The sequence below is a fragment of the Marmota monax genome, unplaced genomic scaffold (assembly GCF_021218885.2).
Source record: "Marmota monax isolate L192 unplaced genomic scaffold, Marmota_monax_Labrador192_F-V1.1 WCK01_AAM20220418_F8-fsc00003, whole genome shotgun sequence".
NCBI classification, from domain to species: domain Eukaryota; kingdom Metazoa; phylum Chordata; class Mammalia; order Rodentia; family Sciuridae; genus Marmota; species Marmota monax.
The window spans coordinates 12,240,498-12,378,490 of NW_026694084.1; the positions used below are offsets into that span (position 1 = coordinate 12,240,498).

At 40.8% G+C, this 137,993-nt stretch overlaps 2 protein-coding genes across 4 annotated transcripts; one reads left to right on the top strand and one right to left on the bottom strand.

The window, feature by feature from the left end:
* The first annotated feature begins 2,096 nt into the window (after nucleotides 1-2,096).
* On the top strand, nucleotides 2,097-20,534 carry Dcstamp (dendrocyte expressed seven transmembrane protein). Its single transcript, XM_046464806.2, has 4 exons — nucleotides 2,097-2,128; nucleotides 10,680-11,721; nucleotides 15,959-16,267; nucleotides 17,190-20,534. Exons 2-4 carry the CDS (start codon nucleotides 10,693-10,695, stop codon nucleotides 17,274-17,276), a joined length of 1,425 nt encoding a protein of 474 aa, XP_046320762.1. The 5' UTR covers nucleotides 2,097-2,128; nucleotides 10,680-10,692; the 3' UTR covers nucleotides 17,277-20,534.
* Nucleotides 20,535-43,261: 22,727 nt separating this feature from the next.
* Dpys (dihydropyrimidinase) lies at nucleotides 43,262-116,098 on the bottom strand. Of its 3 annotated transcripts, none has more exons than XM_046464635.2 (10): nucleotides 115,743-116,098; nucleotides 103,290-103,448; nucleotides 100,909-101,088; nucleotides 99,414-99,603; nucleotides 88,024-88,180; nucleotides 86,761-86,902; nucleotides 85,011-85,153; nucleotides 55,512-55,719; nucleotides 45,007-45,120; nucleotides 43,262-43,337 (listed from the first exon to the last, which is right to left on the bottom strand). In XM_046464635.2, the coding sequence occupies exons 1-9, from the start codon at nucleotides 115,995-115,997 to the stop codon at nucleotides 45,016-45,018; spliced, it is 1,539 nt and encodes a 512-aa protein (XP_046320591.1). In that variant the 5' UTR covers nucleotides 115,998-116,098; the 3' UTR covers nucleotides 43,262-43,337; nucleotides 45,007-45,015. The 3 variants fall into 3 exon arrangements, with proteins under 3 accessions (XP_046320591.1, XP_046320590.1, XP_046320589.1); XM_046464634.2 differs by having other exon boundaries at nucleotides 43,262-43,663; XM_046464633.2 differs by having other exon boundaries at nucleotides 43,262-45,120.
* Nucleotides 116,099-137,993: the final 21,895 nt, after the last annotated feature.

A 137,993-nucleotide genomic window follows, 5' to 3' on the forward strand; every position in this document is an offset into this window, starting at 1 on the left:
CCTCTGTGACCCATGGCAGGCAGCCATGCTCCCTGGGCTTTGACTGGGATGTCTCCTGATAGTCTCCCCCCACACAACCCTGTTTCCTCTGTTGGTCTTGAGAACCCTAACTAATAATATACTGGTCTTACCTCGTATCTCAGCCCCCTTTGTTCATTCCCCTCCCGCCCTCTCCAGTGCTGCTCACTGACTTTTTACAATGCCAATTTGTTCACCAAATTCTCTAATTCCCCATTATCTATTGCTCTATAGTTGTGTCTCCCAAACATCTGACATTTGTGTATCTTCACCATGATGTTTGGTGAGAGATTATAATGTCTCACCTGTACAATTATTTATCTTATAGTTTTCTTAATATCAACATCATTTTAAATTTAAAAATTATTGTAAAAGAAAATCATTATTATTGGTATAAGTAAAAAAACATGAGCCAGGGGATAGCTCAGTGGTAGAGCACATGCTTAGTGTGCAGGAGGCCCTGGGTTCCATCCATAGCACAAACAACAACAAAACTAGAAGCACATTCCATGAAATGAAAATTACTTGAAAAACAAATCCACTTTTTAAATTTTTTTTTTTTTTACCTATATATGTCTAAAACCAATGTGGACAGGGCCATGATAGGATTATTACTCTTTGGGGACCTCAGGTCAAATGAGGAAGGCCAAGCACCTTTGGTGGAGGGCCACACTCCAGGCCCCTTTGGTATGACTCCTACCTCCTCCTCCTAGCTCTCTGAAGATCTAGTTGAGCCCAAAACTTCCAGAATGGGATACACTGCTTCCTGCTTCTGGACCTTCACAAGCATCTCATCTGCTGGAAATTCTCTCCTGCTCCTTAGATCTGTTTAAATTGTGTTCAGTCTTCAAGGTTTTCACCTCTCCATAAAGTATTCCCCAAACTCCTGTTAGGAATATTCTTTCCCTGCCCAAGCAGTTCCACGCTACTCTCTCTCTCTCTGTCTCATATTCACCATTTATCCTCAAGTAAATTATGAGTCCTTTGAAAATCAGGTGTTAGATTTTTATTAGGTTTTATATCCCCTAGCGCCTAAGCCTTGAGTAGAGTTTCAATAAACGTCTATCAATCTGTATGTGGTTCAATTGAATTTCATTGAATTGAATCCAAATGAATGATAATTGAAAAATTTCAGAGGAGGAGGGAAAAATGTTTTTCCAGATTAGAACCTGTGTGTATGGTTGAAGATATTGGATCGTGTGTTTGAAATAAACAAAAAACATTTTGAGAGGGGGAGGAAGTCAAGACTTCTGTCAGAAGACTGATTGTAAATTATGACTATGTACTATCTCAATGTACAGTTGTCAAACTTGTAAATTTTGGAACTATTTCTTGCTTTTTGAAGCATCCATTAGCCTTCACTCAGTCATCAGACACAAATTGGCAGTAATGATATTTAAGACAACCTCCTTCCCAGGGATATTTGCAGTTCACTAGGAATCATGAATTTTGAGATAAAAGCTTTTGTAGACATATTATGAGTCTCAATGAAAAGATAAATAATAATGTTGTAGAAAGGTTTTGAGGCTTTGCTAATTCCCTAAAAGTATAAAATACCATCGTTTCAACTTGGAAGTTAAATTTCTAAGATGGAAAGTCTCCGTGTGGTTGCACGGCGTGACACCATTATCAGCCCTGACTTGGTCATGGGTGCAGAGGTGGCTTCTTGGTGAAACTGCCCTTCAGCTGTAGATGGGAGCAGGGGAGGGCACTTGCTTATCAATTGCCTTTCTAGAGTAGAGTTAGGGATTACACATTAGGAGAAAAGAGGAAAGAGGAAGAGAGACTGTCCATGTTTTTATAACTCCTTCCCTTGTGCTTGAAAATATACTATTTCATTATTTTCCAGAGCTGGTTTGTGGAACCTGTATTCTGTGAAAAATATCAGAATGCACGATGTAGTTCCTTCGCATCAGTTTCACCCCTTGTTGATATTGAATGACGTAGTCACTTTATGGAGGAAATAAAGATATTGATTCATGATGACACTACCCTCTTCTCATTTCTGGTTCCTTTTTCCTGCCCTATATTAAGACTTGCAAGCCCTTGGGAAGGGCTTTTTTTTTTTTTTTTTTTTTTTTGCACTCAAAGAAGAACCTGAGAGAAATCTGTAAGTAACCTTTCAGACTAATCTTTTTTCTAAAATTGCTTTTTAAAAAAGTATTGGTTAATTAGAATAAGCAATTATGACCACTCCTCTGCTCCACAGTCTGCCTATGAATAGAAATATCAGAAAGACAGTCTTTAATGTTGGTATCTGAGTATTCTCTTCTCTGGGAAGACTGCACCCTCCTGCTAGGGCAGTGTGGAGCCCTGTGCCATCTCCTGGCTTTGCAGACTCGACCCTAGGAGCAGAGGCTTCTGGCCTAGGGAGGAGCTGGTGCCCTGTCCTAGGTAGGACAGGAGGCCCTGCCTCACTAACAGGCACACCAGGGTTTGGCAGCCTGCAGTGAGGGACGGACTCTCTCCATGGATGCTCTTCTGTTTACCCATAGCCCTCATCAGTCTTTCCTTTCTTGTGTGAATGTTGCTTTCACAAAGTAAGGCATTTGCTAAGGTTCCCAAGGCAAGAAGGATTAAAACAAAGAGATGAGGAAGTCAGTCCCCTTCAAACAGAGGCCTGGGCTCCTGCTCCAGCTATTTTGGCCGTCTGAGAGAACAGTATGTTCCCAACCAAAGCAAGAGCTTCACAAAAAAAAAAAAAAAGGGAAAGAAAGGAAAAGCAGCCCTCCTTTTTTTCTTCTTGTCTCACTTACAGGTGCCTTTGCTATTCTGTCTCAGAAGTGGGTGCAAACTATCCATGCCAAGAGCCCACTCTGTGGCTCTGATCCACTTTTCATTTCAGAGAAGACGGGGCTGGTGCAGACCTTAGAACCCAGTTAGCTCTTGGGCAGAGGTCCCAAGAGGTGAAGTGACCTGTTTGGAGTGGAGAGTCTAGGCCATAGGCCTCTGGTTTCCCTGCCCACTCTTCTTCCTATTTTACTGTGCCCTTTATTCGGATTTCCTTTAAAATGAGATTTCCATCAAGTTATGGAGGAAGCGAGGAGGCTGAGGGGCTGAAAGTCTCCTTTAAGGGATTTGCAGAGCCGTTTAGAGGAACTCAGGAGGGATAGAGGAACTGTCCTTCTGGGTTTATTTCCCCCCAGGGTGTCTGGAGACTGTAACCAGGCTTGGTGAGCATAAGCCTTTGTCTTCTGCGTGGGAGCAGGGACACAATGAGCTGGAAACTGCAGATGAGGCTGGTGTTTTATAAGTGGGCAAGAGGGCACCTCCTGTAGCCTGGGGCTCCAGGTCTTTCCCAGCAGGAGGGCCACACAGCAGCCTGCCGTTTCTGTTTGACAGCTCTGAAGCTGCATTGATGATGTGCACCTGCAGTATCCCCCCATCTAGAAAGTGAGGGCTCTCATTTAGAGGCTCTCATTATTATTTCATGGCTCCATCTGTTGTGGCTACTGACTGACTGGGCTTTGTATTTGCACCAAAGATACATTCATCTCTATCTTGAGGGTTAATCTGTGCTCAAAAGACTGTGCTCAGGAGCTGGGGATGAAGCTCAGTGGCAGGGCACTGGTCTTCCATGTGTGAGGCCCTGAGTTCAATCCTCAGCACAAAAAAAGAAAACAAAAAAGAAAAAGACTGCTCAGGAATGGAGGTCTTCCTGATTCACCAACGAGGTGGGGGCCTTGGGGGTCAGGAATGGATCCTTTTCCATGCCAGCCCTCATGTTACCAGTGACATTTATTTCCACCTGGACAAAACCATGGCAGTGCATGCACTACTGTGGGGTTTGCCAGCTAGCCTGTGCAGGGCTGACGGAGAAGCCTGGTGGCTTCTGTTTCCCATGGCAACAGCTCAGCTCTGCATAAAAGCAGGTGCACATGGGCTCAGGTTGGATACAAAGACCGCACTGTTCTGCAGGGTTCTGGGCTTGGGCTGGGCTTCTTACCACAACCCTGTCCTTCTCCGGTTTCCTCCCACCCCATCACCAGAAAATTGCTTTGACCCTGTAAAAGAGAGATGGGGCCCCAGTGACACATTGCTGTGGACTCCAGCTAAGGCCTTTCTGCCTGCCATGTGATGCAAACTGTAGGTGAGGGATGAAAGCAAGGAAGTGGTAATTACTACTGGGGAATTGCTGTTGGTAAAAGCAAGGAGCAGGCTTTCTATGCTGGGGAGACGAGGCTGTGAATTCAGGCACTAAACATTATTGATAATGGAAGCAAAATAAAGAGAAATGACAGGTTAAAAGGATCAGGCAGCCTTTTAGAAGCTGCTGAAAGAAACAATGTAGAAGGTGAGAGGGGAATCCAGTAAGCACCAGACAGGGGAATAAAATGGAGTTAGAGATCTTTGAGCAAAAATAAACATGCCCAAGTCATAGAGAAAGCCCTTTATATGTGAGACTAGAAATTGGCTTATAGCATGATTTGAAAACATCACAAAGGATAAGAGGGTAGAAAGGTAATTCTGGGAAGTGGTTGGGAGAGAGATTAAGGTGAGAAGGGGGCAGACAGGAAGAGGGAGCAAAGTGGCTATCACTGAAGCTCACGGGCTGCAGACTCATAGGTATGGTCAAAATCAGCCAGAGTGCTTGCAAACAAGTTGAGCCAAATTCTTTTCTTTCTTTTTTCTTTATTCAAGAGATATCACCCAAAGAAATCCAGAATTTTTCCCCCAGGGTTGGGGATCAAAACCACGGCCTAGTACATGCTAAGCACTTGCTCTACTACTGAGCTATAACCCCAGCTCAGAAATCTAGATTTCTGACTTGAAAATAATCAGAACATCTGGCCACACAGAGTTTATATATAATCTTGAAAAAAATCCTGCTGGTTTGGGGGTTATTTCCTCTACAACTTAAATAGGGGTCATGGTCCCTTCGACACCTCAGATATCTACTGCCCATTGTTTCACACCCCAGAGTATCTGTGTCTCCTTATTTTCTTCACTCTTGACCATGCCTGTCTGACCCTGCAGACAGGCTTCAGGAAGTCTTGGTGCTGCCTGCCCTGCCTGTGTCTGCCAGGTCAGGAAGAGGGCCCACCCTGACCCAGCTAATAGAGAAGGAGGGACCTTGACGCAATGCGCCTCTCTTCCCCTATCCAGGATTGGTTGGGAGCAGGGCCTCTCACCTAGGACCTCAGACCAGGATGGGCCTGAGTCCAGGGAGCCCTTGTTTAAGAGCTGGGCAAGGGTGAGCCTAATGCTGGCTGTTGCCATCTCTAAGTAAACATGGGAATTCATGAGTGGCTTCATGCAGCTGAGCAGAGTGTCTGCCTGCTCAGTAGGGCTGTGCTGGCAAGAGGGGGAAGGACATCGGATGTGTTGACAGTGAAGGGCAAGCTCTTCCTACACCCTGTCTGAATTTTAGCCCACACATGTGGATGGGAACCTGGGAACATATTTCACCTAAAGTTAGAAGACCTTTGAAGATCGTGTTGAAGAGGGCAGAGAGTTCGCCATTTGATCCCTCAGTGTCATGGATTAGAATCCTGGTTCTTCCACTGATTAGCTCTGTGACCTTAATCAAGTATTTTACCTCTCTGAGCCTCATTTTACCATCTAAAAAAGATGTAGACACAAAAATATAAGATTCATGGAAATCATGTATATCAAATGCTAGAACAATTTGTGGTAACAAACTCATAACTGCTATCTATTAGTAGTAGTGTTTCTGTTAAGTTACTAAGTCTCAGACAGAGACCAAAGTTATGGTTTGTCCACTTCTTTAGGTACCTTCTGGTGCCTGGAGACAAATCGGGTATTGTTATGGACTGAATGTTTGTTTCCCCATCTACCACAAGTCTATGTTTAAGGCTTAACCCGCGTGGCTGCATTTGGAAATGGGGTTTCCAAGGAAGCGATGAAGATTATAGGAGGTCATATGGGTGGAGCCCTTACCCAATAGGATTAGTGTCCTTATAACTGCTCTGTTATTGCTTAAAAGAAAAGACTTGTGGCCAAATAGAGCTGAGGCTGAAATGATCTCTGGGTGACATATTGGAAAGGTCGGTATACTTAAGGATAATACAGTATGAAAGAAAGAAGGGTATGGAAGAGGAGGAGGAGGAGGAGGAGGAGGAGGAGGAGGAGGAGGAGGAGGAGGAGGAAAAGGAGAGGTACCAGAGAGCCCACCCTCCTCTCTATGCCATGTGAGGTCACAGAGAGAAGGAGGCCATCAGTGAACCAGGAAGAGAGCCCTCACCAGAACCTGACCCCATAGGACTTTGGTATGGGATCTGCAGCCTTCAGAACAGTGAGAAATATATTTGTCTGCTCTTTAAGTCACAGAGCCTAAGGTATTTTTATGGCTAATCTAGCAGACTGATAGGTATGTGGGAACATTCAGTCCCATTACTCAGGGACCCTAGTAAGGATTTTAGAAAGGATAGTGAAAAGTCCTTTTCATGAGTTATTGATGTGAAGAGATGTTGATGTGATGGGAAAAGTGTTGATTTGTGGTGAACTGGGCTCTTGCTTCAGGCTTTGCCAAATGCCAGGACAGCTTTGGTGGGTCCCTCTTCTCTCTACATTTTCATTTCCTCTGCTGTGAAAATCATCTGGTTTGGTATCATTCACCTGGAACCATGATACCCAATATGTAGATATTCACTTATCACTTATTTCAATTTCAATTCAATTCAAAATTCTATTCCTTGGCACTAGCCCCATCCCAAGTGCTTAGTACTCACATGCAGCTTGTGTCCCTGTGTTGACAGTTCAGATATACAACATGTCGATTATCACAGAAAGTTCTCTCAGCACTGATTCTAGAATTTGCTACCTGAGGTCTGGTCATCAGATGAGCCATGTCAGTGTCAGCTGGAACTTGTTAGATTGCAAAACTTCAGATGCACCTTAGACCTTCTGAATCAAGACCTGCATTTTCACAAGATTCCCCCAGTGATGACAAGCTCACATCTGAGCAGCCCTGATCTATACAATTCCCTCCAGCTCTCAATTAAAATGTAAGAATCAGTGTCCATGCTTGACAAAATCTTTGAGAAAGAACCAAGCAAGTAACTTTTCAAAAGTTAGATTCAGTGATTTGTTGGAAAGAAAGGAACTGAAGTTATTTGCAAAAAGATAAGCAGAATAGCTTCACTGCCACAGGAATGAGAGGAAAGAAGGCAGCCCACCTCTGAAGGCACCAGGGGCAGCATTGCAGGGCTGGGAGGGTGGTACAGTCCTGCCCTGAATCTGAGCCTCCCTTCAACTTGGGAATTCCATCTTTGCCTGAAGGGCAGAGAATGGGAGTTCTCAATTTTCTGTGTCAGCAGAGAAATAGCAAGAAGTAAGGGGTTTTATCTGTGGGACACCTTATGCCCAAGGAGTATTAAGGGTGCTAAAATTTTCCTCCTTAAACCTCACCAGGAAGGAGCACGTAGGTCTTAAATTTAAGTGGGGAAAATGAGGAACTGAGAATGGAGAAGAAATCTAAGCCACCCCTGACAGGAACGGAAGGGCAGGCCCATGGTCCAAAGCTCTGCTCTGTGGCTTGAGCTGTAAAATAGGAGCAAATGTGTCTGGTCTTCTCAATGTGGAAAGGTTCGGTGTCTTTGGGTGACATGCTGTTTTCAGCACAATTACAAGAGGATAAGTTTAGATCTGTAGCTTGTTGAGCAAATATGTGCCTCTTACAGGACAAAATTACAGGCATAGATCTTATTTAATTGATACTAGATTTTATTGCAGAATGTTAAAATTTTAATGTGTCCATAAACCCATTTCATACTTTCAGGGAAATATCAGTGTTAAGAACACATTGTACGAGGATGAAGGCAAGAGAAGGGGAAAAAGAACCACAGTATACATTATTAATATTTCAGGAGGCAAGCAGAAGGGTGCCTCATAAAGGAAATTAGAAAAAAAATAAACAAAAGAGCTGGGATTTCTGATTTGGTTAGAGAAGAATCTGCTAATTGGAGACAGATTATGGTTGATTATTTAGATGTAGGAGGAAAAAACACTGAAGATAGTGGAGATGGGTTTGTGATATTCGGGTCAGCCCTTAAACAGTCCCTGGCAGAAAGTGTGACATGTTTCCAGTAGGCACAGACACAGCAAGCTGATTGTCCTGTCAGCTAAGTCAGAGTCTTGGAATCCAGGCAGTTTGCAGGAGGGAGGGAATCAGGAGATACTGGTGTGAATCTTGCTGTACCATCTACTCTGCATGATCGCTGGCAAATTTCAATAAGCACATGGAGTCTTGGTTCCACTGTGTAAAACGGGAAGAGCTTCCTAATCCATGGGTTGGAGTAGGGAGTATGGATGCTTTATAGAAAGTGCCTAAAACATAGAGGGCAAAGAATGCTTATGAGTGTATCGGTTAGTCAAATGATGGTTTGGGGTCAAAGTCAAAGTAATGGCAACGAAAATGCCTGGGGACAGAGGAGAAGTAGCAGCTCTTCACTTGCTCTATTGCTGGGCCCTCTGCCCACTGCCCACTCATCCACCAAGCCCTCCTATTCACATAATGAAGTTGGGTAGGGTTAGCAATGCTGGGTTCAGGAGCTCAGGGCCCATCCATGATGGCTGTCTCTGTCTTCACTGGCCACTGTGCATGTAGCCACGACCAACCCTCCATCCAACCTGATTCAGAAAGAAAGCAAGTTTGCAGGGGAAAAGAACTATGGTCTTTTGCAGTTTCCCATCCTAATCTTTATTCTAATTTCCTTTCCTCCTGATGGAGTAGGAACATCCTCATGTGTACAATTCTGATCTCTGCCAAGGCCAGTCTTATGTGATAATGACCCTTCTTCAAAACTCAGATTCTCCCCATGTCTCTTGTCTGCTCTGAGCATTTGCGTTCAGAATTTGTGCCCAAAGATCCATGCCCTCTATTCTCTTGCTAGAGAAATTTCCATGTTTATTCCTGACATGCCTTTCCCCCTCCTCTTACTTCTGCCTTTCATTAACCCTCTTCAGCCTGAACACAGAAAGACAATAATTTTTTCACCTCTGGTGGCCCAGTTCATGCTTCTATCAGCACTCCACACATATCTCACATGATGAGTGAAACTCACTGGTTCTAGCAGTTAACCGACTCCATAAATCCAGCTCCATTATATTTATGAGAGAAGGGATGTATTTGACAGTGTTTAAAATTGATCAGTGTCCTCATTAAAATCCTATGCATATGATACCATGCTTGTTAGATATTTTCATGTCAATTAAGAAAGACAAATCTCAAATTTATTTTATCATACTCCATATGAATCCTAGCCTCTTTGAGTACATCATAGACCTAAATATGCATGACTAACAGGGTGGTAGCAGCATTATAGCATCTTTATTTTAATTATCCTATGTCTGGAAAAAGGAAAAGATGATTAATTCTAGAGACAAAAATATCCTTCCTTTCCTTGTAAGACTCTCAGGAGACAACTGTACACTGAAGGTAGGGGCAGAGGAGGAAGAAGCAGTGGTTACAGAGCAGAGGTATAATGGCCTCAGTCCAATTCCACACTGAAGTTTGGATGCCCTTGGTATGCTTTCTGGTCTGTAAAATTACAGCACAAGAAAAATAGATGACTATTAAAGAGTACTCTTACATAATGCAATTCGGTGAGACTTCCGCCTATCCATCAGCCTACTGTTTGTTTCAACTATTAGGCCCATGATACAGTACTGTTGCCTTTATCAATTAACAATTACAGCCTAACAGACCAGAACAGATTTCAGTGGTTTAAAATAAAACAGCATTTATTCTTTTTCATGGGTCCATGGCCAGCTGGTGGGTTGGTGGGGTTGGTGCCGGGGGGTGGGGGTGCTGGCTAGTCTATCTAGGCTGGCCTCTATCACATGACTGGTAGCTGGGTGACCACTGGCCAAGTTGATGGCATTGAGTAGTCAAGTAGGCTCGTTGACCAGAAGTCTAACCTGGTGTGAAAAGCTGGACCATGACCTCCCAAAGATATTCATGTCTGAATGTCCAGAACCTGTGAACATGTTGCCTTACATGCTAACAGAGACTCTGCAGATTAAGTCAATGATTAAGTCAATGATCTTGAGATGGGGTATTATCCTGGATTATCTGGGTGTCCCCATGTAGTTACAAGGGTCTTTATAAGAGGGAAGCAGAAGGATCAGAGGATGGAAACAGAGGTCACAGAGGACGGAAGATGCAGCCTTGCTGGCTTTGAAATGGAAGAAGGATCTATGAGCCAGGGAATGTAGGAAGACTCTAGCAGCCAGAAAGGCAAGGAAACACATTCTCCCCAGAGCCTCCAGTAGGAGCACAGTTTAGTGGACCTCTGGAGTTGTAAGAAGATAAGTAGATGTTTCTTTGAAACACCGAGTTCATGGTAATTTGTTGTGTGGCTATAGGAGATGAGTACAGCTGGCCATGTTACCATGGCGATGGCAGAGCTCCAAGAGAGCATGCAGGAGCGGGCCATGGGCTAGGGACTGGCACACCGCCCTGCTGTCACATTCTACTGGCCAAAGCAGTCACAAGTCCTGCTCAGATTCAAGGAATGGAGTAACAGAGTCCACTTCTTGATGGATTCTCTTTCTCTCACCTCTTGGTGGGAAAAGCTGTGAGGTCTCATTGCAAGGGGTGGAAAGAGGGAGGGGTGGAGAATCACCACCATGTCATGCATCCATCCACCTCCTGGCTCTTAAGCATCTTCTGATCTTGGTTTCTTTTTCATTCCTAGGGACACAGGGATCATGGGCATGTGGACCTCGAGCATGGATGTCTTCCTAAGTCTTTGGAGGATGTACGTGTTTCCGAGAGGTCCTGGATGGGTGGACTTTCTCCAGCACTTGGGAGTGTGCTGTTTTGTGGCCTTCATTTCAGCGAGCCTCCTCTCTGTGGCCTTCTACTGGTTTCTGCCATCAGTGGTGGCCTTCGCCACCTCCTGGATGGTCATGTGTGTTCTCTTGGGCTGCTCCAGGCACTCGCGCTGTTTCATTCTTCTGGTCTTTCTCTCGTGTGGCCTGCGTGAAGGCAGGAACGCTTTGATTGCAGCTGGCACGGGCATAGTGATCTTTGGCCACGTGGAAAATATTTTTCACAACTTTAAATGTTTCCTGGACAGTATGACTTGCAACCTGAGGGCAAAGAGCTTTTCCGTACATTTTCCACTTCTGAAAAAATACATTGAAGCCATTCAGTGGATTTATGGCCTTGCCACTCCACTGAATGTATTTGATGACCTCGTTTCCTGGAATCAGACACTGGTGGTCTCTCTTTTCAGTCCCAGACATGTCCTGGAGGAACAGCTAAACAACACCAAAGGAGAAGTCCTGAGTGTCTTACACCCTGTGACCACCATGATGGAGGTGTTTTCCTCCCTGGGGCAGAAGCTGCTCGCCTTTGCTGGGCTTTTTCTTGTTCTGCTCAGCACTGGCCTCTTTATGAAGCGATTTTTGGGCCCCTGGGGTTGTAAGTTTGAAAACATCTACATCACCAGACAATTTGTTCAGTTTGATGAAAAGGAGAGGTATCGACAGAGGCCCTGTGTCCTCCCACTGAATAAGAGGGAGAGGAAGAAGTATGTTGTCATCCCATCTTTCCGGCTGACTCCTAAAGAGAGGAAAAACCTGGGGCTGTTTTTCCTCCCCATACTTACCCATCTCTCCATCTGGGTGCTGTTCACAGCTGCAGATTACCTGCTGTATCGGCTCATTTTCTCCGTGAGCAAACAATTCCAAAGCTTGCCGAAACTTGAAGTTCACTTGAAACTGCACAGAGAGGTAGGGGCTCCCAGGTGTGTCACAGCTTCTTGCTGGGTCAGTCTTGCAAAAGATCCGGAACCTCCCAAGACAGGGAAATATTTTATTCACCTTTGGATCACTGGTGTCTAACACAGTGCCTGGCCCATAGAAGAAACCCAACAAGTGTAGGTCAAATTGAAGTACTAATGTTAGAATGTGATTCTGTATTAGTGTTCTCTGGCTGCTATAACAAATGATTTCTAACTAGGTGACTTAAACAGTAGAAATGTATTTTTTTATAGCCATAGGAGTGAGAAATCTGAATTCAGTTTTCCTGGGATAAAATTGAGATGTGGTTGGAAGGGACATGTTCTTTTCAGGTGTTAGGAAAGAATTCACTCTTTTCCTCTTTAGCTTCTGGTGGCTGGTGGCATTTCTTGACTTGTGATGGCCTAGCTCCCATCTCTGTCTCTGTCTTCACATCACCTTATAGAAAATCTTTCTCTGCTCTCTTAAGTCACGCACATGGTCTCATGAGGGCTCACTGGGATGACAGGATAATTTTTACATCTCAAGATCTTTAACTTAATCTCCTCTAGTAAAGCCCTTTAAGCCAAGTGAAGTGCCATAGGTTCTAGGGACTAGGATCTTATGGAGGACATGAGGGAAACATTTTTCAGCCTCCTATACTCCATATACAATGAAACGTGGGAATAGATATCTCTGATGTTGAACCTAGAGTTGATTCTCAAGCTGTATCTGGCACAAACCTGAGTCCAGGATTTAGGGCCTGACTTCTTACTCTTAGGGTCTGACTTCTTATGCATCCTGAGTCCTTATCAAACACTGATCTCAGTTCATCAGTGCTATGTTTAAAAAGATGACTGCTGATAAAGGGCTTCTATATGACCCAGTAATGTGGCTGGTACCTAGTGCCCTGGACCACATTTGGGGAAACTCTGGCTTAGGTGCTAAAATGTAAAACCTTTTAGACAAGAATCCTTGACCTTAGACTTTAGCACAGGTGTGTCATTGTAGAACTGAATAAGCAAGCAAGTGAACACACCCAAAACTCCTCTCCAGAAACCCCATGGAATCTCCTGTACTTGGACTGGGGTAAGAATTTTTAAAACCTCCTGGAATAAGTCTAATGTGTCTCCAAGACTGAGAACCGCTGTTTTAAACCCATCACCCGGAAGAACAGAGCCAGATATCTAAGTTCTAATAGCCATCATGTGGTTCTAGGAAAACCCATAATTAGGCAAGACAATGTCTTTTTCTGAGCTGGTGCCCCCTGCATCTTAAGGAATCTGGCTTTCTCCCTCCTCCCAGCAACCATGTGCCAACAGAGAAGACTGAGAGTTTTGTGCATCTCATCTTTTATCTTTTCCATCTTCCCTGTGGAAATTTGTAATTATGTTGACATTTCAGAGGGTCTGGGAATTGTCAGACATTTGCCTTATTTAGTTTTTTAATCCCAGAAATTGTGGCGCAGAACCAGGTACGGCATGTTGGTGCGTGCACACAGGCGTAATTCGTGTTGAGGTCAAGTACACTTCCGAGGCTGTGCACTCACCAGCAGCAGTCACCATGTGCCAGCTGCTGGGAAAATCACAGAGGAGGAAATGACGGCCAGGCTGCTGCTGGTAAACCATCCTCTGAAACCCCATCCTCCCCTTCTCTCTCTCTCCCAGGGTCTCAGATCCTCCTGCTGCATCCACACTTTTCCTCCTCCTTCCCTTTTGGTTCAGCAGATCCAGATCCCCTGGTTCCTGCCCTCCTAATCCTGGGCTGCTTCTCAGAGTTGATTACTCTGAGCTCTCTGCTTTCCCTGAAGAATTCAGTTAATTACCAGGCACCCTGTTGCTCTAGATATTTGGAGCAGGGTGGATAATGGAAGTAGCGTTTCAAATGAAAGCCAAACAAGAATCCCGCAGTCCTTGGTCTTGGGTGTGGGGGGTGGCCAATAAGAAGGCCTCTCTTCCTGCCATTCTCCTTTGTATTATCCTTTCTTGTCTTCCCTTCTTGATTCTCCCTGTCTCTCGATCCCCTTCATTTATTTCTCTCTCTGCTAATACCCAATACACATTCCTGTTTTGTTAATTCCCACTGGTTTAGACAGAGGAGGACAATGGCAAGTTCTGACTTCCCCCAAAAGCACAGAAGCTTTCTAATGACAATATGCTGGCACATTCATCTTGGGCACTGCTGGGTACTGGGGATGTGACCATGTCCAGGCTGTGATGGCCGCATTATGAGGGTGGTATCCCAATGGGGGTGGCCGCCATGTATACACCTAACAGCAGCACGGTGCTGGGCACTGGAACCAATCTGGGAAGGAGGCTGCCTGGGAGTGCCCCTCCAGCTCTCTCCCACTGTGCCTGGGAGATAGCCACAACCAGCTTCTGCATGACTGGCCTTATCCCAAGATGCCCTTGGAGGCTGTGCATCTTGTCTGTGGCTATAGGTTTGCAACAGAGAAGTCAAGCTGGAAGAGAAACATTGGTTCAAGTTTTTGCCCACATTTCTCCCTACTTTCATACAATTTTAGATAAATGTTTTAAATAAAGAAGTTGGGAAATGATCCAAGTTGATCGAGCTGTATGGGTGGGCATTGTAAATAAAAATAGCTGTAGTCCCTACTTGCGCTCTACTGCCTTAACCTTGCAAGATGGCGGGACATCTGGGCCTGCCCTCCACCCATGACTCAATGCTGTCCCAGCAGGTTGTTCACCTAAGAGAAGGAAACACATTTTAAATCATTGGGGTACCATTTAGTATGTTGCTTGGCATTTGGAAAGACTGAATTTGTCTTCCACGTTACCCTCAACCAACCCCATACAAAAATGTTGACTCGATCGTTTTGAAGCCCTGACTCCCAACTGCAAAACCCCCAGTTGGATTTCTAGACTAAATAACTTCTTCCCAGACCGACCCCCCGCTGCTTTCTCATTGCGGGGGATTGCTCATCACTGCCTCAGTCGATGGGTTTGTTTCTTCAATAGTATTAAAAAGACTGCATGCCTTTGCTCTGGGGACTGAAATCTCTATTTAATTGTAGACTGACTGTCTTTTTAATAAGAGGAGAAGCAACACAAATGTTTTTCATTGCGTAGGCGCAGGTTTGAATTTGTATAGAGGTCCCAGGTTTGGCATTTCCAGATTCTTTATAGACCCTGGGATCCAAGGTGCATGATATTTTCTGGATTTTTTTTTTTTTTTGAGACTTCATCTACTTCTTCCTGGGCCCAGGACTCTGTGGCACTAGGGTGATAATAACTTACTAAGTACACCAGTCGGTAAGGTTAATGCTCCATCCCCAAGGTGTTTAATTTACACTGGGAGTAGTTTGTTCATGGGCAGGATCTGGTCCATTAATTCCTGCTTTGCCAATTAGAAAACAAATCCACTGAGAGATTAAATGACTTTCTCAGGTCAGGGGAAAGAAAGAGCTGAATCAGCACACACTTCTGCTGGTGGCTGGGCTGGGTAGTTCAATGTCATCTTTTGCCCTCTGTATCAGTCTGCTGAGGGCAATTTTTTGTTCTCTTGCCTTCAAACATGAAGAAATGCACCCCTCCTGAGTAATTGGGAGACATGCGAAAATGCCCTATTTGAAAGATCTCCTCCAACAAGATTTTAGTCTCCTTCAGTGAGGGTCAACACATCAACCTAAAATGGGATATCACACAATGAATAAGAGGAATCCCCCAAAGCTTCAGAAGATTGATTTAGAGCATGATTTAGTATCTCATCATCTTTGTGAACTTGTTATCTGCTGAAGTGGAGTTTGTCATGATTAGGAGGATGTTCTCTGGGTCATAAGGGGCGTGTCCTCAAGCGATCATCTCCCCCAGTTAATCCAGCTCCCCCATCTCACATTAGCTCATGTGCCAAAAGTGGAGAAACATGTATCCCATGAAAATGTGGATGTGGCCAGATTTGTTAGTGTAACATTAAACAGATTTCTCCATCTTCTTAAAGCCTTCAACAGTGACTCTCCAAGAAGCTATTGAATACTTTTCTGATACACCTATCTCAAGAAAACCAGTGCTTCTGCAAACCCGCTTTGGAAATCACTTCCATAGTTACAGACAACTCATCCCTTCTCCTTTGTTCCAAACACAGCACAAAAAAACAAGATGTGAGAGTTCTTTTAACCAAAGCTCCCTGCAGATTGAAGATAAATGCTATGTGCTGCCAGGAAATATTGAGAAAGATAAAGACTGGGTAGAAAAATGGCATGGATATTAATTATTTTATTCTTTCATTTTAGAAACAAGGAACTCAAGACCTCATCCATGATTCTTCCTTTAATATATCTGTCTTTGAACCCAGCTGCATCCCTAAACCTAAGCTCCTTCTGTCTAGGACTTGGGTTCCTCTCAGTATTATTCTTGTGATATTAATGATGCTGGGACTGTTGTCCTCCATTCTGATGCAACTTAAGATCCTGGTGTCCACATCCTTCTACCCCAACGTGGAGAGGGAGCGCATTCAGTACCTACATGCAAAGCTACTTAGAAAAAGATCAAAGCAGCCACCAGAAGAGTTCAAAAGGAAACTGAGTCTGTACTTTAAAAAGGTGAGGCCAAGATGGGGGGGGGTTAACCTCTAATTAAGTGAATGGTAAGTTTGAAAAGCAAATGGAAAGAGGATTTCAAAGCTCTCTTTGACTTCATATCAGAGTTCATATCCCAACGGTAGAGAGGATTTTGAGGTGGGGGCGGGGTGACAAAATTGCTTGGCTGTGGCTCAGCATTGTGATTTGAATGGTGGTCCAGAGAAGTCTACAAGACATCCTTCAAAATATTGGTTTCAAGTAAGTATGTTAAGCCATATTGTAGAGAGGTTATTTGGGAAGGTCTTCTCTGAATTGGATATTGAATAACAATATCCAATAATACCCAATACTTTCCTGGGCCAAGAATAAAGAGAAAACATGGAAGGATATCTAAAACTTTGTCAATTTCAAAGAATTTGTTCATCCTACAGTGTTATCTATCTATCCATCCATCCATCTATTTGTCTATGGTTTTTATTATATAATGTACATATGTACATACATACATACATATGTGTGTGTGTGTATCACCATAGCTCCCATATACACACGTCAAAGATTTTATTTAACATATTTATTAACGAGGAGAAACCATTTAAAGAATAATTCAAAACACACAGACACATACACAGGTTATCAAGTATACCAAAATAAATTTGCTTCATAGTTGCCTGGCTCCTCTGTCTGGGAGGACACTGGAAGAATCAATTGTCCTTTGCAGGGCAAAGTTCATGTGCATGTCATGGTCATGAATCCTGTACATCCTTGTTATCAGCCATCTACAACTTACAGATTTGGGAAATAGTTCACAGACAATGTAAGACCAAAAAAAATACCAAAAGGATAAGATTTCATGTCCCTTTCAATACCACTAATACCATGATGAAAAATTTATGTAAGAGGCATTTGAAATGAGTCCAGTGTTCATTTATCTGCTTTTCAGGTTCATTTCTGGCTTCCAGTCCTGAAAATGATTAGGAAGAAACACACAGACATTGAGGCCGAAGACAATCCACAAGAGTCTGAATAGCTCTTGAGCCATGTGCATGCATCGTTCTTCTCAGGTCTACCGTTGGTGGTCACTGTTTATGCCCACTACTGGAGGGCTATGCCACAAGGCCACAGAGAGGTTTGGGTTTGCAGGGCCACCTTACATCACCTGGTTATTCCTCCAAATGACTTGTTATCTGTAAGTCAAGAGGTACCAGGCAAATGGTTTTGAGTCTGTCTTCCATACAATGTACATGATCTGGACGGAGTCACCACAGGACTATACCCAGGCCCATTGGTGATGAGCTTCGGCGTACAGTACTAGTCAAAGAAAAAGAATGGAAAATAAAACAATGGAAATCTGTACTGCAGTCTTACTAGCAAATGCCAAGGAGAACATATATGCATAAAGTCTGCAAAATATCTTAAACTCTCTTGTGCCTTTTCTGCCCTTATAAATATCTTTCACACTATTCCCTACCTCACAATTGTCTCTCTCCCCCAGGCTCCTATTCAAACCCTCTTTCCAAAACCCATTTCCAGCAGCTCCCACTGTCCTCTTACCAACACCTTCTCTACTGCACCTTGCTTGCCTCCATATCTTTTGTTATCCCTTCTAGCAAATCCTCCAGCCTGAGAACAATGGCAGGGTGGATCAAAATCACATAATATACTTACTAAAATGCACCTCTTCATCTCTAGCTATCTCAAAATATCTAAAAGGGAGACAAAATTCCTTGAATATCGATTCTATTATTTCTAAAGAATCAGAATGGGGAAATTTTTTTTTTAATTTCAATTAGGTATATATGACAGCAAAATGCATTTTGATTCTTTGTACCCAATTGCAGTGCAATTTTTCATTTCTCTGGCTTTACATGATGTAGCATCCCACTCTATGTGCAGTCTTACAAGTATCTAGGGTAATGATGTCCATCTCATTCCACCATTTTCCTGCTCCCATGCATCCTCCCCACCCTCCCACCCCTTTGCCCAATGAAAGTTCCTCCATTTTTCTTCGGCCTCCAGCCTCCCCATTTTGGAACAACATCCACTTATCATGGTTTACTTCACCAAGCATGATATTCTCCAACTCCATCCATTTATCTGCAAATGCCATGATTTTATTCTCTTTTAGTGCTGAGTAATATTCCATTGTGTATATACACTACAGTTTCTTTATCCATTCATCTATTGAAGGGCATCTAGGTTGGTTCCACAGTTTAGCTACTGTGAATTAAGTTGCTAAAAACATTGATGTGGCTGTGTCCCTGTAGTATGCTGTTTTGGAGTATAGACCAAGGAGTGGGATAGCTGGATCAAATGGAGGTTCCATTCCAAGTTTTCTAAGGAATCTCCATACTGCTTTCCAGATTGGTTGTACCAATTTGCAGTCCCACCAGCAATGTATGAGTGTGCCTTTTCCCCACATTCTTGCCAACATTTATTATTGTCTGTATCCTTGATAACTGCCATTCTGATGAGTGTGAGATGAAATCTTAGAGTAGTTTTGATTTGCATTTTTCTAATTACTAGAGATGTTGAGTAATTTTTCATGTATTTATTGATTGAATATATATCTTCTGAGAAGTGTCTATTCAACTCCTTAGCCCATGTATTGATTGGATTGTTTGTTGTTTATTGTTTTTTTGTTTTTGGTAATAAGTTTTTTGAATTCTTTATATATCCTAGAGATTAGTGCTCTATCTGATGTGTGTGTGGCAAAAATTTCCCAAAATGTAGGCTTTCTGTTCACCTCATTGGTTGTTTCTTTTGCTGAAAATAAGCTTTTTAGTTTGAGACCATCCCATTTATTAATTCTTGATTTTATTTCTTACACTTTAGGAGTCTTGTTAAGAAGTCGGGGCCTAATCCAACGTGATAGAATGGGGAAAATTTTTAATTAGCTATTTTTACTTTTTAATTTTCCATTTTGAAAATGTTCAGATTTACAGAAAGTTGTGTTGGGGAACAGCACACACCTGTAATTCCAGCAGCCCCAGAGGCTGAGGCAGGAGAATTGCAAAGTGGAGGCCAGCCTCAATAGTTGAGTGAGGCCCTAAGCAACTTAGAAATACCCTGTCTCAAAATAAAAAATAAAAAGGGTTTGGGATGTGGCTCAGTGGTAAAGCACCCCAGGGTTCTATCCCCAGAACCAGAAATGGAAAAAAAAAAAGCCCAAACAGGCCAATTTTTAGCCATCTAGAGGCTTCCTTCCTTACACAGCCCCTGAAACCTCCTCTCACATCTGCTAGCAGCAGACAAGATGGAGCATTGTGGTCTAAGACAAATGAGGCGTGGATTGGCCAGATAAGCCACTAGAGGTTTAATATTGTTAGCATGTAAGGGATTTTGAGTGCAAAGTCTTTGGAGTTCACTGATGTGGCATAAGTCAGTCAAGGTAAAAGAGATCAACTTGTTTGGCCAATGGGTCCCTAAACTGCTTACAGATCATCATTCCTAAGGGTGTTGGGGGTTTCTAAAGATTGCTATTACCCAGCCTCAGCCTCAGCCTCAGCCTCTGCCTCAGCCTCAGCCTTAGTGACTCTGACTTGACTGGTCTTGGGTAGGATCTGGGCACTGGCATGTTTAAAGCACCTTGGTGATTCTAATGTGCAGCTAGAATTGAGGACCACAATTCTGAGGGATCTTAAAGAATTACAAGACTTCAATGGTTAAATTTCTTTAACAGAAGGAGATTTTATTAGAAAAGTGTCTGATTCAATAATTCTCAAAGTGTGTTTCCAGATCACAAAGTCAGCCCCTTGGTTGCTCCATAAGAAGAGTGAGATGGAAAACATTATGTAATAAATTACTGACCATCTTTTTACATTTAAGATTCATGAAGCAAACTGGGATAATGAAAAAGCTTAGAGAAACTCTATAATAAAGAAATATCTTTTTAACCTGTCTCACCCAGAATTTCCCCAGATTATTAAACTATGGAACAATTTCATCTGTAATAATTATTAACATCATGTAGGGCCAGTACTACAGCTCATGCTCTGAAAGATGCCTATTTAATTGGCATGCATTTCATCCAAGAACGGATTTGAGAAGAGAAAGATGCACTTGTAATTTTGTCTTATTTAAACACTCTGATGAGTTCATGCTTTACTGGATTTTCTTATGTGTGGTTGTATATGTGTGTGTGTGTGTGTGTGTGTGTTGCTGGGGATTAAATCCAAGGACTTGCACACTGCAGGCAATGTGTTCTACCAATGAGCTACAATCTCAGCCTTGCTGTGTTTGCTAAACAAATAAATGTATGTATTAATAAATTGATACAAGGTGTGAATCTGTGTATAGATTTTTGTATTTATTCCTCCTACAGAAAAGGACCTACCCCACATTAACTAAGGCAAAGAATCAAATGCTCAGTTTTTGGAGAGGATTGCTTGCTTTTGAACTTCTACATTCTCTGAGTTAACTGGTGGACTTAATGACTTAACAACATCACCAACATCTGGTGTAGGCATCCGAACAGAACTACATAGAAGTTGGTGACGCCAGAAGTTCCCCCTGGCTCCTGCCTTTGGTGGACCTGCCTTTGCTTCCAGTCTGGTCAGGGAGCCATACAGGTGCTTAGCCAATAAGTAAAAACACGCAAAAGGAAGTGCCAAAGCTGCAGAATGGATGGTGTTGGGAAACTCAGGCTGGGCTCTCTGCTGCCCTCTGTAGGATGAGCGCTGGACTGGGTGATCAAAGGTCTTTATTTTCTTGAAATCAAATCTACCTTTCTAAAAGAGCCATTTCTGTTTTCTCCAGTGACTTTTAACGGATCACAGGACTTGCTGTCTTCATCTGTTAGGCACATTTGCCCTGGGTCTGAAGTGCTCCTCCCTTGGAAGGACACCCTGGAAAAGAGGCCTTGTCCCAAAAGGCAATTTTGATCTTGAAAACAGGATTTAGACTTGCTCATTTGGGCGAATCTTGCTTGGATATAAAATGCTTATTTAATCGCAGCTTATCCACTTAAGATTTAAATGAATGGTTAGTGAAATTTCTTGAGATGTCTGCTGTGAATTGTGCTTGCTCTGTTAATCTGGTAGAGGCATAAAGATCCTGCCCGAGGTAATTTCATGAAACTTCCTTTTTTCACCTCTAATTTTAATGGCTTTTGAAAGAATATTGTATTATAGTCTAAGTCACCATTTCTCATCTCACGAATCTGAATCCGGTGGCTGTCGTTGGTTAGGGTCTTTCAAGTTCCATCCTGATGTCCACATTGACTTCTTATTTGCTCTGGCTGAGTTTCTATTTGAGAATAAATTGTAGTAATTTTCTCAATACATTCTGAAATGGTTTCCAAAGCTGGCTAATCATCAGAGTTACCTGTGGAGGTTAAAAAATAAAATAAAATTTCAGATTCCCAAACCTAAGCCCAGATAACTGACTTAGCTAGTCAGAGAAGGGTCCTGGGAACCTGTATTCTAAAGAATATCACGAGTGATTCGGATGATTAGGCCACTTTGTTAACTACTGATTTAGGGAATTTTAGCAACCCTTGGAGATGAGGATTGTTGATTAAACACATCTAGATGGTATCTGTGCAATTAATTATGTGAGTATCCACACAGGACTTCCATCTTCCTGTTGCTGAGCCATTAAGTTTTTCCAATAATGCAAAATGCTAGTTACCCACAAGAAATAGATCATCTTCATCTTCTGTAATCCAACTCACCCACTTGTACAAATGGACACCATGATGGTACCAAGAATGCGACAATTTTTGCCTATAGTCAACTATTTGCTTAATATGATTTGGTACCAAATGTTATTTTTAAAATCTGAGTTAGTTCAGTTTAGGAGAAGGTAATCACATTTTTTTAAAATTGGAAGGTGATCTTGACTATAACAGTCACATAATGTAGAAGAAAGAACAGAGACTTTTAGAATGGGGAAGGCTGGGTGCAGACCCTTGCTCTAAACCCTTGACATAAACTAAAGCAACTTAGGTCTTATCTCTCTGAGACTCATTTTTGTTGCTTACAGCATAAGACTTAAAATACCCATCTCATAGCATCTTTTTGAGAATTTAATGAGATGACATTTATAAACTCTCTAGAATACTTCCTATCCTGAACTAGATAAAGAAATGAAAACTCTTTTCTTTCTTTTTTTCCATGGTTCCCTATCCAACCCCACTTTTTTCTACTTTTTACAGTAGGATCTACTACCAAAAGCATTAAGAACAGAAAAGAAGGACTCTCAACCATGCTTGATACACAACAGGGCTTAGCAAATTTTCTTCCTTGAAGGGCTGGGTAGCAAATACTCTAGGCTTTGTAGTCAGATGGCCACTGTTGCAATGGCTGCACTCTGCCATTGTAGTGAGAAAGCAGACACAGGCCAGAGGGAAATGCGTGGTTGTGTTCCAATAAAGCTTTCTTTGCAAAAAAAAAAAAAAAAAAAAAAGTCACAAGCTGAATTCAGCCTGTAGTTCACCAAACAACCAAGAAGACAATCTATGCATTGATACCAGACATGTTGCAATGGGGTATTTTTCTTTCTCTCTCCCTCCCTCCCTCCCTCACTCCCTTCCTTCCTTCCTTCCTTCCTTCTTGTACCAGGCATTAAACCCAGAGGCGCTCAATCACTGAGCCACATCCCTAGCCCCCTCACCTTTTTAAATACTTTATTTAGAGACAGGGTCTTGCTGAGTTGCTTAGGGCCTCACTAACTTGCTAAGCCTGGCTTTGAACTCACAATCTGCCTGCCTCAGCCTCTCAAGCCACTGGGATTATTGACATGTGCAGCTGCACCTAGCAATCTTATTTTATTTATTTTTTATTTGTTCTAATTCATTATACATGTCAGTAGAATGCATTTTGACACATCATACATAAATGGAGTACAAATTTCTCATTCTCCTGGTTGTACATGATGTAGAATCACACCAGTCATGAAGTCATATATGCACATAGGGTAATAATGTCTGATTCATTCTACTATCTTTTCTAACCCATATCCCTTCCCCTCCCTTCACTCCATTCTGTCTAATCCAAAGTACCTCTATTTTTCCCTAGCATCCCCACCTTATTTTGTGTTAGCATCTGCATATCAGAGAAAACATTCCGCCTTTGGTTTGGAGATTGGCTTATTTTGCTTAGTATGATATTCTCCAGCTCCATCCATTTACTTGCAAATGCCATCATTTCATGCTTCTTTATAGCTGTGTATTATTCCATTGTGTATATATATCACATTTTCTTTATCCATTCATCTATTGAAGGACCATCTAGGTTGGCTCCATGGTTTAGTGGGGCTACAAATTGGTGCAACCAATCCAGAAAGCAGTATGGAGATTCCTCAGAATCAGAAAACTTGGGATGGAACCACCATTGACCCAGATATCCCACTCCTCAGTTTATACCTAAAGGACTTAAAATCAGCATACCACAGTGAAGCAGCCACATCAATGTTTGTAGCAGCTCAATTCTCAATGGGGATTCTTAAAGTCAGAAAAAGAAATTCAGAATCCTTCTTGGCTACCCACTGGTTGGAATCTTTGCAAGTCACATCTCTGAGCTCATTTTTTTTCATTTATAAAGATCAAAGAGTTAAGCTGAAGAATCCCTGTGGAAGGTGCTCTCCGTTGAAATCCAGGGTTCTGTGGGAGGCATCAGCAGTCTCCTGGAGAGAACCACGAATGGTCTGTGACACAGGTTTCAGCATTTGATTGGTTTGTTCTTTCACAGTTGATCAATGAATCATAAAAAACAACAGAAGCTCTCGGGTCATTGTATGATTTATTTGATGAAAAAGAGGAAAGATAATATTAGGGCAAAATAAATGTTATTTTCTGCACAGACTCAAAGAAACAATCAGAATAGTGATTCAGTTCTAAATGTCATAGGTAATGTCTCTGGATTAAAGTCAGACTGCGATGTCAGTGGCTGACGACCCGAAAATTGAAAGTTTGGCTTTTTCAAAGGAAACAAAGCAGTCTCTGTAAATGTGATATATTAATTATGTGGTGAAAGAAACCAATCAAAATGGTTTCCATGCACAATAACTGTGCTGTATTTTGCAAGTTGAGATGCTATATGTTCTAGAAAATATGTTGTTTTAAACTCATAATGCAATGAAAGAAAGGATGTTGAATTAAAAACAGGAAGAATTGGTTTTTTTTTGGAGGGTGGGGTTACCATGGATTAAACTCAGGGGCACTCGGCCACTGAGCCACATCCCCAGCCCTATTTTGTATTTTATTTAGAGACAGGACCTCACTGAGTTGCTTAGCACCTGGCTTTTGCTGAGGCTGGCTTTGAACTCATGATCCTCCTAACTCAGCCTCCTGAGCCACTGGGATTACAGGCATAAGCTTTTAATTCAGGTACTGTGACAAGTAGTTTAGCCAAGGCATTTCCATCTCCTGTCTCAATTCAGTTCTTCACAGAAACATTAGTTATTATTTGCTGTTCTCACTACATGCCAGACACCTTTTAATGTATTATCATTTAATTCTAACAAAAACCCCATGAGGGCAGTCCTGAAGCTATTGCAGTTTTGTAGATGAGAAAACTGAGGCACAGAGAGGCCAAATAACTTGTCCACAGTGTGTTCTGGAAGCCAGATTTGAACACAGAGATGCTCTCCCATGTCTTCTTGGGTAGCATGGCCTTTATGGGTACTTTCCCAGTTCTGAGAACTAGATCCTAGTCCCACGGAGGTACCATTCCCTGGGCGGGCGTTCAAGCTCCCCTCCAATTGGATCCAGCCTATCTCCCCACCCTATTCCTCATACTCGCCCTGCCTGAACCCTCCCGTTGGTCAAACACCTCTCTGTACCTGTCCTGCAGGAATCCCCTGCATTCCCTAACACACTCTGCTCCCTGGACTTTCTCATTTGCAAAACCTTCCCTGACCTTCCCTCCCAGTCCACTTCCTTCGGACCTCCATGGCCCTACCAAGTTCTGGTACTCAGGACACAGCTCAGTGGGAGGAACATAGTGGGAGTCATGTGAGTGGACTCTGCTTGTCCTGGCTCTGTCACAGACTGTGTGTGGGAACTGGGAGCTGTCATTTAACCTCTGGACCTCAAAATATATATATATATTTTAATATGAAAATCAGCGGATTTTGATTCAATTTGAAGTTTTCAAATTTCTTTGTAAACTTTTATTCTTTTAAGCAGACGATCCATTTCTCTTGTTAACTCTTTGGAGTACCAATTCCCAACCCAGCCAAGACGAGCAGCCCTTGCTGAAGTAGAGGTAGGGGCCCCAAACCATCCTTTCCTCGTCCCCTTCACCTTGGCAGTTTCTGAGGCGCATCTGAAAAATAAAGTAGGAAGACACTAGAGTAGAATTCCAGGTTTTGTTTTGTTCTTTCCATCTCTAACAGCAAATGAATCAAAACTTCTCAATTACCCTAATTTAGTGTAATAGTTCATTCATAGGCTGTGTGGTTTTATGACATATCACTCCTGGGTAGCTATTTTATCTTGGTTTTCAGCTAGATTCTAACCTTCTTATGAACAAGGGATTATATATTTCACTACTTTTTAATCTACTTCAGCCATCAGTACGGTCACAGTCCCTCAATAAATGCATAGCATAACACCTTCTAGAGACACATACCATTAAACCCTTCATAAATATGTGTTGGATGAATGACCCAGGCCAGAAACATCTCGAAGGCTAGTCCATGTAGGGCATCAAGAGACTCAGGCCATGAAACAGCTTATTTGTAACCTAAGTTGTCTTTGAAGTAAGCCCAATGTTCTTCCTGATATTTCTGGGCCCAAGGTTGCTCATAAATTTAAGTTTCCTTCTAGTGTCACACATCCCCAACTTTATTCATTTATACATAACCTCCATCATTTTTTTATTATGTTGGTATAGGCTCTGCTCTTTTCTTGAATTTTTTTTTAAATTAACTCCATATATTTACTTAAGTTCAATTTTAAAAGAAAGTTTTAAAACAGCATCAGAAGTGAAAAAGAATATCACCTCCCATAAAGTATTATAAATAATAGATAATTCAAACATACAAATAATACATACATATCATGTACACACTATTTATTATATATACATGTTGTACATATGTACATTAAATACATAGTACAGTTATCCCTTGGAATTATTTCAGGACTTTCTGTAGCTACCAGAATCTGAGGATGTCCCTTATATAAAGTGATGCATTATTTGCATATAACCTACACACAACTTCCTGAATTATGTATAATACCTCATATAATGTAAATATCATGTAAACAGTTTTCTTAGGAAATCTTGAAGTCTATATGTGTCCAGCAATTTTTTAATGAATGTTTTCAATCTATAGTTGGTTGAATTCACACATATGGAACTCATGCAGGACTGGACGCATGTACATTTTATATAAACATATATAACTATGTACATATCATACACACACATCCAGAAAACAAAACTACATTATGACATTGTTAGCTTCTAAGTCCTCACTGGCCAGAGCCCACAGCCTGCTCTCCAAGTGTTAAACAGCTCATAGACCCTGTGCCTAGGGGTCAAGCCACCTGCAGGGGGCGGGGTGGGAGTGGGACTAGGGTATTTACACAGCAACTCCTGCCAGTGGCTGGTTGTGGGCAGCTGTGTCTCTGGATGGTGTCTCCCCTGGCATTCTGGGATGCCCTGAGGGCTTTCCCTGGCTGTGAAATAAAGCCCCCAAGCAAAGAGAGCAGACTCTGGCAGTGGAAAGTTAGCTGGAGTGCCAGAAGTTTCCAAGGATCCAGGCTGAAGCAGGCCCCCACAGCGTATTTGACATCTGCATTTCCCATCTGTTAAGTGGGCCCTCCACTTAACAGATGATACTTTCCAGATCATCCAGATCTGGGCTGACTCTAAGAGTCAGAGGGGTTGGCAAGAGGGGTTCTGGCCTATAATGCATTGAGAACCCTTTGCTCTCATTCCTGGTTCCTTTTCCTCCAATTAAATGCATATTCCTGGTGCAGGGATATCTATACAACTGGAAAATTGTTTTGCTGAAAAATCAGCAGAATTCTCCATATTATCTATGTTGAAAAACAGCCCTCACTGCACTTTAGAGTATAAAAAAAAAATTCATTCCACATTAATTCAGCTTAAACAAATGAATGATTTCTCTTTGAATGTCTGCATCACTCAACCATGAAATCCTAGACAACTTCCAAAGAGCTGTGGCCCAGAACACCCTGGTCCCACTCAGAACACTATTTATAAGATGCCCTGTGTGTAGCAGTCTTTACAGTGTTTTTTCTCCCCCCTTCTTCTTCTTCAAATGTTCTTTAGCCTCTGTAGATGGCATTTATACAATTCAGAAAAAAAACCTCACCAGGATCAGTCAGCGGCAGAGTCCTCTGACGCATCTTCTGTGATCTAGTTAAAAATAGGAAAGAGATGCTTTGCCTAAGTCCTCACCATTGTGTGGTATTACAGAATTCACCACTTTTTTTTTTTTGGTCCCCACATCCTGTTCCTTTATCTAAAAATAGATAAAAACTCTGTCCCTGGATTTTTGGACAAGATCTTTTGCTTTTGTGACCTCGGCTCTCTTGTCCTTCTTCCAAGTTGTTCTACCCACTTTCTTCGACCCCCCCACCTATGATGTATAATCCCACTGACAGCCTAGGTCCCCTATTTTTCTTCCCCTGTCCCAGGGGTTGCTAATTCCAGGGCCTTCATGGCTCAGGTAGACAATATAACAGTGAAACCAAACAGGTGGAGGAGGGCTTTCCAGACTGTGCACACCCCACCTGAGAGGGTGGCTCTGACTCGGTTTCCCCCAGATCAACTGATTTTTCCCAGAGCAGCCAGAAGCCCAGATTGCTGTGGGAATTCACCTAATCTTTAAGGGACAGAACTAAATTTGGATACTGATTTTTTAAAAAGAGAGTAAAGGATAAACTATGAGCATTTGATTTGTCGATTTTGCCCCATTGCCCTTTAAGGGATTCTGTGTTGCTGTTATTGTAACAAAGAAATCTACAAAATCTAGTTCTTACTGGTCTAACCCTTCCCACTTTTTCCAGTTCTTGGCTTCTAAAATTTGGAAAGAGCATGGCATTTTGATAGGAGTCCTGAATTCCTATTTGTCCTTTGCCAGGTACGGGCCTTTGGGTTGACATAACCTGAGATAAGGCCCTTGAGAACTCTACCAAACTCTGTCAGTCTGTGAGCCTGACGGAACCTCATCCTTGTGCTCTCTTTCTTACCCTTCCTGAGCTCCAAGTTCAATTTCCCACAGCAGTTAGTGATCCAAATATTTCTCTGATTTTCTCAAGTTAGAGGTCAGCTTTGTTTATAGCTCTGCCCATATCTAATCCTCACCTGACCCAATGGCTGCAGCCCTCCTTAAATCTCCACCCCACCCACCACTGACTGCCAACCATCATTTCCTTTGCAAACCACTACATTGGCTTCCTTCCTTGCTCCAGCCTCTCTATCATCCTTCAGCTCTGGGATCCCTTCTTGAAAAACAAAACAGAATACAGAATAATTTAAAAGCCCTTTGTTATGAGTTTTTCCCTGGAGGAGAATTTACAAGGAACATTTATGATTCGCATTACTTATCACAGCCCATGCCCAAATTGCCCCTTGTAGGTTAATGAGTCAACTCAGGCAGATGTTCAAGTCACTAGCTGGCCATGGGGAGAGGGGTCAAAGGTTTACAGCATGACTAGGGGTGGCTCGCAAGTAGCCCCACATCAGGATGTTAGGCATTTGTACCCCAGGAGAAACTGAATATTTAGTCATTATCTCAAATATGATCTAATGTTTTATGAGCATTATGTTACTGAATGTCAAGAGAGAAAGAAATCTCGAGGGTTTCTTTCCTCCTCTTCCTCCTCCTCCTCTTCCTCCTCCTCCTCCTTTTCCTTCTCCTCCTCCTTCTCCTCCTCCTCCTCTTCCTTTTGTGGTACTGGGGATCAAACCCAGGGAATTCTACCACTTACCTATGTCCCTAGCCCATTTTATTTTGAGATGGGGGTCTTGCTAAGTTGCCGAGGCTAGTGTCTGACTTCTGATGCTCCTGACTCAGGATCCCGAGACACTAGGATCTACCATTTCTTTTCTCACATCCAAAAGTACAGATAGTGTTGTCATCCAAGAAACAAACTTGGCAAATTCTCATTTATCCTTGGGGGAATTGAACTTTGAAGGCAGAAGATTCTGGAAAACTCAACCCTCTCACCTTTATCTGTCTAGTTGGTGCTTGTATCCTTTTCCTAGGTCAGCTGTAACGTATCCACAATGCTTTCACATCCTTGGCATCTAGAAGCCTTATTTAAAGCATCAGCAGTGCTGTGCACCCTCCGGAACCTCTAGGGAAGCATCTTTCCTTATCTCTTCTACCTTCTGCTGGTTGCTGGCAATCCTTGGCATTCATTGGTTTATGGCAGTGTAACTTCAATTTATGACTGTTTTCACATGACAGCCTTCCTTCTGCACTGAATATTCTCTTTTCTTATAAGAAAAGGCAGTTACTGGATTAGTGCCCACCTTAATCCAGCATAAGCTCATTTTAATTGATTACATCTGCAAATACCCTGTTTCCAAATAAGGTTATAGAGTCATCTCTTAGTATCCATGGGGGTTGGTTCCAGCAGCATGTGTATTACTCAAATCCTCAGATGCTCAAGTCCCTTATATAAAATTTCCATATGCTCTCTTACACTTTAAATCATCTAGATCTATACTATTTAATACCACAGGGATGCTCTGTAAGTAATTGTTTTGTTGTATTTTCTGGGGAATAATGTCAAGAAAAAAAATCGATGTGTTCTGACAAACATAAGTTCTTAAAAATATTTTTGATCCAAGTTTGCTTAAACCTGCAGAAATGGAACCCATGGATGGGAAGGGCTGACTACTTGCAAGGGACTGAGAATTAGGACTTGAACATAGCTTTTGGTGGGATAAGAGTCCATCCAGTGCAGGGAACAACCAGCAAAGATGTCCCCCTACAAGCATCATAGCTTGTGGCTGTGCAGAATTAGTCCTTTAAAAAACGCCTTTCCATGTAGGTCACAGCATAGTGGCACAGTTAGAATAAACTTCACATATTTCTGGTGCCCTTTGGCGCTAAATGCAGACATGGAAAGGGCAGGAGACATCAGCACTGGGCTTCTGATGCCATCAGAGGCCAGCTGAGCTGAGGAACTTGGAACTTTCCTTGGCCACAATAAATGGTCTACTGTGTGGAGTCTTGCTGGGCAAGACTTTTCCTAGGTCAGCTGTAACGTCAGCTCCTCCTCCTCCTCCTCCTCCTCCTCCTCCTCCTCCTGAAGCCAGGTAGCAGACCTCAGCAATACACGAGCTGGGCCTGTAGAGGCCTTATCAGTAAGAGATACCTATGTGGGAATCAGTATGGTGCTTTATGGTACCACTAGGAAGGGTGACTTAGGACCTTGAGAAAGGAATATGATCAACCCAGGACCTAGGACATGCCCATTCACAGGGGCTGTGAGAGGGTGACGTGCAGCAGACAGGTTTGCAGGAGGATTTGGAAACTCACCTTGAAAAGACAAGATAAGTCTCCTCAGTTTGCAGACGTGGGCCCCAACTGAGTGTTTCTTAAAAGTCTTAAAGCTGAAAGAGAGACCATATTCAAAATGTGCTATAGGAATGAGACAGATGAAGTCTAAGAATGGGTCGGCAGAACCATCCTCAGTTTCAGTACAGTGATGTTTTAAAACCACGTCAGGAGCCTTACAGTTTTCAAGAATACAAGCAACAGTAAGTGTTGGCGAGGATGTGGGGAAAAGGCACACTCATACACTGCTGGTGGGATTGCAAATTGGTGCAGCCAATCTGGAAATCAGTGTGCAGATTCCTTAGAACACTTGGAATGGAATCACCCTTTGACCCAGCTGTCCCACTCCCCGGCATATACCCAAAGGACTTAAAATCAGCATACTATAGTAACACAGCCACATCAATGTTTATAGCAGCAGAATTCACAATAGCTAAACTGTGGAACCAGCCTAGATGCCCTTCAATAGATGAATGGATAAAGAAACTGTGGTATATATACACAACGGAATATTACTCAGCATTAAAAGAGAATAAAATTATGGCGTTTGCAGGTAAATGGCTGGAGTTGGAGAATATCATGCTAAGCAAAGTAAGGCAATTCCCCAAAACCAAAGATAAGTGAATGCTGATCCATAATGGTGGGGCCATGGGAAAAATGGAGGAACTTTGGGCAAAGGGAAAGGAGAGGTAGGGAGGGGGCATGGGGCAGAAAAGATGGTAGAATGAGATGGACATCGTTACCTAGGTACTTGTATGACTGACTGCACCTATGGTGTGATGCTACATCATGTACAACCAGAGAAATGAAAAGTTGTGCTACGATTGTGCACAATAAATCGAAATGCATTCTGCTGGTATATATACTTAATTAGAATAAATAAATAAATAATTTTGAAAGGAGCCTTAGACAACACAAATGGACCCTTCTAGTAAAAAAGACAAAGTAAGATGAAATGAAATTTTTACTGTGACATTTCTTCCTCTGTGACCTGGACATGGAGTTCTGATCTTTCTTAGTATAGATGGGTCTGACCACAACAGTGACCAAGACCAGACAGAGTCCACAGATGCTGGTGAAAGTCTGAGACCCACACATTATTTCTGGAGCCAGATGCTTCTCCTAGGGACCCCTTTCACAGCTATCATTCAACACACACAGATAAGCGGTTTTGAAGAGTCAGTGACTAAGTCTATATTTCTAGTTTCATTTTTTTTAAGATCATGCCTTATTGTGTTTAAGTGCATTTTCAAAGTTGATCTTTGAGAAGATAATGTTCCCTAATGTAAGAGCTCGGTATGAGCACAGGGTGTGAACACGGCTGGGAACTACCATAGTCAGGAATTTGAATAAGGTGTAGCAATGCCTGCCTGCCTGGGGACTAGGGGCAGATGAGAATGCCGGAGTGCAGAAGCAAGTTGCCATGGAAACAAGCCCCTACATGGGACACTCCTGAGTGCATACACCATGTGAAGAGAAGGGACTTGCAGGACAGACAGGAGTTCTCAGGAGGGGTAGCGGGAGTGATCTCCATATATGCTATCTGGTTCTAGAAAAAAAAAAAAACAACAGGTTTACCAAAAGCCACTGAAAGGGGGAATAAAATTCAGAGCTTACTGGATATTTTTAATTTAACCACATCCACATGTCATTTATATACTGGTTCACTCTGGCCAAAAACTAGTGCCCCCTGTGTGACAGGCACAGGGCAAGGCACTGAGAATCAGAGATGCCCAGGGAGGTCACTGTCCTGACCTGCTCTCTAGAGGAACCAAGATCTAAACACAAGTCATCTCATTCCTAGGAATCAGCCTCCCCTTGCCCCAAAGCCCTTTCCTGTCCAGGGTGCTTCTCAGCCCAGGGACACCTTGCCACCCTGCCCAGGATTCCAGCTCCTTCAGAACCTGTCTTCTCCCCAAAGTGGTGTCAGGACCCTGCACCCGAGGTCAGCCTCCTCTGTGCATGGGACACCCAGCTCATTCCACTATCCAGGTCCTCCAGGCCCAGAGGGTCTTTTCCACGGTTGCCATGTTCAGTCCTGGCCTTGGCTTTGGCATGCTTGTTCTATGCCCTGGCGTTTGCTTGTGACCCTCAATATGGATGGTACTCCACGGAAGACACTCACCTCATTATCTGTTACCCCAGCCCCAGGTCTCCGCACATCAATGAACAAAACCTTCCAGCTTCCTGCAGAGGGCTGGCGACCCCTCCCTTTCTCTGCCTCCCCTGCTAATCTGTTCATGCCCCAGTAATGTCTCTAGTCCTTGGCTCCTCCCTCCCCAAAAGGTCTGTGTTGGGTTCCTATGATCTCACCAATTTATCTTTAAATTTCCCAGGACTGCATCTTGTTTCAATACAAACCAACTTTCCAGAGCAACTGGCTTTTCGAGCATGACATTCTTGTTTGTCATATCACTTGTTACACCCCTATTGCTTTGTTGCTTTCAAAGTCATCTCTTGGTCTTTGGAACAATAGAGTACAGTAAGCAGTGCAGGTATTATGGTCTCCAAGCCCTGACCCAAGAAACTGAGGTTGAGAGAGCTTAAGCGACTTCCCCAGGCCTCATGCTGTGAAGCAATGAAATCCAAGTCTTCAGTGGGCCCCTGGCCTGTGTCACATGTCCTTTGGTGCGTGAGGCCTTGCCCACACTGTCCTCCACTCTTATTCTGACTCTTCTCCTCTGGGTATTAAGCAGCAGCCCCAAAAGAATTTCACTAAATGGAAGAAATACCAATTAACCTTCCTTCCCTATTTCCCATGAGACCAGGGGCATTGCTTTATATTCTAGGATCCTACAACTGAGATTGAGTAAGTTCCATTTGTCCTTTGTAGCGTACAAACAAAATCGGACAAAACAATAAGAAAATGCTCAGCGGCTTCTCTCCTCCTGGGACCTGCCTGGCAATGCTGGCCCTGCCTGCCCGGCTGCCCACCTTCCCTCCAGGGGCTTGGCTACCTCCAGCTGCCTCTCCCTGGAACGCTGTTATCATGAGCTCCCGAGGGCTGTGCCCACATCTTCTTTATGTGCTTCGAACCTCTCTCCCTGTCCACAGACCTGTGCCGAGCAGTAAATATTGATGGGCAAGGGTGCACGTGTCCTTTTGAGAAGCCTGGTAACAAGAATTCCCAAGACAAGAGAATTATTGACAGTGAGATTGGGCCCAGGGTGGAAAGCTGCAGGGATGATTGTAAACCACTTAAGAAACGAAAACAGAACTTGGGGAGCTGGAGGAGGACAGTGAGTAACTGCCAAGACGTTGTCTGTGGAGCTGCAGGCCAGCCTGGTGGAACTGAAGCAGCAGCGCTGTGGCTGGGGACCATGCAGCCCCGTCTCAGGGACTCCCAGAGGCAAGGCCACTGGGGACAGACCAGCACAGGGGTGGGGTGGGGGTGGGATGATCCTCACTGGGTGATGAATGGTCAGATGCAGATGTGGGGAGGCCCTTTCCAGGACCCTGCAGTGAACCAGGAAATGGCAAGTCATTGTCATTCACCAATTGCTCACTCCCTTCTGTCCCACTCTGGCTGGCTTGTGGGTGTGGTCTCATCTTTTTCTCACTACACACCTAAAGACCAATCTACTTCTCCCCCCACCCTTTTTTTTTTTTTTTGGTACAAGGGATTGAACTCAGGGGCACTCAACCACTGAGTCACATCCCCTATTTTGTATTTTATTTAGAGACAAGGTCTCACTGAATTGCTTAGTAACCTCACTGTTGCTGAGGCTGGCTTTGAACTTGCGATCCTCCTGCCTCATTCTCCTGAGCTGCTGGGATTACAGGTGTGTGCCACGGTGCCCAGCTCTACGGCTCCTATTTTTAAATAGTTAGATGCCTTGGCCAGCTGTGGTCTCCCAGATGCTCCCCAAAACCTATGCTCTTAACCACTATAAAAATGGTGCTCTCTCAGCCGGGCACAGTAGCACATGCCTGTAATCCTAGCAGCTTGGGAGGCTGAGACAGGAGGATCACAAGTTCAAAGCCAGCCTCAGTAAAAAGTGAGGCACTAAACAACTCTGTGAGACCTGTCTCTAAATAAAATACAAAATAGGGCTGGGGATGTGGTTCAGTCAGTGGTTAAGTGCCACTGAGTTCAATACCTGGTACCAAAAAACAACAACAAAAAAAAGGTGCTCTCTCCACCTGTATCTGACACTTGATCATGTCAAACAAACTCAATTCATTTCATGGACTTTATTTCAAAACAAGCTTGTAAGGAAGGATTGGGTGCATATTATTACCTCCAGTTGAAGAAATGGGAGCTCAGACAGGGTGAGTGACTTGTACAAGGCCACACAGCCAGAACAAGGGCAAAGATGGACATAGAGGATAGTCTCTTGGTCACTGATCTCAGGAGCTTATTCATGGCAAATGTAACTCTGTGGTCATATCTCATGACCATGAACAAAGTCCTTCCTGGAGGTCCCTTCCCACCAGCTTCAGCCTGGAAAGTGGGCAGAGAGTAGAAGTTGGTGACCTCAGAAGCAGGAAGGATGGAGCATGTGCGGTACAATGATTCTTGTTGAATTAATGAATGAGATCTGGAAGGGGATCAGTTGTGACAACTTCAGTATCACGCAGCTGGGTTCTGTACCAGCTCTGGTTCTAACAGTGTTTGCACCATGACCATTGCTGAGTCCTGATTGCTGACATTACAATCCCTCGCTGACCCTCAGAAGGACCTGGTTTTCGCTCTGGGGAGAGAGCTGAGGGCTCACAGCTGGGCTCCTTAAGCTGTCCTTGTCATATGAAGACATCCACTCTACACCTCCTTTCTGCATCTTTTCTTCGGATTTTCCAGCCACCCGAAGCACTCAAATCCCTCACTTAACATGAGTCAGTTTATTTTAAAATTGTTATTGTTCCTCTTCCATTTTTTAAAGTGTTTTTCTCATTGCAATAAAATACTTATAACAATATTTGCCCTTGTAACCATGGGCAATTTTGCAGAGTACAATTCAGTGGCTTTTAGTATATTCATAGTGTTATGCAACATCCCCACTCTATTTTAGAACTTTTCTTCATCCTCTAAAGAAATGCCATATCCATTAAGCCGTCACTCCCCATTCCTTCCCTGCCTCAGTCCCCAGCACCCCATCGTCTGCCTTTTGTCTGCATATATTGGCCTATTTTGGACATTTGATCTAAATGGATTGATGCAATATGCAACCTATTATATCTGGCTTATTTTGTACAGCATGCTGTTTGCAAGGTTGGTCCATGTTGTAGCATGTATCAGTACTTCATGCTTTTATACAGCTGAATACTATTCTCTTGGATGGCTATACCACAATGTATTTACCCATTCAACAGTTGTTGGACATTTGGGTTGTTTCTTTCTTTTGGATATGATGGATGCTGCTGCTATAAATATTCATGTATAGATTTTCAGATGCTTGTTCTTAACACTTTGGGGTCTATACCAGGCAGTGGGACTGCTGGGTCAGATGATAATTCTATTTCACTTATGGAAGAGTCATGCAACTGCCCCCCACCATGTACCTCTCTATCCTTGCCTGGCATTAAGCTAGGCACTAGGGTACAGCAGTCTCTGCCTGGGGGAATTCATAGCCCCATTGGGGAGACTGGCATATGGCAGGGACAATTGATACACAAGAGTGCAACTGATGGAACAATGCTATTTGACATTGGAACTATAATTGAACTATTCCAAACTCTCCCAGAAAATCCACAATTTATGGTTATCAGAACTATGTACTATATAATGGTTGAGAACGGATGACTGTGAAAGGCAAGAATTGCCAAAATATGCAAAAAGGTAACCCTTGCCATTGATTTGTTACCATATCTTCTCTTCTCCCGCCCCCATCTATTATCTTTCCATCCTAAAAACACAACAAAACATAAAAGACCTGCACAAGCCCAGAGAGGAAAGAGTTGTTTCTAATGACACTAACCCTGTTTTATAATGATTCATTGTCAACAGGAGTAAACATCCGACAAGCATATCCTGACTTCCTACTATGTGCCAGCTTCTGCGTTAGACATTTGGGAACAGCTGTGAATATACTCCAGCCAATGCTGGTTGTGATGAGGATAAGAAAGCAAAAGATGTGGCTCAAGAGGCAGTGAGGAGATTGGATAGAGAAGACACTCCCAGACCCTGCAAAATAATCACTGTTCTTCTCATTTCAAGGTAGAAGCTTTCTTTGAAGCACTAAAGTTGTAAATGTAGGTTGTGCACTTATTTGATCAATGTCTGTTTTTCCTGGAAGGGTAGGAACAATGTTTGCTTTTTTCTCACAATCTTATCTCTTGTGCCAATACCTGGCACATAATACACACTCAGTAAAGGTTTAGTTGCCTACAGGGTGAAATGTGTACAGTCTCTGCTTCTTCATCTCCGTGCTGTGAAGCCTGAAAGCCATTTTTATCCCCAAATCTTTATCATGCTCTGATTTCTTATCTGAACGAATTTTAAATCTAATCCATGTTCAAATATAATGAAGACTTCACCCAGAAAACAACTCATGCCCTCTCTCTCTCTCTCCCTCTCTTTCTATTCTAATGTGAGTTATAAAGAATAAATTCCAAAAACGCTTAAGACTTTAGAAGAATTCATTGCAGACATATTTTAATTTCAATTATTGACTTTCACCAACAATGAATTCAAAGACTATATTTTATGGGATGGAAAGACTTGTGTTTAATTGGCTCCTGAGAAAATTTGAAAAGAAAATAGCCAGGTCTATTTCTCAAGCGGGTGCATGAATTACCGAGGCCCAGGTAGGAAAATAATAGTCAATCGCTAGGGAGCCTCTTTAGCAGAAGGGTTTGTTTTGTGTTTCGGTTTAAGTTGGGTTGTATAATTGAACTGTTGGGCAACAGTGGCTACCAAATGTGACTCAGAGGAAACCAAGAGTTCCTGAGGTGACATTAGATGGCGTAATTCTGATTTGAGGTAGAATAATAAAGCAATCAAGCGCCAAGAAATAACAGAAGCAAATGTTGGTCCAGGACTGACTTTATGCTCAGGATAGGGTATGACTTGCTCCATTTAATTCTCCCCAAACTCTAGAAAGTAGATATGGTTATTCCCCATTTTATAGATAAGACACATGAAGTGGGGAAAGTTTGAGTGATTTGCCTAAGAGGCACAGGCAGTAAGTGACAGAGGGAAGTCTGGGACCCAGTCAGTTTAGATTCTGTGCTCTTGAGCGTTCGCTACACAGGCAGCCACACCTCCTCCTGTGGAAATGAAAATGAAAGTTCAGAGCAGAGCTGTGCCCTGCACCACCACACAAGCAAATGGTGTAGAGCTGGGGCCAACACGAGTGACTGAGGCTGAGCCCTCTGTGCATCAAGGGAGGTGCCTCATGGCAAGAGGTACTGAGCCCATGAGTGTTCAGGGGTGGCAGTGACAGAGTGATGCTGCTTCAGATTCAGTTCCCAATGGCTAGGGACAGGCCATGGCTAGACTTCTGCTGCTTTGGCACCTGCTCAGCCACCCACTCAGAGGTGGTTCATACTATGAATCACTCCCACCCACCATTTCCCACCTGGGCTCTTGACTTTGGGTTTAAGGGGAGAAAACATCAAATCTTGATCCAATTATCTTAAATATAATGAATGCATAAAAGAAAGAAAAGCCAATAGATTTCCTATAACAAATCAAGTTGGATTCCATGACAACTGCCATTGATCTCAGAAAAGTCTGCGTAAATAATTGGAGAAAATAATGCATAAATAGCTTTTATGCAAAAATAACTGGAGAACGTGTCCAGCACACAGAGAGATAAGTTGGTAAAACTTTACCTGTGTTATCTTGGATGGCTGGGAAACTCTCTTCACTGAAAAGGCTTCATACAGTCTGGAAAATCCTTTCCAGGTCATCCTTCTGATGATATCTGGGGTCTGAGAAATTACAGTCCATCTTCCTCCCCAAGCCTCAGTATCCCCACATATGGAATGAAGATAATCGCAGTTCCCACCTTGTGGTGGTGTTATAAGGATCATGTTAGCTGATATTTAGGAAGTATTAAAGCAATAGATTGTATTTTTAGATAAATTCTTAATGGCTGAATGCTGCTGTTATTTTCTTCTGAGTGCCAGTGATGTTCAGGTACATCCTTCAGGAATAGATCTTTTATTCAGTTCTGACTAAGAAACATGATAGTCAGGCACGTTGTTGCACACCTGTAATCCCAGCAGCTCAGAAGGCTGAGACAGGAAATCACAAGTTCAAAGCCAGCCTCAGCAAAAAGTGAGGCATTAAGCAACTCAGTGAGACCCAGTCTCTAAATAAAATACAAAATAGGGCTGGGGATGTGGTTCAGTGGTTGAGTGCCCCTGAATTCAATCCCCAGGACCAAAAAAGAGATGAAGAGAAACATGCTAGAGGGGTCTTGTGAAGTCAGTTGGACCAGAGTTTACATCCTGAGTTACCCAATAAACAGCTGAGTGTCTTCAGGGGATGACCCAACCTCCCTCATGCTTTGTTTTCTCATCTAAATAAGAACAGTAATACTATCTGTCTCAAAAGGCCAAAGAGAGAATTAAATGATGGAGTTTAAATAGGATTCAGTACTGGTCTGGTATCTAATAAGGGCCTGTAAGTGCTGTGAAGAATCTATTAAGCACATTTGTAGGTTTCACTGAAGAAAAAGCCAAAGGGCCTGTGCTCTTGGGGAGGCTGTATCCTATTATAGGGCAGAACACCGCTGTTTGAAAAGCCCTGCCAAAATTCCTCACTCCCCTGCCTGTTATGCAAGCGCCCTTGGCCCACAGAGTCCTAAGGGCCAGTCCACGGTGCAGTTTATATTTTTACAAATGCTGCTGATAGCTCTTTAGGCAAATGCATCTCTGACTTTAAACACAATGTTTTTTTGTGATGTTACTTTTTATTGATGAATAGTACCCTTCCCCCTCCTTCTCCTCCTCCTCCTTCTCCTCCTCCTCTTCCTCTTCTTCCTCTTCCTCCATCATCTTCTCCTTCCAAGATTGTTTCATTCCTTCAACAAGGGTGTACGGCCCACTCTGCAAGGCACCCAAGGGGCAGTCGCAGCCACTCTAAGGGGTTTAGTTCTGTGATCTAGAAACAGTAGGTGTTTAATAAATAATGGACCCACTGCTCTTAAAAAAAATAACAAAAAAAGATATTCTTCAAAAAGAAGTCAAGGAAGAAAGTGGAGTTGACAAAAATAAATCTAACGCATGTATTTTTTTTTCCTTCAGGAGGCTCAATATTAGGTAAATGAGCAAGAAGAGAGTGAGCCCTTGTGGAGGAAGGGGAGGAAGGAGGGGACACTCTGACCTACCACTGATGGAGGGCCAGGGGCTTTATGCATAGCCTCAATTAATCCTTCCAACTACCCTTGCAGGAGGCATTATTGGTTTCTCTATTCCCATTGAGCAATAGAGAAACCGAGGCTCCTGAAGTTCAGGTATCTTGCTCAGCTAGTTCAAATGTACTGTTTGTGACTTAAAGCTTGTGATAAGCCCAAATACTGCTTCCTGTACAGAGAGAAAACAGAAGAGGGCCTTAGCTGTAACCACCTCCTTGCTGACATGGAAATTTGCTTACACTCCCCACTTGAAAGCCAGGTTCCAACCTCCCCTAAGTGTGACCCCGCTTGGACTGCTTACTGGGACCTGCCCCCAGGCCACCATGCCCACTGGCCCTCATTGAGCCCCCCTTATGCTCTGACCCCATGCCTGGGCTGGCTCTACCACCCCCACCCCTCATTCTTGGCTTCCATACCCCTGTTTCTGCCCAAGGAGCTGGCATTGCCAAGCATGGCGAATTTCTCCATAGAAAGAGATGAACAACCAAGGCTTTGGCAGTCTCTGGATAGCACATCATTATTAACTCATCATACTGCCATTAATGGTAAGCAGAGTAATGTAGCTAGCAATTGCTGACCATTCAGTCTGGGCTTTCTAACCCTCACAGCATCCTGTGGACATATTCTGTACCATTACCATTCTTCTCTTATAAATGAAGAAACTGAGGTTTAGGAAGATCAATGAGGAGAAGGAGCTCAGCCTCATTAGCACTCCAGAAAATGCAAATTCAAACTCTAGTGAGATCCTTTTGACAGGTATCAGATTGGCAAAATCCTTGGAGAACCATTTGTCAGTGTGTAAGTAAGGCAAGATCCATCAGTTTTGCTCCTTGTACTGAATGTATAGACCCTAGAGAAACTCAAATTCATACCCACAGAAAGCTATGCCGAGATTCTTAGAACAGTGTTGTGATAGCCATGTCATTGAACAATCTGAAAGTTCATCCAACCAGGGAATGGGTAAGTAGTTTGTGGTATGATCGTAGGTGGAATATTCTTCAGCAATAAAATCAATAACTAGAATTAGACCCACCAAAACAAATAACTCCCAAGCATGTTGATAACACACACACAAAAGCAGAAACAAAAACAATATATACTATGCAATGTTTTAATAAGGTTTAATCACATTCAAAACAATGCTTAGGGTCAGGTATATGTATATTCAGGTATAAAAGATGTATGTGGAAATGAAACAGCAGACGGGGGCTGCTGGGTACCCAGGGCAAGGAATGGGAAATGAACAAAAGAGGAGAAAGTCTCCATTCTTAACTGGGAAAATTCAAAAGGGTGATTTATGGTAATTTTTTATCTTTTTGCAAGTTTCGATAATCTCATATTTTAATTTTAAAAGTTGCTCAAGGCCTCACATGTAGTGAACAGAGGATAGCATTTAAAGCCTGCACTTTTTATCTCCTCACGCTTCCTTGGAGGAAGTTCAGTGGAAGGTGAACATGGAGAAGAAATTCTACTTGTTCCATCCATCCTTTGTGCTGACCTCAAACATGCAATTGTTCAGGGACAGAGATCTTATTTTGTGCACCAGCAGCAGTCTTGAAAAATACGGCATTAAATATTGATAGCTTGAATCATGTTTTCCCATTGCCTTCTATTATTATTTAGAACTATGGTCTCAACAAAAGCACTGGCAACAAAACCAAATAAAAGGAACAAAGAGAGCCCCCCATTCATTTCGATTGGCTGTTGCAATGGAATCCTATAGCGATTTCATTCTCCCAAACATAGTTTTCAAAGAGACAATGATGACCCCAAGCTCTACATGCAGAATGCCCTTACACAAAAACCCTCCATGAAGTTTGTTCCTATTTTGTTGTGAGTTCTCACTAACTTCATCTGTGTCAATTTAAAAACTTGGCAGAAACTCTTACTCTTTTTCCTTTATTCAAAAATGAATAGGTATCCATTGAATGCCCATCGGTTGCTGGGCTCTCTGCTAGGTGCTGGGGAGCCAGGCAGACCTTGCCTGCATGAGTTTTCAGTTTCCTAAAGGAGACAGAGCAGTAAACCCAGTAACTGCTATTGTTCCTCAGCATATGTGGGGTATTGGTTCTGGGGTCCCCAAGATCCCTCAAATCTGAGGACGTTCAAGCCTCCCATATAAAATGGCAGAGTATATGCATACAACCTACACAGACTCTCCCTTATGGTTTAAATCATCTCTAGATTACTTGCAATATTCAATATAATGTAAAGACTATGTAAATAATTGTTACACTTTTTTTAGCAAATAATGACAAGAAAAAGTCTGTATGTGTTCAGTACAGATGTAATTTTTTAAGAAATATTTTTGATCCACAGTTAGTTGAGTCCATGTGGAACCCACGGATATAGAGTGCTAATTGTATGATGCACCAGATAAGGTACTATGACAGGGCCCACACTAGGCTCTGCTATGGAGGAGCATAAATAAGGCACATAACCCAGTCACCGGATCTTGGAAAGCCTCCCAGAGAGGATGACATTTTGTCTGAATGCTAAAGGCTGAGTGAGAATTTGCTTCTGAGTAAGAAAACAATTTAATCATTTCCTTTCAGAAGATTCAGTGATTCTATTGTAGAATTTCCATTGCCAGTCAAAGTGGAGAAGAAAAATAACCAATATTTTAAGGTATATTTTAACCTGAGGAAAAAAAAGAGCTGTAGTTTGAACCTAAAGATTTCTCTTGAGGTGTAGCTCTTCAACCTTTTTTATCATGCGCTCAAAACAAATGGCAGGTGAGTACAATTTCCCACTACCCTTGGTTAAACCCACATGAGCAAATACCCACCCCTGATTTAAGTGGGTGTTAGGGGAACCCACAAGAACTGCCTAATTACCCTGAGTTTACTCCATGTTTTAAACATCCCTCTTGACCTAGTTACCCAGGAGAAGCAGCTCTGATTCTCTGCAAACACAGAGGGATCATAGTACAGACCGGAAGTACATGGGAAAAAAGTGTCAACCCAGCATCTCTCAGCCTTGCTGATTCCATTGAATCCTTCAAATCCTCAAGTCATCAGTGTGATTGGATAATTGCCTTGGATTCACCCTAAGGTTGAGCACCTGATGTGATTACATACACTCTGTCAAGGGCCTGATTGTTGGGAGTCGCTGAAGCAGATGGCACACCGGAAATCACAGTCTTGAGTCAAAACCACCCCCACAGTCCCTGTTCCACTAGTTAGAAGGAGACACACATAATTCAGATAACAGAATATCAAATGAAGATCTCAACGTTTATTAATTCCAATAAAATGTAAAATCGCAGTGCAGTTTCAAAACAAATGTAGCCACTAAAATGAAAAAAAAAAAATCTGTTAAACAAGAAAGTGATGTTTTCAAATTCAAAGAAATCTAGTGCAAACAAAAATTTTAAAGCATCATCAATGAATTTTCAGACAGACTTTCCAACACAATAATATTCATTTATATCTTCAATCTTAGGCAACAACAATGGCATAGTAAGGAAGACAGCAATTGCTGTTGAAAGAAAATCAAAGAGGCCCAGAGCGATTATTTTTCCTAAAGGATCTTGGGGAGTTGAAATAAGGCCTGGGTCTCCACGGGCTGAGGACGTGTGGCTGTGAGGGGAGCACAGCATCCTTTCCTCTGATTTTACCTTTGAAGAGAATAAAAGCAACTAGTGTAGCATTCTCCCCCACAAAGAGAGGCAGAATTCAAGCTAACCCCAAGAAACACTCCAATCAAAGTAAACACTAAGCCCGCTCCTACAAATGCAGTTCATAGCATGTGATAGTTTTCAGTAGCATTTCCATCCCTTGCTAATCTTCTTCTGAATCTTTTAATACGATCTTATTGAATTGGAAGAATAATTTCAGTAATGTAGAAACAATAAAAACACTGAAACTTGGGGCTAGAAAAAGTTCAAGATTGACAACATGCACAGCATGTGGGACAGAGGGCTTGGTTATTCAAGGATTCATCATCCACATCCCTGCAGCCATGGGGGTTTTGTAGGGAAGCACAGCCTGCCAAAATATGACTATGTGCAATGCCTGAGCACATAGAAAACCAGACCTTTGTCAAGCAGAGCCCCTGATTAGCACAAACCTCTGGCCCTATCCATCAGGTCAACCCTAGGTTAAAGTCTCTTGCAGATTGGTACATGTTGAAGTATCTGAAAACATATCATGAAATAAATTTTTAAAAGTTTCAGAACCTAGTGAAATTACAAAACTGGAAAAATGCATTTATTTGATGAAGTCAGTAAAAGTGATGGTAGAGAGATTCTAAAATCATAACAAGGCCACTGTTGTTAAATAGGGATATGACAGAACAGGATTAGAAAACAATTAAGGAGAAAAAACATTGACAAGGATGTGATCACAGGTGCTCCAAGACAGAAACATATGTGTGTCAAAAAGAATGAGGGGCACCTGATGAAGCACTCAAACATCTTTTCAAAAATGATCGTGTCTATATTCCAAAAATTAAGCATGGAAAAAAGTGCATCAAATACTATCAAATAATTTTTCTGAAAATTACATTCCTGAAAACAACATTCATTTTTCATGCATTCTAAATTCTAGAACCCAGTGGAATTTACCATACAAAGATTCATTGTTCCATATAAAGTTGTAATTGGTTTATAAATTTTGACCATGAAATGATACTCCTTGTTGTAAGTAGTGCAGTAACAGGGCCCTCTGTATGCTTCCGACCCACTGCTTCTTACTTGTGGTAGATTCTCTGGGGAATGTTCCTTGCCATTACCCTCAAGACCTTCTTTAATCCCGAAGGCTCATCTCACTGTTCTACACCAACAGGTCTCTTATCAGTCTCTTCTTAGCTTAACTGTCCTTGCATTTTTCATCACTTTGAAGCCTTTGACCTTGGACTCTTCAAAGGCTTGTGAAGGGAGAGAGGCCAATTTCACATGCTGACATTTATATGCTGATTGTCACACAGGAATACTTTCTCCGCCCACTCTTCATTACTCACAGCACCAAATCAGGGGTGGTCCTGCTTCCTGGTCCCCACTGTGGAGTCTCTGGGTTTCAATTTGCTGACCTCTCCCTTATAGGGTTCTCGCTCCACCGGCACAGGTGTGCAAGTCTGAAAGAGAACATATTTCATTTCCCTCTTTTGGTTTATTGACTTCAAAGTTACAGACATGCTTCCTTTGTGAATTGTGAGAGCAAAACAGAATCTTGTGAACTTATCAGGTACCAGCCTCTTGCCCTCTCCTGGGGTTTCCTAGGACCCTTGGGTCTCTGGATTGTTCTTTCTTTGTCAGTGTTAATCTGTATCAGAGGAAGGCTCAGGGAATGTGCCATCTGGGCTTCTGCCACAGCTTCACCTCATCCAAGTCCCATCTCCTATAGTCCTTCCTTCCCGAGATTCCACCTTTTCTTCTAGTTTCAGTCCTAGCCATCTGTCCCTCTCCTAGGGCTGAGCATTTTGATCAATCACAGCAACTTGCTGGTGTGTGTTTCCTGGTCCTGTCTGCCTCTGTGTGTAACAGGCTTTCTGCAGAATCTCACCTCTTTGGTGGCCAATGACACAGCGGAACCCTCAGCTGGGTTCAGCTGGAGTTAATTTAGTGCTTGAACACAGTTTCAAAATCTGGACTTTATAAACAAAGGAATTCAGGAGAAGTAACTAAATCATGCTGTTTGTAAATATGTGCGCAACTTCTCTGACAAGTCAAGAGGCAGCGAATGTCAGTGATTAATGGCACCGGCTCTGGAACCAGATTGCCTGGGCAGTTACTCAGCACGGTGTTCCAGTTCCTGTAGCTGTGAACTGGGGCTAAAAACAGCACCTGCATTATAGGGTTGTTGTGAGGATTAAAATGTTGACAGGATTAAATATAAGAGAAACATTTGGAATAATGCCTGACACAGATAAGCTTTGGATCCGGAATGTCCCCCAAGGGTCATGTGTTGAAGGCCTGGTCCCCAAAGCAGCAGTGTTCAAAGGTAGGGCTTTTAGAAAGTGATTGGACCACGAGGGTTTTGGCCTCATCAATAGTCTAATCTATTGATAGATTCATAATTTGAATGTACTATTGGGCGGTGGTGCAAACAATAGGAGTTGGGACCTAGGTGAAGGCAGTAGGTCTTTAGGGACATATCATGTCCCCAGTTCTCCTGCCCCACTGCTGTCTCTCTGCTTCCCGGCTTCCATAAGGTGAGCAGCTTTGCTCCACTATGTCCTTCCACCATGATGTTCTGCCTCATCACAGAAACTGCCCAGAAACAATGGAGCCAGCTGACCATGGCTCTGAAACTGTGAGCCAAAACGAGTCTTCCCTTCTATAAGTTGTCTTTCTCATGTATTTTGTCTCAGTGACAGAAAGCTGACTGACACAAAGCTCTTAATAAATAATGTACACAAACACAAACACATAATAAGACATTATGGGTCTCATTTTGATCATCCAAACCAATATACTGAAGTTATCAACAATGTGGGCTTTGGAGTAAGATCTAAGTTTGAATTCTCCCTTTGCTATTAATTCATTGTAGGGAACTCACAAGTCATTTAATGCCTCTGAATTTACACGCTCATTCACAAAATTTGGTAAATAAAACTCATCCCTCAGATACTTGAGATACAAGCATTTCCTTCATTCAACGGATAATTACTGAGCGCCCACAGCCTCACCTATTTTTCCACAGAGAATACTACAAAGAGCAAGGTGGAGTGAGCTCCCACAGCCCTGGAACTTGCGGCACACACTGAGCACCAGGTCAAGCCTTGGTCCCCTTACTGTGTCTGCCCCGATGTTGGCTGGACCTCCATTTTGGCTCATTATCCACTCAACCATTGGCTTCACCTCAATCCTATTGGTATCTCAAGGTGCCTGGAAATAAAGTGCCAGCTTCCCACTTCTGCCACCTAGTCCTGGACACTGAGGTCACCGAGAGCCAAGGCACATCTGAAACCTTAAACTTACCTAACCCTAACCCACCACTTTCTTTCTCTTTGCCTAGTGCTTCTTTCTCTCCTGCCTTTACTTCCTAAGCTACACTTCATGGTATATCCCTTCAACCTAGAGTGACCATAGAATTTATCATCCAAAGAAGGACTGAGAGTGGAAAGGCTACCTAACATCATTAACAAGCATGATCCAGGACCATGCCAGGAAACCAAGATTTCTTTTCACCTTCCTTCAACACCCTCTTGCCTACCACCTAGAGGGTCTTGCCTTTCTCTCTTCCTCTTGGTATTTACACTCGATACCCATGGTTTATTTCATTTCAGTCATCAGACTTTCTGCATGGTGTACCCCTGGGCAGATATTTGTGCCACCTACTCTGTGCTGTGGGCCCCTCCTCAACTCCAGCTCCGTCTCCCTCTTTGTACAGCAGCTCCTGAAGCTCTCCTACTTGAAGTTTTCAGTTGCTGCTTTTCTGTCTGTCTTGGGCTCACTGGGATTGGACTGTGACACCAGTGGTTCAGGTGGAGCCATCTAGTGTAGGCCTGTCCTCATTTAGGGGCAGGTCTGTTCTATAATCTGGTCAGTCCCTTAGAGGATTGCTTCCCCTGACCTTAAATCTGCAAGCCCCAGGATAGTGCATGTCCCTAACCAGGCAAATAAGAATCCTTCCTAAAATCTTTGTGTCAGGGCCAGGGCTTGGCAAGGGCTGGGATGCCCACTATCCTTGTTACCTAAGTATCTCTGACTTTGCTTTTATACCTCAGCCCAGGTAGTCATCAGACTAGTAAGCCCTCTCTGTCACATCCACTAGCTTGCATACTATAATTTTCTATAATGATTTATTTACCTTTCTGTCTCCCCCAGGAGACAGGGGGCCAATGTTTTGCTCTATTCTTCCATAATATGTCTCCAATAAATATGGGTGGAAGGGTTTTTGGAGGGGACGATGGTGGAACCAGTGTTCAATGCTCAGTTAAGCTTTCTTTCTTCTGTGCCTGAGGAGTCCTGGCCTGGGCTGGCTCAGTTTCCCTCTCACTCCTTTGTTGTGCTTCACTGTGTACCTGCTTTCTAGGCTTTACTCTCTTGCTGGCCAGAAAAGCCTTGTGGAAAGGTCTCAGGTCACTTGGTTTTCTAAGAACTGCTTTTTGGCTGCCCAGTCACTGCCCTGATAATGCCATCAAGCAGCATGCAGCCTGGCTGGTCCCCAGGTGACACTGATCATCATATGTCTGTGACCTGATTGATCTTATCTGCATAGTTTCACTGTTCATCTGCTTCTGAGGCTCCAGGTGGGAACAGTCATCCTTCCAGAATGACCTTAAGGTGTGACCATGCCTGCCTGTGCCTGCTGCCACCTCAGAAACAAACCAATCTTCTCTCAGTAGTCTTTTGTTGTTCCACATTACACAATATTTCACTTTAATAGATATTTTTTTAATCTATTAAAAAAGACAACTTAGGTTCCATTCTTATGGCTCCAAGCAATTTCAACCTTTTACTATTTTCTTCTCCTTAGGGGTGGGCTGCATAGGCCCTGTATTGACTAGATGTGCATCTTATTCCTCTCTGCACCGTCTCTTGCCTCAGGCATGGCACTCTCTATATATTTTAGAACCTCAATATATATCCACTGTGACAAAATGGAAAAGTGGTGGTAGTCACTCTGCAGAATCTTAAACCATCACTACCGTTGTTCAGAAGCTCAGTTGCACATTTGTTTTCTAGGTAGACCTAACCCACCACTCTTAGGAAAGCTAGTCTTAATACTTCTGTCTAGTGACAATGCCAACTTCTGTCTACTGAAGTGGCAACTCTCTATCTGAAGTGTGCAGTACCTGGCTTGATATGGACCCTGGTCTATGGTGCAACCAGTGTTCAATTCTCAGAAACTACTAGTGATAGGGTTAAAAATAAAATGGGTTTCTTTTCCTGGTATCTCAGATGAGTAGAGTGGTCATGTATACTGCAGCCCCATTAGAGGCTGAAAGCACAGCTAATCCTTAGAGGACTTTTATGCAGCATAAAATACTCAAGAGAGATCAGAACAAAGAATTTGAGTGGTATGGGTTGAACAAAGGAAGCAGGTTTCTTCTCTTGCCTTGTGAGTCTCCCTGTTTTCCTGATGATCTTCCTGACTCTCTGGGCAGCTATCTCAGGCTCCTTTTCTGATTTCTTTTCTCCTCAATCTCTGAAGGTTGGAGGACCGAGATCTCTATCTTAAGCCTCCTTTCTAGCACAGCCTCCCTGATGGCTCCAGACTTGTGGTTTTAAATCTATGTGCCATGACTCCCAAATTTATCTCCAGCCTTGATCTCTCCTCATGTTCAGATTCCTCTATTCAAGTGGCCAACTGACTACCGTGAAGAAGTATAAAAGTGTGTCAAGCAGAACTAGGATTTAAGCACAAGGAACCCAGAGCTGGAACAAGTAGAAGATAAACCCTTTGGGATTGGGGCTGCTGTCTGATTGATGCTGGTATCACTAGCCCCCAGATGGTGCCTGGTGCTGGATGAATGTTTGTTAAATGAAGTGAGACTGCTTGAATGTAGGATTCCTCAGAATTTTTCATATACTGCTGGACAACAGAATCACTGGAAGGTAACATTACTGACAATTATTTGGCAACTTGTGCAAGGAGCATCTCAAGACACTAAAATGCCCTGAGAACATATATTTGAGGATAATCTGAGTTGCATAATTTTCCCCCAATACTTGCTGGTCAAGATTAGATCAGTGGCAGCAATGGTTTCCATCTTGATGGTCTTACAATCAAGTAAAATGGCTCAAAGGTATAGCCCTGAGAGGGGCTATCCTGGGTGATACAGAGCACAGATGCATCTCACAGGACAGGATGCTGATGAGTCACTTTAACAGAGAGTTCAATTTGAGTTCATAAGATTTAATGACAATTGTCACTGTGACAAGTTAATAGAAAGACAAAAATGAGAATTACATCATATGCGGTATAAACATTAATTGCAATCATCATTATATTTGCATAATTGCAGAAATGCTTTTTGGTTAAGCTGATCAGGGGAAGAGGAAGCTCTGAATTGATGAAGATTTTAACTATATTGTCTGCCAAGAATGGAGTGCCGGGATGTTAGATTTTCTGAAACCAGAGAGATCAGTAAAGAATAGTTCTCAGGCCCCAAGACAGTTACGGATGCGATGCTGCCCAGAGAGGTTAAGATACAAAAATATACATAAAGACAAAAGAAGTTCCAAATACCAAACAGCAGACACTGGATCAACATCAAACAGCTCAAATGAACACTGAGTCCCTGAGAATGACCTGGTGAATTTAGAGAACTGTGGTATACACTGAACTGAGCTATCTAGGGCTCTGTGCACCAGTAGAACTTGAGTAGCCCTTAGGCTCCATAGAGATGATCTATAACAATAGAAATGTGTGCATTTTGCTAATGTTTTAGCATCCACTGAATGTCTCCATGTAATCCTTAAAATACCCTGGGAGCTCTTTCTCAAGGACAATGCAACAAAGCTAGGCCCTCTTACTTCGGGGCTGGTTGCTCTGTTAAGTTTTCCAGCTGAAGGGCAAATGATCCCTTCGTGCAGTGGGGAGAATGGGGGACCCTACGCTGAGGGTGGGAGATGGGTGGCTATTCATTTGAGTAGGGATTAAACTTCATGATTAATGTGCTGTAGTGCTAGACATTGAAGGGACTGGTTTAGACCTGAGCCTCCAACCCAGCTAAGTGACCTCTGTGAGCCTCAAAAGCTTAATCTATAAAATAGAACAACTGCTATTCCCAGGTGGTTGTGAAAATTAACCTATACTGACACTTGACTGATGATCAACAAATATTTACAGAAAGAATGTTTAATGATTAGATTAAAGCATGAAAAGAGTTATAAGCTGAGTGTCCCACATCAAAATGCTTGGGCCCAGAAGTGGTTTAGAGTTTGGAGTTTTGGGGTTTTTGTTTGTTTGTTTTTTGACTTTGGAATGTTTGCATAAACTTTACTGGTTGAGTACTCCTTGTCTGAAAATCTGAGATACTTCAATGCATTTGTCAATTTTCAAAAGTTTTAGATTTTGGAGTATTTGAGTTTTTTAGATTTTTAGATTAGGGATGCTCAACATGTACTTAGAAAGTGTCCTATGATACAGTAGTGTGCTGGTAAATATGAACAACCAGTAGACTCTTCTTTTTATCACCATCCTTAAAATCCTAATTTGTAGCACTTGCCTATTTCTGTGGTGTAAATACTCCTACCATGTTTGATTTCAAGCTACCACAGTGACATCCCTGAATGAGGGCTTGGGCAGAGGTGAATTCAAGTGTCTTTTGTGAGCCAAAAGGAGCCAGATCTAGCATATGTATTGCCTTTTATTATTATTATCTATCTATCTGAGAAAATTGGGTCTATACGGCAGTTGATGACATATCTTAAATTACTTTCTCTGAGCTACTTACCTTGAGAAAGACATTGACAAACTATTATTTCAGAAATGGAAAATACCCATTTCAAGGACCAAGTCAGCCATCCACTCAATTTTATCTTATCTAGAAAGGCAAATTATGCTTATCGTTGCAAAGATACAACCCAGTTTAAAAGCTTTGGCAGCAGTACTCTGAAACCATCTATTACTCTGAGAAGCTACTCCTATTTCTCTCTAAAATGCAATATGCCTTGTATTTTACAGAAAAGGACAAAGTTGCTTATTACTGAAAAGGAGAAAAAAGATGACTTAATCGATAACTTAAAGAAAGTCCATCTTTTCAAATTTTGATGAAAATTATAACACTAAATACACAAAGCTTTCAGAAATATATGTTCGAATTGAAAGAGCTATACGCTCTTGGTAAAGAATCAACAGTACATAATTTTGTTCTTTCAGGAAATCTCTTGGAATATCTAAGTTGTTGTTACTTATTTTTCCCCCTTTTCTTTCTCTTCCCTACAGCGCTGCTCCTTAAGTGACTTTTTATATAATATTGAAATGTTTTATTGTGTTATATTTATAAAATAAAGTCTGATGTCTTGTCTTTTGATTTTAAAAATTTCCCTTATGGATTAGCTAAGTTTTAAAATAAATAATAATTCCCCAAAGCTGATGAATTGAGGAAAAATGTCTCTTCTTTCCTTTGAAATGCCTCACAACATTCAAAAACAGTGAAAGTGGCAAAGTGGAATGATGGTAAGTTTTACTCAGAAATACAATCGCGGAAAAAAATCAAGCTTACAGATAACCCCACTCGTTGGGATGGTGCAGGAGGCAATCTCTGGGTTAATTTATTTAAAGTTCCTTCTATGTCCTTCTGACGCTATTGCCTTTGTTCCTCTTAGTGTTTTGTTTATTAATTTGTCAAAAGCTACTCTGTACCAAGCATCAGCATGGAAAGGATAAGAAGCTGTGAGTGGGGTGGAGGGTGAGGGGGTGTAACAGGCAAGCAGGAGAAATCTTATGGTCCCTTCCTGCTTGCCTTCAAATTCTTAACCTTTACTCACAAATAAATATGAGTATTTTAATTTTACTTATTTAAGTTATTTATCTAGACACTGGGGATTGAAACCAGGGCTTTGTGCATGCTAAGCAAACATTCTACCTCTGAGCTGCACAAAACAAAGAGCTCTGATAACCTCATGCGAATTTAAAATCTAGCGTTTGTGACAAATCGTTTTCTTAACTTTAGTGTAATATTTTTACTCTATAATCATCTTCACTAAACTGGAAAGGGGTCTGAAATGCCATCATGTAATTCCCAAACTGAATTTTATTTTACTCATTTTGGCATTTTTTCCCCCAACATCTTTTTAAATCATGCATTCCCTCATGGTTTGGGGTTCATGATCATTTTTTCTCTTTTCTTGTCTCTACAGAGATCCTGTGGTAGAGTGAAAATATCATAAATCCTGGCTCTTAAGTTGACTTATTTCTTAACCCAGGGGAAGTTGTTTAATTTTGCTGAGGCTCAGTTTTCTGTTCTGTAAACTGAGAATGATAATATCCTTCACGTGAATGTCCACATTAAGTAAAATAATGACTACAAATCACCTAATGCAGTTCTTGGTAGATAGTAAGTTCTCAGAACAACATGTGATAACAATGAAAATTATCATCTATTGTTATTCTCAAAATAACAATGCTCTTAATGCCTAAGAGATGGATATCAGAAGAAAATATTAAGAAATTAAAATAATTCATACAATTGGTAGTCAATACATAAAATATGAAGTGGACATTAATTCTGCCAACAAAACAGAAAGCAATTTGAAAAGGAGAACAGTTGAAACCAGTCATCTGGTGACCTCTTCTGTCCAAACCATTTTTGCTATCCCGGGAAGAACTTGTCTCAAGTTAGTCATTTAAATACAGTCTATCAGGGAGTCCCTGTTTGTCTAGTGTCCCTGCTGGTGACCAACCAGAACTGACCATCAGGAGCAGCCCTACTTCAGATCCATTTCAAGTGTCACATTATCACCTGGTTCTACTGATTCTACCTTCTTGTGATTTCCAAAGTCTACCCTTCCATGCCTCTACCGAGTTACTGCTACAGACCCATGAATAAACTAGCTGCCATCATGGCTGCAACTAAGACTCTTTTGCAAATTAATACTGAGCCATTTATCTCTCAGTACCTCATTGAACTCAATTTTTATATTTTACAATATAATTGATTGCTTAGGTATGCAATTTCTAAAGGTGAATAACCAGGGTTTATGTCCTGCCCTGTCAAGTACCTGATGTGTGACATGAACAAGTTTCTTAATTTCTTGAAGTTTCCGTTTTCTAATTTTTAAAATGAGAGAAATAATATCTCATTCCTTCATAGGGCTTTCACAGTAACAGAGCCCTTAGAAGAATGCCTTGAATCCAAGAAGCAGCCATTAAGCTTTAGTACTGCTGTTCTTTACCACACAAATGTTCAAAAACACCTGGGACTCTTACAGTTACCACCCATCTGTCACCTGTCAGTGTCAACACACTTATAAATTAACCCCACAGCAAAATGAACTGTAATCTTAAACTATCTGTTTTGACTGAAATACGATATATATAAAGAATTGTGGTATTCCTGTGAATTTAAAGCATTCTAGAGCAATGGTTTACCTTAGGAAGCATTTTTTTTTAATGCAGGAATCTTGGGTAACGAATTCTGAGAATCCACAAGTTAAAAAAAAATTGCACAAGACATTAGAGGAGAAATCAAAGAGACTAAAAGATCTAAGTGAAATGAATCAAAGAACAGATGGAGAACTTTGGAAAAGAAAACCTACATTTGAAAACTGGAAAGAAGAGAAATAAGTTTTAGAATAAATCCACAGGTCACAAAGTCTATATGCCAGGCAAGGAACATGAGCAAAGCCTTCTGGGAGAAAACCAGAACATTCTCAGGGCCCAGCCATTCAGCTCTAACCTATGCCATATGAGATTAAGGGTACAGGGTGGCTCCACCCCCACCTCCAAACCCAGAAATGGATTTTTGATTTTAAATATTCAAATACATTACAAATATTTAGTATAGTAAAACTTAAAATTTTTAAAGACTCTGTACACACTAAAAAAAATGTGTGAAAAGCCAAGATAAATAATATTAATAATAAAACAAGTATCTCTTATAATGCAGCATTATTATAAACTTTGGGCCTTTGCTATAGATTAAGAAACAGAACTAGCATTTATTGACCTCCTACTATGTGCCTTAAATGGATGTACCTTACATTTAAAAAAAAAATCTTATCTGAGTCTGGTTAATCTTATCCATGCTGGTTCCACCATTGTCACAATTTGTTAGGGAGAAATGTTATTTTCATTTTCCAGATAAGGGATCTGACCCCAAGGATGATAAGGAAACTTGCTCTTGGCCTCACAGCTAGGAAATGGAAAGGGAAGATGGAATTCATATTTATACTATCTACCTACTCCATTACTCTGATGGTCACGAGAATGTGACTCGCAAATCCTCAACTAAAGGGATAGCAATTCCTCAAGGGGCCACTGCTCAGCACTGAATGTCATCAGAGTCTGCGCTGTGACCACACCTCCTATGGCTGTCCCAGTCAATGACTGATCACAGTGGGGTAGGGCTGCCAGGGGCCCCTCTCAACCCTTGCTAGACGGTGTGGTGGTCTGGATGCTTCCACTCGCTTTCTTTTCTTCTTTCCTGTCTGGGGTCAGACCTGAGTTACATTCTGGGGCATGTCTTTCCAGTTCCTGCCCATTTTCTTTCCCAGGTGTTTCCTGTAATAACCCCCTCACACCTTTATCCATCTGAATGTCTGTTTCTTGGAGGATCCTGATTAAATTGCCCAAAATGTACTGAGCTTGCCTGGAAAAAAACCAAAAAAACAAAAATCCAACCTTGTCCATCAGAAAGTCCTGAATCGACACACTCGTCTGCCAAGGAAAACACATCCATCCAAAGATCCTTTGAAAATTGGCATTTGTCTGTAATCTCTCATATAAATAAACCCAAACATCCCAGGAATATGTTAGAGCAGTGTGATGTGACAATGCCACCATCACCACAAACCACACCCACAGCAGGTAACAGTCCGTCCCAGGCCTGGCCCACTGTGCAGGACTCACCTGGTCTCGTTGCTGGATTCGTTGGTAAACATACTCAGCGAAAGGTTTGCGTGGAATGAACTTCCCTTCTCCTGCTGTGACATTGAGAACTCCAGCTTCATACACCACTTTGCCCCTTGAAATGGTTACCAGGGGGACCCCGTGGCAAACCATGCCCTCGAAGATGTTGAAGTCAACAGCCTGGTGATGAGTCTTAGCTGAGATAGTCCTGTGTTTGTTAAAAAAAAAAAAAAAATACTCCAGATCATCACTAGCTCATTTGAAATACGAAAGAAGAATGACCTAGGAGAAAATTTAGCAACTCCATTAAGCCATAGCTTTATCACTGTTAGCAAGTGACTTTAAGAATAGAACATAGCATTAACATTTCATTTCAAAGTAATTACATTTTCTGAGAGAAAAATCTAAGAGATTGCTCTTTAAGTTGATCCATGAAAATGGGGTGGGTGGGAAAAGAACCTTGTCTTTCATGTATAGATTTAAAAATTATTTTTCATATGTTAAAGAATCTCTCTCTCTCTCTCTCTCTCTCTCTCTCTCTCTCTCTCTCTCTCTCTCTCTTTCTCTCCATACTAGGGATTGAACCCAGTGATGCTTTTACAGTGAGCCATATCCCCAGCCCTTTAAAAATATATATTTTATTTAGACACAGGGTCTCACTGACTTGCTGAAGCTGGCTTTAAACTTGTGATCCTCCTGCCCTAGCCTCCTGAGTTGCTGGGCTTACAGGCACACCTGGCTTCATTTTTTAATTCTAGGACATTCTAAACACAGATGAGCCTGATGAACACACTGACCTGATCAGTACCTTGCTGTCTGCAGATGCAGTTGAGGTTCCTCCACCCCCTCCATAAGTCCCATTCATATCCCTCTCTTCCCAGAGGAAAAAACATACCCTGATTTTCCCCTTGTCTGTGGCAAAATTGGAAATTTGAGGATGACAGGGTCAACCATGTTTTAGAATATAATCCCGCATATTCTGTGTCATGTCTGTATATTCATCTTCATTCTCAGTATCTTATTTTATTTTTTTATATTGGCAGATAAAATTGTATTATTTACTGTAGCCAAAATGATATTTTGAAGTATGTCAACATTGTGGAATTACTTAGTCTGGCTAATTAACAAATGAGTTAACCTCACGTAGTTATCATTGTTGTGGTAAGAATGCTTTATGTCCATTATCTTGCTTTTTCAACTATACATTATAGTCACCATGTTGTAAAATAGAGCACTGGAATTTATTCTTTCTGTCTGAAATTTATACCTCCCCAACTTCTCTGGCTCCTAATAACCACCATTCTACTCTCTACTTCTATGAGATCAACTTTTTTATTCCATATGTAAGATCATGTACGATTTATCTTTCTGTGCCTGGATTATTTCACTTCACGTATTATCTTCCAGGTTCCCAGAAATAATAGAAATGCTTTTTTCTGAATAGTATTCCACTATGCACATGGGAGTGCAGATGTCTCTTGGATATGCTGATTTCATTTCCTTGGATATGGATCATGGTGAGATTGCTTTATCTCAGTAGCTTATGAACAGTTTTCAATCTTAAAAGTATGACTGATGACTTCCAAGCTGGGGTATTTGGAAATGCTGGATACCTCCTTTCTTTAAATATCATTAAATAGAAAAGGGGGGGGAAAATCTGGCAACAGTGAAAAGTATGAGCATAATCTGAATTCTGGTAGAATTTCTACAATCCCTCTTGAGAATAAAGAGAATTACTCTGTTAAAATCCTCAAGGCTGAGCCTGAGGAAGAGCAGCCCTCAGTGCTCCCAACCCTGACCAGGGAGGGCTGAGAACCCCTTGTTGACATGTGCTGCACACCTTGAAATGGACAGGACTACACTGGCTTGGTCCAACTGCATGCTTGGTTTCCAACCTTAATGTGACAATGCCCTCCACAACCCACTCACGTGAGTGTGCTCCTCCCTTGAGTCTCTCACTCAGTCAATGACACCGCCATCTATCTTTTCTTGTCCCTCAAGCCATCATCAAGCTTGTTGTTCCTATATCTCCCCAAATAATCCACTGTGCCTGCATAATGCCATGTCACCACTGCTTCTCTTTGGGTCTCTCTGGCCACTCTTCCTGGTCTCCTAGTTTCCTCTTTTACCCCTCTGCCTTCTCTACAAAGCTGCTCCAACAATCTTTTCAAAATGAAAGTCAGATCATGTCACATTCCTGCTTGAAACACTCAGTGGCTCCAATTTGTCCCCTGAGAGCCAAATAACTATTTTAGAAAGTGTGGATGAAAATAATACAAAGAATCTGCTCCCAGTGAGAAATATCTACCACAGAAAGGAAAAAGAGGTGCTTCTAGTATGTCAAGGAGAGAACTCATAACATCTTATTTTGTCCTTATAGCACCTCTTCAAGTACAGAGTAGCTTCCACATTTTGTGGGTATATAAGCTGAGATTTAGAGGTTAGATAATATCCAAAGACATTTGGCTAGTTTGATGAAATTGGGATTTTCACCAATAAATTTTTAAATTTGTAATAAAATAACTTTTTGGTGTATGGTTCTATGAATGTTGACATATAGCCAATAGACTTGTGCTAAATCACATTAGAACACATAAAAGTTTCATCAACACCCCCCTCCACACACACACACTCGTATACACACATTCCTACTATCCCTCTATAGCACATCATCCCCAACCTTTAGCTCCCTGCAACCAGTGATGTGTTCTCCATCACTGCATATAAATAAAACCACAGAGTATGCAACCTTTTGAGACTGACTTCTTTCACTCCACATAATTCCTCTGAGATTCATCCATACTGCGGAGTGTTTCGATGGTGTTTTCTTTGGTTGTTGAGTAGTATGCTTTGTATGGACACACAGCACTGTGTTATCATTCACCCACTAAAGGACACTTGGATTGTTTCCAGATTTTAACTGGAAATATGAATAGAGCTGTTGTAAACATCCAGGTAAGTGCTTTCTGTAAAGACTTGTCTGGTGTAAATACCCAGGAGTGAATTTTCTAGGTCATATGTTAAGGGCTGGCTGCAACAAAGAGCTTCTGGCTTTTGGAACTAACTTACCCATATAATGAAAAGTTTAAAAGACCACTGAGCAGTAGGAAGGCAGACAGCACAAATACAATCAAAGCTTTGAATACTGAGTGGGAGGGAAGGGTATTATCATTCAAATATAAGTCACCAAAGTAGGGTAGTGAAAATGTTTAGAGATACTTAGAATGAGTTATGATGAATTGTGAGTTGGTGATAAAAGATGAAAAGATGCAAACTCAAATGCATCAATAAATTGAGCAAACAATAGAGAGGGGATTCAGATCTTCAGGTTAAAGTGACTTTTTATGGCCACCAGTATCTCTCTGCCCTCCTACACTTCATAGTTACAGCAGCAGGAACTCTGAGGCTTGCACCGTAGAATGATACATAGAAATTCGTGGACTAATGCATTAGTAAGGCTACTATATGAAGAAAGTAAAATGAATTAAAAATTCATGCTGAAACGGTTATTTGAAGTATAATAACAGGGTGGAAAACCTTAAGTTCGGAGTTTCTGAAACTAAGAAAAATAATCTAACAAGAAAAAAACTGGATACACAAAGATTGCCATTACAATATTTCCTAAACTATTGGAAGACTGAAGAATAACAAATTTCCAGTGACTGCTATAAAGGGAATATTAGGCATTTGTGAAAGACTAGTTTTAAGAATACTTTTATAAAAGCAAAAATGTCCAATAACCTCCTAATAGCATATAGTAAAAACAGGCCACAGAGAACATGCATACCACAAGTATAAGGAAATATACAAAGTCTTTTGTGGACTGGGAAAAATGAAGATGGAGGAATCAAAGTCTCTTTAGAGTTATTGTTCTACTGTTTCTATGACTTAAGTTACCATGTTAGGATGAAGTTGATGCAGCAAAATATCCAATTAGATTTCTCTGCCTCACGCCAAATAAAGGTCATTACGTTGACTAACTCAGCCTTGGGGTTAGCAAGAGGAAGAGAACAATTAGACAACATCTTAGAGGTTCTTTATACTGAGGCATTATGTAAATGAAGTCAAATTAACACCAAATGTAAATTCTAGGCATTATCACCAGCAGCAAAAAGAATGTGCCTCCACTTTCACAGTGGAAGGTGTCTGACAGGGTGTCATTTGTCACCCAACTTTTCCTTCCAGCCAAAGCTGTATTTCTCCTGTTCTGAGGCACCATCACACTGCTGAGTCTTTGCACATGCAGTTCTTTACCCTGGATGCCCTCCTCACTTTTCTCCTCTCCCTTCCCTAAAACTCTGCTCCAGAACCTATGTCCTCATCACAAAGCAGTGAAGGTGATGGGCATGCCAGTGACACTGACTTAATCATTACACAGTGTGTACACACATCAATACATCACAGTGTACCCTGTGAATATGTGTAATTATTATGAATGAATAATTTTAAAAAATCCTGGTTCCCAGAAGCCAACCCTGATGAACCACGGTGAAACTGAACATTTCTTCCTTTGCAGTTTAGCATTAACCAAGAAGTTTTATTGTTTTTTGGGGAATTTTGTTGTTTGGTTGGTTTGGGGGTTTTGGTGCTAGGAATGGAACTCAGGACCTCACACACACCATACAAATGCTCTATCACTGAGCTCCACCTCTGCCCCAGTCCAAGTGTATTATAATGATCTCTTGAACAGGCTCATTTTTCTTATTTGGTGCACACTTAAAAGAGAAACCAGTATAGTAGCACAATTCACAATAGCTAAATTGTGGAGCCAACCTAGATGTCCTTCAGTGGACGAATGGATAAAAAAAAATGTGGCATTTATTACACAATGGAATATTACTCAGCAATAAAAAAGAATAAGATCATGGTATGTTTCAGGGAAATGGATGGCATTAGAGAAGATTATGCTAAGTGAAGTTAGCCAATCCCCAAAAAACAAATGCTGAATGTCTTCTCTGATATAAGGGGGGTGACTCAAAATGGGGTTGGGAGGGAGAGCAAGGGAGGAAGATTACCTCTAGATAGGGAATAGGGGTGGGAGAGAAAGGGAGGGAGAAAGGGAATAGCATGGATGGTGGAAGGAGACCCTCATCTTTATACAAAATACATGTATAAAAAAATAAAAAATTAAAAAAATTGATAAATGCTAAAAATAAATAAATAAAAATAAAAAGAGAAACCAGGTGGTTTGATCCTCAGCACATAGTAAGTGCTTTATAAGTATGAAGTGATCAAATAAAAGGATCGCGTGATTGTCCTTCTATTTGGTCAAGTTGATTTCATTCCTCCACTGTCCTCTGGGACATGACTGAGTTTTGCAAAAGAACACTAAATTAAATGGGAAGTAAGTATCCAGGATATAAGTTCTATTGGGAACCTACCATTTCTGAGGCTGTATAAGTTAATTAGTAATAAAGAAATTAATAAAATTTTATAATTATCATTCTTAGTTGTATCTTATCAATTTATACAAACACTTGTTCATCAATACCTAGCAATACTTGGAAATGTATAATAATAAGCATAATAAGTATACAGTTAGATTTTATTCCCCCAGTTAACCAATGATCATGCTGACTGGAACTGTTTAAGAACTTGCCCAAGTTCAATAGCCAATGAATCTCTGAAAGGTCAAAACTACTTTCAATGTTTTAAGAATATTGCTATATGTGATCCTGTTGTAAGAAGGTTTAAAAAAAACTTGTGATACATTCAATATTTAATTGGTAGATAGTTTTCAACATAAAATATGATGGATACCATCATGTGATTTATGAAATTATTGCAAAGCATAATTTAAAATCTATTCATTCATAATGCAATATGAGAGAGGTGATCCATTAATGGAAAGAACACAAGTTCAAAGTCACACATGTTTGTAAGGACATCTGTCATTCCTTTGATGATACTTCCCCTGGGGAATTGTCCCCAAGGCAGAAGCCAGGAACAGGATTTCACAGACTCCCAGGCATGAGACCAGAGCCTCTAAAATGGTGCCCATTTGTGTGGTGAGTTGCTGACTCAAGAATCAGGTGCCACAGGAATCACATTGGTGAGGGTGAGAGGGATAACTCGTGTGTTGAGCGACAGCTATGACAAGGCTCTAGCAGTAGATCTAGGTCCTGAGCAGTGAGGCCATTGCTGGTATGTGTGTCCAGTGGCAGCAGCAGTGTTCTCTGCTGCCCCTTTCATCCTGGGTCATTGGTCCTAGCTGCATGACCTCTCAGCGAGGTCCTCCGGCCTGCCTGGAGATTCTGTGAGCCACTGAGTATCTTTTGATAATTATCTAGATTTTTTGTTTAATCATCTAGAGTGGATTTCTATCTACTACAACTAAGAATCCTGCCTGATACATCTTTTCCCCTTGACTTTCACACAAATATCTTTTTATGATCATCTCAAAGGATAAATCTGAGGCCTTTCTTGAATATGGAGTGTGAGCATCATCCCTGAAGAGGCTCTGCACAGAGGTGAGTGCTGACCAGTGCCTCTTGATCCTGTCTGCAGCGCATGGGAATAGACATCCTTTTCCAAACTTTCCCTGTATCTTTATTTCACTGTAAAGAAACATCTTCCAGGTGTTTGAAGTTCTCAAAGGGGCTCTCTCTGATGTAACCCAGGTTCAAGTGTGAAGGCCAAGGTCAGGCATATATAACCTCCTCTGCAGAGCTGGTGGGTGGGCCTCATGTCATGTCATGTGATGAGTGGACTGTGCTTTGAATGCTGAAGACACTGGGAGACTGAGCTGAAGGGATGACTCATCCTTGCCACAAGGTTCAGTAGCACTGGGGGATGACTGGAGCAGCTGTCATGTGAGTAGCACGTTGGAGCTCTTGAGCAGGCCACACGCACCCTCCCATCCTAGGGCATGCAGGTTAGCAGGCACTGCACCCTCGGCACCCGTTCTCCCTTCCTCTGGACTCAGCACCACAATTTTCCTTTAAGAAACTTCTTTCCTCCTTTGGAGATAATCTGACAGGAGGACTCCATGTCCTCTTGTTCCCTAACAAAGAGATAGGCAACTGTGTGCTCGTCCCAGGAATCAGAATCTTCAGCAGAGTGACAGAGAGAATTGCAAGTAACTGGAGGGTGCAACCCTGGATGCAGAGCAGGCTGCCTGGAGCTCTCTTGGGCTCCAGCCTTCCAAAGCAGAGCAGTGATTGCCTTTGGTCTCTGAGCCTTCCCCCAGACTATGTTTTTACCTAGGTGAGTACAAGTTAGTTATTATGGTTTGCAGTCAAAATTTGGGCTCATGGAGACTTTGTCCTTTGGAAAATAATTCCCTTAATGAAGAGCCCATGTATACCCATGTTTATTGTGGCCCTATTCACAAATTCCAATATAGGGAGCCATCCCAGGTGCCCATCAACAGATGAATGGATAAAGAAAATGTTACACACCCCCCAATGGAGTATTATTTAGCCATAAAAAGAAGGAAGTATTGTTATTTGAAGCAAAATGGATGGTGGAGCTAGAGGACATTGTGTCAAGTGAAACAAGCCAAACACAGAAAGACAAGTACCACCCGTTCTGTCTCATATGTGGAAGCTACAATCTGTTGACCTGAAGGTAGAATAGTGATGACTAGAGATTGGGACAGGTGTGAGGTGGGGTAGGAAAAGGGAGGTTGGATTTGATCAGTGCCCACCGTATACATGAGTGGAAACATCACACTGAACCCCATTAATAGGTACCATTAACATGTGTTAATTAAAAGAAAAAGAGCCCATGGGAGTCTCTGAGGCAGGGTAGGGTCCCAAAAGCCGGTGATTGTAAAAGAGGTCAGAGGATCTTTTCAACAAATCTGCCAGCAGGATAGATGCAAATGTGGAATGATGCTCTGATTCCATTTGTAAGCAAACATGAAGAAGAACTGCAAGATTCATTATCAAATATTTTTTGGTTCTAACACTATGCAAATCAGTTGAGGAGAGAGGCATTCGTGAGAAATCACTGACTGGATAGCTAGGATGCTGGCCTGTCCCCCCGTGGTGACAGGAAGAACACAGAGTGGTAAGAGCCATTCTGTGCAGTAAATGACGCTGGGGTCCCTGGACCATCTACTCCCCATTAGCAGATTCACAGGAAGCCTATCCTCTATGGTCACTCTGCCCTAGGGAAAAGCTGCTCTTTGTCAAGCTCACTGTGAGCCCGTATCAGGCACGTCACAGGCACGTCTCCCTGCAGAGGGGTGTCACGGTTGTCTTACTGAGTCCCAATTATAGCATACACACATCTCCAACGCTGATGCTGACAGGGAAACAGAGACCCCAAAGATAACATTAAGCTATTTTCCAACTTAGTCAATAGCTTTGATACCACTCACGTCAGAACTGCAGAAAAACATTTTGTCCCTTTGCAAATAGCTTTCTATCAAAGAGCCATGTGCACTTATAGATGAGAAAATCACTGAAACTCAGCCAGAAGGAGACTGCAACACCTTCCATGTGCATTCAGAGAGAGGGCTGTGGAGGGGAGGAGAATTTCTTCGAGCAATGTGGGTCTTCCTGACCCCAGAGAAATGACTCGACTAGGTATTTGTTGTATTCTTTCCAACTCAGTTTTTTTTTTTTTTGTTCCAGTTGCCATGAGAACCAAAATGAAAAAAGAAAAAAAGTTAATAGAATCATCTCAGGGCTATTAGTAGCATCTTTATTTACCTCATTTCTCTATATTAGGTTATGGATGCCTGCACATTCAACAGGAAAGCAATAGTTCATTCTTAAATCTCAACATTATATGAGGTAGGCATGATTATTATTCCTATGTGATCAAGGAGGATAATGAGATACAAAAAGATTAACAACTCATTTATGGTATATGCTGAGGTCTGAATGTGAGTTATGATTCCACCTGAGCCTTTTGCTTTGGTACTACCACTAGACTATACTGTCTTTTTAAAGCTTAACGGAGGGCCACCGGAAGAGCACCCAGTTAATGAAACATTCTTTATACCCAGAAAACAAACAGGAGGCAACTTGATTTTCTATTCCCTGGTGTTTCAGTTTTTTGTTTTGCAGCAGAGCATTGAAGATGCTATTAAAAAAATTCCTTAAACTGAAATTGACCAGTCATTCTCAATTCGATCTCACTAGGAGATATTTTTTGTGATGTGTGTTCCAACTGTCTGTTTCAAACTACCTCTTCTGTTGATTTCTTGGACGTGACAAGTTATATAAATGCAGAGCACAGCAGCCACATCTCTGGAAATGCTAACTGGTGCTACTTCAAGTACACTGTCATTATTAAGCAAAGTTGCTGCTTACTGCACCCATCAATCTTCCTCCCTCTATTCAGACTTCTACACTCGCCTCCTATGGAAGAGAAAATGGGAATTGCTTCAGCCACGTTATTAAAACTAAATTGAACAATAACTTGGAACTCTATTGGTGCTCAATGGATGACAAAACATTTAGTGTAGGTTCATAAAAATGCTGCCCAAACATTGACTAAAAGGAATAAAGTGATCATGTAACCTGGCTATTTTGTCCTTGGAGCTGTGTGATGTAGGTCATGGATGGTGGTGTAGGTCATGGTTAGATAAACTGGATTTAGACACCAGAGGTGACCTTGGGGTAGGTGCCATGTCCTTCATCCATGTGCCTCACAAAGGACTGGCAAATAGAAGGTATTTTATATACATATTTGTTCATCTGAAAATAGCTTATTAGCAAATTTCTGGATTATTACTGAACATAAATATTGCATGTTATATACATGAGTTTTCAGAAAGTGGGGAACTAAAAATAATTTAGTGTCTTGAATGAACAGGAATTGAATGTGAATCAGCTAAGCTAGGATGATACTAGGAGGTATGTCCTGTGAATACTAAGCAGGTAGGTGATCACAGGTAAGGGATGATTATTGGCTTTTGGAAAGCTAAGCTATGGGCCTGGCATATGGGTAAGAGTTCAACATAACTTTCTGGGGTGGTGAGTGGGCTTGGTATTATATTTTATTATAAATTTATATATAATCTTATAAATGTATTATAAGATGATGTTGCTTGATAGACTCTATGGATACTAGTCAAGCAGAAAATGATGTTGATTTTCTGCATAGGAATATGTTGGGTAAAATCTACCCAATGCCCTTTCTGAAAATACTGAATGCTCCAGGTACTTTATTATGTTCAGTTCTAACTCCAGGTTTTAGGAAGGAAGAGGAGTAATGGAATATGAGGAGAGAAGAGAGGCAGCTCTCAACTAAAGGGATGTGAAAGAGAAGCTGGATGGCAGAAAGGTCTGAGGGCTTCTAAACTTTACTCTTTTAAACATTTTTTTGAAAGGAAGAAGATGACCTATTTTCCCTGCATCCCTACTGAAATAAAGAGAGTTGGTAAGCATAATCGCTGGCAGACGAGATGTAGTCTGACACTGGAAAATAACTTCTTGACAATCAGGGAGTGTGATATGACAGTGAATGGAGAGGGAAAGTATGTGGCCAGGCCAGACAACCATGAAATCCAGGAAGCTGAAGGACTGTGTGACATCCAGAGATGGGCTGCTGTGCCCCTGCAAGAGTCAGAGAGCTTCTCGCCCTGGGGCCCTGAGAATTGAGACTGGCAGCTAACATTCCTGAGAAGGTGAAAAGGCAAGTGGAACCCTGCATGACTCTACTTCCAAGTCACAAGTGAAGGGACACACAGAAACTTTAAAGTCACCAAAAGCATTTTCCTGTAATAACTGTAAAAATATTTATGGGTTCTCTGTGCTAGGCATTTAAAGCATTATCTTATTTAATTCCTCTAGTATGCACTTCTTCTTCTTCTTCTTCTTCTTCTTCTTCTTATTATTATTATTATTATTATTATTATTATTATTATTATTATCCCTATTTTATGGATGAGAAAGCCAAGGCTGGAAGAGGTTAAATTGTGTAGGACATAACCAGCACATGGCAAAGCTAGACCTTAAACTTAGGTCTGTGAAGAAGACTTCCCTTTAATGATAAAAAAAAAAAAAAAAGAGCTGTTTTAACCTCGATACAGGGTCTGTACCAGCACTATGGTTGTATATTACTGCCATGGCTAGGAAGTCTCACCTAATGCTGACTGCTAAAAAGCCATCTGTCAAGCTGGGCATGGTGGTGCCTGCCTGTAATTCCATCTACTTGGGAGGCTGAGGCAGGAGGATCACAAGTTTGATGCTAGCTTGAGCAATTTAATAAGTCCTTGTCTCAAAATAAAATTTTTAAACATCTGGGATATAACTCAGTGATAAAGTGCTCCTGGGTTAAATACCCAGTGCTAGTGGTGGGGTGATGAGGGAAAAGAGCTATCAGTCAGTTTTAACTTGATAGAGCCACTTAGGATCTAAATGTCTAAATGGAATTCCTTTAGACTCTTCTAAACTTGAAAACTGTGCTATGGAAAAACACAGACAAAGAACTATCAAGGCCCAAAGTCTTCCTCATTGTCTTGGTGTGAGCTGGATCTCAGGATGTCTGTCCATCAGAGGAGCTGACCTTGGAGGTTTAATGAGATTACATCTACAATCTTCAAATCTCTAAAACAGGGGTTGGCACTATAGCCCTCGGTCCACAATACAAATCCAGCCCATAACCTGATTTTGTATATAGAGTTTTACTGGCACACAGTCACCCTCGTTCACTCACATATTGTCCATGGCAGCCTTTGCACTAGAACTTTGGCCTGGAGTCATCAACAGAGATCCTTTGGGCCACAAAGGCTAAAAATGTACTGTCTACCCCTTTGCAAAAAGAGTTTGCTTTTCTTCTGCTCCAAGTGTCTCCAGTGGCAAAGACAGAACAAAACAAGACAACAACACAAGGCTCTTGGGGGAGTAGTTGTAAGACCTAAAACCTGACATGTGAGAAAGCCACAATGAAGAAAACTCATCAGGTAAGGACAGAAAGGGAGAGAGAAAAGGGCGGGGACAGAGAAAAGCAAATAAAAAATTAAAAAAGCAGAAAGGAAGGCAAAAATACAACGTGACCAAAAAGTTGTGGGGCTGTGTTTTGGTCAGCTTTTTTGTTGCTGGGACCAAAAGACCTGATAAGCACAGTTTTTAGAAGAGGAAAGTTTATTTGGTGCTCACAGTTCCAAAGGTCTCAGTCCACAGATGGCTGACTCCACTGCTCTGGGCCCAAAGTGAGGCAGAACATCATAGCGGAAGGGAGAAAGCAGCTCAGGACAAGAAAGTCAGGAAACAGAGAACTCTGCTCATCAAGGACGAAATATAAGACCCAAAGGCACACCGCCAGTGACCCACCTCCTCCAGCCACATCCTACCGGCCTGTAGTGACCACCCAGTTAATCTCTTCAATTGGATAATTTCACCTGTGAACTTCCTTGCATAAACATCTAAACCATAACAGGGAAGGACACACGGGTGGCTATTCCAACAAGTTCAAGGCAAGGAAGAGGCACCTGATGTATTCTGAGTACATTCGTGTGCATTGCCTCTTTTAATCTCTCAACAACACATATTGCTCTTTCCATTTAATCATTGAGGAAATGGAGCTCATAGAGGTTGAGCAACTTTCTGGGAGTCACCTGGTGTGTAAGTGGTAGGGACAGAAATCAAATACAAGTAGGCTGGCCCTTCCTCTCCCTTGCCACTGTACCCCTTCTCAGGGATGAAAGTGCTATGTTTTCACTTATTGCAAAGATCACCAGAGCACTTGGGATTTTTATGGTAATTATCTGCTTTCCACGCAGGTGAGAACCCGATGACAGCTAATCATCTCCCACAGCCGCGGCATACTCCAGCATGTCATCGACCCTCCTAAAATAGAGCATCATTCTGGAGCCTCTGTCAGAGACAGGAGCACAGCCTCAGAGTACCAATTAGAAATAAAGTCGTATGGCTTGAGCTGAGCCCAACCCAAAAGACATATGCTTTTAGGGAGCAGGATGAGGTGTCAGTTCACAGGACACCGGAGCTAATGTGGTCACTGTGGTCACCCCAAGTAGGCGCAAGGCTCAGAGTCCCAGGTGGTGATGCTGAAAAGGTGCAGAAATGCAAACTGTGAACCTGACTCAGTTTCTCCACCAAGGATGCCTCTGGGCAAACTCCTGGCTGAGGCGGGAAGGGAGAGCCAACCAGGAGAGTCTGACAAACTATCTGCCACCATCAGACATCCAGAGAGCCACTAACTTGAGCAGACAGGTAATAACAGCCGAGTTTATGGGATGCTTAAAATGCAGGACTCTGTTGCAAAGAATTTCTTTATCTCAAGTCCCTGACTCCACAGAGCAGCCTTGAATCTGGGTATTATAATCATTCCCATTTCACAGATGAGGACATTAAAGCAAACCAAGGCAGAGTAGCTCAGCTGAGTTACAGTGCAGTAGGTGGAGGGTTGATTACAAACCCAGGTGGACTGGATCCAGACACCAAGCCTTAACCCCTGTGCTACAGCAGTCCCTCCCTCCTGTCCTTTTGGGAAGCCATAAGCTCTACAGCCCTGCTGTGAACCCCAGCTCTGTCCTTTCCAGCCATGTGAACTGGGGTAAATGACTTAACTTTCTGAACCTCGGTGCCTTCATCCTTAAAACACATGCCCAAATTGAAAATGGCACCTACACCTCAGAGAGTGGAAGGTGGAAGTGAAGTAGCATTCTATAGTGCACATATTATCTGCTGACACACCTCCTGGTGTAAGGAGGGGTCTAGGTCTGCCAAACTCACCCTCCTCTGCATCCTCTTGGGCCAGGTGAGTGTTTGGCCTGATGGCCAAGGGCAGACACCCATACCACACCACCAAGGGCAGAGGAATAAAAACCTGTCTCTGGGGGCTCCAGCTCATGCTAATGGCTAATGTCATCCCATCTTCCTTCCTGGCTACCTGCCCTCTGAACCTCAAGCTCCAGCAGCAGATGCAAAGGCAGCACCTGGGGGTGACTCGAGCCCTCACCATTGTGGAGAGTCCCAAGCCATATATATATATGTGTATGTCTATGTTTGTTATAGTTTGGATGTGAGGTGTCCCCCTAAAGCTCATGTGCAAGACAATGTAAGGTTTAGAGGAGAAATGACTGGGCCACGAAACTTTAATCCAACCAAGGAACTGCAATCCTATGATGGGATTAACTGGGAGCTAAAGGCAGGTAGGGTGTGGCTGGAGGAGGTGGCCACTGGGGGGGGGGGCATGTCTTCAGGGTATATATTTAGTGAGCTGAGCTTAGTCTCTCTGCCATCTGATCATCATGTGAGTGGCTTCCTCAGCCACACTCTTCCACCATGATGTTCTGCCTAACTTTGAGCCCTGAGGAATGCAGCCAACTGTCTATATACTGAGACCCCTGAAGCCGTGAGCCCTCAAATAAACTCTTCCTCCTCTAAAATTGTTATGGTCAGATCTTTCAGTCCCAGCAGTGAGAAAGCTGACTAAAACCATGTCTATGCCTGCATATGTTTATACACACACAAGCACACAAGTATTTCTACTTCTCTAAACCCTCACTAACACATCCTGGATGGTTTACTCTGGGATAGTTGCTCACAGAATCCATGTCCCTCCCTCACCTTCCTTCCTTCCTTTTTTAATTTTTTTTTTTGAGTCAAGGTCACCCTATGTTGCCCAGGCTGGCCTAGAACTCCTGGGTTCAAGCGATGCCCTGACCTCAGCCTCCCAAGTAGCTGGGATTACAGGTGTGCACCACCACACATGACTCAGGATCTCTCTTTCTTTGTCTTCTGGGATCCAAAAGCATTTGCCCTTGACATCTTCATTTGCTTTTCTTATATTTACTAACAGCATCTCAGTGGCTGGAAGCTATGGTCAAGGTCACCTTTGATAAATATGATGATGATAAATAAAAATATCCAGCTTCATCTTCCCCTCACTGCATATTTATGCATTAATTCCTGTGTTAGATGCTCTTCATATATTATTTTATTTAAATCCTAATTATAACTCTTCAGAAGCAGTATTTTTGATACTTATTTTATAAATAAAGAGACCGAGGCTCAGGGAAGCTGAGTAACTCACCTCTAGTCATAAATAAGAGTCTATGTGACTTCAATACCAAGTGCTTAGCACTGTATATTGCTTCCCAATGCAAGTGATCCATGCAGAGTGCAAGTCTGGAGTTCAATGCATATTTATATGAAATTCTGCTCCATCTTCTTCCAGAAATACTAGAGTATCTTAAAAGGGAAACATAATGCATGATAGGATAATTAAGGATAAAAACAGATCAGCAAAACTTTAGAAGAGGGTTCCAGGCACCTGTGCATAGCTGAATTTATGTCTACACCGGAGAATACACTCATCAGCACCCATTTCTATGCAAAACCTTCCCCCCAAACAGGCAAGCAAAGAATGAATCAAATTTAAGGCATATTGTCATGTTTTCTTTTAGGCCTTGCACAAAATTTATTTCTCATAGGTACCAGAAATGCAATAAACAAGGCAGGGGAAGACTAGTAGATTTGCCATATATTCTGGCATTAGAAACACTGATATATTAAAAACAAAACAACTGGGGTCTTTTATCATATAACTGAAAGCCATTCTTGCATCATTAAAGTTTTTTCTTGTCTCTGGATTTTCTGAGGTAATAAATGAGGTAGAATTACTAATTAGCCTTATAAAGTCACCATACATAAAGAAAGAGGTTCTAAGAGATAGGTTTCCTAAGTCCAGAATTTTAAGATCACTATTTCACAGCTCTAATCTACCAATTCTGTATAACCCTATTCACTTCTGCCTTGAGGGGGAAAAAAGACAGAAAATGGAGACATCATCTTGGTAGAAGAATGTAGAAGGTTCCTTTCCATCTATGGCTGTATCATTGACTCGTTCATTTAGTAGGTGCTTATTCATCACCTACTCCATGCCAAGCACCGTTCTAAATGCTACAAATGAACCGTGAGCAAACAATGAAAATCCCTGCTCCCATAAAGGTGACACTCTAGTTAGGTTATTTCTGAATTTGCAAAGATCTCTTTGTTATAAAGTCTATTTATTTATTTTACACGGTTTTTAATCCAGAGGTGATTAACCACTGGGCCATATCCCCAATCCTTTTTATTTTGAAACAGAATTTCCCTAAGTTACCTAGGGCCTTGCTAAGTTGCTGAAGCTGGTTTTGAACTTGCAGTCTTCCTGCCTCAGCCTCTCAAGCCACTGAGATTACTGATGTGCACCACCAGTCATGGCTTTAAACATGATTCTAACAAAGTCAACATTTTAATATTAGTAACATGCATAGGATGCTTTATAGTTTGTTCAAAACACTTTCATGTAACTTTAGCATTTATTTCTCAGTAGAACCTTGGGGAGTTCGCAAGAAATGTGACACACCATTTAAATAAAAAGACAAATAATATTATGTTACCCAAAAGAAAAGTGAACAATAAATGTGAATAGATATTTCTTTATCAGAAAAAAACCAATGACTAATAAATGAAAAAGTATTCAACTTCCTTAATGCTTAAATATATGTAATTTGCAGCTGAAAGGTAACAATTTTTACCTATAGAAAAGGAAAAGTCAACAGAAAGTAAAAGATTGTGCTGTGTCAAAAAATTGTTCCCTTCAGTACAATAATTCTGCTTTTAGTAAGCCATACAATGCAAATACTCAGAATTTGGTTTTAAATGGAAAAAAAATTAAAAGCTGCAGAAGTTACCCATTATTATGAAACCTAGATGAGGGGGGGACCTAGCATGGAGAAATTTATATAGATACTCTTCCCCTGGGGCCACTGTTCCATGCTGTCAGGAAGAGCAGCTGCACATCAAAAGATTGTACAACACATTTGGATCATCCAAAAAATGTTTACTGGCCCTGCACAGTGTTACTTCCAAGAGGCATTCTACTGAAATTGCAGTTAAAACTGTACCTTGCTGGCATGTCAATTACAAACTAAATGTGTACTAGAGGATGTGTATAAACAGGGATGAAACTATGATTGACAAGACAAACTAGCATCCTGAGACTAGTGTTGATTTTTCTAAGCTGTATTTTCTCTAGGATCCCACATTATAAAAGTCATTCAATTTGATACCTCCTTGCTACTTTGTATATGATAATGATTGTAATGTTTCTTCCAGTTTTACTGTATACCAACATCCCCCAAGGGTTGGTACCATTATTATCATATCTACATTTTACTGAAGAGGAAAATCTGCGTTTTATTCTAGAGAGGGGAGTATCCTGCCCACAGTCAGGGAGCTAGTGGGCACAATTGGGATTTGACTCCAGTTACCTGGTTCTACTCTGCTATGCCCTTAACCATGGGACTGCACACCTTCATCTTTTGCCTTATAGTAGTTAACTGGGTTACTTACTTGTTCAATTAGATGGCAAGTTCCTTCAAAGTAAGAACTTTTCATTCATCTTTGAAAACAATATATTGCACTCAGTTGCCACTCAATAAATGCTTGGGTCACAAATGACCAGAGCCATAATTGTTTTGATGACCCTCTTATCTCCTTTCCTTCACTCCATTTTCAGTCTTTTACCATGTTGTTGGGGAGCATTTTCCCTCCTGGGGAAAAAAATCTATTAGATCAATTATTTCCCCCCACTTTCCATGCCTTCATCTTGTCTGAGGTCTTATCCTCTCAAGCCAGACTCCAACGGCAACCTCTGACTTGGCTCCCTGATTCCTATTCATCCCCCACATTCATTGCCCTAAAATTCTACTTAATTAGAATCCCCAACGGATGAGCTCAGGCACAGACTGAAGCACTCAGAGACCCCAGGGTGATCAGATGTGGGTAGAGCTCCTAGACAAGTCACTTTTGATGGAAAGCATCCTCCTAGGGTGACAGTCACAGTTAAGTCAGACTGAGGGAGTTTCAGGGGCATGGAATTTTTCAGTCATAAAACTGGGAAAGTCCTTGACAAAACAGGACAAGTTGGTTGCCCTATGTCTTCCCAACCTCCAAATCCCTTTTTCTTCATCCTCACGTATTCTAAAAATATCATTTTCTGCTTGTGCCATATAAAGACTGGAAAGGGCAGGTTTAGACACACTCAAGGCGTCTCTCAGAGGCATTCAATTGCTCAAGCTGCGGGCTTTGCGCGTACTTCTAAACTTAATCTAGCATTCTAGCATTCAAAGCCCTTGGCAATCTGGTCAAGACTAATCTTATCTTCCAACTCCTTGCCTTCCTAAACCCTTCACTCTCTGGTATCTGAATTCCCCCTTGAATATCTTTCCGACTTCTCCTTCTTTAACCCTGACTTCTCCATCTGGATGGCTTTTCCACCCCTTGTCCACCTATCCAGAGCCACCTTCAAGGATTCTGCTAGTTTGATGCCTTTCCCCAAACCTAAGGCCACAAACAACCTCAACTCGATACTTATTTGGACCACCACTTATCAAGGATTCCAGCACAAGATCCTCCACCTTCCTTTTGTAGTGAAGTGTTTTGTTCTTCTGTCCCTAAAGTTATTTATCCTTTCCCATGTTTATATCTTATGTGTGCAAACAAAACACAGCCTCTTTGATGGCAGGACATATATTTATGTCCCCCACATATGCAGCAATTTCTTATATATACTAAGCATGCAATAAATATGTTTATAGGTAACTGATTAATACTGTCTCCCCACCACCACCACCATGGAAGAAATCCAGCAACTCTTCTGCACCAATAAATGCTCCAATTTTTTTTTTCACATGGCTAAATTGCCTTCTCATTATTCTGCCTCTAGAATCTTAGCTTTCCTTAAATGCCTGGCAGGAGGATAAAACTGAGAGCAAAATAGGAACATTTCCTGGTGAGAAGAAAAGGGCAGAATCATGGGATGGGATGGTGGGATGGGGCTGACGGGGAGAAAATAAGACAGAAATGTAAAAAAACTACTGGTAAGAAATTTTGGAGAGGCAGAGAGCACTGCAAACATAGAAAAAGATAGAGAAAAGGCAGTGGGGGGGGGAGGACTTCACAGGAAAGAAAAAAATATATATCCAAACCTATCTATATTAGAAGACAGCCTGAGAACCATGTGCAAAAATCCCTGGCACCAATGCCAAGCCTTGTCCTGAGAGGGGCAGCCCGTCTGACCCTTCCAGAAGGTGCACTCAGTGAGCTCTGCACAGATGGCGGGCTTTGCACACACGTCTGGGGAGGCCCCTCAATGCCTGGACAGCTCGCAGCCCCAATTACAGGACTAAGGCAAGCACAGTGAACTGATGGAAAATTTCCTTCAGGCAATGTAATCATGGCATAAAAAACAATATTGATCCATTTGCCTCCCAGCCAAAGAGAAATCAAGTTAGACAAAGGAAATTAGACAATAGGTTTAATGTGATTCCAGTCGCAGCTGCAAAATAAACCTAATGTACCCTGACTCTCCTTCCCCGGCTCTTCCTGGTGTGCATGGCCACTCTGGTGGGAGGGCTCTGAGTAGGTGTTTTGCAGGCACATGAAATCTTTTCAGCTAAAAAGTCAACTGCCTTCTGGTGTCCAAAGACTCTCCACTGCCAGCAGGACGGACTTGGGACGGAGCACTGGCAGATTTGCTGGGATCCATGCCACTTGCCAGACAGAGCACACTTGTGACAAAGGACAGACATACAATCTGCTGCCCAGGAGTATGGCGGGGAAGCACTGACCTTGGATTCACAAGTCTCTGCTTATATGTGATGAGAGTCAGGGGCTCAAGGGCCCATGTGTATGTTTGTGTAAAATATGTGTGGTTGTAATCAGAGGCCCTGATTAACAGGAAACAGTGAGATGCCTATGTGCATATGTCTTGGGTAAGTGCCAATGTTCTGTATTTCAAGGACTCAATGTGCAATTAGAACAACAAAATAGGTACAGGCTCAAGTTTAAAAGTGAATATTTAGCTGTGTCACCTCAGAGGATGGGAGAGGGGTCCACTCCCCGAGGTGCCTCCACTTCTTCCCCATAAGATCCTGGAATTTTTTTCCAGGTACTGGTCTTAAATTTTCTTGGATCCATTTTCACCCTGTCTTCTGTTTTCCCCATAACCAAGAGTCTATGTTTTTAAGGTAATTAGCCAAATTAGGGGTGAACCTGAGACCAAAACCAGAGTTGTTCGGTCCACAAAAGCATTCAAGCCTGAATAGGCCATGCTGGTGGTCAGGCCTGGGGATGCTGACTGGTCACTGACTCTGAAGGGCATCTTTATCAAGCACTTTCCTCGGAAAGTACAGAGAAATATTGAGAGTTTATTTATTATCCCCCCTCCCTCCCTCTCTCTGTCTCTGTTTCAATTCAAAGTAGGAAAATGTGAAATGTAGATCTTAAATCAGTTCCAAGAGTAAGTAAACAAAGTCTCGAACAAAAATTTCAATCACACATTTGTTCACTGTCCCAAGACTATTGGTGTCTGACTTACTCACTCAAGTAAGTATTAAGCCCCTGTATCTCCCCATAAGTGTCCTGGAAGGCAGGCAAATGTCAAAAACAGAGAAACATAGACTATACATCAGGTAGGAAGGAAAATAAAGCAGGTGCTGAGATAGGAAAGCTGGTGCCTTATATACAACTTCTCCTTGGTGCTTTCTTTCTGCCCAGTTTTAATACTGAAAATAAACCATGCTTACTCTGGCAAAGGCAAATGGTCAACCATAGAAGTGGTTACTGTGATTCATTTCTAAGCTGCTTTTCTTTTATAATTTGAAAAAAACATGCAGCTATTACTAGTAAGGTCTCCAGAAATGATTCCTAGTTCCTTGAAAGGTTCAGTTGCATCAGAACATGTTTAAATAAACAACTTGGAATAAATAGTGGTTAAAATTTCACCATCTGTAATCAGCAAAGCAAGTTTTCTTTCATGCAGAGTTCAAGCTTTTTTCTTTGTTTAAACAGATGTCTACCGAAGGCCACAAAATGAATATTATGTGATTTGTTTGACTGGTTTCACTATAAATAATTTCTAAAAGGTGTCAGCTTTGGGGACATTGAAGAATTCTGATTTCATCAGACTATGTCAGCCAAAAGAATCCAACCAAGCTTCTCAACTTCAGTCATCTTGGTGAAAATAGGAGGTCGATACAAGAAATAAGGGAGATGGAGTTTTCATATGAAATATAATTTTAGTATATTTTGGTGCTGTCCGAATTAAGTCAGTACACAATGACTTCTGAATAACAATGATAGCTAGTAGCAGCTTCCACAAATTACACAAATGGACCCCCTACTTCTAACTGGTTACCTAGTACTTTCCCAGTATTACTGAACACTAATTTTGTACCAAACATTTTATGTACACTATTTTAAACAGAACAATGCTATAACATACACACCATCATCCTGCCTGCTTAACAAATCAAGAAATTAAAATTCTGAAAAAATCAAGCAACATTCCCAAGGTCACCCACCCAGTTTGTAAGCAGCAGAGGAAGAATTCAGCCCCAAAGCCTTTCTCTTTGGTACTTTCTCTGTGGTACTGCAGGCTGGATTCTGGGTAGATTAGCAAAAGACACTTATTCCTCAAGATACTTCACTATCATCTCCCAGAAAATTGTCATAATTACCATATAAATCTGTGGCAATGACTACATGAAGGACCACCCTGCAGCTGCACAAAGCACAACCTGGATCGACTAAAGCAGCCGCCCTACACCCTGTCCCTCCATGAACTCACACAGGCAGCACTGTGAAAATCACAGAGCACATCATCCTCATTTCCACTCATGCACCTGGACAAGGCCTGCAACCCCCACCTCCTCCCACACAGTGCATACTGGGATGGCTCAGGTTTGGGGCCTGGGGGGAGGAGTTAGTTATAAATACTCTTAGAATCAGGCATAAAAAGCAGTCTTCAGGTTGACCAGCTTTTAAGGCAGAACTGCAGGTTTCTATCTGCTATGAAGGTGTGCATGTGTGCATATGTTTCTTCTTTGGAGGAGGAGGATTATGGCATAGAAATGAGAAGATATGCAATGTGCAATTTCAAGGGGGAATTGGCTGGTAGCGTCTATGAAACAGCCACTGATAATAAAGCCAAATTTGTAAGCCATAGCATCATTTTGCCAATGAGCACCTTACTCTTCATTTCTTCTTTTCCTCACATGCTACAATACCCACTACTCAAGGATGAAAGTCATTCTTCCCTGTTTGATTTCATCCATAAGGCCCCTTCCAGAATCCAGAGGGGCATATTCATAAGCTGCAAGTCATTACTCTTCACTGGATATAAACTTAAATTCATTTATCTCTATCTTCATTGAGAAAGTGAAGGAAATTAAGCAGGAAAGACAGCACAATGCCTACAAGAATGGCGTATTCAAGGTCAAAGTCTGCTGTAATTGAGTTAAAAAAGTAATAAATTAAAATCACTGTGATCTAAAATATGCCGGCTTGGCAGAATCCAGTGCAGCTAGAAGTCTTCATTAAATGTTCCAGTGCGCACAGTGTGCTGGCTGCATGTTTGTGTACTTGAGATGCTGTGAGATATCCTGTAGTTCATAAATACTGAAAAGGGACAGTTGCTATAGTAACTAAGTGCTATTTAATGAATACCAAAGAACTGAAGCTCACGGGGTAGCCTTAAATTGCCAGAACATGAGTTACTGCTGCTGCTGTGGCTTGCAAGTTAACTTACATGCCATCCTCTCTAATAAGATTTTTAACCAGTTGGTCAATCTGGCTGATTTCTGTTTTAACCACAGGACACCACAAATTCTTGATACCTCATAAAAATAATACTCCTGATTTCTTCCCCCTGACTCCAAGTACCAAAATATTCTACAGAAATGGACTGAATATTTAGCTAGAGAATATGTCCTTAAATTTAAAGCTTTGACCGAAGTAGTGGAGTGTTAGGACACATACTTCTGTCACAAGCAATAGACAGTGGCTCAGTGAGCCGTCAAGCTGAATATGGCAGACTCTTAGCTCAAAAAAAATAGGTGTATGCTCCCTTTGCATTGAATGCAGTGTTTTTTATTGTGCAATGACACAGAAGAGCTATTGCAGGTCATTTTTTTTTGCAGGAACTTTTACCAGCCAGTAACATCTTAAGTAATCTTTCATCAGTATATCCAAACCTTTCTTGGAGGCGTCCACTCCCAATTCTCTCTCACCATCCATCACCACATGTCAAACGCCTGGAATTATCCAGCTTTTTACACGTTTACAGGAAAAAAGAAAAAAAAAAAGCATGGCTGCCTTGCTTTTCTTTCCACTGATCTCCCCTCCGTAACTTTGATGCAGTCCATTTTTAAGGTTACAGATTGTGTGGCAAGCACACTTACTTCTACATGTCGTCAATAACGAAATGAGAATAAAAAACAAATGAAAACATCTATGTACCATGAAGCCAAAAATCATTAGCAAGTGCATCTGTTCTCCAGAGGCTGGCTTGTTCTTGCATAACCAGCAGCTCAAATGGTCTGGTTGGATCCACTGAGCTCAGTGTGGGCCACGGGCGCCCCCTTGAGGATCTGGGTGCAATGTGTATTGCTCTCATTTGAGATAACTAGTCAACTGAGCAATTGTTTTTGTTAAAACCATGCAAGGAAATCTTGCAGAAAAAATTTGGCCACCATCTAATGGTGTGGTCACACAGAAAGCCTGCAGATTACCAGCCTTCAGTTAATAGAACAATCGGGTAGGTGAAATAAAAGGAATAAATTCTTGTAGAAAGGAAAACTTCCATAGATATATATATTCATCTATTGATAGATCAAATAATGCTTTTGTGCAAGGTGAGATCTATTTAAAAATGCTTCTGTTTATAATAAAAAAATTAAAACTGGAAACAGCCCATCACCTCCTCACCTTCTCTTCCTCTTCTGCTGGCTGAATCAGTTCTCTCTTAATTCTCAGCTATAACCGCTTCCTCCCAGAACGCCCCATTGGTGCCTCAGTTTACCTCACCATGCTTTAGTCCTGACTCTCAGGGGGCAGATACTTCACTCACTATTCTCTCTCGTGTAATTTTATGCATATGACTGTCCTAACATATGAAAGATCCTTCTTCTTTGAACTTTCACAGCATCTTGTTTCTGATATTCTTAACACATACTTGCTTAGACTGAGAATATTTGACTTTTTGTCTCATCTCTTCTCTCCAGACTGTCAGTTTCCTAAAGTCAGAACTAGGGTCTGTACAATCTTGACTCTCAGGGCCTGGTTCCCAGGAGTGCTCCAATATAGAGTAAATTCCCTAAAAGAAGGAGCACACAAAAGCAGTTCTCATATAGCTTCATTTCTTCTCCCGAAGAGCTCTGCTTAACAAATCGCTCCCAACCTCAGAAACAAAGGGACACTTAAAAAAAGCAAGACTAGCAAAACTTTTCTTCCTCTTGTCCTCAGAAAATCCTTTTTATTTATATTCTTCTGAATTCATTCACTCTTCCAACAATGAATTGGTCACGTGTATGAAGTTTAAAGCATGAAATGGGGAAATGTTATTCTGACTCTTCTCCTCCTCCCCACAGCTGTTGCTGAATACAATATTTCCAATTTTCCTGATGCCATTGCTTTATCGCATTAATCTTGAACGCAGTATCCTTCTCACTTCCTGTTCAACAGCATTTCCTGTGCTTCTGCTCTGTGCTGAACTGGGTCAGGCCCAGGTTCTACAGAATCAATTAAAATATCAAACTAGGGCACAATTCCCCACTCTTTAAGTATGGTCTGCACATGGTGACTTCCTGCCCAAAAGTATAGCATAGAAATTTGAGGGGTGGGGCCATACTGTGGTACATGCTACCTCAGCCAGGTCAACATCAACAATACCAAGTCCCATCCACGTCACGAACCCTTCCTGTGATGTAACGTCTGCCATTTTCCTTCCCCCATACCTGTGCTAGAAACGAGAAAAACATAAAATCACAACTGTTTTGTCAGCTATTTTACCACTATGACTAAAAGATCTGACCAGAACAATTTTAGGGGAGGAAAAGTTCATTTGGGGACTCACAGATTCAGAGGTCTCAATCCATAGGCAGCAGGCTCAATTCCTCGAGGCTGGAGGTGAGTCAGGACATCATGGCAAAAGAGTGTGGCAGAGGGAAGCAGCTCACATGATGATCAGAGAGCAGAGAGAGAGGTCTCCATTTTCCAGGTACCACACAACCATGCTCCTAATCAACCCCTTTCTCCAGCCACACCCCAACTGCCTCCAGTTATCACTCAATTAATTCCATCAGGGATTGATTCTCTGATTAGGTTAAGGCTATAACCCTCCTCCAATGTCTCCTCCAATCCTTCTTGTATTGTCTCTCATGTGAGCTTATGGGGGACACCCCCATCCAAACTTTAACAACAACACATGATATTCTACAGAATACTGGACCAATATTCCTCAAAATTAACAAGGTCATCAAAAAGAAAATTGGAGAAATTGTCATAGATCAGAGGAGCCTAAGAGCACAGGATGACTAATGCAATGTGGGATCCTGATGAGATCCTGGAGCAGAAAAGGAATGGTAAGTAAAAACTAGGCAAACCCGAATGAGGTATGGATTCTAATTAAAGTAACATGCCAACATTGGTTCATTAGTTGTGACAAATGTTCCATACTAATGTAAGATAATAATAGTGGAAAATAGCTGTGGGGTGCATCAAACTTCTCTGTAATTCCATTGCAAGTTTTCAGTAACTTTTGCAATGATTCTGAAATAAAACATTTATTTTAAGAACCAGAACTAGATCTCAAGATTATTAATGAGGGAGAAGTGAATAAAAACTGAAGTACAGTATTATAAGTGGGTGTGTGGGATTCATAGGACTCAGGACATGAGGTGGAAAGAGGAAGGTACTGAGGATCAGGAGGTAGTGTGTGGGGACACGGAAAGCTCTGGATGATGCCTGGACAATTAAAGAAGGCTAAAAATATGTGGCACATCAGAAAGGTCCCTGTTGAGGTCAACAGCATAAATTTTGGTTGGGAACAGCCAGGCCAGACAAGCAACTTTCTCATAACAAGCCAAGAATAGAGGAAGCTGGGACTGTGATCCACCCAGAGAAGGGCTCAGCAGAGTTTCTGCAATAGTAGCTCCCTTGTGATGTGAACCCCCATTAACACACTTTCTTCCAGATTCATTATTCCATGAAGACTCCTCCTCAACTGCCCTGCCTCTCCTTTCCCCACATTCTGTAGTGTTCACATTAAAAAAAAAAAAAGAGTAATGACAATGCCAAATAGTTGGATGGTGGTTTAGAGAAGACTCTTAAGAAATTTATGAAATCAAATAAGTGAAAGAAATCCAAAGGGGGATAGATCAATTCAATATACCCTGATAAGATTCCTCCATTTTTTTTCAAAAAGACTATAAAATAAGAAAAAATGAAAAGATTGCCAGTTTTTTTTTTTTTAAAAAAAGATTTGAGTATCAGAGAAACAGAACCCTGTGGTTCATCTGTCTGCCTGGTCAGCACAGGCAAATGATCTGCGAACATGTAAAACTGAAAATATTCCAAAAAGCATGACACTGGCCAAACTAGAAAAATATAAAATAGCTATAACAACACACGTCTTGTCTTTGTGTAACACTCTCTTAGTTTATAAAGCATGTCTACAAGTATTACTTCATGGGATTCTAACAAAAACCTTGTGAGGTAGGCATAACTATTATTAGCAATCCCTCTTTGCATATGCAGAAGTAGATGTACAGAAACTTTATTTAGTTTTATTTATTTATTTACTTATTTTGTGGTCCTGGGGACCGCCTGCAATCTAGGCAAGTCCTCTGCCACTCAGCTACACCAAAAGCCTTACAGAGACTTTAAATGACCTTGGGTGGAGCTCAGGCCAGCACCTGCATATCAGGCTCTTGGACTTGAGCTGGTCTTCATTATGAATAGCACTGAGGTGCACATGATAAGCAGTCCAAGACAAAAAGCAAGAAAGGATACCTAAGACTACTAAAGTGTACTTGTACTACTAAAGAAGATTTAGTGCTAATAATTAAAGGTCAGATGTAATATATATGTATAATTAAAGGCCAAATCTGTATCTACATACCCATATATCTCTATATATCTATATTTATCTTTACCCAAAATGCCATATATATGAAATTTTAAAATTTGAAATTTATGCTATCAGTATATAAAGTAAATCATAATAACTGCCCTGTTATATAAGAAATATTTCAAAACTGATGAAAGAGACAGAAAGAAACTTACAAGCATAGAAACCTTTTAGTTTGACCTTAAGTTAGTTATTCTTAGACCAGAAATGAGGGAAATTAAGCAGGTAATATATAGATCTTAAAAAGTAACTACCTATCTGGATCATTATGTACTATTCTGAAACAACTGAATAGGAAAGGAAGGACAAAACAATGTTATAGAAATCAGGAGCTGGAACTTGTGAGAAAGTGATCTAAATTTGTGTAGTCTAAAAACATGACTCAAGGATACATAATCACAGCCTATAAATATCCTCCAAGCAGCAATATGTGGTAAATAAAGCAAGTGAATTATTCACAACCTTATGTTCCGGTCATTTCTCTTTGTCCAGTTGCCTAAGGAAGACAATGCTTTACACTCGAGCTGGGGTCGTCCTCAGAAATTAAACCAGGCAGGGAGGACTCTTAAGGCTGGGCACTGCTGGATACCCAGGTGTAGGGTTGAAAAGAACCACACGGAATGGCCTCCCGAGGCACTCTGGGTAATAATGGGAATGAGACTGGAGAGTCACATCACTCAATAGAGTATTTTCATCTTTCTCTCACCTTTGATAAGGAAAAACACAGAAAAGAATCAAATCCATAAAAGGTTTTATATTTACTGGCCCGCCTGACTCGAATTAAAAACAGAACATGAACAAGCAAGTTTAATATAAAGTGCTGTGCTTTAAATCAGGAGATAACATGGTACGGAATCTCACAGAAAACATACAAGCGTCCAAAGTCAAAGTCACATGGTCAGGGTTCTCATATCAAACTTATACTGTTTTGCAGTTATAGTTTTCTCATTACCATGAAGCAATCTTATTTGTCTTACCTGATAAATCACATTTTAGATACTGAAGTTTAACCCACCATGAGTCATGCAAGTGCAAAATATTACTGATTATTATCATTGTTCTGCTCTCCCAGATGTTATGCTTCAAAATCATAATTTTTCATAAATATTTCTTCCACATGATAGTTTTGTCCCTTTTGAAAATTTATAGGTTTTCTGATTAAACCTGATGGTCTCCCTAAGTCACAAGATATTTCCAAAAATCTACCTTGTCTCAGCCCTTGGAGCTGCCTAAAATTTTCTGAATTGCAGCAAAGGTGACCCTGGGTAGGAGACTGCTGGGCATACACCAGCCTACTGCAGAGTGGTATTTAAAATACCTCAGGTTCTCTAAATGTAGCATGTGCAATTCATGTGCAGATCATTCTAAAACCAAGCAATTTTTTCTTCCCATTGCCTTCCCAAGCAAAATTTCCCTAGCCTAGTAGAGAAGCTGCCCTTATTGGTTTTACTGGGTATTAAGTCCTTAATGGTCAGCAATTCCTTGTTAACATAATAACAAAGACTTAGAGTTGTGCTTAGTTGGTTTCTAAGGATATTCAGGTAAGTAAGATGCTTGTACCACCATTTACTGCTTTGCATGGATCATTAACCGCAGAGAGGTGTTAGGGCAAAGTGTTTGGCAAATGGCTACTTGGCATGATCATAGTCTTCCAACCATGTGAACTGATCCCTGGATAGGGACCACGAGGGTCCAGAGACTACCTGGGGCTGGATTTAGGCTCAGAGTCACAGTTAAATTAGTTTTCCCCAAAGGGCGGCCCAGGAGCATTTCATTGGAAGTGGGTCTTTATGATGATACCACCTCCAACAAGCTACACATTTTGCCTACTACATTTAAAAAAAAAAAAGTGATACACTTTTAATAAATGGCTGTACAGTGAGGCAGACCGGCTCATGGTATTGCTGTTTGCACATGAATATATACACACACACAAAATGTTGAAGTCGTGGGTTTCCCTCCATTACAGTGGCAAAGTCTACAGAAAACACACATCAGTATGCAGGTATTGTCTGTGCTCTCCTCCTGTAAGGAGAAATTCACAGAGCTTCCTCCTCCACCGAGTGCTTTCCTGAGTTGGTGGAATTTGCCAGACCTGCAATATTAACATAGAATTATGGAAATTGGAAACAAAAAGCTCGAGTCTACTGGGAATGATAGGCTCAAGATGAACTCAACTGGAAAATTTGGCTAACAAAAAGTGACATCCTTTGTGCTGGAATTTTTCTATCTGAAAGCTTTAAAAAGGCTGTAATTATTTTGAGTTTTCAATTCAGCCCTTTTCAAATTAAGCCTTGTATTTTCTTCATTGTGCTGTACCTTTCCTCCCTGTGAAGTCAGGCATTTGCCAGGCACTGAAGTAGTAAATTCATATTGGTTTTCTATACATATCCATTTTCAGAGAATGCAACACAAGTTTTGCAACCTCTATGCCAAGAAAAACAAAGAAATATTTGTATATCAAAACCTTTATCTGTGCACAGTCTCAAAATTCCTGAGCATGGCTAAATATATCACCTAATAAGAAATGGCTGATTAAGGCCAAAGCAAAATTTCTTTGCAAGTTAGTGCTTTTTCTTCATCATGAAGCCAAGGAATACGAGAAGTCTGACTTACCTTGTGGCTTTTGGGTCCCAAATCACTATGTCAGCATCTGATCCTACAGCTATTCTTCCTTTTCTTGGGTAAAGATTAAATATTTTGGCTGCATTTGTGCTAGTAACTGCCACAAATCGGTTTTCGTCCATTTTACCACTATGCTATAAAACAATTCCAAAAAGAAAATGCATTTGTTCTGATGATCAAATACTCAAAAAAAAAAAAAAAACCTCCTATCAATAAAAATACAAGACTTACACCACTTAAACCAACCAGAACTGCATTGAATTTCTTACACTGAGGAGCTGGCCACATCTGTGGATGCCGGTGTTAAACAAGCATAAAGCTAATGAAGAAGACAATGGGGTAACATAGGATGATGTTTCAAAAATCTATCAGGTCAAAAAACAACCCCCATAATTCTTCCCATCCTGCCCAGAACCATACCAGGTTGCTACAGATGACAGCTAAATGTTGGCAATGGTACTTTCAATTGCCATTTAAAGGTTTCCACCACCACCTATTACATTTATGATCTGGCTAATTTATCATAGACCCAAGATTGACAAGATAAGCATGTAGACATAGGCAAGGTACTATGGAGTTAAATAAGACAGGTTATGACGTTTTTAAATCAGGTGACACTTTTAGAAAGATGCAAACTTGACTTAAGAGGTTCAATTTCATGCAATTAAAACTCACATGAAACAATAATCATGAACAGTCTAAGTCTATTGCAAAATACTTTAATATAGAAAAAGTGTTTAATATAGAAAAAGAGTTTATTCCTAGGTATATTGATATTAAAGTTTACTATTCCTATCTCAAAAAATGATAAAAAAAACCCCATGACCTAAAAGACATAATCCTAGAAGTAAACCATCTTGTTTCAGAAAATATCATAGTATCATGTGTTATATAAAATATTTATGTACCTTGGAACTGTAATAAATTATAAAAATCTGCTTTAATGAAGATATTTACTATAATGACACAAATCAAAAAGAAATTGGACTTTTCTTCCCCTTCAAAAACTTTGAGTTATTATTTATATGATTTCATACAGCAGTTTTAAAAATACGATATCCAAGGGTTCTTTAAAAAGGGACATCTACAAAGATTTTATGAAAAGGAGGTACAAACATGAACATAATATGTAGTCTTCATGTATTTTCCATCATTTCAAGTATTCATAGTAGTGACACATGAGGAATTGGGATCCAAGAACATGAGAAACGAAGCAGAACTGTAACATTTAAAGAATGGGATTCTCATTTGTTTGTTTTAGATTTTTGTTGTTGTTGTTGTTTGTTTGTCTGATACCAGGGATTGAACCCTGGGCACTTAACCACTCATCCACATCCCCTGCCTGTTTTATTTTTTATTTAGAGACAGGGTCTCTAGGGCTTTGCTTAGTTGCTCAGGCTGGCTTTGAACTCATGATATTCCTGCCTCAGCCTCCCAAACTGCTGGGATTACAGGCATGTGCCACCATGTCCAGCAAGAATGGCCTTCTTTGTACCCAATGTAAGTCCATTCCCAATGCAGCCTCTAAACTGAAACATGCAGAGAAGACAATTATTTGTTTGCTGATACTGCTGCAGGGTGGGATGGGATGGAATTGGTGACAATGGTATTGGATTCTCACTGTAATGAAAAAAAAAATCAGGAAGCTTCTCTAAGCAGGTTTATGCCATTCTGGCTCTCAATCAGTCAGGATCCTATCTGAAGAAGAAAGCAAAACAAGACTGGACCCTATGAAACCTACCACGCCTTTTTCCCATATGACTGACATCCGGTCCTCAACACCATTCACCCCATTGGGAATTTTAGTAAAATCATCCTTCCCAAGAGCTTTCTGGCACGTGTTGAAAGTGCAGTTGTCAGTCCCTGTTGTGGTCAGGTCATCACTGTAAACAAGCAAACAAACATGAGGTGAGTAGACAGAACATGTGAGGATGAAAGGACCATACATTTCCTAACTTCCTGACCCTCTTCACCAAAAGTCAGAAAAATGCAATGGAGAATGGATAGCATTTTCAGGTGTGTGTTTCACCCCTCTCCTGTCTTTATATAAGAGGTGCTTTCAGAGAACACACAAGAAGCCTAGATGCAAGCAACGGTTAGAGAGCCTGAGTTCTAGGCTCACCTGTGTCACCTACTGGTTCTGTGCTTATGAGTTTGTCTCAGGTAAAACTTAACAGTTGTATTTGATAATAGAAACATCAGGGTCACCATGTATCAGGTAATGGGAATGAAGGGCAGGTCCTCCAGGGCGACCCCTGGGCAAATGACCACATTGTGATACTGTCCGTGAGACTGACCAAGGATGATGATGTCACCAGGGACTGAAATCCTGCTTTGACTTGTGAATTATCTTGGGAACACAGAAACGTAAAAGAAGAAAGACACTGAAAGAAAGGGACAAGTGAACTCTCATACAGTCAGTTCCTAAATCTGTTTGGTAACTTGAATCTGAGCATCTGTGAATGGGGGATGTCAGGATGTCCATGTATGTGTCATGCTCAAGAACAATGATCAGCCCTTTCCAGAAAGTGACAGAATTACCTACACAACCATCTGGTTCCTGCATTACCTCAGCATAGAAAAAATTCAGGATATTCAAGGCATAGGGCTTGGGTGTAGCTCAATGGCAGAGCTCTTGTCTAGCATGTGGAATGCTCTGGGTTCAATCCCCCAGCACTGGGCAGGGTGGGGGGGATGCATATTAAAGAGACTGGGCTCTGGGTAACAAGAGAAAGATTAAAAAAACAGAAGTAAAAATTCAGTAAAAATAATCAGCTTACTCTATGTCCAGGAGAGATTTTGACAACATATCATAATATAACTAAGCCAGTATTTTTGTTCTCCAGGTAAGGAAGTGCCCTGGATCTCTCAGGTCAGGAACAACAGAATACTGGAAGTTTCATGGAAGCTCCAGAATTAAGACTAACTCTCCTTCACCCAAACCCGAGACTTGTAAAACAAGTTATTTTGGCAAAACCCTCATAGTCATCTACACAATGATTACTTAGCCAACAGATTCATGAGAAAGCCAGGAGTTGAAGGGTCTGGTCTCAGAGGTGGACCCATGACGTAGTGGGCTGCATGGTGCCATTCCTTATTCCAGTAGTGAGTGCCATCAGTGCCCAGACCTGCTGCTATAGGTTCTCCATAGACCACCTTCCCTGGAAAGTTCAAAGGAAACATTCTGCACTTTAATTTGTTTTTAAAAGAACCATATGACAAAAAACACAAATATTAGTCTTCTCTGTCCTAGCAGAGGAAAGTTTCACTAGGTTAGCAGAATCCCATACTATAATTTACTTTTGTGAACCGATTTAAAAGTAACAGCTAATGTTTACTGGGCATTTACTATGTTCTAGCCACTTACATGGTACAGCAGATTATTCTACCCACTCACCTGATACCAGTTTTGACCAACTGACTTTACTTTGGCCAAATAGATATGAATGGAAGTAAAATGTGCTGCTTCCAAGTACAAACCAAAAATGTCTTGGTATTCTTCCATCCCCATTTTTTTCTCTGACATGACACCAATAGGGGCTGTTTCTTGTGTCCCAGAACAAAGAGACAATGGAGCAGAGGCAAAGCCAACCCACAATGAACATGAATATGAATGAGAAGCAAATCTCTAGTTGTCAGCCATTCCTAATTTAGATGCATTGTTACTGCAGTACACCTAGCAAAATATGGCTTATACATGTGCCATTTCTAATGGAACCATCTCCAAAATTCTATCAGAAAAATGCTATTATTATCTCCAATGAAACATGAGGATAAAGTTATGGGGTTATGTACCTCTCCATAGTCACTTTACATATAGTGCACATAGATGGAGCAGAGGAGGTAGAATTTGAACCCAGTCATTAGTATTCCAGTGGTCCTAACTTATGCTCTACTTGACAGAGGACAGATAATGATTAATATAGGTCATCTGGAATTCAATCAGAGCATATTGCTGCTGCAAATAGATTGTTAACCTTTTCATACCCTAAAAAAAGCTCCTCAAAAAACTCATATTAAGTAAAAGAACCCTCAGATAATAAAATTACAGCCTGAAATGCATATTTTAAAAATCATGCAAATGAGTCCATCAAAAGCACACAATGTTAGAAAACTTAATAGTGCACAATGAATTTGAATTTAAAATCAGAATCCTACCTCTGATTAGCATTTGTCAGAATAATAGATTCACTGACATCAACCTCATCATATGCAAGCAATCAAAAAACGGAGTGTGCAGTAAGGAGACACTGGCATACCAAATTAGTTCACTCTGGTTAATCAGATGCCAAATTTTAGTTACAATCCTGATGTATAACTGAAATTAACTGATTTCCCTAGAGAGTACTGACAGTGGATAGCTACCAGCTGCCTGAGTCACATTAAGTGGGGATGTAGCACCCTATTATCTCACAGATCCTTTCTCCCCCAAACTAGCCATCTTACTCTAGCCAGCCTAGGAAATTGTACAGCCATAGAAGCCAGACTTGCTGAAACCCAAGAAATTCACTGAAGTAACCCAGTATCAAGTTGTGGTCAATGAAAGTGATCCTCCAGGAACAGCCACAGCAGAGATGGTTTGCTTCCAAATGCACCCACTTGGATGAATCCCACCTGCTCTGGGTCTGACTGCCCTCTTCCAGAAAGGGGAAATGCCATTAGCATCTCTTTCTGGTATGTATAATAAGCAGTGATCATTTCTAGTGAATTAAGAAGTAATGTACTACTACTACTAGAGAGAGAAAGACAGATACAACCTTTTATTTGCAAGTTCAAAGACAACTTCTTATTCTGATACAACTTCTTACAGATGCTTGGGTAATGAGAACTCTGAAACTTGATTGGCAATCACTTTGGAGTTGCCAACTCAGGATTTTCTGTGGTGCTTCATCATCGAGGAAAGATCCTTATCACACGTTCTATTCAATCACTTGACACATCAAGGTGATATGGGAATACAGTTCCAAAACTTCTACCATTTTAATAGCTCTCAGGAAAAATTAAAAGTGTCAGCATCTACCGGGAGTCTGCCAGGACTGTTTTGAAACCAAATGACAGGTAATTTCCTTGGAAGGGCTTAGTTCCTTTAAAATGTGACAGGCCACTTTTTGGGTATATACAAACTCTTCATGAACTGGTGGGTTCTCCCCCCCCCGTTTTCTCCCCATTAAGTGTTTATAAATATATATATGAAAACATTAAAAAGTAAAAATTCCTAACTGCTCTTCACCCTATTTCACAATGATTCTAAAACATTTTCAAAGAACTAACAAGCATGTAAGAAGTGAAAATGGGAAGTAAAACAGGGGGCCTGTAAAATCCATAAATTAGAGAATCAAACCAGACAATTCAGCATAATTGTGGGTTCTAATAGATTTGGGCCAAAAATAAAAGAATAATAAAAAGAGCTAACATCTACATAGTGCTCCATAGCCTGCAAAGCTCTCGCACACCATCTAATTTGACCCTTGCAGCAACCCTCTTGCGGGTGACAGATAAAGAAATTGATGCTCAGTGAGAGTAATTAATTTACCTGAGAGCACACTGGTAGTTAGTAATACAGTCAGAATCAAAATCCTCCTCTTCTGATATCAGATCATAGGTACCACGTTATTAAGAAAAGTGTCATTGGTAAAGAGCATGCATTTTTAAATGTTTAAGTCAACTACAAGCTATTTGTGGATGTGGCTGAGCAATTTTCCAATTTCACTTACTGCTTTCACTTACTACATAGCAGGTTGGCAATGAAAAACTCTCTGTCGGTCCTTACTCTGGTACTCTTCTGATTACATTTGCAACCAGATGGTTCCAACAACTCCTGGGAGATGGAGACATCTTCATCATTAATCTCCTCCCACTGCCTGCACAAGTCTCACAGTAGGTTGCACCCTGTCTATAGACGTGTTCGCCTACTTCCTCCATCCTTGGGCTCAAAACCAAAGAGGAAAAGACTCTGCACTTAGGAAGCAATCTTCCACTAAAAGTTATTTCACCCTCTGAGAGATTCTAAAGATTTCCAAATAACGAAGCACATCAAACCTGTCCAGACTCCCCTGTACCAGACAACATGATTATGAGATGAAGGTGATAGAGTAGATGTGAACGCCTTGTGTGGATATGTGAGAAGCACTTCACTGAGTCATAGGATGTGTAGAGGGATGCAGGGAAGTAGCATAGGTACCAGGAACAGGAACATTGGCTACCAACTAGGAAGCCAAACACACCTGCAAAAATAAATTTTCCTAGCTAAAATGACAGGGTGAAACCTTCCTGGGCTCTGCTTTGAATTAAAAAATATTACTTTTCCAAAGAAAGGAAATAATTGAGAAGAGAAGCAGCATGGTAGAGCAGATCAGACAGAATTAAGTTCAAATCCTAATTTTCTACTTTTTAGCTTTGTACCTATGAAATGGGATCACAATGTCCCTTCTAGTATGGTAGTTTTGTGCAGGTCAAATAAATTAATGCATATGAAAGTACCTACCATGTGCCTGAACCCCTGGAGCTGCTTCATGTTATAAGCTGAATTGTGTCCCCTGCCAACTTTCAGATGTTGAAGCTCTCAGAATGTATGAAAATAAGAGGTAATGGAGGTAATTAGGGTGGGCCTTAATCCAATAAGACTGGGGTCCTTATAGGAAGAGGAAATTTAAATATCTGATATCAAAAAAAGATAACATGAAGACACAGGAAGGATATGGCCATTTACAAGCCAAAGACAGTGGCCTGGAAACATCCTTCTTCCACAACCCTCAGAAGAAATAGACCCTACTGACACCTTCATCTCAGACTTCTAAACTCCAGATTTATGAGAAAATAAGTTTCTGTTCTTTAAGCCATCTAATCTATGTTTCTTTGTTACAGCAGCTGTAGCAAACTGGTACACTCCACAAATGTTATTTTCCTTATTGTTTACACAATTCCAAAAAACTTTAAAATGGTCAGTTTCTACTGCTTTACAATTGAATATAAAGTAAATAATGTTCTAAATAAAAAAGAGTTGGGTGTTTTGATGTTTAAGAGGAAGAAAGGAAAAACAAAGGATGAGATTCAAATCTACCTCAACCCTGCTACACATCATCCTTCCTGTGGCCCTGGTTATAGAATATCAGCACGTTGTATGTGTGCAAACAGGATTCAATTTGTTCTCATTCAGCACTAAGGAGCAATGGTCAGTATGACCACTTGAGGAGAGTATGGCCATTGTGTGGAACTTTCTCCCCATCTTTTAAACATAAGAAGATTTTATGGAGGTCAAAGTTGAAATAAGACGGAAAACAGGAAATCTAAAACCTCTATGTAAGAGAACTTTATATTTTATAACAATAGACTTGGTAAGTAAAGCTTACCAAAATCATATTTAACCCAACCAAATCAAATAACCAACAATCAAATAAATAAACAACAAACTAATTACAAGGTAGCTTAGTTCACTGTGAACTCCTTTAGAACTAACATAATCATTGAACCCAGGGCCTCACACATGCTAGGAAGGTGCTCTATCACTGAGCTACAACCTCAGCCTCAGTGATTTGTTTTTTGTAAATCAGATAAAGAAAAAAAATATTCTACCCTGAAGATAGGATCTTGGATATAAAATAAAGTTGGACTTCAATAAGACAAGTTGAACAGGGCATGTGTGGGAAATACATTGAAAATCTCAATAGTAAATGGAAAACAAACTATAAGAGGTATATACAAGTAGAACATCAAGTTAAGTTGCTGAGAGAAATCACCACCACTCTAAACAGCACCAGCAAAAATGTGAATCCCTGTGTACACAAGTTCTATTGGGAGGTTGGGGGAAATGTGAAGAATGGATTTTCTATAAGATCATTAATAATCCTACATGCAATACTATGGCTGAAAAGGAGTACATATAACCAGAGCTACTCGGATCAAAATAAAAAGTGTCACTAGGCGATGACTCAACAATGGCACACTTAGTCCTTGGACAAAGACTAGACTGGAGAGAAATGCAGTCTGGGCTGCAGAGACCAGAACTTCTAAATGCAACACTACTTTACACTTGATCTCTCCTGGGAGAGAAGGGCATGCTTTTGATGTTCTAGCTTCACTTTTGCACAAGTGACTTCATGTAAGAGAGGTGGGAGGGAAGTACCAGTGGGTTGAGTTCCAGATGCCCAACTCAGACTGAGAAAGAAAAGCATGAAACAGACTTTTCTAGCCATGGTCAAAGGCGACTCAGGTTTGAATGGCTGGAACTTGAAAGTTTTATGCCTTTTCTTGTAACCTGCTTTTCACTCACCACAGCTGCTGAATTCTAGAAAAAAATAACAAGGTATGAGCACAAGGAAAGCTCAGGTCTTGCATTAAAGTTGAGAGTCTGAACTTCCTTCCTTCCCAGCTCACATGGGGAAGAGGTACAGAGGGAGGGAATCCAGAGCTGCATCAAGAGTGAGTGGAGTGAGACCATGCTGACCAGAGCTTTTGACTGACTTCAGGAAGATGGAAAGCAGATGAGATGGCATAATTAATAAGGGAAATGTAGAAGGCACCGGTGGGACTCAGGAAGTCATGAGGGCACTTCCTGGGGTGAGAAGGACAGGGAAGTGAGGCGGACAAAGAGAGGACCAGTCAGCCCTGGCCCTCACCACAGTGTGTGAGACAAGGCTTCTGATGGTGTCAGTGCCACCCAGTGAAGCTCCCACCAAGCTCCCACAGCTCATTCCAGAAACAGTCCTATCTGTGCCGGGAGAAACCCATGTCCACTCCCCACACTACTCACCTGGCCTGTCCAGTTCCACACATGGACAGCCAAGGGTCACCTGACACAAACAGCACAAAAAGGGAGGAACCAAAACATTTGTTAAACTGAAAACATGACTCAGAAAGAAACAGAGATAATCCAGAAAACAGAGAATTTTTTTCCACTAGTATCCTCAGGGAGGTCAAGAAAACAATGCTTGCATTAAGAAATACAAACAAAAAAGAAGATGCAGCCATGGGGAAAAAAAGAGCCATCAAGGAACAACAAAGTTTTCTCGGACTTAAAAATAAGACTACCAAGGTAAAAGTCCATTAGAAGGGCAGAGAAAATAAACAAAAACATTTCGTAAACTGTCGAGTAAAAATTTAAAGTACTTTCCCCAGAGGTTAAAAACAGTTAAAGGACATGGAGGACAATGGAGGAATTCTGGGTAAAGGAATCAGAGAAGATGAAGGTGGAGAAAATAAAAGAAGGAAAGTTTTCAGAATCGAAGATGTCTTCAAATTAAAGCAGGCCTTTGAACGCAAAGGTGAATTTTTAAAAGGCCCACTGCTATTCTTAATGAATTTTCTAGACTTGTATGATGAAGAAAAAATATAATTTTCCAGATGGTGAAGCAAGTTAGTGATAAAAGAACAAGAACTTCATTTGCATTTGCTTGTGCATCAGTAACCACTCGATGCCAGAAAAGATTGAAATTGTGTCTTGATAATTCAGAAGAAATCATTCTGAAATTGGAATTCTACGCCCATTCAAATCACCAAACAAACTTAAGGACAACGAATCAGAAAAAAAATTATCTTTGGGGGGAAAAAAGAAAGAAAGAAAGAAAGAAAATTTACTTTCTATACACCTTTCCTTAAAAAAGAAAAAATGACCTGAGAATCTTCAAGGTAATTGAAGGAAAGGGGTGATCTGAGAACTTAGAAACCACATATTGAGCCTAGAGTATCTCGGGATGGCATCTCTATAGCAGGCTTTGAACAAAACTATCAAACGGGGCAACTCTCAAAAAATTCCTTTTGTTCTTCCAAAATCAATCTCTGGAAGCAGAGCCCAGTCCGTGGCACTCAGTAGAAAGCACAAAGATGCTGGAGACTCTTGATGATGTGGTAAACAAGGCCTTTGCTTCTTAACCAATTTTTAGAAAGAGCTAACTGAAAAATTCCAGGTAAAACAAGAAACTTTATAAGTCAATCGTGGTCTAAAGAGGTAGCAAGCTAAAATGAGTCATGCTTCTCAGCCTCACTGAAAGGAAGAAAATCCACTTGACCCTGACTCTTGGAAATTGCTTCTCCACCAGTTAATTTGAATAACACTAAGTTGCAGTGGTGATAAAAATTGGTATCAAGGTCTCTTCTAACTGCTTCTATAGAAAAGAATTTTACCAGACTTAACCTATAGGCAAAGCCTGGTCATACAACTCCAGTTACAGAGAACTTCAACTGCTGAGCACCCTGTCCCTGGGAAAGCCAACTGCAGTGGGTGCAGGTCAGGAGGCAGTGAGGTTCACTCAGGGCCTCTCAGCTCCTTCTTCATTTTGGTGGAGAAGGAAGATACGACAAAAAGCAATGGGCAAAGCTCATAAATGTAGGTACACATTTGAAGTGACCTCTCAGGGGGCAAGATTTACTCATTCTCCATAGCTGAAAGCCAGGTGATACTGTAAGAAATTACAAATCAGTGCTTTCATACTCAGAGTTTAGAATTTTGGAGATAACCACCAAAACTAAAGAGAGAGATGATAAAATCGTTGGCTCCAAAGAGTGAACTGAGAGGGATAAGAGGTGTTTACTTTCCATTGAATACTTGTTCTTTTCCATTCTTGGCAGATGTTTCCATTCTTGGCATTTCCATGCTTTTAATATTTATAAAAATAACAACATGGTGATGATGCCTTCAGTAAAATTTTAAAATGTAATGCCCAAAACCAAAAACCACTTGATCTCTTTAAATTCCAAGTCAATAAAATATAAACTAGATATCTACATTTCCCCAACTGGAGACCAACTTCTCCTAGATTAAGATGAAAAATAACAAAAAAGTTTGGCTTTGGGATGATGGTCTTGGGCTTGAGTTCTTACTGATAATGTGCTCTTCAGCTAAATTTACCAATCATCTTTCCCAAGCCTCAGCTTCACTGGTCACCAAACAGTGATAAAATCGAGCTTGAAACATTATTATGACAATTAAAAATAATAATACACATGAAAGTATGCTGATAAGATAATAGAGAGTAAAACCTGAAGTAAGATAAAAGATATTAAAATACTACTATGTGTCAGGTACATATTAAGTGCTCGACAATGTTGGTTGTTAAAATCACGTTCCCTCTCTTCTGAGTGTAGAGTTGGTGATTGAACAGTAAAATCAACTTTAATAGCATTGCATTTCTAGGCTACTACAATAGAGACAATCAATAATTGAATATCCTGTGTGCCTCCTGGAACAGGGATTGTGACTTTAATATGCATATGAGTCAACTGGGGTTCCAGTTAGAAGTGCATACTGAGTCAGTGGGCCTGAGACAGGGGCCAACATTCTGCACAGGCTCCCAGGCCATGCCAATGCTGCTTTCTAGGGACCCACTGTGAGTGTCAAAGTCCTAGAAGATAGAATGGGCTGGCAAAGGTATTTACAAATGGGCAACTTTCATATTATAAACCTGTAAGGAGGAGTTATTTCTTACTTAAGGTAACAATTAATAGGTCTATATTACTCTTTTGTGTTCAGAAATTGTGTTAGATTATAAATGAATGTATATAGGGTAGCTGAATCTTTAGCAAAAGCCCATGTGGTCCACCAGCTCTTGTCCCTCTACACTCCTCAGGAGTCTGTCCTTGGGATTGCTGATGCAGTCACCACATGAACAGCTTGACCTTGTTAATTTCCAACTCGCTGTCCCTTATGGTTCCTCTTGGTCACAGGCCTCATTCACTGCAAGGGCACATGCAAGGGGTGGGAAATCTCTCGTGCCTTTTATTCTGGACTCCACTGCCTCTTCAACAACTGAACATTAGGGGGTTTTCACAAATACTATTACAATAAATCTGACTAGACAATAACACTTGAGGCAACATTTAAATATTCTGTATTCACTATCCCTACCTCTAGGAATCTACCATGAAGATACCATTCTGCATTAGGCAGAATAAGGGATCCCTAACGATGTCCATATCGCAATTCTTGTAGCACATGAGTATGTTACTTTATATGGCAGAAGAGATTTTATAGATGTGACTAAAATAAGAGCCTTGAGATGGGGAGATGATCTCCAATTAATAGAGTGGGTTCAATGCAAACTAAGGATCCTTAATGTGTAAGAGAGAGGCAGAATGGGAGGTCAGAATAAAGGATGTGAGAAGGGATCCACCCACTGCTGCTGGCTTTGAAGATGGAGGAAGGGGCCATGGGCCAAGGACTGTGAGCAGCCTCTGGATGTTGCAAAGGGCAAGGAAAGGGAGAATTAGAGTCTCTGGAAAGGAACACAGCCTTGCAGACACCCTGACATCAGTCCAGTGAGATCTATTTCAGACTTATGACCTCTGGAATGGTAAGATCATAAATTTTTATCGTTTCAATCCACCAAATTTGTGGTCATTTATTATAATAGCAATCGGAAAGTAATTCACTGTTCACACACATGAAATAACATATGCATAAGACAATATTGTGGTTTTATTTATAATCGCTAAAAACTGGAATCAACTTGAGTGTTCTATCAAGAGGTGACTAGTTGGATAAATACAGTGATGTACACTGTGCCCATGAAAGAGAACTAGAAAAATCTCCGCACCTAAAAAGGCTGAACTTTGGGACATATTTTCAAATGAGAGAAAAAAAGCAAAGTTTAAAATGCTATGTATAATATGCTTACTTTTATATAGGAAAGATAGGGTAATTAGAATGTACATATATTTTTTGTTTTGTAAAAGAGAAACTGTAAATATAAATTAACTGAAAAATTACTATGGGATATGACAAGATAGAGTTAGAGAAGAAAAAATAAGATGTTCCTTAACATTTTGTATATAGAATTTTGACTTTTGGACCGTGTAAATGTTTTGCATATTTGAAATAAAATTTAAATTAAAACTAAATTTAAAACAACATTAAAATGTTCTCACTTATTTACCATCTATAGCCTTAAAATCTTTCCCAGATCTTTACTCTGATCCTAATGGAATTGTATCCCAGTATCAAATAAGTACCCAAGGACAAGAAACTGCTTCCTGACAGAACTGTCAAAATCATACTGGTAGATTAGGAGTGACCATTTCTGCTGGCTTTACTGTTTCCTAAATCATTTTCTGAACTTTGCTCCACTCACACTGGAAACCTTACCAATTCCATAGAGTTGGCAACAGCGCCATCTGGTGGGAATAACCTAAAACTATAAATGCAGTATTTTCTTGAAGGGCTGCTTTTATACTGCAATTTATCATATGTGAGATGTGGGAGACAAGCAATCTGAAACAGTTGGGACCAAGACCTTTGTGACACCTATGTGAAATTAAGCTCACCCTTAACACAAATGTTGATTGATTGCATTTTAAAAAGTGCATATGGCTCACAAAATCCTTACTGGATCTCCTTACAAGAAGCAATTTTAATAAACTTTTTTTAGTACCAATTATATACACACCAAATCCATTTTCATGGTTTCTATAATGCACATAAAATATGTAGCCCGCTTGGGGTGGGGGAAGCCAACAGAATGATTTACAAAACTTCCTCAGTTTCTAAAGGTGAGGTGATAGAAGCTATAGCACAACACAGCAAGGCCCAAAGTCATTGAATAAAATGCACCACTTTATTTTTCCTCCTTCCTTTACCAGTAGTTGCAACTGAATGAAATTATTTCTTGGCCCAACTCTTATCATGAATAGGAGGTTCTTGATTTAAGATGCCTATATGCCATGATGAACTAGAAAACAGAGGCAAATAGGTAATTTGGGATAAAAATAACTTTGTTTTTTTTTTTAAAAAGATTGATGTGATTTTTTATACCTTTATTTTATTTATTATTTTTATGTGGTGCTGAGTATCCAACCCAGTGCCTTACACGTGCTAGATGAGTGCTCTACCGCTGAGCCACAGCCTTAGCCCCAAACAACTTTGGTTTTAAAGTGTTCAAATAATCATCATTTGAAATACTGTTTGTAATATATAATTACTTTAATTAATCCAACACCAAGTTGCTCTCAGACAAATCTATTTAATTCAAAGGAAATTTTTGAGCATGCACCATGTGCCCTGCACTGGCCTGATTCAGATGCTGGGAGGGAGTGGGGATGCCTAAGAGGTGAGGAAGCCTCTTTCAAATTAACTGGTGAACTTTGCATTTGGCCATCGGATTAAAATGTGGCTGCTCATGAGGTGGCAGGTAAGGCCATGAACTGAAAGAAACGGTTTGAGGTCCCAAAGATAAGGAAGAAATAACCTGGAGGAAGATGGGCAGCCATGAAGATGAGTAAAGGAAGAAAAAAAAATAGATAAGTGTAAGCATGAAACAAGAAGGACAGGATGAAATTAAAAGGGGGGAAGAAAAGTTGTGAGCATTTACATGCAACTCTCTCATCAGCAAAGACAGAGGCTTCAGGTATCTTATTCCCCTCTTCAGCTAGGATTGACTTGTAAGGGTGGTTTTACTCAGGAATTACCATCTCTCCTTGCATCTGCGATCACCTTGGCTGCAGATTTACTCATCACGTGCACCACATAGAGAGGGCAGTTCACAGCGCTGGCTATGGTGATGGCTCTCAGCGTGGCCTCTGCCTCCACGGCTTCTGGTCGGCACAGCTCGTGGCCCTCGGGGCCTGTTATCCCCAGTGCCAGCATCTTCTTTGCCTCCTAAAAAGATAGCAAGAATGTAAAAAGAGAGCAGGAAGGTTTGCCAACAACAAATATTGTTTATTGTTACTTCATCAAAAATTAAAGGTACTTAGAATTTTTTAGAGGTGCTAAGTATAGGGGTATGTATGTGTGATGTGTATGTAAGTGTGTGTGTGTGTGCACATGTGTGTGTATACAGTGTGCATAGTTGGTAAAAATAACTTCAGTATACCCATACCATATGTTAATTTTTCATATGCATATTTTCACCACCAAATTCTTTTGATTGAAAAGTTTAAAAAAAAGATATGAGGCTCATTCTAATTACACTCTTTGAAAAGCAATGTCCATATTTAAGAACAGAATATTGTTTCAGACAAACAAAACCAAATACTAGATACAGATCTTTGTTGAAGTGACTCATTATAATATATTATGTGATTAGCTTAATTTTTTTTTAACCTAATGGTAGTCATCGCTGTCTCACCAACCCAATCCGGTAAATAATGCTGGGTCAGTTATTTCTCTGCTCCAAAATTTTATTTCTTCCTCACACACACACACAAAGGCAGAAAGTCAAGAATCAGAGTGGTAAAATGACTCACTCATGTCATGCAGCCAGGGAATGGAAGAGTCAAATTTAAACCTGTTCTGTTTGATTTTACAGCTCATGCCCTCTTCTCATTACTTCCACTGCCTGCTGGCCACTGAGCCTCAATCTCACTCACTGTAATGGGAGCTGAGCCTGGGGAGAAAAAATATCTGCTAATATAAAGAGTAAGAGACAGCTCTTTAAATCTTGCAGATAGTGCACCCTTTGGGCATTAATAATGGAACTAACATGAGAAATAAATATCATCCAGATTCCTCCAGAGTACATTTTAATTCCCAGTTTCTGAAAAGAGAAGAGCCTTTTAAAAGCTATCTAATATACTGCTTAAGTCACCAGATTACACTGATGCTGTCCACGCTTTAGCATTTGGAACCCAGCAGCCCAAACTACTAATAAAACAAACAAAAAAACAAGTGCTGAGGGTCACAGGGAAAGCTACATGTGTTTTTATAATAGCACCTGGTTAGAATCGAATACAGGTAGCTGTTTTGAAAAAGGGAAATCCTCACCAGTGTGTATATCAGTTGACTAAAACTTAGAGCAGGGGCTCAAGTAAGCAAGTCAAATAATTATGAGCCACAGAAAATCAGTTTCTGTCTTGTCCTTGTGTCCTTCACTGCCCTGAATGAGTTCACTTCTTATGTCAATCATCTTCACCAAAGTTATGGCTGCTTTTATTTCTGTAGAAGGGTTGGAATGTAAGTGCTTACCTCTGCAATTAAGTCTCCATTTTCTGCATGTACCTGAGCAATTGCACCAATTTCCTTGCACTGAGAGAAGGCTGCGTACAGCTCCTTATCTCCCACCATGTACAGATCTCTATAGGCCATAAACATCTTGAAAGAGTTGACACCTTTATCTCTGGCAAGGATTTTCATTTCTTCTTTAACCTAAATGGGAACAAGAACAACAACAATGTATCACTCTTGAATAGTTTCAACATTCTCCAAAAAAATTACGTTCAGAAAAGAAATCAGTAAAATAAGGAGAAAAAAATTTAGTTCCAGAAATATGCAGGAAAGTTCTTAATCTTTCTCTCACCATACACACTATTTTATCTGATGAATTGCTGCTGCTCTGATGTTTTAAATCATGAAAAAGTTAATAGCTTTCCCCAAGGTACTTCATTTCTATATTTGGTATAAACTTCTCTGCATCCATCTCCCAGTCTGAGGAAATTATTCTAGAAAATGAAAAGGAAGCCATGTGGCTGCAATAGAAGCAATCATGGATCTAGAAGGACTTGAAGCTTAAGTGACATCAAGTCTAAAGCCACAGGAAGAGTTCCCAAAGGGAGGAAGGAGAAGATGTGCCTAAAAAATGTGGATGTATATGGAAGTAGAAAATAATCATCCTGTCATCCACATCCATGGAAAGTCCCATTCTGCTATCCTCAGGCACAGAAGCTTAAGCCTCACTCCTCCAAAAGTGGTACCTGAACCACAGCATCTGCATCGCCTTGCCAGAAATGCAGAGTCTCAGGATCTACCCGGTTCTGCACTATTGCTATGGGTTGACTTCTGTGCCTCTAAAATTCATATGTTGGATCCCAACTCCTTCTATGGAAAGAGGGTCACTGCAGATGTTAGTTAAGATGAAGTCATTAGCATGGACACTAATCCCATATGATTGGTGGCCTTAAAAAATCAGGAAACTGACACTGACTTGCACATAGGGACAACACAATGTGAAGACAGAGGCAGAGACTGCTGGGAAGCTTCTGCAAGACGAGCAACACCAAAGATCACAGCGAGCTATGAGGCCCAGGACAGAGACCTGGAACTCCCTCGCATCCTCAAAAGGAACCAACCCAGCTGATGGCTGGATCCTGGACTTCCAGCCTTTGGAAGGGGAGATGATACATTTCTGTTGTTTAAGTCATTCTGTTTGTGAAGCTTGGTTATAGCAACTGAATAGAACCTACATTTTAACCATAGTCACCAGGTTATCCCTGTGCATATTAAAGTGTGAGGAGTCTGATAAGGGCAAACAGTATCATCTCTGCTCTGTCTTATAAAATAAAAACTGGAGGGAGGGAAGGAGGGAGGAGAGAAGGATGTGATTTCAAGGCATAAAAGAGAAAAGATGCATCACTTAGAATGGAATTCTGGAGAAAAATCAACATCAACTTTAACTATGACTGTAAACTTTGCTATCATATATTTGTTGAACTATCTGTTAAATATAGATTACTCGTTTTATAATAACTTGATATCTAAAGCCCAATTTGGGGGAAGAGGTGGGAGCCTGAGATACTCAGATAATGTTGCTATAGTGAACTCTTCTGGACAAAAAGATATCTGAATGATATACAATGTGGAAAAATGAGTTGGGATTTAAATCCCCGTTAAAAGTTTCTTCCAAAGCACACACAAATTTACAGGGCAAAATCAACATATTTTATCAGCTCTTAAAACAGTCTTTGTTGTCTGAATCTTGTTATCTTTTCTGCAGTGGCCTAAGTCATGAGTGGACCTGGAAGATTGGTTAGAGGTTAGACTCTATTATGAATGGTTGCCAGGGGGTAGCATCGGCAGAGCTGTACAGGAAGGTCCAGGTCAGGAAACCGCAGGGAGGGGGACTTGGAAATGGTGCTAGTCTGCTTCCCCTCTCTCAACAAAGAGTCAGGGGAGGGATAGGAGACATCTAATTTGAAGGAATTCTAGATATAAAATCTCCTTAATTTTTTTTCCAGAACCTAAGCACTTTTAATTGAAATCCTAATCAGTGGGAGAATCACAAAATTCTGGGAATGTTGAAGTTGAGAAAAAGAGAAATCAGTACTTTAAAAATTACATTTAAAGTATTTAAAATTCATGCATTAAATATTAGGAGAAGCTGCATGAAGGAGCATAAAGGATTTATCTTAGTGGCTTTATGTATTTTTTATTGTAGTTTTTTAAAATGATAATTCTTCACAGAATTCAGAATTCAAATACTACAAAAGAGTGTGCAATGGAATGTCCTCCCTCAAGTCTCCAAGCAGCCAACACTACTAGAGTCTTACCTTTTGACATTACCAGGTTCTTGCTCTTGGGCAGAGCAAGGAGAAGGGGACTAAGTGGAACAAATTTGAACCCAGATGCCTCACCTGGTCACTCCACCATGTCACAGCCACGTGGAGGCTGTAGTCACAGCAGACTTTCGGGTCAGCCCAGCTGCGCCAGGTCTCAAAGGCCTCAAGGAGGGAGCCACCCTTCTGAGGGATGGCAAAATCAATGATCATGGTGGTGCCTCCCGCCAGAGCAGCCTGGAATCACAAGAGGGTTTCGACAAGTTAGCCATCAATTTCTAGCCAAGTCACTTATCACCTAGAGCAATGTGTATTTGCAAGCACTTGGGGAAACTTGATGGGTCCAGAAAATTGTACAATGATGCTGCCTATTTAAAAGACCCAGAGGGACATGGGTAGACTGCCCATAAATTAAAGTTTGAAGTGTTTAAACTGCTGGCATTGCTTCTGCAAAAAGAATGACAAATCTGATAAGGTGAAAGTGGCCTTGACTGGAAGAAAACAGTGAGGACTGTAGAGAAAAGCCAAAATGGAAAAGTGTGGGAGGTTCAAACTTTTTTTTTTCCTCAAGAAACTATACTCACTATAGTAAAATTCCATTTTATTAGGGTCCATGTTGGACCCTAATAAACTGCCCTGGGATCCATCCAGGATTCCGGAAAACTGACAGGGTTCCTGCCTTTCCCTCTGACTTTGGTTTTCTTTGGTTTACAACTGTCCATCTATCCATTGCGGCCCCTCTGGTTAGTTCAGAACCCTTTCCTCTCTCACCCTGACTGTGTTAACAGTCTCGACTGGTCTTCATCTCTCCAGTTCTGCTCCCTTCTTCATGAAAGCTCTTATTGCAGAGGGATATTTCCAAAGTTCAAATTGGCCAGTGGCCACTGGACTTCAAATGTTAAAGGGGACAAGGGTTGGCCAGAGGTTGGTCAGCTTGGACAAAATTACAGCTAGACAAGAGGAATAAGTTCTGGCATTCTATTACATGGTAGGTGACCGCAGTTAACAAGAGTGTAGGGTAGATTTCAACACAGCTTGTAGGGAAGAGTTTGAATGTTCTCACCAAGCAGAAAGTTTGAGGTGATAAATATGGTACTTACCCTAATCTGTACAACCGATATATGTACAGCACATCGCACCCTATAAATATGTAGTTATTTTGTGTCAATTAAAAAAAAACACAAGAATTTAAAAAACTTGATGCTTTTCATTGCATATGGAATAAAGTTGAATCTTCTTAATGTGTCCTGTAAGTCCCTGCATTCTATCTCAATTCTCCATATACCTCCTGGCCTATTATATTACATTATGTTACAACTAATTTAAAAACTGTTACTAAAACAAATGCCTTGGACTAATTATTAAAATTGATTTCATTTAAACTACAACCACAGGGTGGTTAATGTGCTTTTAATTGTTGTACTCAAACAATGCAGGTGAAGAAAACAAACACAGACATGGAGGAACGATAGCACTGTGATTTAGGACAAGGCCCCAGGAGGCTCTAGGGCTCCAGAGCACAAAGCTCAGATTCAACACTTACTAACTGAGCAATTTCTTAACCTCTGTGTGCCTTCAATTCCTCATCTGCAAAGTGAGGACAACAATTGCACCCAACCTATAGGCCTGTTAGGAGGATTAAAGTGGGATTTTGTATATAAAGGGCTTAGTACAGAGTTTGACTCATGCAAGGGATTTGTAAGCTTCAGTGCATGCTGTATCATGAGTTTTGCACCCTTCTCTCAGAATTAGGACTTCCTCCACTTTTCCTACATCATCTCATCTCCAGAAACATGGTAGTACGGCAATGGAGGAAGGCAGTGCCACCAGCCTCTCTCCCAGGCCTTCCAATCACACCCTTGTCACCCTGCTCACACTGCCCTCTGGATGCACCAAATGTTCCCATGTCCTACCTGGACTGCCAGCTCTATTTTACCTCTTTTTTCTTGCTTACTTCAATAGATTTTTTTGTTTCTTTAAGTCACTTGGCTCTACTTTAATTATTTTGGCTCTTAGAAAACTCGTTTGTTGTACAGGATTCTATACTTTATCTCTGCCTTTATATATCACATGGCTTTATCCATGCCAAAAAAATATACATATTTGCATTTCCTAAGAAATCCCTATAGTGACAATACTAGAAAAAAAATCTTAGGTCATGTTTTTATTTGGATACTGATTTATCTTCTCACCTTCTTCCTTCTCAAAGTGTCTTCCCAATATAACACAAACATCCCTTGAGAATGAGAAGCATTTTTCTAATAGAACGTACTGTTAGAAGAAAGTACTTTTCTAGGTCTATTGAATTAGAATAATAAGTTGAATTAGAAATCAATCTTACAAAACTTATTCTTTCCCTTTGAAAAGTTTATTGCATATGAGACATGGAGAAACTAGACATAGCCATCCCTTAGTGTCCATGGAAATTGGTACCAGAATCCCTCAGGACACCCAAATCTATGGATGTTCAAGTCTCTTAGAAAAATGGCATAGTATTTGTATGAAATCAATTCACATTTTTCTGTATATTTTAAGTTATCTCTAGATTACTTATCTACCCATACAGTATAAAGGCTATGTAAATAGTTGTTATACACTATATTATTTAGGAAATACTGACAAGAAAAAAAAAGCCTGAACATGTCCAATAAAGATGCAATTTAAAAATGTTTTTCAATCCATGGTTGGTTAAATCCACAGTTGCAGAACCCACGTTATAGAAGACCAACTGTATGCTGCTGGTGGGAATCTAAAATGATGCAGCCATTTTGGAAAACAGTCTTGAAAAACATAGTTACCATGTGACCTAATCATCCTACCCCTAGGTATACATACAAGAGAAGTGAAAACATGTCCCCACAAAAGCCTATATACAAATATTCAAGACAACATTTTCCATTATAGTTGAAGAGCAGAAACAATCCATCTATCCATTCTTATGGATTGGATCTGGAATGTGCACTAAAGGCTCATATGTAGATGACTTGGTCCCCAGAGCAGCAGTGTCCAGAGGTGGGGCTTTTGAGAAGTGATTGAATTATGAGGGCTCTAACCTCATCAGTGGATTAATCTGTTTTATGGATTAATAATTTGAATCAACTGCTGGGAAGAGATGGAAACTATAGATAGGTAAGGCATAGTTGGAGAAACTAGGTCACTCTCCAGTGTACGCTTAGGACCTGTGTCTTGTCCCTGACCTCTCTGCTCTACTTCCCAGCTTCCATTAGCTGAGCAGCATTTTTCTGTCATGATGTTCTGTCCTGGTTCAGGTCCTAAACAAGGGGGCCAGTTGACCACGGACTAAAACCTCAGAAACTGTCACCTGAAATAAATATTTTACTTTTAAGTTGTTTATGTCAGGTACTTTGGTATTTGAATATGATCAACAGTCATCAGCTCATGAATGGATAAACCAAATGTGGTTTATTCATACAATGGAACAGTATTTGGCATCAAAAGGATAAAGTACTGACACAGGCTAAAACATGAATGAGACTTGAGAACAAGATGCTCAGTGAAGGAAACCAGCCACAAAAGATCACATTGTATGATTCCATTTATATTAAATGTCCAATAGGGTCAAATCCACAGAAATGGCAAGCAGAGTAGTGGTTGCTTGGGGTTGGAGGGGATGGAGAAGAGTAGAGGGTGATAGCTAAAGGGAAGGTGGGGTTTTGTGTGTGGAGGAGGGGATGTTAAAAAGTCCTAAAACTCATGGTGAGAGTTGCTGTTATGGGTTGGATCTTAATTATGCCCAAATTCTCATGTGTTGAAGTCTTGGTCCTCAAAGCAGCAGTGCTCAGAGGGGTAGCCGTTGGAAGGTGATTGGATCAGGAGGACCATGACATCATCAATAGACTGCTCCACTGATGGGTTCAGAATTTGGTGGGCTTTTAGACAATGGTGTCAACTTAGGACATGGAGCTTACTTGGAGGAACCAGGTCCTTAGGGGTATACCCTTGAGGGCTATATCTTGTCCCCAGACCCCACTGCTTCTTCTCACAATCATGTGAATGTATGAAGAGCCTGTATACTTTAAGTGAATGAATTTTATTGCATATAAATCATATTTTAAAGGATTATTATAATCAAAGTCTACCCTGTGTAGATATTGCATGGAGTGAAGGAAGTAGGGGGAGAGACTCACAAATAATCAAAGATTTTGCCCTCAAGGTGTGTGTAGTCCAGAGGGAAAAATAGAAAGATAAGGACAAATTATAATAAAATAATTCAATTACATTAACAGACAGTAAATCTGGTTTTATAATTAATAATAGTATAGAAATGGTTAAAGGGAAGTAAAAGTTACTAAGCTCCCTAAAAGAGGAACAGAGAAAAGACAATAGGGAATTTAGAGGAGGAAAATACTGACTCAGAGATCAGAGGAAGGTCAGATTTAAATAAAGAGTAGGGCATACACATGGAAATTGCCAATAATTAGAACATCTAACCCATAGTGAGTGCTTGTCATGTGCCAGGAACTACTCTGAGTTTGGCATATTTTAATCATCTCAACAGCTCTGCAGTGCTGTTAACCCCATTTTAGAGTGAAGGAAAGTAACAGAGAACCATTAAATAACTTGGCCACAGTCTCACAACTAGAGACAGAGGCAGGATTGAAATCAGGGTCACCAGGCTCCAAAGCCTGTACTTCCATGAAAAGTGAATGCACAAGGGCAGGCCCTGAGAAAGGGACCCAGGAAAACAGAAGTCAGCAGTTTAGCAGAATGGGGCCGAATTAAGGCAAATGGGGACCATAAAACAATGGCGGTGCCCACAGGAGGAAGTCAGGGCAATGGTTGTTTGGAAGGTCAAAGGGAGTCCAGTGAGAGTTGATGGGGATAACTGAGAAGAGGGAAGCTGAGCGGACAGAGGGGAAGCACCACCCACCATTTAAAAAGAGCACAGGTTAACTATGGAACATCCTGAGTATGAGGGTCTCCCTGAGTTGCTTAGTGCCTTGCTTTTGCTGAGGCTGGCTTTGGACTAGCCATCCTCCTGTCTCAGCCTACCAAACCTCTGGGATTATAGTAAAAGCAAAACTTTTGTAAGAAAAATATTTTACACAGATGACACAGACATATATACCTATACTTGGTCTGTAAGTTAAGACACAACTATTGATGGTCTTCTTACTAGACTGAAGACGTTTTGATCAAAGGGCTTCCTTGAGCCACAGTTCCAAAGCTCTTGAATAGGAAGGATTGATCACAAATGCTCCACTTCCCTAATTAACTAGGAGAAAGGAGAGGAGCATCACTTATCTTTTGTTTGTTCCTTCTTGTTCTGTTTCTCCTTCTCACCCTTCCTCCCTTCTTCATTCCAGATTGGGATGAATTTGGAGACACTGGGGAGTGGGAGAGAGACAGTGGGTCTGAAGGTCTTTGCTGTCACTAGAGGAAAACTAATGGTTCTCTTTGTTTGTACTTCTGATTGACTTCTCTCCACTTTTATTTGTCTGTTAGCCAAACAAAATGCATTTACCTTTTCTAATCTTGGCTCATAAATCAATTCTCTCAGCTCCTAATTACTTTGGCTGTTCTCCCTTGAAAAGCTTCCACTTTATCTCAAATCCTCTTTGGGAGGCTGGGGGAGGAGGGGTGGCAGGGAAGCCTATGATGTCTCCAGAACAAACGCAATGGAACTTGAATGAAGATCAACTCTGACCAAGAGTGGGCCATAATGTTACATAACACAAGATTTTATTTAAGAATGCCTTAGGTTTGTAAATCATTATGGAAAATCTCCCAAAACCTTCTCTTCCTTTTCTTGGGGCTGCCAAATTGTCATTTTTCAGCTCATCCAAAAACAACTGACTTTGTTTCAGCAAAATGAGTCACAGGATCTGATCCGCCCAAGCAAAAGAAAAAAAAAAAAACCAACCCAATAGTCCAGCTGAGCCTTAGGGAGAAAAGCTCTTTTCAGCCTTCTTGTAGTCATTATGATTTACTAAAACAAACTTTAGAATCTCGATTTATGTCCCCAATACAGAGTGCACTCAACTTTGTCTTGATGCCCTTCCTGCACGTTTCTGTTTACCCTCAGCTTCTGGATTCCCAAAATTTGAAATATTGATCACACTATTATCCACCCGACTGTGCAAACTAGATACTGAAGAATCCCCCTGGAACCTCACCTCTCTTCTTCCCTGAATTCTCAAGTCCAGTCCATTCCCAAAGGCCCTCTGGGCCACCTCCTACCTACTCCAGGAATCTCTCCTTCATCTCCTCCTGGCTGGACTTGCACAGTGGAGTGAAGAAATAGAAAGGGAAGGGAAAAGCAGAGAAAGAAGACCAGAGAGAGGGTGTGTTATTGAGCAGGTAACCGCTGTGAGCAGCTGGGGAGCAGTCCCCCCAAGTCCCCCAGAGACAATATGAACTAAACCGCAAGGCAAGAGGCACCCGGCCCAGAGACACTGCCCATTTCTGAGGCTTCCTTGACTTCCTGATGCTCTTAAGATGAAGAAAACACAATTGTCACACAGCCCAGAATTCCCTGCATGTTCTCAACTTGAGCTGTCTCCTCGGCTTTGTAATAAGTTGCCCCCTCCCAACTCACTCACTCCACTTTAGCAACACCGTCCTTCCTCTCTGAAGAGAACTTTCAGTCCCTTTTAACCTCAGAGATGTCACTTATGCTCCTGCCTCCCCTGCTCCCTTCTCTACCTAGTCTAGGGGTCGATTCTTAACCCTGGCTACACACTAAAATCGACTGGGGAATTTTTACTCTATCCCTCAGTGAAATTGATGTTGTTTCATCTCTGCATGCCCTGTGTCCATTATAGTGTCTGCCACACAGATATTCTCTAAATGTTTAAAAGAGAAAGGAAGAAAGACGCCAATTCCTCCCAAGAGTGATGCAATGAAATAATGATGGTTGACTTTTCTGACAGTAAACTAGAAAAGCTGTGGAAGATTTGCAGATTAATATAAAATATCATGTCCCCAAAATATCACTGGCCCAGGCCATGTAGTTTCCTAGATCCTCAAATAACAATGTTAATATGAAATGCAGACTGTGAGCTCATCTGAAGGCTGAATGCTCAGTTTTGTCCAAAGCCCACCCCCTAATCAGTGCTCACTCGGAATGCAAACAAAATTATTGTCTATTTCCATTGACATGCCTCAAAGGATTTCTTGATGTAAACAGATTGCATTTTGTTCTATTTTAAGCTAATATTTTAGGTTTTTGCTTTTATGTGTAAACAACTCTTAAGCCTCAGGAATTCATGATTGCCACCATAACAGGTAATTTCCCTGTTGGATGAAATGAAACTCAACTGAATATTTGAAGTGTCCCCCCTCCATTTGTTACTGGAAATGTGAGAATAAAGCTCACAGAGGTGTTGAGGAGTAGATGCCTTGTCTCACTTATCAGCCACCTAACCTGCTCAGAAACACAGTCTGGGGATAGACCAGTATGATGGTGACTTTGTGAAAGGGCAAGTGCCAGCTGTCACGGACCTCAAATATTTACTCAAAACTAGTTACAACCATCAGAGCTAAGCCTACAAGGCCCAAATCCTACTGCCTGCAATTTATTACTTAGGCCCAAGTTAGAGGCTCATATACCTGTGGTCTATCTGCTGCTGAGAACAAAGACCATGGTTTTCATCTCTATCACCCCTGTGTCAACCACAATGCCTGGCATTTGATGGATTTGCAATAAATATGTGTTGGCTGAGTTAATGGAACCTAGCGATCATCTTGAAGAATCCTCTATCTGGGGTTATTTGGTATTACCTGCCAATTAAGGTCCAAAATACACCAAACAAAAAACAAAATAAAAAACCCTGGAAGGTCCAAAGTACCCATCATAGAGATAAGCATAGCCATTAACAGTCTGAGAAACAGGAAGAAAAACAGGCCAAGCACTTGGAAGAGAGGATACATTTGATTTGCAAAAGGCTAAGTTTGAGGGGCTCTGGAGCATCCAGGTTGTGATATCTGAAAACAGGTGGCAACTCCGGCCTGATGCTCAAGAGACACTGAGGCTAGAGATAAGAATCTAAGACTTGGCCTCAGAGAGAATAATGGCACCAAAAAATCATGTTCTCTAATTATAAAATTTAATATGGGGAAATGTTTAATGCACATGGCTGACTACAAACCATTTAGCAGAATAAAAAAACGTTCATATGTTCTTCCCCAGCTAAAAACTCTGAAACAAGTAGCAAGAAGAAAAAGAAACATATAAAACAGGAAGCAAAATGGTGAAGTTATAAGTGATTGGGATGTTATTTTTCTTCATTCTCTTCTGTATTTTCCTTTTTTAAAAAAAGCAGTTTATTCATTCAGTGTATATTGAGTGACTGTAATGTACCAGAATCTTATTGAGGGCTGGAGGTGAAGCATACATATATTTTATGCCTTTTAACAACAAAACTGTTGTTTGTCCTACCAATGCCTCATTTCACAGATAAGGAAAGGGTGACAACCCCGAGAGAGGGAGTGACTTGCCCGAGGTCATGGGGTCAGTCCACCCAGCTCTTCACTGAAGCCCAGCTCTGGCAAATGACAGAAAATGGAAGTTCAGGGTTTCTGAAGCACAGCTCTTCCACAAGGTGAGAAAGCTCTATAAATACAACCATAAATGTGTGCTTAATCACATGCCTCCTAAGTAATCACCTCGATGGCATTTTACCAAAAAGTTCCAAAGCAAAGCATGGATTCCTTTTTCAATAACTTTGAGAAATTTTTGCCCTTCACCAAAAAGACAAGAAAAAAAAAAGTATGATGAATGTTTTTCCAGTTCTTAAAAAAGAGGATCCTAATTCTATACTTCTAGCTACTGATTCTACCAGATTTTTGTTTGTTTGTGTTTTTGTTTGTTTGTTTTAGTTATAGGCAGACATAATATTTTATTTTATGTGATGCTGAGGATCATACCCAGTGCCTCATACATGCTAGAAGAGCGCTCTACCTCTGAGCCACAATCCCAGCCCCTCTACCAGGTTTTTAATGGGACTCCATTCACTCCGACCTGCATGAATGTACAAACATAAACACTTGAAAACTTGCTGAAGTCTTTTAATTGACCCTCTTATCATGGGACATAATAAAAACAAAATCGTAATTCCTTCACCTTTATTGAATATTCATTGAATTAAAAAATCCTATTGTCCTTCCTCATGGATATTGAATTATTAGAAGACCACTGTACATCCAGGATAGAACAACAAAATGAAATATGATTTCCATAAAGCAGAACATTATTTCCATTAGTTACATCAGATAGAAAGCTTTTACCTGTAATTAAGTCAGTCAATTGCAGGCTTTAAACCAATCTTTGACATGAATTAAATTTACAAAATATATAACCTTTAGTTGACCTATATTTCTTTTTTAAAATTAGGTCCCATCACAATGAGGGATCAATAACTAGAATACCACAAACAGCCTCCCTCATACATGTCGGATATTATGAATGGACAGGCTGGTGGACACAGAAAGCAAATAATTGTCTGTCTAACCTTTTGGGGCCCATCTCCTGAAGGCATGAAATATCATTTTTCCTTTATGGCTTTCTGTACTTCAGGTACCCATTTTTGTACTCTTTGAGATGGTATGGCTATAAATGTATGTACAAACGCCTTACAAAGATAATACCTGTGATACGCACTTATTTTGATGACCTAAACTGCCTCCATCTTTGAGAAAGTGAAGGACTACTACATTTCCTGAGGATGACTCTGCTTTATTTTTGAGAAAATCCATCTCCTATTAGCATGCTCCCTGCACAGCTTACTCATCCATCACTTCCCACTCTGACAGATCTGAGTATTAGACGTTTGTTCAAAGGCATAGAGTCTAAAAGGTAAGAGCTCTAGTGATAGAGTCAGGCAGTAATGGAATTTGAAGAGCCACTTGGACATTTACTAGGTGTATGACAAGACCTTAGCCAGGTAACTTGCTTCAATTTTCTTAGTTGTGAAAAATTGATAATGGCAACCAAGATTGTTGGAAAATAACTGCACAGGGCCTGGTATGTAACAAGTGCTTGATAAATGTTACTTAACAGCACTAAGAAGAAGACATTTTTCAAGTTTCATATATAATACAACCAGTATTTACAAAAGACTTCTTTGTCCCTGATTTCTCAAACCAGAAACTAACCAACATTGCCTTGGAAATTATTGTGAAGACTAAGAAAGAGACAAAAGAACTCCAGGGTTCGCTCACTCCAGAACTCAGGCAGCACTTTAGTGCTTGTGTGATCCACATTTATCCAGCAGGTACCCTGTATAGAGGGAACTGGTTTATGGGGCTGGAAACTGTTCTCTCCTGGATCCAACCAACCAATTCTGAAGTAGACTTTGTAACTTAGCCTCTTTAAGGGTACTGTTTAATATTCAACAGGAATTTTGTACTTGCTAAGTCTTTGACCTTCATCTCTCTAATCTTATCATTTTGGGCTTATGATCTTAAACTCACGAATGTGTTTTTATTTATTGTTTCGATAGTCTTTTAAGAACAAAAGTACCCTAGAAAATCAACTGGTGGGTAAGTCCTTTCATATGTTGGCAACAGACTACAATATGCCACAAGGACCCGCCTTCTCAGGTAGGAATTGCAAATCTCTCTATGTGACAAAAATCCCAGGATGTCCAAAAAGAACAGATAAAAGACTAAGAACCACCCTCCAGGACCTCCATGCACATATAGACAATCTTGAGAAAGGGAAGAAATGTCCCTTCCTCCTCGTTTTTGCTACTTCATGTGCAACCCTTGAGGGGAGAGAGAAATGAAAGCTACTTCTCAGTGTAAGGAGAATACTGCTAATGGGCCTGGCAACTAATGGTCGGTAACAGCAGCTCCCCACCTTGCAAAAGAGCGTGTTCAATGGAATAACCTGATATAGCATTTTGTTAGTGTGAGTCTTAGTGATAATAGGAAATGTATGCACTATAATTGAAAACAGCAGATTACAAAAATTTACACTTTTACACACACATATACTCATCATATACATATACACAATATGATCTCAATTATGTAAAATATAGCACATTAAAAAGCAAAAGGCAATACACCAAAACACTAGTGGTTGTTGAAGGCAAATTCTCCATTAGTAATATTTTTATTCTTTGTACTTTTCTATCATTTTGACTAATTTTCTATAATCTAACTGAACAAATTCTTTAAAAAGTATAAAAATGAGTTAATCAAAATTCAACACCTATTACTTTTTTAGCAAAAAGGGAAAAGGAATATGTAAAAACGAAATTTGCTAGTTTTCAATGCAGATAATGGTTTGTCCTGCAAAAACACTTTATTGACGATATGATAAAGGTCAATAATAAGTAACTAGGAAGAAGCTTTCTAAGTGTTGATTTGGGCAGCCTGCCCCAGATCCTTCTCTCTGGGTCGAATTACCTCCCTTTCTTCTTTCTGTTAAAAACAGTGGTCAATCATAAAGGATTGGAGAACTTGGAGGGCGGGGGAGGTGCAAAGAGATTAAAATAGTTGAAAACGAGGACAGTAAACTAAACACTGATCATTTAAACTGATCTGAAAGACTGTCAACTTTAAAGTTGGACCAAACAATCCTGATTTGGCATACACCTCCAGGCCTGCATGATCCTGGGGGAAACCTCACACACATTCTCAAGTGAAGAGCTTTGGCCTTAAAGAAATAAGTACACATTCAGTCTGGAAAGAACTATTTCTCTCAGGCAGTCCCAAACTTAAGACTCCAGAATGTGTGGTTTGGCGGTAGCCAAAGAGTGGAATTTTAACTTCACTGTCCGGTAAAGCCTACCCTGTTAACTTCCTGTTTTGTTTCCAGAAGCTATGATGAAGAAATGTTTAAGGCTCCTTTCACGGTGCCTAGTTTCTAGTCTTTCTTCTAGAGGAACCCAAACCTCTCTCACTGTCCTCCTACATCATCAGTAACTCAGGCAGCAAGAATCAGAACCACACTAGATGCCCCCAGAGTGGGAGAAGGGACGGGGCGAGGTGTCTTGTTGTGTGCTGGGAGATCATTCCTGGATCTTTTCTCTTTCAAACTCTGGTCGGGCTGGAGGATTCCTAGTGGGAGTGAGGCCTGGAAGGGGCGTGCTTCCTACCTTAGCAGACAGCACCCGCCACACACTAACTCTGAGACAAGGCAGGCCTCCTAAGTGAATGGATTTTGCATTTGGTTTTGGCTGGGATGAAGGGAGGGGACAATGGCTGGGAGGGCCTACTTTAAAAAGATTCTATAGGTAGTACAGAAACTTCGTGGACTTCCACAGAACACCAAGGGCGGAGGATTTGAGAGGATGGGGCTTAGAGAAATGAGGGCGAGACCACCGAGACTGCCTTAAACTTGTCAAATTACCCAAAGGGAGCAGGGGCAGGCGCCTAGGTGGCCAAGGCTGGTCTGATGCCCCTGAAACGGGGCGCCTGCGGGAACAGGCTCCGAATTGGGCATCTGGACGCCAGCTCGGCGCACCCTCGGGTCCCTGCGGTTCGTTCCTGCCACCGGGTCCGGGCCGTCCGCTGCCCTGGGACAGCGCGGGAGGCCCGCGGGCTGCGCGGGGCGGGTACCTTGGTGCCCTGGTGGAAGTCGTCGACCGAGCGCGAGCCCATGAAGGGGAACTGCAAGTGCGTGTGCGTGTCGATGCCGCCGGGCAGGACGAGCTTGCCCGCCGCGTCGATGACCCGCAGCCCCGTGGGCGCTCCCTCCGGCGGCAGCAGGTCGCGGCCGAGCGCCCGCACCACGCCGTCCTCCACCAGCACGTCTGTCACCTGCGAGAGGTCATCGTTGACCACGCGACCCCCGCGGATCAGGAGCCGCGACATGGCAAGGGGCCCGCGAGGTCCTATCGGCCCAGAGCTGCAGGAAGGGTGGCCTCGGCGACCGAGGGTGGCCCTCCAGGAAGTTCCCCACGAGAAGTCCCCAAGCTCCCGCTGAGGCTCCGCCAGAGACAGCCAATCCCGAGCCTGGGGCGGGGTATGGAGAGGTCCAAGTTTTGCGGGGCTCCACCCCCGCGAGGGCTGGACCCGAGACAAAGGCCTGGGGCAGAACCGGTCCAACAGGCCCTCCTGGGGCTGGAAGTCCACCCGGGTTTCTGAGCCATTAGAAGGAAGAGATCTTGGAGTTTTAAAAGTGAGGGAAATTATATGTTCCTTCATAAAAAAAGGCGCTTTGAGGAAAGAAAGATCTCGGGGTTCTTGTCCTTCAGGAGCCTGTACCGAAAGACTAACAGAAGGGGACAGGAGACATCCAGGGACCCTGCAGCAGCGACCAGAGTACCCAAATAGACGCACGTCAGAACAGAGCCCCTAGGTCTGGGTTTCCTTTCATCTCTCCTTTAACTACAGGGAGAAGCAAATTTCGCACAATCTCAGAGATTTTTTTCAGTTCAGAGTGAAATACTTGAAACCAGAGTGACTTGTCTAACTGTTCTCTGGGTTTTATTAATACAACACATACCAGCATTTTTTTTTCTTGGTCAATAACGGGTACTGTAACTCTAAAGATCTAGGTTTATAATCCTGGCTCTTCCAGAAAACTAGCTTGGAGGTCTTCAAATAAATCTTTTATTCTTTTGTTTCCCCCATTTTCTCACTTATAAACATGTTCTTGCTTTCCAGATTTGCTTTGAAAAGCAAATTTGAGGGCGGACATGAAGGCACCTTAATCAGGAAGTGTCATACTGAAGTGGGATAGAAGAAATAAGGACAGGTAGAAAGGAGACCCACAGGGAAGGGAAAGGATCCTAACTTTAAGAAGCCCCTCAAACACCATTATTCTCTAACCCACTTTTCCTCCAGGCCTAAATTCTTAAAAAGCCCTTGAATCTTAAGAGTATTGTGAGTCCAAATGATTAATGTCTGCATTTGTTTCTAGTTTATGCAGCATATTTTAGACAGACTAAATAAAGCCAATGAAAAATATTATTAGAGATTTATGATATGGGTATATTCCAAACATTATGTATCCACTGGATGATATCAGTGATCCTGAGAGAATCAGACCACTGTGACCTACCCTGTGCTCCATGATTAAAAGAACTGAGCCCACCAAGCTGAGGGTACCCACCCCCCACTTCTCATATTCACTATTTATAGTTTCCTTTAAAAAGAAGAGCCCAAGACCCCCAAAGCTTTTATCACCTCAAAGCTTTTATCTCTCTTTGAGTGCATATCCTACACTACAGCTTGCTTTCCTAGATAAATCTCTTTGCCTTCTTAAATAAATCTTTGTGCCCCTTTTGATGCATCCTGAATTCCTTTCTGTGGCATAAGTCAAGAACTTGCCAGGGCTGAGGTGAGGTCCATTTCCCTTTTCTGGGGGTCCTCTGCAGACACTCTTCCAGTGGCAAATTTTCAAATTTACCTAACAAATACTAGCTTTGCAAGGACTATTTATGGTGGGTGAGGTTGGGTAGAGGGCTAAGTGATAATAATAGTATCCTCAGGGTGCTCAGAGCCAATGGTGACATACATGTTTCAATATACAAAACAGAAATTTCTATCTTTGAGAGAGGATGGAGACAAGAGTTTAGAATAATAGGCAGTTTATTTATGGCCTCAAGAAAAGTAGTTATGGAAGAATCATACAGAGGCATTTGAACCCGGATATAAAGGATATGGGTATGTAGAGGGGTATGTGTGAAGAGGAAATGGTGCTCTGGGTAGAGGGGACAAGTGGGTAAAGGCACAGAGGAGGGGAAGAGGGGATGGCAAGTTTGGGAGTTTGTACTCCACATGGGTAAGCTAGGAGGAAGAGGGCTAAACGGAACAGGGACCACTCCTTTACTTACAGGGCGTGGGGGAAGAAGACCGAAGGAGCTGGCAGAGGAGACCAAGAACACAGTGTGATGCAGAGTTCAAGAAAGTGGCAGAATGACATCCCACAGAAGGGTTGTTGGGGGTGGTGGACATCTGCTGACTCAGCATATGCTCTCATCCTTATTCTAATAGCAGTCACTGTAGTTGCATTGGTGGGAAGTCCCTCTCCTGCTTTCTCAGGACACTTGGCTTGGTGGAACAAGGGGACTGCTGGCCTTGGGACTGAGCTGCTCACCCAGCTCTGCCTATCCCAACAGGACATTCTTGCAACAAATACTAGCTTTGCAAAGACTGATTATGGTGGGTGGGGTTGGGTAGAGGGCTAAGTGATAATAATAGTAGTCATTGTAATTGCATGAGTTCAGGGGTGGGCACGAGCCCCAAAAAGACTAATTATGACCAGGGAGAGCAGATCCCAAAACTTCTGTTAGATGGAGCAGACAAGAGGCTTATTCTTTCCTGCTGAACTTGAAGCCAGGAGGCATGTGTGAACTAGAGACTTGTGGGAGCCATCTAAACAATACAGGGGAACAGCCCTCAGTGAACAGAGTAAACATGAACAGCAGGAAGGAGGGAGAGAGATACTCTGGTTTCTCATGACACTGAGCTCTGAAAACCAACCCTACCCCTTCCCTACACTTCCAACCTTTTGCATGAGCTGGTTTGCTTCTCCTGTTGCTTGTGAGAGTCAACTGACAGAGACTAGGGAGAAGGTTGGAGTTTAAAGATTCGATGTCACACGTGACCCAGAGATAGTATTTGCAATAGTAGAATGCAAAGTATTATTATTGCTAAATTTCCTCAAGCCCAGATTATCCAAACCTCCAGATAATTAAAAATTAGAAAGCATCAATAATATAAAAGCTTCAATAGATTGGGCTGTCAAGCCAGGAACAAAAGCCCAAGAAAGTTACACAAAGTATTGTCAAGGGACCTTTGTATGAAGGTGAAAGGGGGTAATTATGCACATAATGAAACTCCTACACACTGCTCAAATCAGCACCACCCAGAGAAAGCAAGATTGGATGTCAGCGGCGACATCCTTTCTGAAACGGTTCAGATGAATGATTTCAAAAGGTTTCTTTATCTTGGACATTTTATATCATGAAATGCCCAGCAACACAACACAGAACGAACTTCCCACCTTTAATTCACTTCAATGTTTGTCAGAAAAGGGGCTCTTGGAATGTCACCTGTTGGAATAATTTTCAGTTTCCAGCTAGCAGCTAGCAGGTATGTGCAGCTCGGAGTGCTTGAAGAATCTACACTTGTTCAGGCCTGATAGGAATGCCTGCAGGATAGGGTGCTCTGCTCTAGCAAGCCGTTAGTGAAACCACATCCTTAGCACTTGTGGTTAGCATTGCCAAACTGCCAGGCAAGGAAACTGATAGCCAGGAGCTTCAGGCATTAAAACTTCTTAGAAAACCCCTCCCCTAGGGACAAAGACCCTTCCTGATGATAGCAATACTTAGAGCATCCTCATAGTGCGGTTACATTGGCAGAAGATGATTGGCTTATGGATACTATCTTGCTTTCGTATGATTGATGGGCACGCCCCACTCGAACCCTATAACAATTGTATGCATTCCAAAAATAAACTGAGCTACTGGACTACGACTTGAGGATTATCTCCTGCCAGTTCTCTCTCCAGCTCCCGGAGTCTGTGTGTTGATTCCACATCTCTACCCACTGCGACTGAGGTAGCCGAGCAACATCAGTGACCAGAAAGACAGCAGTCACCAAAGTAGGGGGAGGGATTATTCATTGAGATTCACCAGCTGTAATAGAAGAGAGAGAACATTCCAGAGAGAAATGCTGGCTGGAAGAGCAGAAAGGGTTTTTTCCCTTTCTAGCCATCATTCCTGAGCAATGTCTGCAGGGCAGAAGGCTGAACGGGACAAACAGCTCAGCAGAGGAAGCCTGTCCTTGGAACTTCTGTTTTCTTGCCCTACACCTGGACCCTCAGGACCCTCAGAGGACAGTGATCAAGTATTATGGGGATATGATGTTGGCACTGGGAGGAAGGCAAGAAGCAGGACCCCTGTTGTCTTACATTCTTGCTGGGGAAGTAATCAGTTTGATTGACTTAATTATCCAGGCATGTCTGAGAACACTTTGCTCCTCAGAGGAGTAATTTGAAAGAAGGATTAGAAAGATTGTTGAGGCTTAAGAGACACACATCTGCTTTGAAGTAAAGGTGACAGCAATCTGCAGGAAGAGCTTCCCAGAGCTGCCACAGGGACAGGACATCCAGAAGTGCAAGCAGGTCTTCCTTCACGGAATGGTGCTGGTGTTTTGGAAGCCCACCAGGCCCTGCCGTCCTCAGCTATCAGGAGGTGCCCAGTTTGCTTTTGCTATCTCCTGCTCCATCACCCACACTCCTCCCACAGGCTCCTGAAGGCCATGAGAAGCTTTTCAGGTCATCAATTCTACCTAACAGAAGAGCTCTCAGTGGGGCAGAAGATGGGGCAGTGTGAGGGTATGTGTGAGCAAGACTGAGAAAGAAGATGTGGGTATCTCAATGGCACATCTAAGCTAGGATCTGTGGAAACTCTAATTCTACGGCCCACTCTGTGACAGTTTCCTGGTAGGGTGATGAGTTACATCTGGATCAGTGTTGGGACCAGGGGTGGAGAAAGGTAGAGAGCACAGAGGGTTGGAAGAAAATTGGATGAGGAATTTCATCCTGGCTTCATGTCAACTTCTGGTGTGACACATGGGCAAGTCACTTATTCTTGGGGCCTTGGTCTCCCCACCTAGAAAAATGATATCTGGGTTGATAAGAGTTTATGTTTTACCCTTTGCACTCTCAGAGTTTTGAGTTTCTGTGAAGAGGGAGTGCATTTCTGGTGTATTTCTAGAATTAAACCTTCTTGAGTCCTGATGAGTGAATGGAAGACCAAGTTTCTGGGTCAGAGGGATCACTTGGAAATGGAGCTATGTGCAGGGTATAAAACCCACAGTCACCAAGGGGTGATGCTTGGTGGGTGCTGTGGTTTGAATGCTCATGCCCCTCCATAATTCTCACAGTAACTTAAGTGAGTAACTAGAAGTGAGCCATGGTATAAAGAAGTGGGCCCTTTGGTGACTGATTAGGTCATGAGGGCTCCTCCCTTGTGAATGGGATCAAGCCCTTAACATAGGAGGTTTAATATGGTATTTGGCTCTTTGCCCTTACTCCCTTCCACCATGAGAAGACACAGTGTTTGTCCCCTCCAGAAGATGTAGCAACAAGATTCCATCTTGGAAGCAGCCCTCACCAGAACCTTCCAGCCTCTTGATCTTGGGTTTCCCAGCCCCCAGAACTGCGAAAAGTAAATTTCTGTTGCTTGTAAATTACTCAGTCTCAGGTATTTTGTTACAGCAGCACAGGACTAACACAACAGGGCCGGCTTTAAAGTTGTAAAAATGAATAGGGACATTTTTATCACTGCTCAGTGATATATGAAAAGATAGGCAGGAATGGTGACGCTGATTCTGTAGATCTGTTGAGAGAGCTGGTCCAATGTGCAACTCCAGAGTGCAATCATCCCTTAAGCACTGCACCTGGGCAGGAGAAAATGGTTGTCCTGAAAAACAATACAGCAATAGCTTAGTTTTTTTTTGTTGTTGTTGTTGTTTGGTTGGTTCTGTGGATTGTACCTGGGGTGCTTTAACACTGAGATACATCCCAAGTCATATATATATATATATATATATATATATATATATATATATATATATATATATATTTTTTTTTTAAACAGAATCTCAAAAGGTTGTTGAGGCTGGGTTGGAATTTGTGATCCTCCTATCTCAGCCTCCCTAGTTGTTCCAGGTGTGTGCTACAGTGCTCAGCTAATTGCTAAGATTTATTGAGCACTCACATTGACAGTATTGGGCCAAAATATTTACCTGTTATTATTTTACTTAATCCTTACATCAACTCTTTGAGCTAGGTACTACTTCTCCCTTTAACAGATAACCCTTTTGAGATCAAATGATTTACTTGAGGTCACACAGCAGCAAAGTTGGAGGCAAGCCTTTCATTCTGGAACCTGTAATTTATGCCTTAAGTAATACCGCACTCCAAAGCCAAATGCTTACCAGTATTTACTTTTTGTTTTAAAAGCCATTTGTAACTTGGAAGTGCTGTTCCTATCCCTGCAAATATAACACAATTCCATGATGTCAAGGTCCAAGGCCAAAGGTAGAACTTTCTGGGATTTACTACCACCTTTCCAGGAATCCTGGGAGTCTCTGGCTGGAGCAGGAGAGCCCTCAACACTTTATTAGAGATTGTAGACATGATGTTGTTAGGACGCAGACAACCTCAATGTAAAGAAGCCAGACCACAGGGTACAGTGAGGGCAGTGAGGTGTGGTTCCTTTCACCTGCACTTCCTCCCACTTCCTCTGAGGTCAGACCCCTTCTCTCTCTGCACTGTCTGTGCCATCTAATTTTACTATTTTTTGTTTTTCTCTGATATAAATTGAAGGTGATGGAGTTGTGTATCTTTGTCACTAAAAATGTTGTTCTCATTAAACAAATATTTCTAGGGTAAAATTTCTCTTTTGTTGCAGGAGGTACTCATTTAGAACCAGACATGGTAAGTAAGGTGATTTTGTTGTAGATCAAGAATAACACCTGGCTATCCAATCTTACATAACCGTGTACTTAAGGAACCAGTCTGTGAAGTTCTGGAAAACAAAATCTGTATCAGATATAGTTTTGGATTCCAAGACCTACTTCAGAGCTCAGTGGTATGTAAGAAGAGCTCACTAACCTCAATTTCACCTTGTCCAGCTTGTCTTCACTCTGGTGAGACTTCAGTGTTTGGTCTGTATTAATAAGGACTATAGTTAAGAATCTCTTGAAAACTTCTTTGGATCTCCAAACTCACCTTTAGCATCATTTCTTTTTAATTCGACTTTTGGCTTCAAGGTAATTAATTTGAATGTTAAGAAAAACAAGTTATTGAACTAATTGTGTTGGGAGAGAAATAATTGTAATGCTGAAATAAACCACTAGATGGCTTCTTGAAAAGACCAACTATTCCTTTGGCTTGCCAGGCAATTTGCCATGGAAAACACAACAGAACAAAAAACTAACCATGGGGCTGCTGCACTGCTGTGCCACCCACCCACTGCCCCATCTCCAAATGTGGCCTCCTCCATTTTGGGACACCAGCCAGGTCATGGAGGTCCATTGTCTAGGTGCCTGTAGCTTTGGTTGAACCTAGGGTCCTCCTTCTGGGTGTGCTAATAGTCACCATCTTGATGCAGAGGTGGGAGAGAGCCAGACTCTCCCCAGCTCCACAAGTTCTGAGGTGCGAGCCACAGCGGGTTGGAGGGTTGGAGGAGGGTATGAGGGCATCTTGCTCTCAGTTCGCCCAGCCAGCTGGTCCAGCACTCCACTGGGTTCCTGGGGCCCACTCCAGCCAGCATATGCTGGGCCCCAGCACCAGACCAGTCCTGATTCTCTCCCCAGTGGAATCTACTAATCTCCTTGTCTCGCCAGGTCCAGCATCAGAACGGCACTCAGCAGGGCCCTCCAGCTCCCTGGTCTCCTGTTTCCCAACCCCTCCCTAGCCACGAATCCAGCCCAGCCTGCACAGCTATGTGACCAGCCTCAGTGCCTGGTCCTGATCTGCCCCATGCAGGATAGCTTTGTAAGACAGGTGCACAAGTCCTGGCACTCAGCCCCTGGGCCTGCCAGTGAGAGAAGCGCTTGATGTTTTAATAGGAACTATTTGCTTTAAGGCTTTGTATTTTTTGCATTGGTGTTAATATTGATCTCCCCCTTAAACGTATGGTAATGGAAACCTTTAGGGACACTATAAGTCTACAGTGTAGAAACTGTACTGCCTCAGATCCACACTGCTAGATGGGAAGACACACAGACAACATGAAAAACAACAAGGAACAAAGCATCCCCCCCAAACCAAGATGCTCCAATAATAGAATCCATGGACAACACAGTAGAAGTGTCAGAGAGGAGTTCAGAATGTACATATACTGATACTCGACATAAAGGATGATGTAAGGAGTGAAATTAGAGATAAATTTCAGGAGGTTAAAGATCACTTCAATAAAGAGATAGATATTCTGAAAAGAAATCAAGCAAAAATCATCAAAATGAAGGAATTAATAAACCAAATTAAAAATTCAGTGGAAAGTATCACCAACAGACTAGACCACTTGAAAGACAGAACCTCAGGCAATGAAGACAAAATATATAATCTTGAAAATAAAGTTGAGAACACAGAGAAGATAGTAAGAAACCATGAATAGAACTTCCAAGAATTATGGGATAACATGAAAAGACCAAATTTAAGATTTTTCGGGATAGAAGAAGGTATGAGGATACAAACCAAAGGAATGTACAATGTTTTCAATGAAATAATAACAGAAAATTTCCCAAATCTGAAGAATGAAATGGAAAATCAAATACCAGAGGCTTAAAGGACCTCAAATATATAAAATTATAACAGACCCACACCAAGACACTTATAATGAAAATGCCTAGCATATAAAATAAGGACAGAATTTTAAAGGACAAAAGAGAAAAGTATCAGATTATATACAGGGGGAAAACCAATTCGGATCTCAGCTGATTTCTCAACCCAAACCCTCAAAGCTAGGAGGTCCTAGAACAACATATACCAAGCTCTGAAAGAAAAGGGATGCGCCAATAAAGAAATTTATATCTAGCAAAATTAAGCTTCAGATTTGAAGATGGAATAAAAACCTTTCATGATAAACAAAAGTTAAAAGAATTCACAACTAGAAAGTCTGCACTACAGAATGCTGTCAGCAAAATATTACATGAGGAGGAAATGAAAAAATAAAAAGTGAAAACTAGAAAAGGGAGAAACTACACTAAAGGAAAAGACAATAAAAGGAGAAACTAAGTCAAATTAAGAACCAGAAATAAACCAAAATAATTGGGAATATAAATCGTATTTCAATAATAACCCTGAATGTTAATGACCTAAACTCATCCATCAAAAGACATAGACTGGCAGATTGGATTAAAAAACAAGACCCAACAATATGCTGCCTACAAGAGACTCACCTCACAGGCAAAGGTATCCACACACTGAAGATGAAAGGATGGGAAAAAAACATAACCACTCACATGGATTGTGTAAACAAGCAGGGATGCCCATCCTCATATCAGAGAAAGTGGACTTCAAGCCAAAATTAGTCAGAAGGGACCAAGAAGGACATTTCTTACTACTTAAGGGAATTACACATCAACAAGACATAATAATCATACTCTTCTCAATTTCAAGAATCAAATAGTCCACAACACAATAATATTGTGTGACTTTAATACACCTCTCTCACTACTGGATAGATCTTTCAAGCAAAAACTGAACGAAGAAACTATACAACTAAATAATACAATCAATAATTTAGACTTAATGAACATATATAGAATATTTTATCCATGAAGCAGAGAATACACTTTCTTCTCAGCAGCACATGGATCCTTCTCTAAAAGAGACCATATGTTATGCCACAAAGAAACTCTTAGCAAATACAAAAAAAAAAAATAGAGATACTACCCCCATTCTATCAGATCATAATGGAATAAAATTAGAAATCAGCAATAAAAAAATAGAAGCTACTTTAACACCTGGAAGCTAAACAATATACTACTGAATGATGAATGGATAGCAAAAGAAATCAGGGATGAGATAAAAAAATTCTTAGAGGTAAGTGAGATCTGATACAACATATCAAAATCCCTTGGACACTATGAAGGCAGTGCTAAGAGGAAAGTTCATTGCACTGAGCTCATTCATTAAAAGAATAGAAAGTCAACGAATAAATGACCTAACATTACACCCCAAAGCCCTAGAAAAAGAACAACAAATCAATACCAAAAGAAAAAGATAGGAAATAATTAAAATCAGAACTCAAATCTAAAATTGAAACAAAAGAAACAATTGAAAAAAATTGACAAAAAGTCAGTTCTTTGAAGAAAAGAAATAAAATTGATAAATCCTTAGCCATGCTAATGAGGAGAAATAGAAAGAAAACTCAAATTACTAAAATTTGTTATGAAAAAGGAAATATCACAATGGACACTACTGAAATACAGAAGATAATTAGAAACTACTTTGAAAATTTATTCTTAAATAAAATAGGAAATCTAGAAGCCATTGACAAATATGACATATCCAAACTGAATCAGGAAGACATATAAATTTAAACAGATCAATTTCAAGCAATGAAATAGAAGATGCCATCAAAAGCCTACCAATCAAAAAAAGCCCGGGACCAGAAGGATTCTCAGTCGAGTTCTACAAGATCTTCAAAGAAGAATTAACACCAATACTCATCAAATTATTCCACAAAATAGAAAAGGAGGGAACCCTTCCAAACTTATTCTATGAGGCTAGTATCACCCTGACACAAAAACAAGACAAAGTCACATTAAGGAAAGAAAAAAACCAATATCCCTGATGAACATAGATGCAAAAATTCTCACTAAAATCCTGGCAAATTGCATCCAAAAACATATTAAAAAGATAGTGCACCATGACCAAGTGGGGTTCATTCCAGGGATGCAGGATTGGTTCAACATACAGAAATCAATAAACATAATTCATTGCTTCAATAGACTTAAAGACAAGAATCATATGACCATCTCAATAGATGCAGATAAAGCATTTGACAAAATACAGAACCCTTTTATGTTAAAAACACTAGAAAAACTAGGGATAGTAAGAACATACTTCAACATTGTAAAAGCTATCTATGCTAAACTCAAGGCCAATGCATTCTAAATGGAGAAAAATTGAAAGCACCCCCTCTAAAAACTGGAACAAGACAAGGATGCTTTCTTTCACCACTTCTATTCAACATTGCCCTGGAAACTCTAGCCAGAGCAATTAGACGGATGAAAGAAACTAAAGGGATACAAACAGGAAAAGAAGAACTCAAACTGTCACTATTTGCCAACAACATGATCTATATTTAGAAGATCCAAAAAATTCCACCAGAAAACTTCTAAAACTAATAAATAAATTCAGCAAAGTAGCAGGATATAAAATCAACAACCATCAATCAAACATGTTCCTATACATCAGTGATGAATTCACTGAAAGAGAAATTAGGAAAACTACTCCATTCATAATAGCCTCAAAAAAAAATTGGGGAATCAGTCTAACAAAAGAGGTGAAAGACCTCCATAATGAAAACTAAAGAACACTAAAGAAAGAAACTGAAGAAGACCTTAGAAGATGGAAAGATCTCCCATGCTCTGGGGTAGGCAGAATTAATATTGTCAAAATGGCCATACAATCAAAAGCATTATACAGATTTAATGCAATTCCTATTAAACCCCCAACAACATTCTTCATATAAATAGAAAAAAATCATGAAATTCATTTGGAAAAATAAGAGACCCAGAATAGCCAAAGCAAGCTTTAGCAAGAAAAGTGAAGCAGGAGGCATCACATTACCAAAAAGGTATAGTCTTACATTGTTGGTGGGACTGCAAATTGGCACAAACATACTACAGAGCCCTAATAACAAAAACAGCATGATATTAGCACCAAAACAGACATGTAGACCAATGGTACAGAATAGAAGACACAGAGACAAACCCACATGAATACAGTTATTTCATAGTGGACAAAGGCATCAAAACATTTATTGGAGAAAAGATAGCCTCTTTAACAAATGGTGCTGGGAAAACTGGAAATCCATATGTAATAAGATGAAATAAAACCCCTCTCTCTCACCCTGAACAAAAATGAACTCAAGGTGTATCAAAGACTTAGGCACTAGACTAGAGACCCTCCACCTAATAGAAGGAAAAAGTATGCCCAGATCTTCACCATGTTGGCTTAAGAACTGACTTCTTTAACAAGACTCCTAAAGTGCAAGAAGTGAAATCAAGAGTCAATAAATGGGATGGATTCAAACTAAAAAGCTTCTTCTTAGCAAAGGAAATGCTCAATAACATGAAGAGAGAGCCTACAGAATGGGTGAAAATCTTTACCACATGCACCTCAGATAGAGCATTAATCTCCACTGGAGGTATATAAAGAACTGAAAAAAATGCAATACCAAAAAACCAAAACAACACAATCAATAAGTAAGGTAGGGTACTGAACAGAAACTTCACAGAAGAAGAAATATAATCAATCAACAAATATATGAAAAAATGTTCAGCACCTCTAGCAATTAGAGAAATGCAAATCAAAACTACTCTTACGATTTCATCTCACTCAGGTCAGAAGTGCAAGTATCAAGAATATATGCTACAACAAATGTTGGTGAGGATCTGGAGAAAAAGGCATAGTCTTACATTGCTGGTGGGACTGCAAATTGGTGCAACCATTATGGAAAACAGCCTGGAGATTCCTCATTCTACCATTTGTCCCAGTTATCCCACTCAGTTTATACCCAAAGGACTCCAAACCAGCAATACTACAGTGACATACCCACATCAACCATAATAGCAGCTCAATTAGCCAGACTATGGAACCAACTTAGATGACCTTCAACAGACGAATAGATAAAGAAAATGTGGTATATAAACACAATGTAATATTACTCAGCTGTAAATAAAAACGAAATTATGGCATTTGCCAGTGAATGGATGGAGCTGGAGAATATCATGCTAAGCAAAATAAGCCAATCCCAAAAAACCAAAGCTGAATGTTTTCTGTGATATGAGGATGCTAATTCACAATATGGGGGGCAGCTAGGAAAAAATAGAGGTACTTTGGATTAGGCAGAGGGGATTGAAGGAGGGGAGGGGGTATAGGGGTAGGAAAGATAGTAGAATGAATCAGATATTATTACCCTATGTACATATATGATTACACAAGCAGTGTGATTCTACATCACATATAAGCAGAAGAATGAGAAGTTACACTCCTCTTATGTATGATGTGTCAAAATGCATTCTACTATCATGTGTAACTAATTAGAACAAATTAAAAAAAGATTATCATGAGAAAAAACAAAACAATGGTGTCATTCCTGGGGAACTGATAAGTGTAATGATATATAGTTGTTGTTCTGTCTTCAAAATAAAAAAAGGAATATGACCCGTTTCTTTGTTGCCTTAAATATGACTTAACACATCATTTTATGGACATCTATAAGTTACAAGTCCAGTTTGATAATATAGGATTACAACTTTCTGGATTTATACAATCAATGTATTCTTCACATTAAGCAAAGTTTTCAAGTTATCATTGAAAGAACCCATATTCGAGCATGATTATTCACTTAACAAGATTTGTTATGGGAGTTCTTTATGTAATAAGCTCTGTCTTGCTTTTCAATATTATGTAGTCCACATACATTTGACTTACATAACCCCATAGTCAAGTATTTAACTTTCACCTTAGCTGTACTTAAATATATCAAGTATACTTAATGTGTACTTGAACACTTGGGGAAATCTCAAAATGTTAATGCCACATACAACAAAGTAACAAGAAACCACATTTGTTTAAAGGCAGGGGCAGAAGCGGAGAAAGTTATTCCATAAGTCTCTAATTTTGAAACACCTCTAAAATTATTCTCTCATTCTTCCATCCCATGTGTTTATTTTTTTTGAATTAATTTATTCCTATTTACCTTTTTACCTGGAAAAGATTATTGCATATTGCATATTATACATTGGAAATCTACAAAGATGACTTAAAATATAAGACATTTTTATTGTTTATAATAAAAACCCCTGGATTTTCTTTACAACGAGTCTTTCAAGGGAACAATAAAAAATACTAGAAATAAAATGAATATACACAAGTACTAAAGGCAATAATCTTTCATTTATTGTAATTTAAACAAACCAGTATTCAACAGGAAAGATGAACTTTCAGAGTTACAGCAGTGTACTTTGAGCTAAATGGGTTATAAAAGGAGAAAAAAGTTAAATGGATTATAATTAGTCTTTGAATTAGTAGAAATAATTCAATGTTCTTAATAGGATTCAAATTTGTTTTGGACACCGTTTCATGTCTGTCAGGATGAGCCCTGCTCCAACATTTGTAGTGCCCAGGGCGAGGGTATGAACAGAACTCTCACTCCTTTTCCTCCCACCTCAACTCCATCCTGTCCTGTGAGAGGCCTTGTGGTCTTCCATGCACGTGGGCACCCCAGCTGTGGCAGCTCCACCCAACCCCTGGGAAGACAGATCCAGAGAAGAGCCAGGCAGACCCTACATGTGGACTTAGGCCATTTGGACAGGAAATTCTGGGATTCTGAGTATTAAAAATGTGGTCTAGAAGCAGGTCGGGGCTACTCATGTTTCCCTGACCCCATGGATTCCTTGCCCCTTAGGGACATGTTAAGGAGAACTAGGAAGGGATCTTCTAAGGCAGGGTTCAGGGTGTCAGGTCAAGGGTAGAACTAGTTAGAACAAAACTTGACCTGTAATAGTCCCTCCATAAATATTTATGGAATAGTTGGTAAGTTTGAATAGGCAAGGCGTTGGATTTAAGCCCTCACATGTATTATCTCATTTCTACAAGAACTCAATGGGGTAGGAAACATTGCTTCCATTTTACAGATGTACAAACTATGGCACAGACGGGTTAACAGCAAAGTAATATAGTTACTTTGATCGGAATTTTAGGCCAATGGTACCCTCTACATGGTTGACTAAACAAATGAAAATGAACAGTATTATCTGTTTTTAACTTGGCAAAACAACTACTTTTCTCCTGCAGAATAAGCAAGGTTATGTACAGAGGAATAAGTATGATTTAATTCTAAAAGCAAACTGTAAAAAAAAAAAAAGAATGCTATTTATAATTTTGTTCTCTGATCTTTTAGAAACAGCTTTATTGAGATATAATTTACCTACAATAGTTGACCCACTTGAAGTATGCAATTCAGTGGTTTTTAGTAGTTTTGCAACTTTCAGTCTAACCTTACAAAATTCTCACCATCCTCCAAAAAAGTCTTATGTCATTGACCAAGACAGTCTTAATGTTCCCCAACTTCACTAAACTTCATAGGATGACTTCCTAACTAAAGCTCCCCACCAGCCTTTTCTTAAGAGCATTTAATTCAGAAAACCTCTTTAATTGCAAATTATTTCTTTGCCCCTTCGGAAAGCAGGTGCAATTTCTCCTGATGTCTTGCCAGCTTTATAATCTAGAAATGCTTTTTCAAGGACGTAAAGTAATCATTAAGGAAGATGGTGTCATCAGCTCCTGCCTCTGTGGAAGGATAGGAGCTTAACCTCAAATAAGAAGACAATTTGGCAAATGCAGATGACCTAATCACACTAAGTGGTCTCCCTCTCCTGTCCTCCAGTACCTCTCTGCTAGCTTGCCCAGCCTGAAAAGGCCCCCTATCTTTTGTTTCAGTAGTCTCCAGTTGGCTCTCCTCTGTTGCAACAATCTTGGTCTTCCTTGCCTATTCACCTCTGTCTAGCGCAACTTTTCTTTGACATCCACCTCCTCTCAAATTCCTTTCCCCTTTCTTCAACCCTAAACAACCACTACTCTATTTTATGTCTCTACAGATGTGCCAGAAATCTGTGACTTGCATATAAATGGGATCATACAATTTGTGTTTTTTGTTGTTGTTGCTGATCATCCATTTACAGGTGATGAACATTTGGCATTTTCCCACTTCTTGCCTGTTAGGAATAAAATTGCTTTGAACATTTGTGTGTATAAGTTTTTGTCTGAGCATATTCTCATTTCTCTTGTGTATATCTCTAGGAGTAGAATTCTGGGTCATTTGATAACTCTATATTTAACTTTTGAGGCACTGCCAGACTGTTTTTACAAAGTGGCTGGCTTGTTTTACATCATGATGTATGATACCTCCAATTCATATACATCCCTGCCAACACTTACTGGCTATTTGACTAGAGCCATCCTAGTGATTGTGAAGTCATAATTTTTGAATCTTTATGTGTTGTAGAAAACATATATGGTTATAAAATAAAACAAAGAAATCTTTTTTATTTTCTATTTAAAATTTTAAATAGAAAATAAAATCCCTCTACAATTGCATAAATGAAAATATGGTAATTAAAGTTCTAAAAGTTACATTGCTTTCAATCCCAATGGCATAGTCACTTATTAATGCTATGTGAGGTCTGAATGGATAATAACAGCTGTCACATACTTGTTCTGAGGATTAGAAGTGAAGTACTTAAGCCGTGTTGTGGTTGGTACAAATAAATGTTTGCTTTCACTCTAAACCAAGGAAATAGGGATAGGGAAATAGAAATTATGTTGGGTAGTAAAAATATCAAGTAAATATGGCAAAAGTGCTAAGTCGGAACAAAGGAAATAGGAATTGAATGCAGTTAAAATTCACAAAATGGAACATAACATGTAAAATTTACATTGAAGTAGAAAACTAAATCTATAAACTAAATTAGGTAAGCAATTTCTGTTTACCTGAAATAGGCTCAGCAGATAAGAGAGAAACATGTAAATATTATTGTAAAAGTTGATTCCATTGTACTGAAATCAAGAACAGTATTGAGTATTGTTTACAGGCTGCTTTTAAATCATATTTTTGAATGGAAATAACTTCCGTAATTTCTTATTTATACTAGCCCAACATGTGACGTCCATAGGAGGTAGTCACGTCTTTCCTGTTCTGAGGCTCCATGGAAGTCCTGCATTTGACTTCTTCATAGTAAAAAGGTCTGTGCCAAGATCCACTTTTACTTAGTAAACTTATTTTTTCATTGAGAAACAGTCATAAGTTGCCTCGTAATCAAGAGAGCAGGATAGTGACTACAGAAGAAAACCACTCTTCAGGGAGCTCAGGTGACACACAAGCACAGTACAGATGGAGATAGCTCTGAAGAGTACATTTGCATTTGGAAAATTAATTTGTAATATTGACAATTAAAATGTAGAAAGACATCTGCATAGCTCTGTTTTTCTTTCCTTTGATCGTTTTGGGAACCCTTAAAGGATAGGTGTTATCCATTTTTCAGATGAGACAATAAGATTTGACTCTTTGTAGTGGAACCAGAATTCAAACTGCCACGTACCTGACTCCAAAGCCCCTACTTTTCGATCTCACTGTGCTATATTATTTCTCCTAAAATAAAGCTTTTAGGAGGATATTAACCTTCTTTAATCTTCAGTTTCCTTCCAACACACGGGGAAACCACCCTAACTGATGTATTAGCATCTTTACTTAAAAACAATCTTATCAAATTCTTTTTGAAGGGTATATCATTATTAATACATCTTGTGTCCTACATTAACATGGGGTGACTGTATCCATAATGTGCTAGAACTGGTTTCCAAATTTTATTAATCCTCAAGACCCTTTGTTCAAATAAAATCATAGGGGGAAGTCAAGATCATTGTAATGTCAAGTGTAGCTAATAAAAAAAATTTTAAAAAATCACAGGGGGGAGTCCAAGATACAAATATAATCACTGTTAGAAAAAATTAAGGTCAAGCAGTTTACCAACATTCCCACTCTAACCATAGCCTTGTTTATTGAGCATTTACATGTGTATCTACCCATCACTGCTCTGCCTTATGGACAGTGTCATTAACTCCTCTAAACTACTATTAAGATCCTATATTGAGAATCAGTAGATCAGTTGAGGATGTTCCTCTGTAATTGAGAATCTATCATAACTGCATAAATATTTAGGAGTTTATTATTTTTTAACGCAATTAACAGTGCAAAGGTAGCCAGACCAACACTGATGTAGCTGCTCAGCAATATCAGGCTTTTTTTCATCCTTTTCTTCCACCCTTAAAATGAGGCTCTTCTCACAGCTATTGAGTATGCAACTAGCAATATTTGCTACAATGAAGGAACTAAGTCATCTGACAATTACTAGGTTCCACAGTCCTGTAAAGAACTCACTTGAGGTTCACCCTCACTGGAAATTTCCTCTGGCCCTGGGCTCTAGAGGATCCTGTATATCCTTAGCCTTGGAATTCCACTGGACTCATCACAAATGGGCAGTTACATTCCCTTCTCCCCTTTCTTGTTCTTTCTGACTTCTGTTCTGGGTTGCAATTCCCTTCCAGGATTCCAGGAGTAAGCACTTTTATGTTTCCATTTATCTTCAGAAACTACTGTTATTTTAGGACTTTCCACATATCTTTTATATTCAATATATCTTCTATATTCAAACTTCAGAGATGTTTTCTTTATAAGATTTAAACAATGGTGATACTAATAGCAAGCTGTTACAAAGCACTATGAGCCAGATGCTGTTCCAAGAGCATTCCATATTTTAATTACTTAATTCTCCAATAGTCCTATTATTATCTCCATCTGAGACAAAAAGAACTGAGTCAACAGTGATTAAGTTACTTGCTGAAGGTCACATGCTAGTAAGAAAAGAATTAAATTCAGGTAATCTGGCTTCACACTTTTGTCCACTACACTGTTGTCCCTAATAAAATTTAAAGTAAATATTTTATAGGTTATGATATCATGCTGCAACAGAAGCTATTTTAAATGTAGTTGAAAAATTACTTCTAATTGCTAAATACTTAACTGCTGAAATGTATATTTAAATGCTATGACTTCTGACTGAATAAGCTAAGGCAAATTGTTTTACCCTGATATTTGTAATAAACAAATATGACATAATTAGCACAGTTGGCATATGACTGAGAAGCTGATATTAACATAAACTCCTAATGAATACAGTAAATTTTTATCCTTAAAATATTAACTATGGCAACTCAGTATTTCTTAGGAATCAGGTACCGTGCTGTGATGGAAGATGTCACAAGTTCTTTGCAACTGTTGCTGTTGTCAAGAGTGGAATCTCTTTCTTTCCCCACTGAATCTGGATTGGCCTTAGTGATCTGACAATTGTGGTAGAAGTAATATTCTAGAACTTCTGAGTCTCAGTCATAAGAAGCTTTACAGTTTCTGCAGAGGTGTAATGAAACACTCCTGGATCACAGCTTCTACGCTCTAAGGAAACACAAGCAGCCAGGAGAGGCCCACCTGGAGAACCCAAGGCTCCTGTTCAAGGTCGCAGCAGCCAGCCATGTAGGTCAGCTCTTTTAGGAACATATCCTCCTACCAAGCTGATGCAGAGCAGGATGAACCAATTCCACTAAGCTCTGCTTGTATTACTGTTTTGTAGTGGCTAAGGTTGCTTTACACATAAAAGTTGGGGGTAGTTTGTTATGCAGCAATAGATGGCCAGAACTGTGCTAAGGCCTTCACCAATGTTCTCTTAATTTATTTCTCACAATAATCTTATGAAGTGGTGAAGCAGACTAAGTACCCCCACCCAAAAGACGCTTGCCATAATTTAGCTTTTCTTCTTGTCAGAAAGATTTTTACAAAGGGTGTCAACAGGTATTGGCAAAAAATTCTGCAGAGAGCATTCTGGTTTGAAGTTTCTCCTTTCCTATAAATGCCAGGTTTGCAGACAAAACATGAAACCTCTATCTAGCTTAAGAATATGGGACAAGGAGTAACATTCCACTGAGTATAAATCTAAAAGAATTTTCAGACTTGAGGTCCAGAGATTTTTAGGGGTTAGCCCCTAGGGACCACTGCAGCTAAAAATAAATCTGCTTCCTGAAAATTCCAGCCTCATCTGTCTTACATCAGTAGCTACCATACTTCAGAGAAGAACCTGAGTCTCAGTGAGCTTGCATGATAATCCAGGTACATCAGCTCCAATGTCAATGGGTATTTCTCCTGATTGATAAATTTCACTTCATTTTATGATCCGTGCTACTCACAAGACAGCTGTTGAGGGAGACATGACTGACATTAAATCTTAGTTCTGTTCTTGGATAAATAGAAGCAAGTTTGTTTCATAGGGTTGTGAAGATTCCAAAGACATATAAAGGACTGTGATGAAGACAGGGACTCAAAAATGAGTAAATATTATCTGCCTGGAAAATTCTTTCCCACAAGTACAGAGCAGATAGTGGTAAAAGGCTCTTAGAAATTGTCTTTGAGAATGGAATGTACACTTACAACATAGAATATATACTCACATTTAGGGGCAGGTAATATTTCAAAAGAAAAGTCAAAAATAATTCTAAGGAAGAAAATCCTGCATTACACGATGGTAAACATGTGTGCATATACCCCTTGTATTTACAAGTGTGTATATGTAACATGGGTATATAACAGATTTACAGAAAGTCTGGAAAGTTTCTCAATAATCAGCTTTTTTACTTCCTCATTTTAAAAGATTTCAACCCCAAAACTTTGTAAATTTCACTTTGCTTTCTTCTACCACCTTGAATGTTGGTACACCTTAGGGAAAAAAACACAATCACAGTCAATTTTCAACTGATGCACTGTCCATATTCAATTTATAATCTATATGCTATTCCTGAACAATAGCTCAAATGCACTGAGTAAAGACATTCCCCTCACTGCCTGCTTCTACCAGTTTTTGAAAATGGGTTCTGCCTGAGTAAAACGGGTCCCATCAAGTTGCTGTCATCTCACTTTGAATTCAGAGGAAAGGGACTGAGGAGAAGGATGAGGCATATTGGATAGAAGGCAGCAAAGAGCTAAACAGCTGTAAACATTACTGGGTCTGCAGAAGGTACTCAATATATACCTCATAAATTGAATGCATGCATTCTTCCTTTATCCTTTAACCTGTCTTACCTATTTATTTCCAGCTTACAGTGGATGAGAGGAAGCAGTAGTAACCAAATCCTCAACAGCTTATAGAGATAGGGCATGAGCCACTGGCCTACAGCACACCTCCGAAACAGCTCTTTTGCTTCTTTCTTCTTCCTTCTCACTAACACTAGTGACTCTGACTGACAGAAGATTGGAAGACCAAGTTACTGCACAGAAGACCTGAACAACAAATTTAGGTAACATCTACTAACATGTATATCCTGTAAAAAGAGAATGCACTTTTAAAAAGTTATCTTGGAATATTTTAAAAATTCAAGACAATATACTTCTAAAAGCATATTTTATATTCATATTGTTTTTGATGCCATAAAAATAAAAGAATCAGAAAACAAAACTATCAGCCACATCAAAATAATCCCATTATTTGGGGAAAAAATGAGGGGGGATTTAAAAAAACAAAAAGAACAACAACAACAACAACAAACTTTTGGGTTAAAGAATAAATAAAAATTGAAACCTAAGGGCTTAGAATATAGCCCTGTGGTAGAGGCTTGCTTAGCACACACAAGACCCTGGGTTTAATCCCCAGAACTGAGAAACAACAAATCCTGAAATTAAAAAACATCTAGAAAATAATAGCTAATTATTTTATTAATAATCAAAATGACAACACTAATGCATCTAAATGGTTTAGCTTATGCAGTACTCAGAATTAAGTCCATGCTTTAAATTTCATATTAATAAGTAAAAAGAAATAAATGAATTGCTAATTGAAAAGAGTTAGGAAAAAAGCATCAAAATAGGCTAACAAAAGCAAAAAAGTAGGAAATTTATTGAAGTAGAAATCAACTAATTAAAAAGAAAAAAAAATAGTGACATACAAGAAATGGATGCTTAACGGAAACAACACACCATGTACACACACATACACACGTCTCTTGTGTCCCTTGTTAGTTGTTCGAGATAGGGTCTTGCTATGTTGCCCAGGCCTTGGGCTCAAGCAATCTTCACCTGTCTCCTAAGTAAATGGAACTAATGGTATGTGTCACCACACCTGGCTAACTTAGTTATCTTAGCCAAGCAATGGAGGAGAAATCATAATACATGAGGAGGAAAGAGTCATATACAGAGGATAACTTTGCTCAACAATAGCCAAATAAATATGAAATGGGTGAAAATGGTGAAAAGGGTGGTTCCTGATAAGATACAAAAACTACATAGACCAATTACCACAGGAAATAACAAGGATTTGTTGAAGAGCTATTTGCCAACTATCTATCAAAACTAGATAATTTCACTGAAATTTTAAGAACCAGAAAATGCCAAAGCTGTTTAAAATGTTCTGAATCATAGCAAAGCAGGAGAATTTTATGCCACTAGATAACATTAATACCAATTTTCTCAAATATAACATGTGCACACACAGACACACATCTATAAACTT

What these genes read in the sequence shown, in the direction of transcription:
- Dcstamp (XM_046464806.2), top strand. Translation starts at nt 10,693, where the DNA reads ATGGGCATGTGGACCTCGAGCATGGATGTCTTCCTAAGTCTTTGGAGG. An exon ending in ACTTGAAACTGCACAGAGAG is followed by an intron (nt 11,722 to 15,958) that starts GTAGGGGCTCCC and finishes CTTTCATTTTAG; the next exon opens with AAACAAGGAACTCAAGACCT. An exon ending in TGAGTCTGTACTTTAAAAAG is followed by an intron (nt 16,268 to 17,189) that starts GTGAGGCCAAGA and finishes TCTGCTTTTCAG; the next exon opens with GTTCATTTCTGGCTTCCAGT.
- Dpys (XM_046464635.2), bottom strand. Translation starts at nt 115,997, where the DNA reads ATGTCGCGGCTCCTGATCCGCGGGGGTCGCGTGGTCAACGATGACCTC. An exon ending in ACTTCCACCAGGGCACCAAG is followed by an intron (nt 103,449 to 115,742) that starts GTACCCGCCCCG and finishes TTGTGATTCCAG; the next exon opens with GCTGCTCTGGCGGGAGGCAC. An exon ending in TGACATGGTGGAGTGACCAG is followed by an intron (nt 101,089 to 103,289) that starts GTGAGGCATCTG and finishes GTTCCCATTTAG; the next exon opens with GTTAAAGAAGAAATGAAAAT.